Source organism: Triticum aestivum, chromosome 5A, assembly GCF_018294505.1.
Source record: "Triticum aestivum cultivar Chinese Spring chromosome 5A, IWGSC CS RefSeq v2.1, whole genome shotgun sequence".
In the NCBI taxonomy this organism is placed as follows: Eukaryota; Viridiplantae; Streptophyta; class Magnoliopsida; order Poales; family Poaceae; genus Triticum; species Triticum aestivum.
In genome coordinates, this window is record NC_057806.1 from 620,762,665 (window position 1) to 620,906,843 (window position 144,179).

General features: G+C 45.3%; 4 protein-coding genes across 4 annotated transcripts; 1 reads left to right on the forward strand and 3 right to left on the reverse strand.

Moving 5' to 3' along the window:
• Positions 1-47,923: 47,923 nt before the first annotated feature.
• Positions 47,924-49,337, reverse strand: LOC123105382 (putative E3 ubiquitin-protein ligase SINA-like 6). Its single transcript, XM_044527438.1, has 2 exons — positions 48,974-49,337; positions 47,924-48,870 (listed from the first exon to the last, which is right to left on the reverse strand). Exons 1-2 carry the CDS (start codon positions 49,160-49,162, stop codon positions 48,169-48,171), a joined length of 891 nt encoding a protein of 296 aa, XP_044383373.1. The 5' UTR covers positions 49,163-49,337; the 3' UTR covers positions 47,924-48,168.
• Positions 49,338-53,034: 3,697 nt separating this feature from the next.
• LOC123105381 (folate-biopterin transporter 1, chloroplastic) lies at positions 53,035-57,634 on the reverse strand. Its single transcript, XM_044527437.1, has 9 exons — positions 57,249-57,634; positions 56,321-56,586; positions 56,153-56,217; positions 55,899-56,061; positions 55,089-55,237; positions 54,752-55,000; positions 54,329-54,497; positions 54,149-54,241; positions 53,035-54,025 (listed from the first exon to the last, which is right to left on the reverse strand). The coding sequence occupies exons 1-9, from the start codon at positions 57,550-57,552 to the stop codon at positions 53,741-53,743; spliced, it is 1,743 nt and encodes a 580-aa protein (XP_044383372.1). The 5' UTR covers positions 57,553-57,634; the 3' UTR covers positions 53,035-53,740.
• A 5,920-nt stretch (positions 57,635-63,554) lies between these two features.
• LOC123108014 (queuine tRNA-ribosyltransferase accessory subunit 2) lies at positions 63,555-67,824 on the forward strand. Its single transcript, XM_044529885.1, has 9 exons — positions 63,555-63,737; positions 64,416-64,735; positions 64,892-65,066; positions 65,152-65,310; positions 65,681-65,777; positions 65,979-66,049; positions 66,670-66,721; positions 67,200-67,320; positions 67,410-67,824. The coding sequence occupies exons 2-9, from the start codon at positions 64,536-64,538 to the stop codon at positions 67,537-67,539; spliced, it is 1,005 nt and encodes a 334-aa protein (XP_044385820.1). The 5' UTR covers positions 63,555-63,737; positions 64,416-64,535; the 3' UTR covers positions 67,540-67,824.
• A 1,192-nt stretch (positions 67,825-69,016) lies between these two features.
• Positions 69,017-71,910, reverse strand: LOC123105384 (uncharacterized). Its single transcript, XM_044527440.1, has 2 exons — positions 70,816-71,910; positions 69,017-69,411 (listed from the first exon to the last, which is right to left on the reverse strand). Exons 1-2 carry the CDS (start codon positions 71,184-71,186, stop codon positions 69,351-69,353), a joined length of 432 nt encoding a protein of 143 aa, XP_044383375.1. The 5' UTR covers positions 71,187-71,910; the 3' UTR covers positions 69,017-69,350.
• Positions 71,911-144,179: the final 72,269 nt, after the last annotated feature.

Genomic DNA, 144,179 nt, shown 5'->3' on the forward strand with positions numbered 1-144,179 from the left:
TCTGTCAATGACCGCATCATCCGGGAGATTAACTCCCAGCTGAGTTAAGCGGTTATGCAACCCAGACATTTTGACTATGTGCTCACTGACAGAACTATTTTCCTCCATCTTACAGCTGAAGAACTTGTCGGAGACTTCATATCTCTTGACCTGGGCATGAGCTTGGAAAACCATTTTCAGCTCTTCAAACATCTCATATGCTCCGTGTCTCTCAAAACGTTTTTGGAGCCCCGGTTCTAAGTTGTAAAGCATGCTGCACTGAATGAGGGAGTAATCATCAGCACGTGACTGCCAAGCGTTCATAATGTCTTGGTTCTCTGGGATGGGTGCTTCACCTAGCGGTGCTTCTAGGACATAATCTTTCTTGGCAGCTATGAGGATGATCCTCAGGTTCTGGACCCAGTCCGTATAGTTGCTGCCATCATCTTTCAGCTTGGTTTTCTCTAGGAACGCGTTGAAGTTGAGGGCAACATTAGTGTGGGCCATTTGATCTACAAGACATAGTGTAAAGATTTTAGACTAAGTTCATGATAATTAAGTTTATCTAATCAAATTACTCAATGAACTCCCACTCAGATAGACATCCCTCTAGTCATCTAAGTGAAACATGATCCGAGTCAACTAGGCTGTGTCCGATCATCACGTGAGACGGACTAGTCAACATCGGTGAACATCTTCATGTTGATCGTATCTTCTATACGACTCATGCTCGACCTTTTGGTCTTCTGTGTTCCGAGGCCATGTCTGTACATCCTAGGCTCGTCAAGTCAACCTAAGTGTATTGCGTGTGTAAATCTGGCTTACACCCGTTGTATTCGAACGTTCGAATCTATCACACCCAATCATCACGTGGTGCTTCAAAAAAAACGAACCTTCGCAATGGTGCACAGTTAGGGGGAACACTTTCTTGAAATTATCACGAAGGATCATCTTATTTAAGCTACTGTCGATCTAAGCAAATAAGATGTAAAACATGATAAACATCACATGCAATCAAATAGTGACATGATATGGCCAATATCATTTGCTCCTTTTGATCTCCATCTTTGGGGCTCCATGATCATCGTTGTCACCGGCATGGCACCATGATCTCCATCATCATGATCTCCATCATCGTGTCTTCTTGAAGTTGTCTCGTCATCTATTACTTCTACTACTATGGCTAACGCTTTAGCAATAAAGTAAAGTAATTACATGACGTTTATGTTGACACGCAGGTCATAAATAAATAAAGACAACTCCTATGGCTCCTGCCGGTTGTCATACTCATCGACATGCAAGTCGTGATTCCTATTACAAGAACATGATCAATCTCATACATCACATATATCATTCATCACATCCTTTTGGCCATATCACATCACACGGCACATACTGCAAAAACAAGTTAGACGTCCTCTAATTGTTGTTGCAAGTTTTTACGTGGCTGCTATAGGTTTCTAGCAAGAACGCTTCTTACCTACGCCAAAACCACAACGTGATATGCCAATTTCTATTTACCCTTCATAAGGACCCTTTTCATCGAATCCGATCCGACTAAAGTGGGAGAGACAGACACCCGCCAGCCACCTTATGCAACTAGTGCATGTCAATCGGTGGAACCAGTCTCACGTAAGCGTACGTGTAAGGTCGGTCCGGGCCGCTTCATCCCACGATGCCGCCGAATCAAGATAAGACTTGTAACGGCAAGCAAATTGACAATATCGACGCCCATAACTGCTTTGTGTTCTACTCGTGCATAGAAACTACGCATAGACCTAGCTCATGATGCCACTGTTGGGGAACGTAGCAGAATTTTAAAATTTTCTATGCATCACCAAGATCAATCTATGGAGTCATCTAGCAACGAGGGAGAGGGGAGTGCATCTACATACCCTGTAGATCGCGCGCGGAAGCGTTCAAGAGAACGGGGTTGATGGAGTCGTACTCGTCGTGATCCAAATCACCGATGACCTAGCGCCGAACGAACGGCACCTCCGCGTTCAACACACATATTGTTGGGAAACGTTGCAGAAAACAAAAAATTTCCTACGGTTTCACCAAGATCCATCTAGGAGTTCATCTAGCAACGAGTGATTAGATGCATCTACGTACCTTGTAGATCGCGAGGGGAAGCATTCAAAGAACGTGGATGAGGGAGTCGTACTCGATGTGATTCGAATCACCGAAGATCCTAGCACCGAACGGACGGCACCTCCGCGTTCAACACACGTATGGAACAGCCACGTCTCCTTCTTCTTGATCCAGCAAGGGGAAAGGAGAGGTTGAGGGAGATGGCACCAGCAGCAGCACGACGGCGTGGTGATGATGGAGCTGCAGTACTCCGTCAAGGCTTCGCCAAGCGCTATGGAGGAGGAGGAGGTGTTGGAGAGGGGGAAGGAGGCAACCAAAGGCGTGGGAGAAAAGCCCTCCTTCCCTTACTATATATAGGAGGGCCAAGGGGGGGGGCGCCGGCCCTAGGAGATCCAATCTCCTAGGGTGGGGCGGCGGCCAAGGGGGGTTTCCCTCCCCCCCAAGGCACCTAGGAGGTGCCTTCCCCTCCTAGGACTCTTTCCCCTTGTAACCCTAGGCGCATGGGCCTCTTGGGGCTGGTGCCCTTGGCCCATGTAGGCCAAGGCGCACCCCCTACAGCCCATGTGGCCCCCCGGGACAGGTGGCCCCACCCGGTGGGCCCCCGGGACCCTTCCGGTGGTCCCGGTACAATACCGATAACTCCGAAACTTCTCCCGATGGCCGAAATAATACTTCCTATATATAATTCTTTACCTCCGGACCATTCCGGAACTCCTCGTGACGTCCGGGATCTCATCCGGGACTCCGAACAACATTTGGGTCACTGCATATACATATCCCTGCAACCCTAGCGTCACCGAACCTTAAGTGTGTAGACCCTACGGGTTCGGGAGACATGTAGACATGACCGAGATCGCTCTCCGGTCAATAACCAACAGCAGGATCTGGATACCCATGTTGGCTCCCACATGCTCCTCGATGATCTCATCGGATGAACCACGATGTCGAGGATTCAAACAACCCCGTATACAGTTCCCTTTGTCAATCGGTATGTTACTTGCTCGAGATCCGATCGTCAGTATCCCAATACCTCGTTCAATCTCATTACCAGCAAGTCACTTTACTCGTACCATAATGCATGATCCCGTGACCAGACACTTGGTCACTTTGAGCTCATTATGATGATGCATTACCGAGTGGGCCCAGTGATACCTCTCCGTCATACGGAGTGACAAATCCCAATCTTGATCCATGTCAACCCAACAGACACTTTCGGAGATACCCGTAGTATACCTTTATAGTCACCCAGTTACGTTGTGACGTTTGGCACACCCAAAGCACTCCTACGGTATCCGGGAGTTACACGATCTCATGGTCTAAGGAAAAGATACTTGACATTGGAAAACTCTAGCAAACGAACTATACGATCTTGTGCTATGTTTAGGATTGGGTCTTGTCCATCACATCATTCTCCTAATGATGTGATCTCGTTATCAATGACATCCAATGTCCATAGTCAGGAAACCATGACTATCTGTTGATCAACGAGCTAGTCAACTAGAGGCTTACTAGGGACATGTTGGTGTCTATTATTCACACGTGTATTACGATTTCCGGATAATACAGTTATAGCATGAATAAAGACAATTATCATGAACAAAGAAATATAATAATAATACTTTTATTATTTCCTCTAGGGCATATTTCCAACAGTCTCCCACTTGCACTAGAGTCAATAATCTAGTTACATCATGATGAATCGAACACCCATGGAATTCTGGTGTTGATCATGTTTTGCTCTAGGGAGAGGTTTAGTCAACGGATCTGCTACATTCAGGTCCGTATGTACTTTACAAATCTCTATGTCTCCATCTTGAACATTTTCACGAATGGAGTTGAAGCGACGCTTGATGTGCCTTGTCTTCTTGTGAAACCTGGGCTCCTTTGCAAGAGCAATAGCTCCAGTGTTGTCACACAAGAGCTTGATCAGCCCCGACGCATTGGGTATGACTCCTAGGTCGGTGATGAACTCCTTCACCCAAATTGCTTCATGTGCTGCCTCCGAGGCTGCCATGTACTCCGCTTCACATGTAGATCCCGCCACGACGCTCTGCTTGCAACTGCACCAGCTTACTGCCCCACCATTCAAAATATACACGTATCTGGTTTGTGACTTTGAGTCATCCAGATCTGTGTCGAAGCTAGCATCGACGTAACCCTTTACGACGAGCTCTTCGTCACCTCCATAAACGAGAAACATTTCCCTAGTCCTTTTCAGGTGCTTCAGGATATTCTTGACCGCTGTCCAGTGTTCCTTGCCGGGATTACTTTGGTACCTTCCTACCAAACTTACGGCAAGGTTTACATCAGGTCTGGTACACAGCATGGCATACATAATAGAACCTATGGCTGAGGCATAGGGGATGGCACTCATTTCTTCTATATCTTCTGCCGTGGTCGGACATTGAGACGAGCTCAATTTCACACCTTGTAACACAGGAAAGAACCCCTTCTTAGAATGATCCATATTGAATTTCTTCAATATCTTATCAAGGTATGTGCTTTGTGAAAGACCTATGAGGCGTCTTGATCTATCTCTATAGATCTTGATGCCAAATATATAAGCAGCTTCACCAAGGTCCTTCATTGAAAAACTTTTATTCAAGTAGGCCTTAATGATGTCCAAGAGTTCTATATCATTTCCCATCAAAAGTATGTCATCTACATATAATATGAGAAATGCTACAGAGCTCCCACTCACTTTCTTGTAAACGCAGGCTTCTCCATAAGTCTACGTAAACCCAAACGCTTTGATCATCTCATCAAAGCGAATGTTCCAACTCTGAGATGCTTGCACCAGCCCATAAATCGAGCATTGGAGCTTGCACACCTTGTCAGCATTCTTAGGATCGACAAAACCTTCCGGTTGCATCATATACAATTCTTCCTTAAGGAAACCATTAAGGAATGCCGTTTTGACGTCCATCTGCCATATCTCATAATCATAAAATGCGGCAATTGAACATGATTCGGACGGACTTCAGCTTCGCTACCGGTGAGAAAGTCTCATCGTAGTCAACCCCTTGAACTTGTCGATAACCCTTAGCGACAAGCCGAGCTTTATAGATGGTCACATTACCATCCGCGTCTGTCTTCTTCTTAAAGATCCATTTATTTTCTATGGCTCGCCGTTCAACGGGCAAGTCAGTCAAAGTCCATACTTCGTTTTCATACATGGATCCTATCTCGGATTTCATGGCTTCTAGACATTTGTCGAAATCCGGGCCCGCCATCGCTTCTTCATAGTTCGAAGGTTCACCGTTGTCTAACAACATGATTTCCAAGACAGGGTTGCCGTACCACTCTGGTGCGGAACGTGTCCTTGTGGACCTTCGAATTTCAGTAGGAGCTTGATCAGAAGTATCTTGATCATCATCAATAACTTCCTCTCTAGTCGGTGCAGGCGCCTCAGGAACATTTTCTTGAGTTGCGCCATTTTCCGGTTCAAGAGGTAATACTTCATCAAGTTCTACTTTCCTCCCACTTACTTCTTTCGAGAGAAACTCTTTCTCTAGAAAGGATCCATTCTTGGCAACAAAGATCTTGCCTTCGGATCTGAGGTAGAAGATATACCCAATAGTTTCTTTAGGGTATCCTATGAAGACGCATTTTTCCGATTTGGGTTCGAGCTTTTTAGGTTGAAGTTTCCTTACATAAGCATCGCATCCCCAAACTTTTAGAAACGACAGCTTAGGTTTCTTCCCAAACCATAATTCAAATGGTGTCGTCTCAACGGATTTCGACGGAGCCCTATTTAAAGTGAATGCGGCAGTCTCTAAAGCATAGCCCCAAAAAGATAGTGGTAAATCGGCAAGAGACATCATAGATAGCACCATATCTAATAGAGTGCGATTACGACGTTCGGACACACCATTACGCTGAGGTGTTCCAGGCGGCGTGAGTTGTGAAACTATTCCACATTTTCTTAAGTGTGTACCAAACTCGTGACTCAAGTATTCTCCTCCACGATCTGATCGTAGAAACTTGATTTTCCTGTCACTTTGATTCTCCACTTCACTCTGAAATTCCTTGAACTTTTCAAAGGTCTCAGACTTGTGTTTCATTAAGTAGACATATCCATATCTACTCAAGTCATCAGTGAGGGTGAGAACATAACGATAGCCACCGCGAGCCTTAACACTCATTGGACCGCACACATCAGTATGTATGATTTCCAATAAGTTGGTTGCTCACTCCATTGTTCCTGAGAACGGAGTCTTGGTCATTTTACCCATGAGGCATGGTTCGCACGTGTCAAATGATTCATAATCAAGAGACTCTAAAAGTCCATCAGCATGGAGCTTCTTCATGCGTTTGACACCTATGTGACCAAGGCGGCAGTGCCACAAGTATGTGGGACTATCATTATCAATCTTACATCTTTTGGTACTTACACTATGAATATGTGTAGCATTACGCTCGAGATTCATAAAGAATAAACCATTCACCATTGGAGCATGACCATAAAACATATCTCTCATATAAATAGAACAACCATTATTCTCGGATTTAAATGAGTAGCCATCTCAAATTAAACGAGATCCTGATACAATGTTCATGCTCAAACTTGGCACTAAATAACAATTATTGAGGTTCAAAACTAATCCCGTAGGTAAATGTAGAGGTAGCGTGCCGACGGCGATCACATCGACCTTGGAACCATTCCTGACGCGCATCGTCACCTCGTCCTTCGCCATTCTCCGTTTATTCCGCAGCTCCTGCTGTGAGTTACAAATATGAGCAACGGCACCGGTACCAAATACCCAGGAGCTACTACGAGTACTGGTAAGGTACACATCAATTACATGTATATCACATATACCTTTCGTTTTGCCAGCCTTCTTGTCCGCTAAGTATTTGGGGCAGTTCCGCTTCCAGTGACCACTTTCCTTGCAATAAAAGCACTCAGTCTCGGGCTTGGGTCCATTCTTTGGCTTCTTCCCGGCAGCTTGCTTGTCGGGCGCGGCAACTCCCTTGCCGTCCTTCTTGAAGTTCTTTTTACCCTTGCCCTTCTTGAACTTAGTGGTTTTATTGACCATCAACACTTGATGTTCCTTCTTGACTTCTACCTCTGCTGATTTCAGCATAGCAAATACTTCAGGAATGGTCTTTTCCATCCCCTGCATATTGAAGTTCATCACAAAGCTCTTGTAGCTCGGTGGAAGCGACTGAAGGATCCTGTCAATGACCGCGTCATCTGGGAGATTAACTCCCAGCTGAGTCAAGCGGTTATGTAACCCAGACATAGTGAGTATGTGCTCACTGACAGAACTATTTTCCTCCATCTTACAGCTGAAGAATTTGTCGGAGACTTCATATCTCTCGACCCGGGCATGAGCTTGAAAAACCATTTTCAGCTCTTCGAACATCTCATATGCTCCATGTCTCTCAAAACGCTTTTGGAGCCCCGGCTCTAAGCTGTAAAGCATGCCGCACTGAACGAGGGAGTAGTCATCGGTACGTGCCTGCCAAGCGTTCATAACGTCTTGTTCTGCAGGGAGAACAGGTGCATCACCTAGCGGTGCTTGTAGGACATAATCTTTCTTGGCAGCTATGAGGATGATCCTCAGGTTCCGGACCCAGTCCGTGTAGTTGCTGCCATCGTCTTTCAGCTTGGTTTTCTCTAGGAACGCGTTGAAGTTGAGGACTACGTTGGCCATTTGATCTACAAGACATATTGTAAATATTTTAGACTAAGTTCATGATAATTAAGTTCATCTAATCAAATTATAATGAACTCCCACTTAGATAGACATCCCTCTTCTAGTCATCTAAGTATAACATGATCCGAGTTGGCTAGGCCGTGTCCGATCATCACGTGAGACGGACTAGTCAATGTCGGTGAACATCTTCATGTTGATCGTATCTTCTATACGACTCATGCTCGACCTTTCGGTCTTCTGTGTTCCGAGGCCATGTCTATGCACATGCTAGGCTCGTCAAGTCAACCTAAGTGTATTGCGTGTGTAAATCTGTCTTACACCCATTGTATGTGAACGTAAGGATCTATCACACCCGATCATCACGTGGTGCTTCGAACGACGAACTTTAGCAACGGTGCATAGTTAGGCGGAACACTTTCTTGAAATTATTATGAGGGATCATCTTATTTACTACCGTCATTCTAAGCAAACAAGATGCAAAACATGATAAACATCACATGCAGTCAAATAATAATAGTGACATGATATGGCCAATATCACATAGCTCCTTTGATCTCCATCTTGGGGCTCCATGATCATCTTGTCACCGTCATACTCATCGACATCTAAGTTGTGATTCCTATTACAATAGCATGAACATCTCATACATCACATATAGATCATTCATCATTCATCACAACTTTGGCCATATCATATCACAAAGCACTTGCTGCAAAAACAAGTTAGATGTCCTCTAATTGTTGTTGCAAGTTTTACATGGCTGAAGTATGGTTCTAGCAAGAACGTTTTCTTACCTACATGAAAGCCACAACGTGATTTGTCAACTTCTATTTACCCTTCATAAGGACCCTTTTCATCGAATCCGCTCCAACTAAAGTAGGAGAGACAGACACCCGCCGGCCACCTTATGCAACTTGTGCATGTTAGTCGGTGGAACCGGTCTCACGTAAGCGTACGTGTATGGTTGGTCCGGGCCGCTTCATCCCACAATACCGTTGAAGCAAGATAAGACTAGTAGCGGCAAGAAAGTTGACAACATCTATGCCCACAACAAATTGTGTTCTACTCGCGCAAGAAGAACTAAGCATAGACCTAGCTCATGATGCCACTATTGGGGAACGTTGCAGAAAACAAAAATTTTCCTACGGTTTCACCAAGATCCATCTAGGAGTTCATCTAGCAACGAGTGATTAGATGCATCTACGTACCTTGTAGATCGCGAGCGGAAGCGTTCAAAGAACGTGGATGAGGGAGTCGTACTCGACGTGATTCGAATCACCGAAGATCCTAGCACCGAACGGATGGCACCTCCGCATTCAACACACATACGGAACAGCCACGTCTCCTTCTTCTTGATCCAGCAAGGGGAAAGGAGAGGTTGAGGGAGATGGCACCAGGAGTAGCACGACGGCGTGGTGATGATGGAGCTGCATTACTCCGTCAAGGCTTCGCCAAGCGCTATGGAGGAGGAGGAGGTGTTGGAGAGGGAGAAGGAGGCAACCAAAGGCGTGGGAGAAAAGCCCTCCTTCCCTTACTATATATAGGAGGGCCAAGGGGGGGTGCCGGCCCTAGGAGATCCAATCTCCTAGGGTGGGGCGGCGGCCAAGGGGGGTTTCCCTCCCCCCCAAGGCACCTAGGAGGTGCCTTCCCCTCCTAGGACTCTTTCCCCTTGTAACCCTAGGCGCATGGGCCTCTTGGGGCTGGTGCCCTTGGCCCATGTAGGCCAAGGCGCACCCCCTACAGCCCATGTGGCCCCCCGGGACAGGTGGCCCCACCCGGTGGGCCCCCGGGACCCTTTCGGTGGTCCCGGTATAATACCGATAACCCCGAAACTTCTCCCGATGGCCGAAATAGTACTTCCTATATATAATTCTTTACCTCCGGACCATTCCGGAACTCCTCGTGACGTCCGGGATCTCATCCAGGACTTCGAACAACATTCGGGTCACTGCATATACATATCCCTACAACCCTAGCATCACCGAACCTTAAGTGTGTAGACCCTACGGGTTCGGGAGACATGTAGACATGACTGAGATCGCTCTCCGGTCAATAACCAACAGCGGGATCTGGATACCCATGTTGGCTCCCACATGCTCCTCGATGATCTCATCGGATGAACCACGATGTCGAGGATTCAAACAACCCCGTATACAATTCCCTTTGTCGGTATGTTACTTGCTCGAGATCCGATCGTCGGTATCCCAATACCTCGTTCAATCTCGTTACCAGCAAGTCACTTTACTCGTACCGTAATGCATGATCCCGTGACCAGACACTTGGTCACTTTGAGCTCATTATGATGATGCATTACCGAGTGGGCCCAGTGACACCTCTCCATCATACGGAGTGACAAATCCCAGTCTTGATCCATGTCAACCCAACAGACACTTTCGGAGATACCCGTAGTATACCTTTATAGTCACCCAGTTACGTTGTGACATTTGGCACACCCAAAGCACTCCTACGGTATCCGGGAGTTACACGATCGCATGGTCTAAGGAAAAGATACTTGACATTGGAAAACTCTAGCAAACGAACTATACGATCTTGTGCTATGTTTAGGATTGGGTCTTGTCCATCACATCATTCTCCTAATGATGTGATCTCGTTATCAATGACATCCAATGTCCATAGTCAGGAAACATGACTATCTGTTAATCAACGAGCTAGTCAACTAGAGGCTTACTAGGGACATGTTGGTGTCTATTATTCACACGTGTATTACGATTTCCGGATAATACAGTTATAGCATGAATAAAGACAATTATCATGAACAAAGAAATATAATAATAATACTTTTATTATTGCCTCTAGGGCATATTTCCAACACGTATGGTTGGGAAGACGTCTCCTCCAACTTGATCCAGCAAGGGGGAAGGAGAGGTTGATGAAGATCCAGCAGGACGACGGCGTGGTGGTGGAAGCAACGGTGATCTCGGCAGGGCTTTGCCAAGCACAGGGAGAGGGAGGAGTGTCACGGGAGGGAGAGGGAGGAGTGTCACGGGAGGGAGAGGGAGACGCCTGGGGCTAGGGTGTGGCAGCCCTCCCTCCCCCCCCACTATATATAGGGTCCCTAGGGGGGCGCCGGCCCTAGGAGATCCAATCTCCAAGGGGGGCGGCGGCCAAGGGGGTGGCTTGCCCCCCAAGCCAAGTGGGGCGCCCCCCACCAATAGGGTTTCCAACCCTAGGCGCAGGGGGATGCCCAAGGGGGGCGCACCAGCCCACTAGGGGCTGGTTCCCATCCCACTTCAGCCCATGGGGCCCTCCGGGATAGGTGGCCCCACCCGGTGGACCCCCGAGACTCTTCCGGTGGTCCCGGTACAATACCGATTACCCCCGAAACTTTCCCGATGGCCGAAACTTGACTTCCTATATATAAATCTTCACGTCCGGACCATTCCGGAACTCCTCGTTACGTCCGGTATCTCATCCGGGACTCCGAACAACTTTCGGGTTATCGTATACTAATATCTCAACAACCCTAGCGTCACCGAACCTTAAGTGTGTAGACCCTACGGGTTCGGGAGACATGCAGACATGACCGAGACGACTCTCCGGTCAATAACCAACAGCAGGATCTGGATACCCATGTTGGCTCCCACATGCTCCTCGATGATCTCATCGGATGAACCACGATGTCGAGGATTCAATCAATCCGTATACAATTCTCTTTGTCAATCGGTACGTTACTTGCCCGAGACTCGATCGTCGGTATCCCAATACCTCGTTCAATCTCATTACTGGCAAGTCACTTTACTCGTACCGTAATGCATGATCCAATGATCAACCACTTGGTCACATTGAGCTCCTTATGATGATGCATTACCGAGTGGGCCCAGAGATACCTCTCCGTCATACGGAGTGACAAATCCTAGTCTCGATTCGTGCCAACCCAACAGACACTTTCGGAGATACCTGTAGTGTACCTTTATAGTCACCCAGTTACGTTGTGACGTTTGGCACACCCAAAGCACTCCTACGGTATTGTAACACCCTCGATGCGACTATATCTTCCACGTGTCGAGGCACGACTTAGAGGCATAATCGCATTGAAGGCATATGTCGCAAGTCAGGCAATCATCACAAACATCCCATGTAATATAGATAATAAAAGGGATAACATAGTTGGCTTACACTCGCCACGTCAATCAAGTACATAAATAACATTACATCATCCAAACACTCATGGCCTGACTACGACGCCAAAATAAAAGACAACCCAACATGCGACACGGTCCTGATCACCCCCAACAGGGCACCACTACTGATCATCGGGAAAGGAAACATAGTAACGTTGAGAGTCCTCGTCGAACTCCCACTTGAGCTCGAGCGCGTCACCCGGAGCGGAATCATTAGGCCCTGCATCTGGTGTAATAGTAATCTGTGAGCCACAGGGACTCAGCAATCTCGCACCCTCGCGATCAAGACTATTTAAGGTTATAGGTAAGGTAAGGTACAAATATATGTGGAGCTGCAGCAAGCGACTAGCATATATGGTGGCTAACTTATTCGCAAAAGAGAGCGAGAAGAGGAGGCAAAGCGCGAGCGAAAAACTAAAGGACAACCTGCGCAAACATTACTCCAACACCGTGTCCACTTCCCGGACTCCGCCGAGAAGAGGCCATCACGGCAACTCACACGGTTGATTCATTTTAATTAAGTTAAGGTTCAAGTTATCTACAACGGACATTAACAAATTCCCATCTGCCCATAACCGCGGGCACGGCTTTCAACAGTTCAAATCCCTGCAGGGGAGTCCCAACTTATCCCATGACAAGCTCTCACGGTCAACGAAGGAATAGACCTCCTCCCGAGACGTTCCGATCAGACTCGGTACCTCGGTTCTTCAAGACACTTCGACAGGTTAAAACAAGACCAGCAACACCGCCCGAATGTGCCGACAAATCCCGATAGGAGCTGCACATATCTTGTTCTCAGGGCACACTCAGATGAGCACTCCATACAACTAAAACCAAACCCCGAGTTTCCCCGAGGGGGCGCTGCACAGGACTCTAGTTCGGACCAACACTCAGAGGAGCACTGGCCCGGGGGGGGGGGTTTAAATAAGATGACCCTCGGGCTCCGGAAACCCAAGGGAAAAGAGGCTAGGTGGCAAATGGTAAAACCAAGGTTGGGCATTGCTGGAAAAGCTTTAATCAAGGTGAACTATCAAGGGGTTCCCATTATAACCCAACCGCGTAAGGAACACAAAATCCGGGAACATAACACTGATATGACGGAAAACTAGGGCGGCAAGAGTGGAACAAAACACTAGGCGAGAGGCCGAGCCTTCCACCCTTTACCAAGTATATAGATGCATAAAGATAACATGGCAATATAATGATATCCCAACAAGTAAATAAATGTTCCAACAAGGAACGGCCTCCAATCTTCACCTGCAACTAGCAACGCTATAAGAGGGGCTGAGCAAAGCGGTAACATAGCCAATCAACGGTTTGCTAGGACATGGTGGGTTAGAGGTTTGACATGGCAATTTGGGAGGCTTGAAAGCAAATGGTAGGCATCGAAGCATTGGCATAGCAAAAGAGCGAGCAAACTAGCATAGCAAAGATAGTAGTGATTTCGAGGGTATGATCATCTTGCCTGCAAAACTGTCAGAGTTGACTAGATCCTCGAAAGAAAACTCAATGGGCTCCTCATTAGCGAACTCGTCTCTCGGCTCTACCAAAACAAGACAAACAAGCAACAAGGACACAATCAACCACGTGCAAGGATCAAACAAAATGGTGCAATGATGATATGCTATGCGGGATGTGATGCGGGATGCATATGCAAGATGTGACAAGTAATGCATGAACCTGGCCTTAACTTGGAAAACCAAGTGTGCCACTGGAAATATGAGATGAATCGCTTGAAAACGATATAAAGAACGCCGGAATCGGAGTTACGGTTTGGAAATGGCAAGCGATTCAAATATGACACCGGTCTGCGATTTACAGCAAGTAGCCATCTAAATGCAATGAGATGAACATGCTACAGCACCCAAACATGACAACAAAATACATGGCAGGGATGCATTCAAGATGCTTAACAAAAGTCTAGCACTAAGCTACGGCAAATTCATCCATTAACAGGTTCAAACAAGCATGGCAAAAATGCATATGGTAAACAGATCTCAGACTTAGAGAAATTAACACTTGTCTGGAATTTCAGATCAGGTAGCTCACTTCGGAGCAACAAAACTACATGCTACGGAACCTGAACATGGCAAAGTAAAACATGGCATGGAGCTACTCAAAAAGCTTAACAAAAGTCCCTTAGTGACCTTGAGCCAAAAGGGATCAGAAAACACATTTGCAAGCATGTGAACATAGCAAAAACATAATCAGTTTTCAGACTTAGTGAAAACTGGCACATGCTGAAACATAACTCAAGTAGGCATGTTTACGAGCTCGATGCACTCACTTCGGTGCAAGTCATGCTAAGCTAAGCATACATCCATCAAGAACACACAAAATGCAAACTAGACATGGCAAGAACAATAGCATAGCATGCACGGATCAACTACAACATCATCGGCAAAATTGCAAACAAGTTGACAATCTGCCCAAAATCACAAAGTAGCAAAAGTAGAGCTCGATTGACTCAAGCTTGGGTGCTCCATAATTGCAAACAAAGACATGGTTGGATAGAGCACTACAAGATTAATAAAACATCCTTACTGATCATCCTCAAAAGAGGCACAGATCACTCGGAAACAACACGAACATATGGCAACATGAGATAAACAGCTCAAGGACTTTGTGGAAATGCTAAGTCCCTGAAAACAGAATTACCAAGTGCCTCACTTGGCAAGCTTGTGCTAGTCACCACACACATCACAAAAATACATGGGTTGCACCTATGGAAAGATGACAAAACCCTTAACAAAACATATGTAGAGCATCAGGGCATATCATGCACACAATAATCATGGCAAAAATGCAAATGTCTAAATGGAGTAGCAGATCTGACAATTAACTTAAGTAGCCCTCTTCTAACAGCATTTCGGGCATCAAGATGAACTCAAATGAAAATGGTGCAATGGAATAAAATGATGTACTCTTTGAGGCGAACATTTTGATATTCTATATGCCAAAAATGGAGCTACAGATGAGGAGATACGATGCTATGAACATGAGCACATGGATCTGAAAACTTAGGGACTTAGACGAAAAAAACGACCTAGTGTTTACCGTTCACCGGATCTGGATCGGGCGAAAATTACTGTAGCTGCGGCGGGGACCTAAGCTCGCCGGCGATGAGGGCTCGCCGGAGGAAGGGGAACTCGCCGGGGAGTGGTCGGGGAGGCGGAGCCGGAGCTCCCGCGGCCGGATCCCGACGGCGGCGAGGTCGGCGACTCCGAGGCGGCGGGGTCCCGCACCATACCGGCCCAGGCGGCGAGCAAGGATGGCGGCGGCGGCGCACGGCGAGCAAGGAGGCGGCGGCGAAGTCCGGTGGCGGCGGCCGGTGAGGAGGCGGCGGGGCGAGGCGCTCGGGTGGCGCTGCGCGCGTGGGAAGCTCGGGCCCGATCCGGCCCGAGGCGGGCTCCCCGTGGGCCTCGCGGGCCGCGGTGGCGGCGGCGGATGGTGGCCACGTGGCGCGCGGCTACTGGCTGGGCGCGGCGGCGCGGCGCGTCCGGCCAGGGACGGACATGTCCGGCGGTGACAGAGGTTGGATCTAGGGTTTTAGGGTTAGGGACGAGGGGAGACCCGGGATTTTCGGGGAGGGGGCCTTTATATAGGCCTAGAGGGGGCTAGGAGAGTCCAAATGAGGTGCGGTTTTCGGCCACACGATCGTGATCGAACGCTCTAGATGATGGAGAGGGTTTTGGTGGGTTTTGGGCCAAATTGGAGGGGTTGGGCTGCAACACACACGAGGCCTTTTCGGTCCCTCGGTTAACCGTTGGAGTATCAAACGAAGTCCAAATGATAGGAAACTTAACAGGCGGTCTACCGGTAGTAAACCAAGGCCGCTTGGCAAGTCTTAGTCCAATCCGAAAATGTTTAATCCCCACACACGAAAGAAAGCTAGAAATGACCACCGGAGGAGAATGGAGCGCTGGAATGCAAAACGGACAACGGGAAAAATGCTCAAATGCATGAGATGAACACGTATGCAAATGCAATGCACATGATGACATGATATGAGATGCATGACAACGATAACAACACACGGAGACAAAGACCCGAACCCGAGAAAATAAAATAACTTAACACCGGAAACATCAAGAGTTGGAGTACAAATTGGGAAAGTTACATCCGGGGTGTTACAACACTCCACCACTACGAAAGGATCTCGTCCCGAGATCTAGGAGTGAAAGAACACCGGGTACTCAGAACGGAGGTGATCCTCGCGTTCCCAGGTAGCTTCACGGTCGGAATGGTGTGACCACTTGACTTTGAGGAATTTGATTGACTTGTTGCGAGTCTTGCGTTCAGTCTCTTCAAGAATAGCAACTGGGTGCTCACGATAGGAGAGATCTTCTTGGAGCTCAATGTCCTCGAAGTTGACTGTGCGGTCAGGAGTCTTGAAGCACTTTCGGAGCTGAGAGACATGGAACACATCATGAACATTTGCAAAGTTTGAAGGAAGCTCGAGTTGATAGGCGAGATCGCCTCTCTTGCTGACAATCTTGAAAGGTCCCACGTATCTAGGGGCAAGCTTCACTTTGATACCGAAGTGACGAGTACCTTCCATAGGAGAGACGCGGAGGTAAACATGATCTCCGATCTCGAAAGCCAAATCACGGTGCTTACTATCATAGTAGCTCTTCTGACGGGATTGGGCTGCTTTGAGGTTATCACGAATGACTTTGCACATTTCCTCTGCCTCTGTGATTAAGTCATTTCTGAGAAGCTGACGTTCACCGGTTTCAGACTAGTTGAGAGGGGTACGGCACTTCCTGCCATACAGAATTTCGAATGGGGCCTTGCCCGAACTTGCTTGAAAAATGTTGTTGTAGGAGAATTCAGCATAAGGAAGACAATCCTCCCACTTCATGCCGAAGGAGATCACACAAGCCCTGAGCATATCTTCAAGAATCTGGTTGACACGCTCGACTTGACCGCTAGTTTGAGGATGGAAAGCTGTGCTGAAGCGGATGTTGGTGCCCATGGCCTTCTAAAAAGAATCCCAAAACTTGGAGGTAAAGATGCTGCCACGGTCTGAAGAGATCGCTTATGGAATACCGTGCAGAGAGACAATTCGAGAGGTATAGAGTTCCGCCAATTGAGCTGCAGTGATCGACTCTTTGATAGGCAGAAAATGAGCCACTTTGGTGAGTTTATCAATGACAACGAATATAACATCATTGCCACGTTTGGACTTTGGAAACCCAGTCACAAAGTCCATTTCAATGTGGTCAAACTTCCATTCTGGAATGGCAAGAGGTTGGAGGAGACCAGCTAGCCTTTGGTGTTCTGCCTTCACTCTTCTGCAGACATCACACTCATTCACGAATTGAGCAAATCTCTCGCTCATTCGAGTCCACCAATAAGCCTGCTTGAGGTCCTGATACATCTTCGTGCTCCCAGGGTGGATGGAGAGGAGAGAATTGTGAGCCTCATTCATGATCACTTTACGAAGTTCACCTTTGCGCACAACAATACGATCCTCGAAGAAGAGAGTATCCTTGTCATCAAGGCGGTAACACTTGTACTTGGGTTGACTCTTGGCAATCCCAATCTTCACCTTTTTCACCATAGCATCAAGAAGCTGGGCTTGGCGAATCTGGTCTTCCAAGGTAGGAGAGACTTGAAGGTTGGCGAGGAAACCTTGGGGAACAACTTGCAGATTGAGTTTGCGGAAAGCTTCACAAAGCTCGGGTTGATAAGGCTTAAGAATCAGACTGTTGCAATAAGCCTTCCTGCTCAATGCGTCATCAATCACATTGGCCTTTCCTGGAGTATACTCGATACTCGGATTATACTCTTGAATCATTTCGACCCATCGAGTTTTCCTGAGGTTGAGATTAGGCTGAGTGAAGATGTACTTGAGACTCTTGTGATCAGTGAAAATGTCCACTTTTCTTCCCAATAAGAGATGTCTCCAAGTCAAAAGAGCATGCACAACTACCGCCAACTCGAGATCATGAGTGGGGTAGTTCTTCTCATTAGGCTTCAACTGGCGATATGTATAAGCAACAACTCTCTTCTCTTGCATCAACACTGCGCCAAGACCTTGGAGAGAGGCATCACAAAAGACCTCGTACGACTTGGATTCATCAGGCGGAGTCAGAACTGGAGCAGTGATCAACTTCTCTTTCAAAGTGTTGAAAGCAATGTCACACTCCGGAGACAAAACGTACTTGACGTGCTTCTGGAGAAGATTAGAGAGAGGCTTCACGATCTTAGAAAAGTTTTCAACGAATCTTCGGCAGTAGCTTGCGAGACCGAGGAAGCTACGGAGTTGCTTCATGTTCTGAGGAGGTTCCCAATTCACAATTGCAAACACCTTCTCAGGATTCACGGTAATGCCCTTGGCAGAGATGATATGACCAAGATAAAGAACCTCATCGAGCCAAAATTCGCACTTGGAGAACTTGGCGTAGAACTGATGTTCTCTGAGCTTATCGAGTACCAAACGCAAGTGCTTGGCATGATCTTCCTTGTTCTTCGAGAAAACCAGAATGTCGTCGAGATAGACCAAAACGAAGTCATTGGTGTAGGCGTTGAAGATGAAGTTCATCATGTGAGAGAACGTCGGAGGAGCGTTGACGAGGCCAAAAGACATGACAGTGTATTCATATGAACCATAGCTTGTCCTAAAAGCCGTCTTGGGAATATCTTGCTCACGGATTCGAATCTGATGATAACCCATACGGAGATCAAGCTTGGAGAATACTTGGGCACCTTTGAGTTGTTCGAACAGCTCATTGATGTTAGGAAGTGGGTATTTGTTCTTGATGGTCTTCTTGTTCAATGGACGGTAATCAACACAAAGTCGGTCCGTTCCATCCTTCTTCTTCACAAAAAGAACACCACAACCCTGTTGGGGAACGTAGCAGAAATTCAAAAAATTTCCTACGTAACACCAAGATCTATCTATGGAGAGACCAGCAACGAGTAGAAAGGAGAGTGCATCTACATACCCTTGTAGATCGCTAAGCGGAAGCGTTCAAGTGAACGGGGTTGATGGAGTCGTACTCGTCGTGATTCAGATCACCGATGATCCTAGTGCCGAACGGACGGCACCTCCGCGTTCAACACACGTACAGCCCGGTGACATCTCCCACGCCTTGATCCAGCAAGGAAAGAGGGAGAGGTTGAGGAAGACTCCATCCAACAGCAGCACAACGGCGTGGTGGTGGTGGAGGAGCGTGGCAATCCCGCAGGGCTTCGCCAAGCACCACGGGAGAGGAGAAGAACTTGGGAGAGAGGGAGGGGCTGCACCAAAGGCATAAGGTCTGATTGCTCCTCCTTTTCCCCACTATATATAGGGCCAAGGGAGAGGGGGAGGGCGCAGCCTTGCCCCCTCCTCCAAGGAAGGGTGCGGCTAAGGGTGGGGAGGAGTCCATCCTCCCCAAGGCACCTCGGAGGTGCCTTCCCCCTTTAGGACTCTCCCCTTTTTCTCTTATCTTGGCGCATGGGCCTCTAGGGGCTGGTGCCCTTGGCCCATGTAGGCCAAGGCGCACCCCCTACAGCCCATGTGGCCCCCCGGGGCAGGTGGCCCCACCCGGTGGGCCCCCGGGACCCTTCCGGTGGTCCCGGTACAATACCGATGACCCCGAAACTTGTCCCGATGGCCGAAACAGGACTTCCTATATATAAATCTTTACCTCCGGACCATTCCGGAACTCCTCGTGACGTCCGGGATCTCATCCGGGACTCCGAACAACATTCGGTAACCACATACAAGCTTCCTTTATAACCCTAGCGTCATCGAACCTTAAGTGTGTAGACCCTACGGGTTCGGGAGACATGCAGACATGACCGAGATGTTCTCCGGTCAATAACCAACAGCGGGATCTGGATACCCATGTTGGCTCCCACATGTTCCACGATGATCTCATCGGATGAACCACGATGTCAAGGACTCAATCAATCCCGTATACAATTCCCTTTGTCTAGCGGTATGGTACTTGCCCGAGATTCGATCGTCGGTATACCGATACCTTGTTCAATCTCGTTACCGGCAAGTCTCTTTACTCGTTCCGTAACACATCATCCCGTGATCAACCCCTTGGTCACATTGTGCACATTATGATGATGTCCTACCGAGTGGGCCCAGAGATACCTCTCCGTTTACACGGAGTGACAAAATCCCAATCTCGATTCGTGCCAACCCAACAGACACTTTCAGAGATACCCGTAGTGTACCTTTATAGCCACCCAGTTACGTTGTGACGTTTGGCACACCCAAAGCACTCCTACGGTATCCGGGAGTTGCACAATCTCATGGTCTAAGGAAATGATACTTGACATTAGAAAAGCTTTAGCATACGAACTACATGATCTTGTGCTAGGCTTAGGATTGGGTCTTGTCCATCACATCATTCTCCTAATGATGTGATCCCGTTATCAACAACATCCAATGTCCATGGTCAGGAAACCGTAACCATCTATTGATTAACGAGCTAGTCAACTAGAGGCTTACTAGGGACATGGTGTTGTCTATGTATCCACACATGTATCTGAGTTTCCTATCAATACAATTCTAGCATGGATAATAAACGATTATCATGAACAAGGAAATATAATAATAATCAATTTATTATTGCCTCTAGGGCATATTTCCAACAGTCTCCCACTTGCACTAGAGTCAATAATCTAGTTCACATCGATATGTGATTAACACTCAAGGTCACATCCCCATGTGACTAACACCCAAAGAGTTTACTAGAGTCAATAATCTAGTTCACATTTACCATGTGATTAACACTCGATGAGTTCTGGGTTTGATCATGTTATGCTTGTGAGAGAGGTTATAGTCAACGGGTCTGAACCTTTCAGATCCGTGTGTGCTTTACAAATCTCTATGTCATCTCCTAGATGCAGCTCCCACGTTCTATTTGGAGCTATTCCAAATAACTGTTCTACTTGGAGCTATTCTAAATTGTTGCTCCATTATACGTATCCGGTATCTCTACTCAGAGCTATCCGGATAGGTGTTAAGCTTGCATCGACGTAACCCTTTACGACGAACTCTTTTACCACCTCCATAATCGAGAAAATTCCTTAGTCCACTAGTTACTAAGGATAACTTTGACCGCTGTCCTGTGATCCATTCTTGGATCACTCTTGTACCCCTTGACTGACTCATGGTAAAGCACACTTCAGGTGCGGTACACAGCATAGCATACTATAGAGCCTATGTCTTAAGCATAGGGGACGACCTTCGTTCCTTTCTCTCTATTCTGCCATGGTCGAGCTTTAAGTCTTAACTTCATACCTTACAACTCAGGCAAGAACTCCTTCTTTGACTAATCCATCTTGAACACCTTCAAGATCACGTCAAGGCATGTGCTCATTTGAAAGTACTATTAAGCGTTTTGATCTATCCTTATAGATCTTGATGCTCAATGTTCAAGTAGCTTAATCCAGGTTTTCCATTGAAAACACTTTCCAAATAACCCTATATGCTTTCCAGAAATTCTACGTCATTTCTGATCAACATATACTCATCAGAAATTCTATAGTGCTCCCACTCACTTCTTTGGAAATACAAGTTTCTCGTAAACTTTGTATACACCAAAATCTTTGATCATCTCATCAAAGCGCACATTCCAACTCCGAGATGCTTACTCCAGTCCTCAGAAGGATTGCTGGAGCTTTGCATACTTATTAGCATATTTCAGGATAGACAAAACCTTCCGGTTGTATCACATACAACCTTTCCTCAAGAATCGTCGAGGAAACAATCCTATCTGCAAGATTTCATAAATAATGCAGTAATTGCTAATATAATTCCAACAGACTCTTAGCATCGCTACGAGTGAGAAAGTCTCATCGTAGTCAACTCCTTGAACTTGTCGAAAAACATCTTAACGACAAGTCGAGCTTTCTCAATGGTGACACTTACCATTATTGTCTGTCTTCCTTTCAAAATCCATATGTACCTAACAGCCTCATGACCATCAAGTAGTTCTTCCAAAGTCTACACTTTGTTTTCATACATGGATCCTATCTCGGATTTTATGGCTTCTAACCATTTGTCGGAATTTGGGCCCACCATCGCTTCTCCATAGCTCGTAGGTTCATTGTTATCTAGCAACATGACTTCCAAGACAGGATTACGTACCACTCTGAAGTAGTACGCATCCTTGTCATCCCACGAGGTTCGGTAGTGACTTGATCCGAAACTTCATGATCACTATCATAAGCTTCTACTTCAATTGGTGTAGGTGCCACAGGAACAACTTCCTGTGCCCTGCTACACACTGGTTGAAGTGATGGTTCAATAACCTCATCAAGTCTCCACCATCCTCCCACTCAATTCTTTCGAGAGAAACCTTTCCTCGAGAAAGGACCTGATTCAAGAAACAATCCTTTATTGCTTTTGGATCTGAGACAGGAGGTATACCCAACTGTTTTGGGTGTCCTATGAAGATGCATTTATCCGCTTTGGGTTCTAGCTTATCAGCCTGAAACTTTTTCACATAAGCGTCGTAGCCCCAAACTTTTAAGAAACGACAACTTAGGTTTCTTTAAACCATAGTTCATACGGTGTCATCTCAACGGAAATACGTGGTGCCCTATTTAAAGTGAATGTGGTTGTCTCTAATGCCTAACCCATGGACAATAGTGGTAATTCGATAAGAGACATCATGGTATGCACCATATCCAATAGGGTGCAACTATGATGTTCGGACACACCATCACACTATGGTGTTCCAGGCGGTATTAATTGCGAAACAATTTCCACAATGTCTTAATTGTGTGCCAAAACTCGTAACTCAGATATTCATCTCTATGATCATATCATAGACATTTTATCCTCTTGTCACAATGATCTTCTACTTCACTCTGAAATTACTTGAACCATTCAATGATTCAGACTTGTGTTTCATCAAGTAAATATTCTCAACATCTACTCGAATCATCTGTGAAGTAAGATCATAACGATATTCACTGCATGCCTCAGCACTCATTGGACTACACACATCAAAATGTGTTACTTCCAACAAGTTGCTATCTTGTTCCATCTTACTGAAACCGAGGCTTTTCAGTCATCTTGCCCATGTGGTATGATTTGAATATCTCAAGTGATTCAAAATCAAGTGAGTCCAAATGGTCCATTTGCATGGAGTTTCTTCATGCATATACACCAATAGACATGGTTCACATGTCTCAAACTTTTCAAAAACGAGTGAGCCCAAAGATCCATCAATATGGAGCTTCTTCATGCGTTTTATACCAATATGACTTACGTGGCAGTGCCACAAGTAGGTGGTACTATCATTACTATCTTTTGGCATGAACATGTGTATCACTACGATTGAGATTTAATAAACCATTCATTTTAGGTGCAAGACCATTGAAGGTATTATTCAAATAAACAGAGTAACCATTATTCTCCTTAAATGAATAACCGTATTGCGATAGACGTAATCCAATCATGTCTATGCTCAACGCAAACACCAAATAACAATTATTTAGGTTTAACACCAATCTCTTTGGTAGAGGGAGCGTGCGATGCTTGATCATATCAAGCTTGGAAAAAACTTCCAACACATATCGTCAGCTCACCTTTAGCTAGTCTCCGTTTATTCCGTAGCCTTTTGTTTCGAGTTACTAACACTTAGCAACCAAACCGGTATCTAATACCCTGGTGCTACTAGGAGTACTAGCAAAGTACACATTAACACAATGTATATCCAATATACTTCTATCGACCTTGCCAGCCTTCTTATCTACCAAGTATCTAGGGTAATTCTGCTCTAGTGGTTGTTCCCCTTATTACAGAAGCACTTAGTCTCGGGTTTGGGTTTTACCTTGGGTTTCTTCACTAGAGCAGCAGCTGATTTGCCGTTTCATGAAGTATCCCTTCTTGCCCTTGCCCTTCTTGAAACTAGTGGTTTCACCAACCATCAACAATTGATGCTCCTTCTTGATTTCTACTTTCGCGGTGTCAAACATCGCGAATACCTCAAGGATCATCATATCTATCCCTGATATGTTATAGTTCATCACGAAGCTCTAACAGCTTGGTGGCAATGACTTTGGAGAACCATCACTGTCTTATCTGGAAGATCAACTCCCACTCGATTCAAATGATTGTCGCACTCAGACAATCTGAGCACAAGCTCAACGATTGAGCTTTTCTCCCTTAGTTTGCAGGTTAAGAAAATCATCGGAGGTCTTATACCTCTTGACGTGGGCACGAGCCTGAAATCCCAATTTCAGCCCTCAAAACATCTCATATGTTTCGCGACGTTTCAAAACGTCTTTGGTGCCTCAATTCTAAGCCGTTTAACTGAACTATCACGTAGTTATCAAAATGTGTATGTCAGATGTTCGCAACATCCACAGACGATGTTTGAGGTTCAGCACACTGAGCGGTGCATTAAGGACACAAGCCTTCTAAGAAGCAATGAGGACAATCCTCAGTTTACGGACCTAGTCCGCATAATTGCTACTATCAACTTTCAACTATTTTTTCTCTAGGAACATATCTAAACAGTAGAACTATAGCGTGAGCTACGACATAATTTGCAAAAACCTTTTGACTATGTTCAGGATAATTAAGTTCATCTTATGAACTCCCACTCAGATAGACATCCCTCTAGTCATCTAAGTGATTACATGATCCCGAGTCAAACTAGGCCGTGTCCGATCATCACGTGAGACGGACTAGTCATCATCGGTGAACATCTTCATGTTGATCGTATCTTCTATACGACTCATGTTCGACCTTTCGGTCTCCGTGTTCCGAGGCCATGTCTGTACATGCTAGGCTCGTCAAGTTAACCCTAAGTGTTTTGCATGTGTTCCGAGGCCATGTCTGTACATGCTAGGCTCGTCAACACCCGTTGTATTTGAACGTCTGAATAAAACACCCGATCATCACGTGATGTTTTGAAACAGCGAACTGTCGCAACGGTGCACAGTTAGGGGAGAACACTTCTTGAAATTGTTGTAAGGGATCATCTTATTTACTACCGTCGTTCTAAGCAAATAAGATGCATAAACATGATAAACATCACATGCAATCAAATAGTGACATGATATGGCCATCATCACTTTGCTCCTTTTGATCTCCATCTTCGGGGCTCCATGATCATCATCGTCACCGGCATGACACCATGATCTCCATCATCGTGTCTTCATGAAGTTGCCTCGCCAACTATTACTTCTACTACTATGGCTAACGGTTAGCAATAAAGTAAAGTAATTACATGACGTTTAAGTTGACACGCAGGTCACAAATAAATAAAGACAACTCCTATGGCTCCTGCCGGTTGTCATACTCATCGACATGCAAGTCGTGATTCCTATTACAAGAACATGATCAATCTCATACATCACATATATCATTCATCACATCCTTTTTGGCCATATCACATCACATAGCATACCCTGCAAAAACAAGTTAGACGTCCTCTAATTGTTGTTTGCATGTTTTACGTGGCTGCTATGGGTTTCTAGCAAGAACGTTTCTTACCTACGCATGAACCACAACGTGATATGCCAATTGCTATTTACCCTTCATAAGGACCCTTTTCATCGAATCCGATCCGACTAAAGTGGGAGAGACAGACACCCGCCAGCCACCTTATGCAACTAGTGCATGTTTGTCGGTGGAACCGGTCTCACGTAAGCGTACGTGTAAGGTTGGTCCGGGCCGCTTCATCCCACGATGCCGCCGAATCAAGATAAGACTAGTAACGGCAAGCATATTGAACAATATCGACGCCCACAACTACTTTGTGTTCTACTCGTGCAAAGAATCTACGCAATAGACCTAGCTCATGATGCCACTGTTGGGGAACGTAGCAGAAATTCAAAAATTTTCCTACGTAACACCAAGATCTATCTATGGAGAGACCAGCAACGAGTAGAAAGAGAGTGCATCTACATACCCTTGTAGATCGCTAAGCGGAAGCGTTCAAGTGAACGAGGTTGATGGAGTCGTACTCGTCGTGATTCAGATCACCGATGATCCTAGTGCCGAACGGACGGCACCTCCGCGTTCAACACACGTACAGCCCGGTGACGTCTCCCACGCCTTGATCCAGCAAGGAAAGAGGGAGAGGTTGAGGAAGACTCCATCCAACAGCAGCACAACGGCGTGGTGGTTGTGGAGGAGCGTGGCAATCCCGCAGGGCTTCGCCAAGCACCACGGGAGAGGAGAAGAACTTGGGAGAGAGGGAGGGCTGCACCAAAGGCATAAGGTCTGATTGCTCCTCCTTTTCCCCACTATATATAGGGCCAAGGGAGAGGGGGAGGGCGCAGCCTTGCCCCCTCCTCCAAGGAAGGGTGCGGCTAAGGGTGGGGAGGAGTCCATCCTCCCCAAGGCACCTCGGAGGTGCCTTCCCCCTTTAGGACTCTCCCCTTTTTCTCTTATCTTGGCGCATGGGCCTCTAGGGGCTGGTGCCCTTGGCCCATGTAGGCCAAGGCGCACCCCCTACAGCCCATGTGGCCCCCCGGGGCAGGTGGCCCCACCCGGTGGGCCCCCGGGACCCTTCCGGTGGTCCCGGTACAATACCGATGACCCCGAAACTTGTCCCGATGGCCGAAACAGGACTTCCTATATATAAATCTTTACCTCCGGACCATTCCGGAACTCCTCGTGACGTCCGGGATCTCATCCGGGACTCCGAACAACATTCGGTAACCACATACAAGCTTCCTTTATAACCCTAGCGTCATCGAACCTTAAGTGTGTAGACCCTACGGGTTCGGGAGACATGCAGACATGACCGAGATGTTCTCCGGTCAATAACCAACAGCGGGATCTGGATACCCATGTTGGCTCCCACATGTTCCACGATGATCTCATCGGATGAACCACGATGTCAAGGACTCAATCAATCCCGTATACAATTCCCTTTGTCTAGCGGTATGGTACTTGCCCGAGATTCGATCGTCGGTATACCGATACCTTGTTCAATCTCGTTACCGGCAAGTCTCTTTACTCGTTCCGTAACACATCATCCCGTGATCAACCCCTTGGTCACATTGTGCACATTATGATGATGTCCTACCGAGTGGGCCCAGAGATACCTCTCCGTTTACACGGAGTGACAAAATCCCAATCTCGATTCGTGCCAACCCAACAGACACTTTCAGAGATACCCGTAGTGTACCTTTATAGCCACCCAGTTACGTTGTGACGTTTGGCACACCCAAAGCACTCCTACGGTATCCGGGAGTTGCACAATCTCATGGTCTAAGGAAATGATACTTGACATTAGAAAAGCTTTAGCATACGAACTACATGATCTTGTGCTAGGCTTAGGATTGGGTCTTGTCCATCACATCATTCTCCTAATGATGTGATCCCGTTATCAACAACATCCAATGTCCATGGTCAGGAAACCGTAACCATCTATTGATTAACGAGCTAGTCAACTAGAGGCTTACTAGGGACATGGTGTTGTCTATGTATCCACACATGTATCTGAGTTTCCTATCAATACAATTCTAGCATGGATAATAAACGATTATCATGAACAAGGAAATATAATAATAATCAATTTATTATTGCCTCTAGGGCATATTTCCAACAAACCCCACGGAGAAGAACTAGGCTGGATGAGGCCCATTTTCTCTTGAATATCGAGTTGCTTCTTCAGCTCCTTCAACTCTTCAGGTCCAAGCTTGTAAGGACGCTTGCACACAGGTTCTGTACCGGGCTCAAGATCAATAACGAATTCAACTGGCCGGTGTGGAGGCATTCCTGGAAGCTCTTCTGGAAAGACGTCTTGATATTCGCAAACGACTGGAATTTGCGAGATAGCATCCAGTTCACCCTTCTCATTGAGAGAAAACAGACGGATGGTATCGTCACGAGCGGCAAAGACAATTACATCCTGAGACGAATGAGTCAATTGAATCTACCTGGCTGCACAGTCAAGATGTGCCTTGTGCTTAGAAAGCCAATCCATCCCGAGAATAAGATCAATATCCGAGTCACCCAGAACAATAGGAGAAGCTAGAAATTTGTAGTCGCCCAACGTGGTAGTAACATCCGGAACGCAGATATTAGCTGTCATCTGCTTGCCCGGTGACACGATTTGCAGGGAACTTTGCAGATACTGATAATCGCACTCATACTTAGATGTAAAAGGTTTGGAAATGAAACAATGGGATGCACCAGTGTTGAAAAGAACTCTTGCAGGAATATCGTTAACAGGAAGGTTACCCATGATGACATCTGATGAATCCTCTGCCTGAGCTGCATTCACCATATTGACATTGGCGTACTTGGGGTTATGCTTGACCACAGCTGTACTTGCCGATCTCACAGGAGGAGGAGGAGGAAGACGCCTCTGGTTGAGACACTTGTTGGCATAGTGACCCTTCTGTTGGCACTTGTTGCACGTGACCTCTGAAAGCGGAAGGTGATACGGGGCACTCGATCTTGGAGCTTGAGACGAAGTCTTGTTCTGAAAGCCAGGGTTGGGTGGGTGGGAAGAACCACTGCCACCTTTGCTCTTCTGCTGATACGGCTGACGAAACGGAGGAGGAGGAAGCCAATACTTCTGCTGCTTGGCCACTTGAGTAGAGGAAGAAGGAGTAACATCTCTGACTCGCTTCTTGGAATCATCACACCTCAATTGAGCGGCCTCTTGCTTCAGTGCCATGTTGTAGAAATCATCATACCTCAAAGCTCAAAGAGAACAAGAGCTAGCTGAATTTCTTCTCTGAGACCACCCCTGAACTGGTATATCATGCTCTTCTCATCAGGTACGTCCTGCTTGGCAAAGCGGGCGAGCTTCTGAAACAACTTGTTGTAGTCATAGACAGACAAAGAGCCTTGCTTCAGGTTGCGGAATTCCTCACGCTTGCTTTCAACCACGCTCTAAGGAATATGATGAGCTCGGAAATCTTGACGGAATTCATCCCAAGTGATAACACGTCCACCTCTGGAATCCTTGTACTGCTGGAACCATTTTGCAGCTTGATCTTTGAGTTGGAAAGAAGCGAACTTGACGAAATCTTCAGGCCTGACGTTGCTGCACTCGAAATGCTTGCACAGATCCACGAGCCAATCGTTAGCATCAGTTGCCTCAACACAATTGCAGAAAGTCTTTGGCCCGTTAGCAAGGAACTGGTTGAGTGTAGCAAAGTGATTCTGATTGTTGCCTTGATTCCCTTGGTTGCCTTGATTGCGCTCTTGGAGAATTTGCATGATCAACTGTGTGTTTGCATTGGTTGTGGCCATCACAGCTTGCCATGCCTCCGGAGGAGGTGGAGGTGGTGGCGGATCAGGATTCGGAGTCGTGCGCGTTGGAGGAGCCATCCTGAAGAGGTTGACATCCATTAGCACATTGATAGACAAATATTGAAGCTGAATCCAACGGAATGAAAATTGCAACATATAGTCTTCACATCCGAACAAAATGAACGAATGCATTCCTCTTGAAATGGTCACATATCCATAAATTGAGAAGCCACGTAGAATTAAGGTAGAGAAATAAATCGACAAGGTACGGCTCAAGAATGAATAATCGGTAAGAAATCCCAATCTCAAACCAATATCCGTGGAAGAAGAACTAGAGCTACGAGAATTCCCACCTATGAAACTCCCGAACCTTTTCGGTTATGCAATCAGGTGTTGGGGATACAGGGGAAGCATAATATCTCACCCAAATCTAGCAAATCCTACATCCAGCTGTATCCATCCTTCAACACATAACCGAGAAAAACTTCGGAAACCATCTACCTCAACCTTCGAAAAGCATACGTTATACAAGTTATGGCGATACTCCCGAACTCCCGCCCCAGTACTGGGTGGCGTCGAGGTTATCTCACCAACGAACTGCATAAAAGAGATTTTCGATGTCGGCGTACTAAACTCAGGTATTCCAGAATTGCAACGATAAAATTATGATGACAACACCTCAGAGCTCAAATCCCCAGGACACTTCCACTAAACCCCTGACAGGAGGCACCAAGACAATGTTCTCATCGTAAAACCATCGGAACGATTCCAAGATACCAGCGTGATCCTAAAAAAATTTAGTGAAATTTGAGAAGAGAAGAGTCAAAACTCTACGTGTTGGGGAACGTAGTAATTTCAAAATTTTCCTACGCACACGCAAGATCATGGTGATGCATAGCAACGAGAGGGGGAGAGTGTGATCTACGTACCCTTGTAGATCGACAATGGAAGCGTTAACTTGGTTGATGTAGTCGTACGTCTCCACGGCCCGACCGATCAAGCACCGAAACTACGGCACCTCCGAGTTCTAGCACACGTTCAGCTCGATGACGATCCCCGGACTCCGATCCAGCAAAGTGTCGAGGAAGAGTTCCGTCAGCACGACGGCGTGGTGAAGATCTTGATGTACTACCGTCGCAGGGCTTCGCCTAAGCACCGCTACAATATTATCGAGGACTATGGTGGAAGGGGGCACCGCACACGGCTAAGAATATGATCACGTGGATCAACTTGTGTGTCTAGGGGTGCCCCTTGCCTCCGTATATAAAGGATCCAAGGGGGGGTGCGGCCGGCCCTAGTAGGAGGCGCGCAGGAGGAGTCCTACTCCTACCGGGAGTAGGACTCCCCTCCCTTTCCTTGTCCAAGTAGGAGAGGGGAAAGGAGAGAAGGAAAGGGGGGGGGCGCCGCCCCTCCCTCCTTGTCCAATTCGGACTAGGGGGAGAGGGGGCGCGCGGCCTGCCCTGACAGCCCCTCCTCTTCTCCACTTTAGGCCCATGAGGCCCATTAACCCCCCGGGGGGTTCCGGTAACCCCCCGGTGCTCCGGTTTTATCCGAAACTTCCCCGGAACACTTCCGGTGTCCGAATATAGCCGTCCAATATATCAATCTTTATGTCTCGACCATTTCGAGACTCCTCGTCATGTCCGTGATCACATCCGGGACTCCGAACTAACTTCGGTACATCAAAACTCATAAACTCATAATATAACTGTCATCGAAACCTTAAGCGTGCGGACCCTACGGGTTCGAGAACAATGTAGACATGACCGAGACACGTCTCCGGTCAATAACCAATAGCGGAACCTGGATGCTCATATTGGCTCCTACATATTCTACGAAGATCTTTATCGGTCAGACCGCATAACAACATACGTTGTTCCCTTTGTCATCGGTATGTTACTTGCCCGAGATTCGATCGTCGGTATCTCAATACCTAGTTCAATCTCGTTACCGGCAAGTCTCTTTACTCGTTCCGTAATACATCATCTCACAACTAACTCATTAGTTGCAATGCTTGCAAGGCTTATGTGATGTGCATTACCGAGAGGGCCCAGAGATACCTCTCCGACAATCGGAGTGACAAATCCTAATCTCGAAATACGCCAACCCAACATGTACCTTTGGAGACACCTGTAGAGCACCTTTATAATCACCCAGTTACGTTGTGACGTTTGGTAGCACACAAAGTGTTCCTCCGGCAAACGGGAGTTGCATAATCTCATAGTCATAGGAACATGTATAAGTCATGAAGAAAGCAATAGCAACATACTAAACGATCGGGTGCTAAGCTAATGGAATGGGTCATGTCAATCAGATCATTCACCTAATGATGTGATCCCGTTAATCAAATAACAACTCTTTGTCCATGGTTAGGAAACATAACCATCTTTGATTAACGAGCTAGTCAAGTAGAGGCATACTAGTGACACTCTGTTTGTCTATGTATTCACACATGTATTATGTTTCCGGTTAATACAATTCTAGCATGAATAATAAACATTTATCATGATATAAGGAAATAAATAATAACTTTATTATTGCCTCTAGGGCATATTTCCTTCAGTCTCCCACTTGCACTAGAGTCAATAATCTAGTTCACATCACCATGTGATTTAACACTAATAGTTCACATCTTTATGTGATTAGTTCACATCTTCATGTGACCAACACCCAAAGGGTTTACTAGATTCAGTAATCTAGTTCACATCGCTATGCGATTAACACCCAAAGAGTACTAAGGTGTGATCATGTTTTGCTTGTGAGAGAAGTTTAGTCAACGGGTCTGCCACATTCAGATCCGTATGTATTTTGCAAATTTCTATGTCAACAATGCTCTGCACAGAGCTACTCTAGCTAATTGCTCCCACTTTCAATATGTATCCAGATTGAGACTTAGAGTCATCTGGATTAGTGTCAAAACTTGCATCGACGTAACCCTTTACGACGAACCTTTTTGTCACCTCCATAATCGAGAAACATATCCTTATTCCACTAAGGATAATTTTGACCGCTGTCCAGTGATCTACTCCTAGATCACTATTGTACTACCTTGCCAAAATCAGTGTAGGGTATACAATAGATCTGGTACATAGCATGGCATACTTTATAGAACCTATGGCTGAGGCATAGGGAATGACTTTCATTCTCTTTCTATCTTCTGTCGTGGTCGGGTTTTGAGTCTTACTCAATTTCACACCTTGTAACACAGACAAGAACTCTTTCTTTGACTGTTCTATTTTGAACTACTTCAAAATCTTGTCAAGGTATGTACTCATTGAAAAAAACTTATCAAGCGTCTTGATCTATCTCTATAGATCTTGATGTTCAATATGTCAGCAGCTTCACCGAGGTCTTTCTTTGGAAAATTCCTTTCAAACACTCCTTTATGCTTTGCAGAATAATTCTACATTATTTCCGATCAACAATATGTCATTCACATATACTTATCAGAAATGTTGTAGTGCTCCCACTCACTTTCTTGTAAATACAGGCTTCATCGCAAGTCTGTATAAAACTATATGCTTTGATCAACTTATCAAAGCGTATATTCCAACTCCGAGATGCTTGCACCAGTCCATAGATGGATCGCTGGAGCTTGCATATTTTGTTAGCACCTTTAGGATTGACAAAACCTTCTGGTTGTATCATATACAACTCTTCTTTAATAAATCTATTAAGGAATGCAGTTTTGTTTATCCATTTGCCAGATTTCATAAAATGCGGCAATTGCTAACATGATTCGGACAGACTTAAGCATAGATACGAGTGAGAAACTCTCATCGTAGTCAACACCTTGAACTTGTCGAAAACCTTTTGCGACAATTCTAGCTTTGTAGATAGTAACACTACTATCAGCGTCCGTCTTCCTCTTGAAGATCCATTTATTCTCAATTGCTTGCCGATCATCGGGCAAGTCAACCAAAGTCCATACTTTGTTCTCATACATGGATCCCATCTCAGATTTCATGGCCTCAAGCCATTTTGCGGAATCTGGGCTCACCATCGCTTCTTCATAGTTCGTAGGTTCGTCATGGTCAAGTAGCATGACCTCCAGAACAGGATTACCGTACCACTCTGGTGCGGATCTCACTCTGGTTTACCTACGAGATTCGGTAGTAACTTGATCTGAAGTTACATGATCATCATCATTAGCTTCCTCACTAATTGGTGTAGTAGTCACAGGAACAGATTTCTGTGATGAACTACTTTCCAATAAGGGAGAAGGTACAATTACCTTATCAAGTTCTACTTTCCTCCCACTCACTTCTTTCGAGAGAACCTCCTTCTCTAGAAAGGATCCATTCTTAGCAACGAATGTCTTGCCTTTGGATCTGTGATAGAAGGTGTACCCAACAGTAACTTTTTGGGTATCCTATGAAGACACACTTTTCCGATTTGGGTTTGAGCTTATCAGGATGAAACTTTTTCACATAAGCATTGCAACCCCAAACTTTAAGAAACGACAACTTTGGTTTCTTGCCAAACCACAGTTCATACGGTGTCGTCTCAACAGATTTAGATGGTGCCCTTTTAACGTGAATGCAGCTGTCTCTAATGCATAACCCCAAAACGATAGTGGTAGATCGGTAAGAGACATCATAGATTGCACTATATCCAATAAAGTACGGTTATGACGTTCGGACACACCATTATGCTGTGGTGTTCCATGTGGCATGAGTTTGTGAAACTATTCCACATTGTTTTAATTGAAGACCAAACTCGTAACTCAAATATTTGTCTCCGCGATCAGATCGTAGAAACTTTATTTTCTTGTCACGATGATTTTCCACTTCACTCTGAAATTCTTTGAACTTTTCAAATGTTTCAGACTTATGTTTCATCAAGTAGATATACCCATATCTGCTCAAATCATCTGTGAAGTTCAGAAAATAACGATACTTGCCGTGAGCCTTAACACTCATCGGACCGCATACATCAGTATGTATTATTTCCAATAAGTCAGTTGCTCGCTCCGGAGAACGGAGTCTTAGTCATCTTGCCCATGAGGCATGGTTCGCAAGCATCAAGTGATTCATAATCAAGTGATTCCAAAATCCCATCAGCATGGAGTTTCTTCATGCGCTTTACACCAATATGACCTAAACGGCAGTGCTACAAATAAGTTGCACTATCATTATTAACTTTGCATCTTTTGGTTTCAATATTATGATTATGTGTATCACTACGATCGAGATCCAACGAACTATTTTCATTGGGTGTGTAACCATATAAGGTTTTATTCATGTAAACAGAACAACAATTTATTCTCTTACTTAAATGAATAACCGTATTACAATAAACATGATCAAATCATATTCATGCTTAACGCAAACACCAAATAACACTTATTCAGGTTCAACACTAATCCCGAAAGTATAGGGAGTGTGCGATGATGATCATATCAATCTTGGAACCACTTCCAACACACATCGTCACTTCACCCTTAACTAGTCTCTGTTTATTCTGCAACTCCCGTTTCGAGTTACTAATCTTAGCAACTGAACTAGTATCAAATACTGAGGGGTTGCTATAAACACTAGTAAAGTACACATCAATAACATGTATATCAAATATACTTATGTTCACTTTGCCATCCTTCTTATCTGCCAATCACTTGGGGTAGTTCCGCTTCCAGTGACCAGTCCCTTTGCAGTAGAAACACTTAGTCTCAGGCTTAGGACCAGACTTGGGCTTCTTCACTTGAGCAGCAACTTGCTTGCTGTTCTTCTTGAAGTTCCCCTTCTTCCCTCTGCCCTTTTCTTGAAACTAGTGGTCTTGTCTACCATCAACACTTGATGTTTTTCTCGATTTCTACCTTCGTCAATTTCCGCATTACGAAGAGCTTGGGAATCGTTTCCGTTATCCCTTGCATATCATAGTTCATCACGAAGTTCTACTAACTTGGTGATGGTGACTAGAGAATTCTGTCAATCACTATCTTATCTGGAAGATTAACTCCCACTTGATTCAAGCGATTGTAGTACTCAGACAATCTGGGCACATGCTCACTAGTTGAGCGATTCTCCTCCATCTTTTAGCTATAGAACTTGTTGGAGACTTCATATCTCTCAACTCGGGTATTTGCTTGAAATATTAACTTCAACTCCTGGAACATCTCATATGCTCCATGACGTTCAAAACGTCTTTGAAGTCCCGATTCTAAGCCATTAAGCATGGTGCACTAAACTATCAAGTAGTCATCATATTGAGCTAGCCAAACGTTCATAACGTCTGCATCTGCTCCTGCAATAGGTCCGTCACCTAGCGGTGCATCAAGGACATAATTCTTCTGTGCAGCAATGAGGATAAACCTCAGATCACGGATCCAATCCGCATCATTGCTACTAACATCTTTCAACACAATTTTCTCTAGGAACATATCAAAATAAACACAGGGAAGCAACAACGCGAGCTATTGATCTACAACATAATTTGCAAAATACTACCAGGACTAAGTTCATGATAAATTTAAGTTCAATTAATCATATTACTTAAGAACTCCCACTTAGATAGACATCCCTCTAATCCTCTAAGTGATTACGTGATCCAAATCAACTAAACCATGTCCGATCATCACGTGAGATGGAGTAGTTTCATTGGTGAACATCACTATGTTGATCATATCTACTATATGATTCACGCTCGACCTTTCGGTCTCCGTGTTCCGAGGCCATATCTGTATATGCTTGGCTCGTCAAGTATAACCTGAGTATTCCGCGTGTGCAACTGTTTTGCACCCGTTGTATTTGAACGTAGAGCCTATCACACCCGATCATCACGTGGTGTCTCAGCACGAAGAACTTTCGCAACGGTGCATACTCAGGGAGAACACTTCTTGATAATTAGTGAGAGATCATCTTATAATGCTACCGTCAATCAAAGCAAGATAAGATGCATAAAAGATAAACATCACATGCAATCAATATAAGTGATATGATATGGCCATCATCATCTTGTGCTTGTGATCTCCATCTCGAAGCACCGTCGTGATCACCATCGTCACCGGCGCGACACCTTGATCTCCATCGTAGCATCGTTGTCGTCTCGCCAATCTTATGCTTCCACGACTATCGCTACCGCTTAGTGATAAAGTAAAGCATTACAGCGCGATTGCATTGCATACAATAAAGCGACAACCATATGGCTCCTGCCAGTTGCCGATAACTCGGTTACAAAACATGATCATCTCATACAATAAAATTTAGCATCATGTCTTGACCATATCACATCACAACATGCCCTGCAAAAACAAGTTAGACGTCCTCTACTTTGTTGTTGCAAGTTTTACGTGGCTGCTACGGGCTTAAGCAAGAACCAATCTTACCTACGCATCAAAACCACAACGATAGTTTGTCAAGTTGGTGTTGTTTTAACCTTCGCAAGGACCGGGCGTAGCCACACTCGGTTCAACTAAAGTTGGAGAAACTGTCACCCGCAAGCCACCTATGTGCAAAGCACGTCGGGAGAACCGGTCTCGCGTAAGCGTACGCGTAATGTCGGTCCGGGCCGCTTCGTCCAACAATACCGCCGAACCAAAGTATGACATGCTGGTAAGCAGTATGACTTATATCGCCCACAACTCACTTGTGTTCTACTCGTGCATATAACATCAACATATAAAACCTAGGCTCGGATGCCACTGTTGGGGAACGTAGTAATTTCAAAAATTTCCTACGCACACGCAAGATCATGGTGATGCATAGCAACGAGAGGGGGAGAGTGTGATCTACGTACCCTTGTAGATCGACAACGGAAGCGTTAACTTGGTTGATGTAGTCGTACGTCTCCACGGCCCGACCGATCAAGCACCGAAACTACGGCACCTCCGAGTTCTAGCACACGTTCAGCTCGATGACGATCCCCGGACTCCGATCCAGCAAAGTGTCGGGGAAGAGTTCCGTCAGCACGACGGCGTGGTGACGATCTTGATGTACTACCGTCGCAGGGCTTCGCCTAAGCACCGCTACAATATTATCAAGGACTATGGTGGAAGGGGGCACCGCACACGGCTAAGAATATGATCACGTGGATCAACTTGTGTGTCTAGGGGTGCCCCTTGCCTCCGTATATAAAGGATCCAAGGGGGGGTGCGGCCGGCCCTAGTAGGAGGCGTGCAGGAGGAGTCCTACTCCCGGTAGGAGTAGGACTCCCCTCCCTTTCCTTGTCCAAGTAGGAGAGGGGGAAGGAGAGAAGGAAAAGGGGGGCGCCGCCCCTCCCTCCTTGTCCAATTCGGACTAGGGGGAGAGGGGGCGCGCGGCCTGCCCTGGCAGCCCCTCCTCTTCTCCACTTTAGGCCCATGAGGCCCATTAACCCCCCGGGGGGTTCCGGTAACCCCCCGGTGCTCCGGTTTTATCCGAAACTTCCCCGGAACACTTCCGGTGTCCGAATATAGCTGTCCAATATATCAATCTTTATGTCTCGACCATTTCGAGACTCCTCGTCATGTCCGTGATCACATCCGGGACTCCGAACTATCTTCGGTACATCAAAACTCATAAACTCATAATATAACTGTCATTGAAACCTTAAGCGTGCGGACCCTACGGGTTCGAGAACAATGTAGACATGACCGAGACACGTCTCCGGTCAATAACCAATAGCGGAACCTGGATGCTCATATTGGCTCCTACATATTCTACGAAGATCTTTATCGGTCAGACCGCATAACAACATACGTTGTTCCCTTTGTCATCGGTATGTTACTTGCCCGAGATTCGATCGTCGGTATCTCAATACCTAGTTCAATCTCGTTACCGGCAAGTCTCTTTACTCGTTCCGTAATACATCATCTCACAACTAACTCATTAGTTGCAATGCTTGCAAGGCTTATGTGATGTGTATTACAGAGAGGGCCCAGAGATACCTCTCCGACAATCGGAGTGACAAATCCTAATCTCGAAATACGCCAACCCAACATGTACCTTTGGAGACACCTGTAGAGCACCTTTATAATCACCCATTTACGTTGTGACGTTTGGTAGCACACAAAGTGTTCCTCCGGCAAACGGGAGTTGCATAATCTCATAGTCATAGGAACATGTATAAGTCATGAAGAAAGCAATAGCAACATACTAAACGATCGGGTGCTAAGCTAATGGAATGGGTCATGTCAATCAGATCATTCACCTAATGATGTGATCTCGTTAATCAAATAACAACTCCTTGTTCATGGTTAGGAAACATAACCATCTTTGATTAACGAGCTAGTCAAGTAGAGGCATACTAGTGACACTCTGTTTATCTATGTATTCACACATGTATTATGTTTCCGGTTAATACAATTCTAGCATGAATAATAAACATTTATCATGATATAAGGAAATAAATAATAACTTTATTATTGCCTCTAGGGCATATTTCCTTCACTATGTCAGGATGCCTTACCAGAGCGATGAGGAGACTGGGAAGTAAAAAGAATTCCTAACTCTCCGATATATAATTCCTAAATGACTCAAAACATTTTTCTAGACACAACTCGGCTGCTAAAAACGATCAAGCAATGGGGCTCCTAAGGTCGGGGAAGACTCTGATTACCAACTTGTAACACCCTCAATGCGACTATATCTCCCACGTGTCGAGGCACGACTTAGAGGCATAATCGCATTGAAGGCATATGTCGCAAGTCAGGCAATCATCACAAACATCCCATGTAATATAGATAATAAAAGGGATAACATAGTTGGCTTACACTCGCCACGTCAATCAAGTACATAAATAACATTACATCATCCAAACACTCATAAACATGCCTACTTGAGTTATGTTTCATCATGTGCCAGTTTTTACTAAGTCTGAAAACTGATTATGTTTTTGCTATGTTCACATGCTTGCAAATGTGTTTTCTGATCCCTTTTGGCTGAAGGTCACTAAGGGACTTTTGTTAAGCTTTTTGAGTAGCTCCATGCCATGTTTTACTTTGCCATGTTCAGGTTCCGTAGCATGTAGTTTTGTTGCTCCGAAGTGAGCTACCTGATCTGAAATTCCAGACAAGTGTTAATTTCTCTAAGTCTGAGATCTGTTTACCATATGCATTTTTGCCATGCTTGTTTGAACCTGTTAATGGATGAATTGGCCGTAGCTCAGTGCTAGACTTTTGTTAAGCATCTTGAATGCATCCCTGCCATATATTTTGTTGTCATGTTTGGGTGTTGTAGCATGTTCATCTCATTGCATTTAGATGGCTACTTGCTGTAAATCGCAGACCGGTGTCATATTTGAATCGCTTGCCATTTCCAAACCGTAACTCTGATTCCGGCGTTCTTTATATCATTTTCAAGCGATTTCATCTCATCTTTCCAGTGGCACACTTGGTTTTCCAAGTTGAGGCCAGGTTCATGCATTACTTGTCACATCTTGCATATGCATCCCGCATCGCATCCCGCATAGCATATCATCATTGCACCATTTTGTTTGATCCTTGCACGTGGTTGATTGTGTCCTTGTTGCTTGTTTGTCTTGTTTGGGTAGAGCTGAGAGACGAGTTCACTAACGAGGAGCCCGTTGAGTTTGCTTTCGAGGATCCAGTCAACTCTGACAGTTTTGCAGGCAAGATGATCATACCCTCGAAATCACTACTATCTTTGTTGTGCTAGTTTGCTCGCTCTTTTGCTATGCCAATGCTTCGATGCCTACCATTTGCTTTCAAGCCTCCCAAATTGCCATGTCAAACCTCTAACCCACCATGTCCTAGCAAACTGTTGATTGGCTATGTTACCGCTTTGCTCATCCCCTCTTATAGTGTTGCTAGTTGCAGGTGAAGATTGGAGGTCGTTCCTTGTTGGAACATTTATTTACTTGTTGGGATATCATTATATTGCCATGTTATCTTTATGCATCTATATACTTGGTAAAGGGTGGAAGGCTCGGCCTCTCGCCTAGTGTTTTGTTCCACTCTTGCCGCCCTAGTTTTCCGTCATATCGGTGTTATGTTCCCGGATTTTGTGTTCCTTACGCGGTTGGGTTATAATGGGAACCCCTTGATAGTTCGCCTTGATTAAAGCTTTTTCAGCAATGCCCAACCTTGGTTTTACCATTTGCCACCTAGCCTCTTTTCCCTTGGGTTTCCAGAGCCCGAGGGTCATCTTATTTAAACCCCCCCCCCCGGGCCAGTGTTCCTCTGAGTGTTGGTCCGAACTAGAGTCCTGTGTAGCGCCCCCTCGGGGAAACTCAGGGTTTGGTTTTAGTTGTATGGAGCGCTCATCTGAGTGTGCCCTGAGAACGAGATATGTGCAGCTCCTATCGGGATTTATCGGCACATTCGGGTGGTGTTGCTGGTCTTGTTTTAACCTGTCGAAGTGTCTTGAAGAACCCAGGTACCGAGTCTGATCAGAACGTCTTGGGAGGAGGTCTATTCCTTCGTTGACCATGAGAGCTTGTCATGGGCTAAGTGGGACTCCCCTGCAGGGATTTGAACTTTCGAAAGCCGTGCCCGCGGTTATGGGCAGATGGAAATTTGTTAATGTCCGGTTGTAGATAACTTGAACCTTAACTTAATTAAAATGAATCAACCGTGTGAGTTGCCGTGATGGCCTCTTCTCGGCGGAGGCCGGGAAGTGGACACGGTGTTGGAGTAATGTTTATGCAGGTTGTCCTTTAGTTTCTCGCTCGCGCTTTGCCTCCTCTTCTCGCTCTCTTTTGCGAATAAGTTAGCCACCATATATGCTAGTCGCTTGCTGCAGCTCCACATATATTTGTACCTTACCTTACCTATAAGCTTAAATAGTCTTGATCGCGAGGGTGCGAGATTGCTGAGTCCCTGTGGCTCACAGATTACTATTACACCAGATGCAGGGCCTGATGATTCCGCTCCAGGTGACGCGCTCGAGCTCAAGTGGGAGTTCGACGAGGACTCTCAACGTTACTATGTTTCCTTTCCTGATGATCAGTAGTGGTGCCCTGTTAGGGGTGATCGGGACCATGTCGCATGTTGGGTTGTGTTTTATTTTGGCGCCGTAGTCGGGCCATGAGTGTTTGGATGATGTAATGTTATTTATGTACTTGATTGACGTGGTGAGTGTAAGCCAACTATGTTATCCCTTTTATTATCTATATTACATGGGATGTTTGTGATGATTGCCTGACTTGCGACATGCCTTCAATGCGATTATGCCTCTAAGTCGTGCCTCGACACGTGGGAGATATAGTCGCATCAAGGGTGTTACAAGTCACAGATTACTATTCCGCTCCATGGGGCCCTCCGGGATAGGTGGCCCCACCCAGTGGACCCCGGGACCCTTCCGGTGGTCCCGGTACAATACCGATTACCCCCGAAACTTTCCCGATGGCCGAAACTTGACTTCCTATATATAAATCTTCACCTCCAGACCATTCCGGAACTCCTCGTGACGTCTGGGATCTCATCCGGGACTCCGAACAACTTTCGGGTTATCGTATACTAATATCTCAACAACCCTAGCATCACCGAACCTTAAGTGTGTAGACCCTACGGGTTCGGGAGACATGCAGACATGACCGAGACGACTCTCCGGTCAATAACCAACAGCAGGATCTGGATACCCATGTTGTCTCCCACATGCTCCTCGATGATCTCATCGGATGAACCACGATATCGAGGATTCAATCAATCCGTATACAATTCTCTTTGTCAATCGGTACGTTACTTGCCCGAGACTCGATCGTCGGTATCCCAATACCTCGTTCAATCTCATTACCGGCAAGTCACTTTACTCGTACCGTAATGCATGATCCCGTGATCAACCACTTGGTCACATTGAGCTCATTATGATGATGCATTACCGAGTAGGCCCAGAGATACCTCTCCATCATACGGAGTGACAAATCCCAGTCTCGATTCGTGCCAACCCAACAAACACTTTCGGAGATACCTGTAGTGTACCTTTATAGTTACCCAGTTACGTTGTGACGTTTGGCATACCCAAAGCACTCCTACGGTATCCGGGAGTTGCACAATCTCATGGTCTAAGGAAATGATACTTGACATTCGGAAAAGCTATAGCAAACGAACTACACGATCTTTGAGCTATGCTTAGGATTGGGTCTTGTCCATCACATCATTCTCCTAATGATGTGATCCCGTTATCAATGACATCCAATGTCCATAGTCAGGAAACCATGACTATCTTTTGATCAACGAGCTAGTCAACTAGAGGCTCACTAGGGACGTGTTGTGGTCTATGTATTCACACATGTATTACGATTTCCGGATAACACAATTATAGCATGAACAATAGACAATTATCATGAACAAAGAAATATTATAATAACCATTTTATTATTGCCTCTAGGGCATATTTCCAACATGACACTGGTCCAGATGACTCTAAATCTCAATCTGGATACATATTGAAAGTGGGAGCAATTAGCTAGAATAGTTCCATGCAGAGCATTGTTGACATAGAAATTTGCAAAATACTTACGGATCTGAATGTGGCAGACCCGTTGACTAAACTTCCCTCACAAGCAAAACATGATCACACCTTAGTACTCTTTGGGTGTTAATCACATAGCAATGTGAACTAGATTATTGACTCTAGTAAACCCTTTGGGTGTTGGTCACATGTCGATGTGAACTATGGGTGATAATCACATGGTGATGTGAACTAGATTATTGACTCTAGTGCAAATGGGAGACTGAAGGAAATATGCCCTAGAGGCAATAATAAAGTTATTATTTATTTCCTTATATCATGATAAATGTTTATTATTCATGCTAGAATTGTATTAACCGGAAACATAATACATGTGTGAATACATAGACAAACAGAGTGTCACCAGTATGCCTCTACTTGACTAGCTCGTTGATGAAAGATGGTTATGTTTCCTAACCATAGACATGAGTTTTCATTTGATTAACGGGATCACATCATTAGGAGAATGATGTGATTGACTTGACCCATTCCGTTAGCTTAGCACTTGATCGTTTAGTTTGTTGCTATTGCTTTCTTCATGACTTATACATGTTCCTATGACTATGAGATTATGCAACTCCCATTTACCGGAGGAACACTTTGTGTGCTACCAAACGTCACAAGTAACTGGGTGATTATAAAGGTGCTCTACAGGTGTCTCTGAAGGTACTTGTTGGGTTGGCGTATTTTGAGATTACGATTTGTCACTCCGATTGTCGGAGAGGTATCTCTGGGCCCACTCGGTAATGCACATCACTATAAGCCTTGCAAGCATTGCAACTAATGAGTTAGTTGCGGGATGATGTGTTACGGAACGAGTAAAGAGACTTGCCGGTAACGAGATTGAACTAGGTATTGAGATATCGACGATCGAATCTCGGGCAAGTAACATACTGATGACAAAGGGAACAACATATGTTGTTATGCGGTTTGATCGATAAAGATCTTCGTAGAATATGTGGGAGCCAATATGAGCATCCAGGTTCCGCTATTGGTTATTGACTGGAGACGTGTCTCGGTCATGTCTACATAGTTCTCGAACCCATAGGGTCCGCACGCTTAAAGTTCGATGACGGTTATATTATGAGTTTATGTGCATTGATGTACCGAAGGTAGTTCGGAGTCCCGGATGAGATCGGGGACATGACAAGGAGTCTTGAAATGGCCGAGACGTAAAGATCGATATATTGGACGACTATATTCGGACATCGGAAAGGTTCCGAGTGATTCGGGTATTTTTCGGAGTACCGGAGAGTTACGGGAATTCGCCGGGGAGTATATGGGCCTTATTGGGCTTTAGGGGAAAGAGAGAGGAGAGGTTGGGCGCCCCCCAAGGCCTAGTCCGAATTGGACTAGGGGGAGGGGCTGCGCCCCCTCCTTCCTTCTCTTCTCTCTTCCCTTGCCTTGACTCCTACTCCTACTACTTGGAAGGGGGGAATCCTACTCCCGGTGGGAGTAGGACTCCTCCAGGGCGCGCCATAGGGGCCGGCCCTCTCCCCCCTCCTCCACTCCTTTATATACGTGGCCAGGGGGCACCCCATAGACAAAACAATTGATCCCTTGGATCTCTTAGCCGTGTGCGGTGCCCCCCTCCACCATAATCCACCTCGGTCATATCATAGCGATGCTTAGGCGAAGCCCTGCGTCGGTAGAACATCATCATCGTCATCACCACGCCGTCGTGCTGACGGAACTCTCCCTCAAAGCTCGGCTGGATTGGAGTTCGAGGGACGTCATCGAGTTGAACGTGTGCAGAACTCGGAGGTGCCGTGCGTTTGGTACTTGATAGGTCGGATCGTGAAGACGTACGACTACATCAACCGCGCTGTGCTAACGCTTCCGCTTTCGATCTACGAGGGTACGTGGACAACACTCTCCCCTCTCGTTGCTATGCATTATCATGATCTTGCGTGTGTGTAGGAAAATTTTGAAATTACTACGTTCCCCAACAAATTGTACCTAACCTCTTGTAGGATTTGAGGGAGATTGCTAGCGAGCCACTGGTTGAGAAGCTCTTTTGCAATGAAGGCGAGGATTTCGAAAATCTTGACTAGCATGGACCAACCGGTGTACTCCCGGCTGGTGACATTGTCTGGTGGCAACGGGGTGTACTCCTAGACCGGGCCGCCGTACGGTGTCAATGGTGTGCGGCAACATACATGAAAGGTAAAAGTGGGAGGGTGGAAAAGCCGAAATGGGAGTATCCAAATAGGTTTCGGTAATGGGAGCTAAGTAATGTGGGGAGGCGGGACGAAGGCAGGGTAGGACGGGAGGACTTTTATGATTGGTTGATGTGCAACAATTGCTAACTATTATTTGCTTCGAAAAACAATCTATGTAATGTTATATCTCTTGTCATACATCCTTATGTATTCATCTTAGTGTTAATTTGACTCATTTTCTGAATAAATTATAATATAGACAAGAATAAGTATCTGAATTGTTGCTATGGTGCCAATGCCAAGTCTAGCAGTGGATAAAAAAATTAACCTATGAAGTCATTTTTGTCTGTTGTATAGAGTATAACCATTAATTCGGGTGTTCTAGAGTAGTGGAGTAAATGAGCCAAGATTAAGTTCGAACAGTTGTCCTAGCCGTGCAAAGGTTAAGGTTTTCCTTTAATGTATAAGCTTCTAGGACATACTATAGCCATATAATGTTAACACTGAGAAAAATTAACCTGTGTGTGTGCGTGCAAGCGAGCGAGTGAGAGAGAGAGAGAGAGTAGAGGGTGGGAGAGTGAGCGACGTTTGGAGAGGGAAGGGGAGAGAGAGATATATGAAGAGTGGTAGACACAAGGGGGGCGAGAGACAGATATATATAGTGTGTGAAAGTCAGGTTGTAAGGAGAGAGGGCACTTGCATATTACAATGAGACAGGGTGAAGAGATAAAGAGCTTTAGTGTGAAATATAGCACAAGTGCATAGTTACGTGTTTGAAATTCAAAGTGTGTTTTGATTGAGGTGGAATGAGGGAATGAGAGCCCGATATGTCACTAATTGAGGTGGTGGACGTGAACCTGGGCTACGGAGATAGTTGGTGGAGAAAGAAGAAGATGTTGAGTGATTTATTGGTAAAAACATAGACCCCAAATGTGCACGAGAAATCTATAGGTACACGTTAACTTCATTAAATCTTCGACGGTGCGTGGTCATTCACGTAACAGTCAGGTCAGATACGCAACCGTACCCCCGGAAAAATTGGATCGCTCGAGGCGATCAAGGAGACGACTAGGGGTCCCTTGCGTGCCGCCGGTGATGCCGCCGGTTCCCTCTCTCTCGGTCGGCCGCTTCGGCGGCGGGAGGGAGGGGGAACCTTGGGTCTGTTCGCTAGGTTGGTGTGTGGTAGGGTTAGGGTTGAGGGAGACGCTGTCGAGGCCGTTGCGGTGGTGTCGCGTCGGAATAAATTTCTCCGGGCTCCGTTCGCGGTCAGGCGAGGCTTTTGCCTTCTTCTAGGAGACAGCGGTGTTGGGGATCTCTGGATCTTGTCGAGGTCACGGGCTATGATGGTTGGAGGTCCATCGGCACTGGCCCTTTGGGTCCTCAGATGGGCGATGGAGGTAGGGAGATGAAGACCTTTCTTCTTCCTTGTTGGTACGATTTGCTGCTGTTGTTCTTCTCCTTCCTCTGCGTTGATGCTGGTGGGAGATCCTGCTTTGCCCGGGCAGATGGCCCGGCCGCGGTGCTGGACCGGTCGGATGACTCGAGTTCTCTTTTTTCCGGAAGGGGCACTTTTCGCGGTACTCAAAGCCAAAGATGGCGACGGCTGTTGCAGGTGTGTTGGATTGATGGCCATGCCCTCTCAGCGCTGGTGTCAAGAAAGGAGGAAGCAGCATGGCGGCAATTATACCGTGGTCGAAAATGATGACCTGTTTGCGACTGGTTGCATATCCTTCTGCTGCAGGGGTCTTCTTTCAAGATTCAGGGATGATGACACAGGGCTCCGGAGATCTTTTTGTGTTATGGTTGTCTTAGGGTACTCTAGATGTTCATGGTTCTTTGTTTTTGCGTTTCAGTGTGCTTGTAAGGGTCACCTACTCTGTACTGATTCGTGATTTGAATGAACAATTTCTAAAAAAAAAAACTTGATTAAATCTTCATGCTAATTATATATATTGTTGTGCATGATGGTTATGAATTGAGAAATAATTTTTTATTACATTTGCTGAAGTATAGTGCAAATGAAACTAAAAATAATATTCCTGATCATGTAAGGGAATATCTTGATTGCATCAAGTAGATCTTAGTTTGTAACATATAATTACATGACCCTATATATACATTGTACATTGCAGGTGATGTGGATTTCAATTATTTTGTAATTGTTGTAGGCTATCTTTTTTATACATGCGGAATATAAGATACATTATATGCGCAATCAGACAAAATATATACATGCAGAATTTGATTTGCAATGTATTCATAGACGCAATAAGAAAAATTAATAGCCCGTGGCAACGCATGGGCATTCTACTAGTTATAATATATTTTCCATCGTATTTACGTTCACTAGTTATCCAAGAGTTTTTTTTTTTTTTGAGGGAAAACACGAATATAATTAAACTAAGCTCGGATGACACAGCATCCAGAATACAACTTGGAGGAACCTCAAGCCACACATAGCACCTCTCGTCACCAACACCTAACTTAGCAAGTTTGTGGGCAGGCATATTAGCCGTGCGCCTAACCCAGGTAACTCTGGAGTCTAAAAAACCACGAAGGCGAGTTTTGAGCTCTTCGATCCAGGGCCCAACCAGAGACATGTTCTTGTTGGGGCTGTTGATCATGCCAACGATGCCCTGACTGTCAAGTTCGAGATGGATGCGCTGAACATGAAGATCCCTCGCCAAGTCCACCGCCTTCAAACTAGCCATAATCTCAGCAGCCTCCGGGTCAGAGATGTCAGGGAAGAAATAGCATGCTCCCGCCACAAACCCCGCGTTATGATCTCTGATAATAGCACCACCGCCACCCTTGGCACCTCCTCTGGCTAGGGCCCCGTCAGAATTGACCTTGAACCAACCAGCATCCGGGGCCTCCCAGCGCTGAGTAGGTTTGTCCGTCGGGACACGGGCAGGAGTATCATGGGCCATGCGCCAGTCCTGCATGCAGCGAAGAACCCTAACGGAGATCTCCTCCGGAGCAGCAATCCGCTTGCCCTCCCGAGTCTCGTTCCTCGCGAGCCAAAAACCATAGATCGCCTGAACCATGGCCGCCCGCTCATCATCGCCCGCTTCAGCGAACCAAGATAGAAGCCACCGAGCCAGCGCCGTGTGAGTTTCGGAGTGGAGAGGCGGGGCGGCCACAGCGACGCCGTGCTTGGTGCGGAGCAGATCCCAGAAAAGTTGAGAGTGAGAGCAGCCCCAGAACCTGTGGAGGATGGTTTCTTTCCTGCCCAAAAGTTTTACAATGAATCCAACAGCCTCAAACTACCCTTCCACTGTCGGAACTAGCGAAGTACCTCGTCTGATCTCAAAGTACTACAACCAAAATACCTGCCACAAGACATGTATTACGCACTCCCTCCATCTCAAAATTCTTGTCTTATATTAGTCTAGATAGGATGTATCTAATACTAAAATATGACTTAATACATCCTTATTTAAAAAAATTAAGACAAGAATTTTGCGACCAAGGGAGTACAACCAAGTAACCAAAATACATCACTTCTTAGGCATATGCCCACTGGAAGATTAAGAGTAGTGGAAGAGATCAGGAGGTGATCTTGTCGATGCGAACGTGGAGAGGCAACTCCTTGGACGCCCCAGCCCCATGTAGATACCGCGGTGGTACCGTCAAGAAAGACGTCAGCTCCTCCAGGGCGACGGTGCCCGGCGACGTGCTGCTCGTCGCCTCAAAGTCCGCCCAGATGGTGTCCATCTTGCGGTTGGCCGGCGGCGGTGGCCCGTTGGCCCACAGCTTGACCGAGTAGCGCGGCGACGGGGACGCGGCCGCTCTGATGCACACGACAGACACCGTGACCGCGGCTCCCGGACCGTGCGCGCCGGTGACCAGGAGGAACGCGCGGCCGTCCTCCTCCCCGCGAAGAAGGTGCCGCGGCTCCGGCGACGCCTGTACCTGCAGCAGGAGCGCTTTGCTGTACGGGACGTCGTGCACGGGCACTGAGTGCAGCGCGTTGAGGTGAAGGAGGAGCGCCGGCGGCGGGCCGAGGAAGCCGCAGCCGGGCAGCGCGCAGGAGCAGGGCGCGTGCGGGCACGCGCTCCGGTGCTGGCCGGCCTCGTGGTAGGTGACGTAGCGCCCGCAGCCGTGGTGGTCGCACTGGACGCTGGCCGAGGAGACGAAGGTGTCGAGCAAGGGGCAGGCGTGGAAGTCGCCGCCGTGCTCGCATTTGCCGCACTGTTGCCAGGGGAGCTCCACGACGCAGCTGCCGCAAGCCAAGTGCCCGCCTTCGCACTGCATAGATCCATTCATCGAGGGAAGGAAATAAAATCTGTACGTGCAGCTGCAGCTGCTGTATTTGACTAATCGGGTGTTGAGTAAAGATAATTGGTCCGACCTGGAAGACGGGAGGCTTGAAGGGGCGGAAGCAGATGGGGCAGTGAAACATGTCGGCGTTGATCCTCACGGTAACATCCATCCTCATCCTCATGTCGCCGCCATGTCCTCCTCCTCCTCCTCCTCGGACGGCTGCTTCATGCACAACCATTTCTCGCTTCACCGGGCCATTGGGCAGCTCCAGCTCCATGGCCGAAGCCGCCGAACTAGCACCCTGCGTTTTCTCTCTGGTGTCTTTGGTGAACGGCTGGAAGGCTGGAAGAATAATTAGAAGAAGAAGAAGAAGAAGAAAAAGAAGAAGAAGAAGAAGGGTGACTGGGACTGAGAGAGACGTTTTCCCCAACCGGTCGAACCCCTTCACGTGGTTCCCGCACCAGACAGAGCAGTCCTACTCACTTCATCCCTTCCTCTGCTGCCGAAAAGAAGCAGGCAACCGTGTTAATGTCTGGTCGATTGATTGATCGACGGTCGTCAAAATGTGCAACCCAAACGCCCGACGACGCGAACGACACACAGCTGTATGCCTGTATCACTAGTTCAGAGTTCAGCGCTCCTTCAGTCAGAGCAACTCCAAAGCCCGACCAATTTCATCCGCCTGCGTCCGTTTAGGTCGGCGCGGACAAAAATGATGGCCCAACGCGCCAACCCAAATCCAAATCACGTCCATGTCGTGTCCGCGCCGACGCATTTGCGGCCCAAATTTGCGCCGTTAATTCGTCGGCGCGAACGCCGAACGGACGCTTTGCGCGCCTTCTTGCGGTCCGTCGCGTCCCCACATGGCGGCCGTCCAACTACCCGCTGCTCATGCGGTCAGCTTAATTTATGACGACGGGCCCACGCGTCAGCGACGACGCTCGTTTTTTTTAAGCCGACCGTGCGGCGGGACCGTCCTCATCCAAACTCGCCGTCCACATCTGCCATCTTTTGCTCCCTCGTCGCCGGCAACCCTAGCCACCACAACCACAACGAGATGGGCCTCTTCTCCGGCGCCAGCGGCAGCAAGGCCAAGGGCAACTCCCCCGCCACCCCTTTCCTCACGCCTCCGTCGGCGCCGGCGCCTCGCCGGCAGAGGCAGCGCGTGAACGTGCCAGTGCACTAGGTGGAGTGGCACTGGCAGCACCGCCAGCCTCTGCCGTATCCCAACGTGACGCTGCACGACTGGCATCTGAATCCAGATAGGATCCCAGTGTCGGCGGCGCCGCGGTCGGCTCGTGCTCACGCGGAGGAGGTGCAGCGCCGGCAGGCGCTGCTGACGCCGAAGCAGCGCAGCGACCCCGCCTACGCAACCGACTCACCCAACTGGGCGAGGTGGTTCGCCTTCGAGCACGAGAAGGCGAGGCGACGGGGCGTGCGCGAGGTCGACCGGAGGTCGCCGCCACCGGCGCTCGTCGTCCGCGAGGAGGACCAGGCGGCGGAGGACGCCTACCAGGAGACCCTTGCGGCCGTCTGCCGAGAGAGCGAGGAGGACGAGCGACGCAGGGCGGAGGCGGAAGAGGAGGCTCGGTACGAGGCAGCAATGGCGCAGCCCCTTGCCCTCTCCGCGGCGGGCGACAGCGCGGTGCCGCCAGTGGCCCCGCCGTCCCCCATCAAGCCGGAACCGGAGCCCGAGCCGTCCCCCATCGAGCGCTACTCCTGGACGGGAGTAGTGCGCGAGTGGGTACGCGCGCCGCCGGTCTGGATGGGAGCGACGCTGGCGCGGGAGCAGGCGTACCTCGAGCACTGGCGCAAGATCAGGGTGGCCGAGGAGCGCCGCGACGGTGAGTACCTCGAGATGCTCGAGCGCGACCTCGAGGAGGAGTAGCGCGAGGTCGAGGAGGAGACGCGCCAGGCCGCGGCCGCACAACCCCCCGCGTCGTCACTGCCTGCGCCAGCACAGCCCGACATGACGGCGCTCTGGAACACGGTGTTCTCCTGGGCCGGGCCGGCGCCGACGCTCATCGACCTCACGGATCCGGAGGACGACGACGAGGACGCCTAGGGCAGCGCGCCGCCTCGTAGTTTAGGCTATTATTATTATTTTTTAAATGCAAATGTGGACGCGTGAACTCTCGTCGGCCTTCGTGACCGGCTTTAATGTTTAATTAATGTTGTTTTTTCTTTTTAGTATGCATGCGTTCAATTTTCTTTTGTACCGTCAAAAATGGGTTCAGGCCAGCGTTGGGCGCACACGCCGACCCAAATGTGAAAGCGGACATCCGTATCCGTCTGGCCAATCCAAACAAACAAAAAACGGACGAAATCGCCGTCCGTTTGAGTCGACCCGTTGAAGTTGCTCTCAGAGCTTCTCCTCTCCTCAAGTCCCTGTCAAAGAGTGAAACCAAAGTTGCAACGGTAAACAGCAAAATGAACAAGCATAGTGTTTTTTTTTTTGCGTAAAAACTTTACATATATTCATCTTCAATCATGACAGTATAACGAACATCCATAAAAACATCTCAAATAATAGATCTTCAATCATGACAGTATAACGAACATTCATAGAAACATCTCAAAACTATTTGGTGGTGACGAGTGGTACACATTCATTGCATCGGTCGATTTTGAGGTAACCTTTGCGTAAGGTAGTCCTCATCCTCAACTAGTGAATTCTCTCTCTCTTTTTTTTTGGGCTATTCGCTAGGCGCTTTGTTGGATCCGAGCAATCCTCTGAAGTCTGAAACATGTTCCATCTTCTCCTTACACTCAGCCCACACTTTGTTAGAGTTGGGAGTGGATACCTACTGAGCCCACTGAGCGAGTCTGGCTCACACCACATCGAACAACGGGTTCTAAGAACAAGCTTGGCCCATGTTGCCCCAGAGAAATAGTGTTTTTATTTGTTTGTGTTCTTGTAATAGTGTTTGTCCACCTACCTTGCTATTGTCTATTTTATCATTTGGCTAATCGTTCTTTTTAAAATAGTTCTCATCTGATTAAAAACAAATTTAATACGACATATTCCAGTAACCACATACCTGTAAACAGATCCATGATAGTTTTGCAACCTTGTGACATAAATTTAAGACAACACATTTTAGTAGTGCACGTGGGTGGAGAGCGCACTGCATATAATAGCGCACACCTTATACATATATTATCGTCCTTGAGAGTAAAATTTTGAGGGAGTTTTAGATGCTTTCTGCGGAATGGGGGAGCTCCCCCACCTAAATATATTGCTCATGCTCACACCAATTATAACATTTCTAGAGATAACACGTTAATTAAGCATGGTATATATATTACACAGGCTAATGCCTCTCATGCTTCAAGCATGAGTGTGTAACTGATTCACCAATGCGTGTGTTTACCATGAACAAGATTGAACACCGGTTAATCATGGCATTAGGATGAACAGTAGAGTAGATGTGTGAAGGAACTCGCGCTCATGAATTTTATGCTTGCATGCTCCATCTATATAATCTCACCTGGTATCTTACTCCGGTTCTTGCCATGAATCTCCTGGAGAGAAACTTTGAATTTGTATCTGAGATAGTGGAGCAAACCAAAGCCAACTTTACATTGTTACATTGTTATGCCTTGAACCTTATTTAAGTCTAGCAGCGGAGCGATACTCATACGCATGTCTATGATTTGTATATTTATGCAAAGCCTCGTTCAAATCTAGCTGGTAGGGGCATGTCTACAAGCCTTATCTCCATTAGAGGGAGGTGCACTCCTCCAGCTGGAAGATACGATGCCGCTGGCCAGGTCGTAGAGAATGTGAAAATTTTGCTGCATGATGTTGCCAATGAATGTCGTTTCGTCATTGGCGGCACATTGTTCCTTTCATCCCCCAAAGCTCACCGCCGCATGCACATCCTGATGTCGTCCACGGGAACCCAGTATTTTTTGAAAGATAGCTGAGAGCAGCGATAAAAGCGTTACAAAGGTGGAGATCCAGAGATCAGGGAAGAAAGAAAGAAGAATTAAGGTAAAGGTGCATGCCCGTAGGTCAATCCTCATGTCGTACACGGGAGCCGGTAGATTGCCGAGACTCCAGGATTGATTTTGGACGATTTCATTCATTTGTGCATTGATCAGATTGTAATAGTTAAACTTCCTATCATTACTAAAAGAGCTTCCTAAATCAATATTTCAATCTTCAGACAAAAGCAGTCAGCTGTCCACATAAACCGCCCACGATGGTGCCACACTCACAATCGGCTCATATTTTTTACGGTCCGTCCCAACAAAAGCTACCTGGGATAACCCCTTACACAGTCGGTTTTGGCATCGACTGCAATATGTAGCAGTACGAAACTCGCTCCACATTCCACATTTGTTTCCTTTCTTTAAGAAAGGATATCTGTATATACATGCATAGCAAAGTGAGATAATGTAGTATATACATGCAGTCATTGGTGCAGCCAGTCTTCGCGTTCATCTACCGCGTTTAATTTACCTAAGAAAGATGTCAGAGAATCAACGGTGATGCAAGACGACACATCTTCTTCCCAGCCGAGCTAACATCATCAAATTTGCATGTAGATTACCATGAATCTTGACTGCGATGGTGCGGAGTTTTATTACAGGTAAGAGCAGCGTGGTGTGCGGTCATCTAGAACTTCACCTTCTGCTGGGGGTGCGCTCTTCTCAACAATCAACCGTGCACCACGCCAGCAAATGCCCAAAGTTAGCTGCAGTTGTCATCTCGTCTGCCCTGGTGATCGAGTTCACGCCAGGATCTGACATCTCTGCAGTTCTCATCCCGTCTCGCCCTGGTGATCGAGTTCACGCCAGGATCTGACTATCTCTGAGTCTATAATCCCTAAGAGAAGCTCAAAATATTTCAATCGACTTTTGTTTGCCCATTATCGGCATCCGGTGATCCATCTGGAAGGAGACCCAGGAGAGGCAGAGGCAGCAGAGAGCTGAGGTTGCAGATGACGATCAGCAGAGCCAGATTTTCAAAGTTGTCCTTGGTGACTCCTAGAAACTGAGTTAGGCCCGCGCCCACCAGACCGCCGGCAACACTTCCCGTGTTGGAAATGGACATCAGTGTGGCAAACAATGTCGCTTCCACTCCCAGAGGACACAATCTCGCGGCCAACACCAACACGGGCATGAACGAAGCCTAACAAACAATTTTGGACATCATTGGTGTTTGTGTCAGAAGAGTGTAATCATAAATGTGAAAAGGAGCAAATGCAAATGCGTAGTCCCCGAGTTAACTAATCATTGCAATAGTGTTCCATACCTGACCAAGGACTGTGAGAATCAAGGAATCCCCAATGGAGAACCATTCATCACTTATCCCCAGCTTCCTATTGAGCCCAGTGACAAGAAGAACCTGGAAGTGGAAACACACAAGACCTAAGCATGATTTGCCAACAAAGAGTAAGTAGGACTGCTAGAATAAGTACGCAGAGAAGAGGACCTGTGTCATTCCAAGGGCAGAACCTAAAATTGTTGTCACAAGAAAGATTTTTCTTAGTGGAACTGCCTTCAGGAACGAATTATATATTCCGACGCCCAGCAAGGATGCAACAGATGTAACGAGTGTGACACGCCCTAGAAACTCTGGAGTGAATCCAATCTTGTTTGTGCTGAAATTCAATAGAGTAACATAATCAGCCATATTAAAAAGATGACGATCACACAAAATACTAAGGTACATATGTACAACCAAGTAGCTTACGGTCCTGTTCCCTTTTGTATTTAGAGTTTTGTAACACTAGCATCTTAGAAACTTCATATTTTTCTTCAGAATCCAAAAGTATGTTTACAGAATATAGAGCCAGGTCTAACAGAACAATCCATAGCAATCAAGTAATCAAATAATCGAGTCTGTTGAACATACACGAAATAAAACATGGCAGAATCCGACTGTGGTGTCGCTTGCCAAAGGAATATGAACAAAGTAGGCAAGAAAATGTTCGGTTGCTTTACAGCAGTCCAAATCTGCCTGATCTGCTGCTTAGAGCTTTCAATCAACCTTGAACTTGAAAGTGAGATGGAACGTTCCTCAGTAGGCAAACGCTTTTCATTTACAAGAACTGCAACAGCAGATGTCATCAGGGGTAAAAATGCTGTAACACCAAAGACAAATCTGCATTTAGTGAAACACCTGATCAGTGAAGTGTAATATGAGAGGTGTCATTAGCTTTTACAAAGTTCCTTCGCGCCAAGGAGCAAACCTTACACCATAAGTATCCACAAGAGAACCACTGAAGTATGCGCTCACAATTGCCCCAAAGGCTGAAGATCCCCAACACAGTGACTGGAGAGATCCAGATGTGCTCTGTGACTCACCCCGAGTTCTCTCAACAACCATAGAATCAACCACCTGCAGTATTTTCACTTCTCGTTAATGACAAAACAAACTACGAGTACTAACACTAGTATCTTGACATGGGTCAAACACAAAGATGAGCTCATTAGGTACAGAAGGAGATATTTCTGTTTTTAGAATATATTTCAGATATTCTTTCTGAACTTTTGACAAGTGAGGCCCATACTGAGTTGAGTTCTTTGAACAATGTATCAAATATCAACATAAAATAAATTGCATATATGATCTATGTTGAGCTCCTTATGATTTAAAAAACAGTTCAAAATATATTCGGAGCATCATGAATTACATAATCCTCCTATTATCAGGCTGTGTCATGATAGCACGTGCATATGACTGCTGCTACAGGGGATGACCAAACCTAACGGAAATGCTAGCAAGTTGTGCTCCATTTGAAACAGTAAAAGCATTGGATCAGACCATCCCATTATGGACCAATTCGAGCTGTACTCCTAAAGGGGTTTATCATTTTCTGAATGTCAAACTGTCAAGGATTAAACAAAACTGAGTAACTAACTACTACACCAGCAGGATGTTTGCTTTATTTATAAAGCAGGGTGAAAGCCTATTTCGAGAACTACTACACCAGCATAATTGATGATCAATTCAAAGGAAAAAATAAAATATTGTGAACATACTTTTTCTGCTCACTTACAACATCAGAGAAGGCAACTGCAAGAGATCCAAGAATAATAGAGAGCGCTGCACTGTACTTGTCATCCACAATTGTTGCCATCAAACTCCATGAAATTGCTCCAAGGAGTCCTGACAGAATGAGGTACGACCTTCTTCGATAACCAAAGAGAGGGACGGAATCACTGCATCGTAAATCACAACAATATAGTTCATGATTTAAGTGTGTACAATATAAAAGAGCTGCAGGAACGAGATTTGATATGTCGGTGATACCTGATAAAACCATAAAGAGGCTTGACCAACCACGGCAAAGCTGAGAAACCAGTTATAACTGCAGTCTAGATAACAGGAACCAAATTATTCTCTGTGCCAACAGGTATTGCCCAAGACTTAAAACGTTAGCAGAAAAAGAGCATCTGGTAAAGATGGTGATGGTCATACCTCTGCTGGATCAAGTTGAAGATCATCTTTTAAGTAAAAGCTGACAGCTAGTCTTGAAAGACCTAAAACTCCTTGCACAAAATAAACAGTGGCAACAGCCACATTATCTGGGGACAAATCCACCCCAAATGCTTTGGAGTAAGCTGACTTGGACTTGCTACTGGATAAACCATCTGTCCCGCGTTGATTGTTTTCCCATTTTTCAAGATCTTCATTCCTAGTGTCCCCTTTAGTCGAAGTTGCCTGATATCTTGGTGTCGCACTTCCTACAGTAGGTAATATAATAGGAATGATGGTGCATCTCACAACAGTGTCCAAAACTAAATATTTAAGTAGCTTTGTCTAAGAAGTACCAACCAAAAACACCAAGTACCAACCAAAAACACCAGCTCAGATGATAAATTACACGAGTCACTAACTCAGTAGGCAGGCAAGATTAGGAAATTAAGAGCATGACCACCATGTTATAATGAACATTTATGCTAAGGCGGTGTGCCACCCACCAGGAAACACGGCAACAATCCTTCTAATAAGTTTATGCTACAAATTGTAAGGACCATTAGGCAGGGAAAGAGCAACAATCCCCAAATGTTCGATGGCTCGATATAATGCAATTCAAGGCACACAGATGATAACTCTACTCTGCCTTGATGCAGGAGCAAAAAAGAAGTTAGCCCCTCCTGCATAGAGTACAGCATGTAAGAAAATCAGATGAGATCTATGTCACCATGTGTAAGCCCCAAACATTCAGCAATGCTAATCAGTTGAAATTCATAGCCGTGGAACTCCAGAATTAGCTTCCGCGTGGTTTTTCTTATCCCTCTTGTTGCAATCCAAACCCCCTCCCCCGAAATATCCTCAACCGCACAACCACTCGCGAAATATCTTGCAGATAACTTCTGTCGTTAGTTAAGCTCGCGTGGCTCACCGGTTAGGCTGTCCGTGGAGGCGACCCCGCCGACGGGTTCGACGGGGAGGGTAGGCGGGGCGGAGGCGTCCTCCTCATCGCACGAGCCGCGGTCGCCGGAACCGCTGCTGGTGGTGGTCGCGGGGGTTACCTCCGGCGAGCGGCCGCAGCGGCAGCGAGGTCCCCGCAGGCGGCGGCCGCGGTGCGCGGCCACTGGGTACGAGGAGGACGAGGTGGAGGCGGAGGCGGAGGCGGCGGCCGCGGCGGGGCTGGGCAGCGGGGGCGACGGCGGGGGGAGCAGGAAGCTGCTGAAGGCCATCTGCATGCTTGCGGAGTCCTCTCTCTCTTTCTCTCCCTCCTCCCGTTCCTTTCCTTCCACCGCGCCAAGCTCACAAGTCTCACCTTCTCTCTCTTTTTTTTTTGAGGGGTGTCTCACCTTCTCTCTCTCTTGGACCGAAGCCGCTCGGCCCGAGCCCGCTCAAGCCCGTCATGGTCTTGGGCCTTGGCACGAAATTTATCCTGCTTCACGTGAGTGTTCGTCCCGTCTCGCTGAAGGATTTCCTCCCACCTGTGGCACTGGGCCAGCACATATTCACTGTTTTCTTCGTTCGCTGGATTCCAATTGCGTTCGCTGCGTTCATTCATTGGATTGGTTTCCCCCGGTATTTTTTCCGTTTTCTTTTGTTTTTCTTTACTAGTAAGCGTGCACGTGCAACGCACGTATTATAATTAATAATAATAATAATCTATTTTAAATCTTATTAGTGGGCTTTTTTTACCGAGCCATTGAAATATGTCTCATGCCCAACAATGAAAGCCCGCGTGTAATACACGATCCACAGATATGTCTTCATGAGAAAAATCATGATCACATAAATTTATTATAATTTTTTACATATTTTTTAAAAAACAACAACTAAACAACATTATGTACTACGCCCTCTGTAAACTAAACTGAAAAATGTTTTATATTAACGTACAGAAGTAATAGGAGTATTTATCTTTGGGATCCTCCTCCGTCTTCATGTATTTTTAGAGGGATTATAAAATATTGGATTGTTTTTAGAAAGATAAAAATAATTAATTGAGTCGCAATTGAAAAAATGACAAATATATTCATGTATTAAAATTTAGAAAACATAAATCCAAATAAAAAGGTGATTTTTTTAAAAAAATAAACATGCTAATATCACTCAACTTAGTCAAAGTCAACTGAAATCTAACTACACCTTTACAAATACTTCAATTTTGGATATGATTCATTCGTTACCTACCTAGCAGCTAGCTTGGTTTCCGATTCAAGAACGCAATTGCTAATTAGCCGGTAAAAAAACTCAGCCGAGCGCTCGGCATCAGACGAACGGCTGGGCTGGATTGATTGGACTTTTGGTAATTTTCTGGCCCATATCAATGGACAGGGAGCCGGTTCCTCAGTTAGGCCTCTCAGACCGTCACCTACCTTCCCACCGCTTCACGTAAAAAAATAAAAAAAATCCCACCGCCCCTGACATTTCTCCCCGTCGTTCCCCATTCTTCCTTGGTCGCCAGCTCCCTCTCCCCACCGCCAACCAGAGGTTCGCAACCCCTGCTCTTCCCCGCCTTTTCGACGAATCCGGTCGCCCAAGTGGCCGAGGAGGTCCCTGAGCCTGGCATGCTCGCGAGCATCCCAGCGTTAGGCTCTGTCGGAGGCGCGACACTTCCACGCATGTGCTCTTCTCCGTCCTTCGAATCCGTTGGCCGAAGTGCCCAAGGATGGGCTCGAGCTCGGCATGCTCACGGGCGACCCAGCGCGGAGGCCCGCAACAAGACAACAAGGAGCGGGGCGTGGGTGCGCAAAAACATATGGGCACAGTTCGATGCCTCCACTGGTATGAGCAATATTTTTTTGAAATGAATTCTCATTTCTGTATTGACCATCAGGATTAATTCTGATTTGATCTTAGTCCTTAGACATTACTTTGTGTCAACTCTCTGGATTATCCTTTGCAATTAAATTTTAATTCATACTGTGCAGTTTACCGTGTACTAATGTGCCAATGTAATTTCAATTAGGTGTGCCTCTATTTGATGTTCTATTCAAGATCCATGTACAATTGTGTTATTCAAGATACAATGGCACTCGATGATGCTTGCTAACAAGGTCTGCAATGCAATATGCACTGGACTGTTGCTTGCCAGATGACTGGAAGACGGCTACTTCATCCTCTCTTTTTCCTTCAGTTGAAGCAAGATAAATAAGATTCATGCATTGTAACGAAAGCTGCAGATTTAGCTAAGCTCAACTGATGGTGTAATATCTCTTCCTATGAGCAGCAGTAATGGTATCTTCTGTAGGAGTAATAAGGCGTTGCTGCATAAATATACTTGACTTTCAAATGAGCGTGTCAAGAGGTTTAATTAGTGTCGATCCCTACTCTAATTATAGCAGGATATCTCGTTCATGTACTATTTGAAACTTACCAATCAGATGTATAGAATAACAGAATTTTGCTAGATAAGCTAACATTACAAGGGGAAGTGAACATTAAACATTTCATATAGTGATTGGGAATATCTGATATGTCATCATTGTGTGTTTCCTGTTGTAGATAAATTTGCTTGCAAGGCTCTTGATGATATATCCATTTTCATCAAATTCTTAAGGGTATGGTCAATTGGAGAAGACATTACTATGACTACAAAGATCTGTTTTTCAGGTGATGAATTGTAACCTTATATTCTTTATTACTTGGAATTGAAAATCACTAAAACCAAACCATAATTACTTTGAAGAGAATATTTTATTGTTTTCTGTCATGCTCTTGTTCAGCGTAGGATGCATATCAATTATCACTATCATGGTATATTATTGCCATTGAGGAATCTTCCCATGTAGCAAATTTACCTCGAAAGTACAAAACTTTGGCAGATCACCATCAGGTGCAGACAGGTACGTACATTTATACAGAATTTATGATAATTCAAGGCACTTCACGCCCAGGAAAGCAACATTCAGGCAAGTCTCCATCACTACAACTACATCCACCAAGTTAAAGAAAAGGTTTCCAAGTCACCTCAATAGCAAACTCAAAGGAAAATAATGGATTCACACAGCTTTAAAGTAGGCATTTCTGAAAATAAAATCAAAATTGAATTAGAACACAACTTACAAAATTAAGGCGATTGGGAGATATGACAAAATTCCTGAAATCTCATAACATTTGTATCTGAATGGCAACAGAAAAAAGAAAAAAATCTGAATAACAGTAATTAAAAGGATAGAACACATAGTCAAAATTAGAAGGATTGAACAACATTAGCTTTAAATAGAATTAGCTCGTTGAGGCTGCAAGAACAACATACAAAGCTAGCATGGCTCAAGGGATGGATCATTGAAAATGCAAAGACCTTGTATCACACATTAGTTTAACATGAGAAGAAGTACACATGCAGAGAGTCATGAGGGACATGAGAATAACTATAGACAGAATCCAGTTTCTGAACTTTGAACTAAAATGCTACATTGCAATATATGAAATGAAAGGGGAATTCCATCCATAGCCTTCAAAATTTAGAATTTGGAGCACAGTATATCAAATCAAACAGAAAAAACTCGAAGAAATTTACCGATGAGGTATACGATGAAGGCGTGGCAGGGCCACTCTGTAGCGTTGTTCGAGGCATCGAGCAGCAACAGCCGTTAGCCACAAGAGAGGCCGACGGACGGGTGCCGCGCGCCATAGGAGATGCCAAAGGGCGGGGCCGGCGGCGGGCGGCGTGCACCATAGGAGATGGAGGAGGGCAGAGCTGGAGGCTGGCGTCGTAGGAGAGGCGCACGGGCAGGCCAATCCGATGGCGAGCAGCACGAAGTGAGGTTCTGCCGGCGACACAGGAGATGGTGGAAGGGCGGGTCCGGCGGCAGGTGCCGTGCGCCATAGGAGAGGCGGACGGGCAAGACGACGTCGAGCGGGGTGAAGGAAGGTTGCGCGGGCGGCGGGCGGCGTACAACCACAGAGGGGAGCGATCCGAAGGCAAAGGGAGCACGGCGGTGGGGAGGGAGGCAGGGGCGCAGCCCGGGCAGGTGAGGTGAACGTGATGAATGGGGGCTCAGATGCGTTTAGCGGCTTGTTGTGTGGCGGCTTGTTTGCCTGAGGTAGATCGTGGGAGGGGGGCTGCAGGACGTGGGCAGGGTAGTCTGCCCTGGCAGAACATTTAATCCAGATCGTTGATTTGTGTGGTAGATGCTTGATGTAATATAGAACGTTGGATGTAAATTAGTGGGATCGATCAAACGTCTCTGGTACTTCTGTGTACATTTTGTGGTGTGGTTTTAGGGGAATTCATGTTTGCTCTTTTAATAGTAGTATAGATATAGATGGTTTTCTGTTTTTCCATTTTTTCATCGTTTTTCTTCATTTTTTTCACATTTCTTACAGGTTTTTTCGTTTCTTCGTGGTTTTCTCAGGCTTTTGTATTTTCCCTGTTTTTTGTGTTTTTTTCTTTTTCCTTTGGTTTTGTTGTTTCTTTCTCGTTTTCATCATTTTTCTTTTTTCACTGTTTTTCTACACATTTTTGGTATTTTTCTAATACATTTTTCAAATATATTTTTCTATACACATTTAACGTTTTTTAAATGCTTGATTAACATTTTTCAAATACAAGATTAACAGCTTTTTAATTCATTTTCAATATTTTCTCTATGCATATTTAATATTTTCAAATGCTTGATTAAAATTCTTTTAAATAAAAGTTTAGGAATACACGGTAAACATTTTTTATATACAAATTTAAGATATTTAAAATGCTTGTTAAACTTTTTGAAATAGAACTTTAACTTTTTTTAATAGGTCAACATTTTTTCTGTACACATTGAACATTTTTCAAATGCATGATTAAAACTTTTAAAATACTACTATTTTAACATTTTTTAAAGTGCTGGAGTAAAAAAATTAAAATTCTTCCCACACAATTTATATTTTTTGTATACTTTTCTGTATACATGAGAAAATTTTATTTATACACATTTAACATTTTTCAAATGCTTTGTTAACATTTTTGTCAAAAATGAAATGTGTTTTTTGTAATATATTTATTTGGAAGTATAAACAAAAGTAAAAAGGAAAAAAACATGAAAAAACGAGGTTGTGGCCTTTGTGTGCACTTGGGCCGGCCCATCTGGCGTTCCCCAATACTTCCCTACGTCTTGCTATAAGCAAGACATATTGGCGCCCGGGAGTAAGCCGTAGCACAAATGCGGCTGCGCATTTAGATCACATCGGGAGAAGAAGAGGCGGATGCAGAAATCCCACCAACTGACATCATTGGTAGCTCCCTCTGGTTTCCCTTGTATATGGAGATCTATTTGGCTTTTCGCGCGGAAGAAATCATAGGTAAAAACTTAGAGTCATGCTTTGGTTGTCATATATTCAATTTATGTGTCCTTTTGGCGGTAACATATCAACGATGAGATGACATCGTACGGAATGGAAGTCATATGGTTCAAACCTCAACTTAATGTGAATGCCATAACTAATTTGATTGACTACACGGAGGCATCTGGAGCTTTTGTCCCACTGCCCGACAGCTCTGATCTTGTGGATTGGCGTTCCGCACGCCGACCTATCTTTAGGGGGGGGGAGGGGGGGGGTGATGACGATGAGAGTGGTGCCAAGCATGATCTTGAGCATTAGTCTCTTGGTTTGTTCTTTTGTACTCCCGTCTTCTCTTTCTCAAAGTATGTCGATGAAGCAACAATTCCTACTACCTTGCGAGGGGTATGATACACACTTGACAAGGTACCATTGCAAAAATGAGAATTGAATAAAAAAAGTATGCCTTTTTGTAGTGTTCACAAGATATGGGTCTATAATCCCTAGAAATTTTGAATCGAATTTGGAATACAAGTGGAGAAAAAACTAAGATACGAATAGTATCATTTTCGCTTTATCCTTTCTGGCGTTATTCATGTTGGATTTGTCTTTTTTTTTTTCTTTCTCTATATACGTTTGCTTTGAATTGGGAATGCTTATTTGGAATTGGGATTTGAATTTTGGCAAGGCCCGTAGCTGCCAACGTTGATGCTTTCGCGAACGCCACTATTGGCAAGGATAAAAACCTACCAAATCCTTTTTTTTTTGCCGGGTGAAAAACCTACCTAATCCAATCCTCGTCCTAAAATAAAACTATGGAAAATCAACTCGGCCTACCCAATTTGTGCAGTTGTTGGGTGCCAATTTCTGGCAAAGCACTCCCCAATCCATCCAATTCCACCCGTAGGCCCTGGAGCTCCCGCGCGCACGTTTTTTTTTGGGGGGGGGGGGGGGGGGGGGGGGGTAAAACGAGAAAAAACAGCACCTCACCTCACCCTTGTGTTTCTTCCTCTTCCCCTGGCTCGCGGCGGCGCACTCCGGACGGCGCGCCACCTCGAAGCGATTCTTCTCCCGGAGTCCTCCTCCTATTCCTCGGTTCCCCCCCCAGACCGGCGAGGAGCGGAGATTCTTCCGGACCTGCCTGCATTCGTTTGCTCTGCTGGTGACGAACCCTAGCCCCCTTGGATTCTTCCCAGACTTCTTCTTCCTGTTATCTGCTCTGCTTTAACCAATCTATTTCGATTATTACCTGGTCTCTCGCGGATTCGCCTGCTTCCGCGCAGTACTTGTAGAACCATACAAGTTTATTTTACAGCAGGTCTGGGTTTAACTAAACCCCCATTCCCCAACGTTAAGGCTGCCCCTGTATCTGTATCTGAGCATGCCTGCAACCGCAGTTTAATAATAAGCTAAATAAATGGCCAATTGGTTATCAGTTTTAGCTGCGAACATCGCGTAAACCATATGTCTGCCAGAACGAGTTTCGACCAAGCAAATGATGGGAAGCTTAGTGTGTAATTTGTGTTTTGAAAGTCTCTCTTGTACAACATGCTTCCTTGCAGGCCCTTGGCCTTAATTAAGCCTATAACTAGCAAATTCTCCGGAGGACATCATGCTGCGCGTAGGAGCAAACTTGGCATCTTTTGTTGGCTGTTTGGAACAGATTTTGTAACGCGAAAAGTTGTCTGTTTGATTAAGGGGCGTGTCTAAATAAACCGTGATAAGTCACGACATCTCCTTTTCGTTTGGAAGGAATGCGCGCCTTCGTTACTGTCACTTTGTTATACTGACCAGACTGATGGCAGTGTTTTGTACTAAGTGCCGAATTTTACATGTGCAGATCCATTGTCGTCGTCAGCAAATTCAGAAGAGTAGCACAGATCAAGGATAACAGTGCACGTTCTGGTTTGCACCTACCAGGGCAATATACTGCAGGTTGTGTAGTGAAGTGAAGGTCAGGATGCGGTTTGCGGTGACAAAAGTGTGCGCTAGTGGAGCAAAGGCTCGCGCGGGGTTGCTCCAGATTGGAAGCAGCGGTGTTGAGACGCCAGCGCTGCTTTTGTCCACACGCAAGGGGCTGCCGGCGTTTATGTCTCCTGACCTGCTTTCCTCCCTCCCCCTTCCAGACTCCCTCCTCCTCAATGTCTGCCCAACCCACTTGTAAGCCCCCCACCCCCCTTTGTTTCTTTTCTGTGCTGGCCATGTATTCTGTTTGACAAAATACCATCAAAGAGCTAAAACCTCTCTCCTGGGATAGGATGGCTCCCTTTCTTCTGAGTATACTTGACTAAATGAGTTTCTTTTTGGTTTCACCAGTATAGAGGTTCCTCCATCAAAAACCATATCTAATATTGGTGGTTTGCATCGTATGCTGGGTCTGCCTGATCATATCCTCGTAGCCGCGGCTGGTGAGTCTACCGAGTGTTTACCATCAAGTGACGCCACCAATAAATTTGGTGCATCTTTTGAAACACCTGCGGGTCGTAAACTGGTCGGTGGATGTAATCGTTTCTTCAACTTTCAAGAATACATATTTTGATACGTGCATCTGAATTCATTTTCCTAAAACATTTTAGGTCAAACCATCAGACTATATGGAGTTGATTTCCTGCTTGCAACCTAATTTGTGGGCAAGCTTGGCAGATGAGGTTCCAGCCTGGGTTAATGAGAAACGGAACAAAACATCTGTTGAGCGAACACTACGCTGGCTTGACGCATGTATTGCTTTGGATGCGGTATGATGTTAAGGTTTTTCCACCTGAACTTTTTTTTTCTCCAGAATTTTGCTTATACATTCTTTTGCTATATTGGAAGATTTGCAAATTCCTTTTGAATTCTTTAGAGCACAGTTAAAAATAAATGGATGCCTAACTGACACTTACAAATAATTTTTCAAGCTCAGTAAGCCCATGAGACACTTGACTGCACTACTAGTTGCCTCTGTTGCAAGATTCATAACAGGAAAAATGCGAAATTAGATGCAATTTTCTCTTGTAATACCGTGTTAGGACCCATGTGTTGCTTTTTTCTATATATGGATGGAAATATTTCTTTTGGTCTTATACAGCTTTTATTTATTTTATTTTATGTTCCTCATGATTTCAGGCTTCTGGGAGAAACTCTTTAGGTGTAGTTGTTGGGGGGTCTAGTATAGAACAACGAAAACTGTGTGCCACTGAAGTATCGAAGAGGAATGTATCAGGTATAGTTCTATTTATCAACTCCTACTGCTAACCTTTAGTAGTTTATTGCTTATTTACGCATTCCCTTAGATGAGGATGAAGCCTAACCTTTTGCTCAAAAATTTTACATTATTAATTCGGAAAACGGTTTGATGCCTATTTACTTTAAAAAGCCCAACGCATGCTGCTTCTACTGATCTTTGTGGCAACATTGGATACAGGCTTTTGGATTGGAGGGTTTGGCCTTGGAGAGAGTGTGGAAGAACGTTGCAGTTTACTCAATGCAGTAACAGTGAGAATCATGTTCTTTATCTTCTATAAATATTACTGCAAAGATGATAATATAATGCCCTTATGTAATTTGTGCAAAGTTGCTGCCCGCTTACCTCTCCTGCATTTGCTAATTTCTCAAGTGTAAAATTAATTCCACTTGTTAAAAAACATGTTTCAAACGAAAACCTGCAAAACTGAAGACGAGCATATTCAAATAACTAATAATGCATTTGAAATCTGTCAGCATAAGTTGCTTGGCTGACTTCTAGTCTAATAATGTTTGTTTCATGCTAAATATTCTTTGATTGACCCTGCTGAAGTAAGTCAGACAACCTGTTGATGTTGCATGTTAGAGCATCAGGCTATTTTATGAGTTCCGATTTCTTTTAAGGTAGCGTTGAATTTATACTATACATGTGGGGACAGTTACATCAACCTGTATTTTGTTATAATGCTATAGCACCATGAAAACTTCAAGCAAGAATTTGGTCTAGGCTTGGGCTGACCAAGCTGTTATAGCCTTTGGTTGTGGTTACAAACTGAAGCTGTTTTTCATACTCCCAGAAGTATTCTTTAAATTTGTTGAGAAGTGTACTGTCTTGTGTTCATGCTGTTTTAGCCATTTTGTTTCTGTTTCAGGATTGTTTGCCATTGGGGAAACCTCGTATTGTCTCTAGGCTTGGGCTTCCAGGTGCCTGTGATGCATCCTTTCTTTCCTTTCTTCAGTCGGCTTATGATACATCTTTGATGTGTTTAATTATTTAAGTTAATTCCTATGGCTCTCATCGAGAGATCATTAGTTGTTTTGTTGTCTTCTCTGCTCATCTGGGTCATGTCTGAAAGTTTTGCTTTATTTTTGGTCTCACCCATAGTGAGTTAGTACATTTGTCTTATTATCATGACATCATCACAATTCATAATCTAGAGACTAGAGCTGGTGAAGTTACACTAATGTATATAATCTTATCTTATAACGTTAGTTGTATTATGCACAGCATGTTAGTAAGTAATGGTTGTTTTTAGAATTTTAGTATATTGACTCATGTTTGTTTTCCAATATGTTAAGCTTCTCCTAGCCCTTTCTGAGTTTTGTTTGTATTGGAACATTATTGTTGCATTGTTTCGTCTGTAACAAGTTTGACAGTTTCAGTACTTTGTATGTCTTCCAGAGGAGGTCTTGGAGGGTGTAGTCGATGGCTGTACCTGCTTCACGTGCCAGAATCACACCCGTGCTTACCTCAATCATCTGATCAATGTCCACGAGATGCTGGCTCAGATTCTACTGGAGATGTAAGCCAAGTCGAAACCCAGTCATGCATTTCCGCAGAGCAACAAGACTTATCGAGTGAATGACATCTGCTTTTACCAATTTTTTGCAGACATAACACGCATCACTATCTCCGGTTCTTCCGGTCGATACGGGAGGCGATCAAGGCCGGAGAGTTCGACATCTTCTGGAAGCAGTTTGTTGAGAACAGGCGCTCCCAGATTGCTGCTGCTGCGATGTAGATCTTGTCCATGCAAGATTTGTCCAGTTGTGATAAGAAGAACTCTCCACGTGTGGCGTTATCGGGAGGTTTTTTGAAGGTGGGGACTTTGGACAATGTGTTAGAACCTGAAGACAGTTTGTCGTCCGGTTGGCTTGTCAGAGGAACCTGACAGGGTTAAGTGGACACTCACCAGTTCCGGGGTTTTAACAGTTGTTAGTTCACTGTATGCATACTCGATCAGTCTCAGGATTAAGCATTTGTGATAACTGCATTTACTTTTAAAGGTTAAGGTTTTCTGTTGGCTCGTGGTTAGGTTTTCTGTTGGTTTTCCTAATGATAATTTGAAAAGGATGGGCTTGGGCTGGAAAGGGGATGATCTCTGAGTTTTGTGGGGGAGAGCATGAGGCTCTAGAGTCTAGAGCATTTGTTCTTTGCCTTTCTATTGGCAAAATATGTGTGGATTGTAACAAGTGTGTCGGTGGAAAGGGCATGGGGGGCGCTAGAGCCTAGGGCATATTTGTTCTTCACCTCTCCTTCGGCGTAACACGTGTTTCGCCGGGGGATCTACTCTATGCCTGCAAATCTTGTTGGCCTTGTTGCCTTTTCTGGTAGAGACAGAGAATTTAGTTATGGTGGGTAGGCGCTGTGGCTACTTTTGGAGCTTTATGGAAAACTAGGAATAGATCCTGTTTCCAGGATAGAAGACCTTTTCTTAGGGACTGCAATAGCCAGCGACCGGATGGCATTTGCAAACGGCGCGGATGGTTGCTCTTGTACCTGGCCTGATATGGTGGCGTGAGTGGGCGTGGGTACTTTTGCTTTGAGCCAAAGTTCGCACCACCAAATATTCGGCTGGCCTAAACTCTGGATAAGGTTCTGCTTTTCTGTCATTCGGCCAATGTCTGCAGGAAAAATAAATGAGAGAGCAAGGTTGGCATGGCCAAAATTTTGCCAACCATCTAAACAAGAAAATTTTGGCTATAAACCAAACGTAACCCTCCTTCCCATACAAAATGGAACTTTTAAATTGTCAAGGTCGGTTTTTGACACAAACCAAACATACCCTCCTTCCAATTTTGCTGCCGACTCCTTTTATCAAAAAAATTATACTCCCTCTGATTCATATATTTGTAGATACGGATGTACCTAGACACATTTTAGATACTCCCTTCGTTCCGAATTACTTGTCACGGGTATTGATGTATCTAGATGTATTTTAGTTCTAGATATATCCATTTCTGCGACAAGTAGTTTGAAACGGAGGGAGTACATCTGTATCTAGGCAAATCTGAAACAAGTGATATGGATCGGAGGGAGTATCATTTTTTTTCCAGAATGTGCATAGTATTCTTTTAGAACCTTCTTTTTTTTGCACAATGGAGTGGGCACACCCATGTGCAAAAGGTCACTACATCCCCATGTTCCCAGCACATATAAGCATGTGCACCTTTGTTCTCTTCTTCCAAGTAACCAGCAGCACAGCACAGCATCATCTCTATGTCTTCCGACTCTGATGAATATCATCTTTTGTATTGGGAACTTTACAGAAGCAATACCCTCAAGTCTCAACCCTGAACTACAACACCACCCGACCGAGAGGAGCGTCAAACGTACTGTATCGACTCCAGCAGGACAAAGCTCCACCCCACACCGAAGAACACGCACCCACGACGGATCTGAGACTCATAAAAACAGCAGAAAACCCCCACCCACCCCTCTACTACATCTACGAAGCAGCTATGGCGGCGTGCACCGATGAAACTGGTACGCAACGAATGCTGGGCGCCCCTTAATTTTCACAGAAATGTACATGAGCCTTCCTTCTTGGGTTCATTGGATGACGCACACGCACGTCGAGATGCCTTCGTCGTCCATTGAGTCTCCGGATTCGCTGAAATCATCATAGGAGAGAAACACACTGTGAGTTTAAAAAGCAGTCAAGTAAGTCAACAATCAGCCAGCAATGAGAACAAGCATAATATCTCTACAAGGTAAAGTCGCTCAAGAATTCATTTCCGTACACGCCAAGGCCCGTCGATCGCGATAAAGGAGCACAAAAGGAGGTTTGCTTTGTTGTTTTATTGCTTGCTTCAAGATAAGACCGGTGAAATAGGAACATGCCACTCAATTGTGAATCATCATGATATAGTTCCATGAAGCATTTTTTATTAGAATTAAACTGTAACAAAAGTTGTCACTTGGCAAAAAGGTGATAGCGAAATAACGAGGCAATGAGGAATTTTCTTGTTGCTAAGTAGTAGTAGTAGTAGTAGTAGTGATGACCAGTGATTTTACAGTTTGGTTGGTAAACCACTGTTGACAAGGAGTCTGTGAGACTAGGACAATGCTGCACTACAAGTTTCTGTGGAGAGCTGCTGTCATTTCAATCCTCTTTAAACGGAAAAAGACTACTGAAATCATGTGGCTCGAAAAATCAATATCATGAATATGGTCGAGTAGATATAGCCCCAGAACTACTTTTTGATCAGAAAACTGTAGGGGAGAGACTCCGACAATATAATTATATTAAAAAGGAGGATAATCTAGTGGTAGATTAGCTCCAAAATTATTGACCATACAAGTTACGCTATTATACACAGGTGGAAAGCATGCCCTGAGGCCACTTTGCCAAAGTTTAGATGGTGGAATTTAGAATCTAGAAGGTTACTGATGCCAACACAATCTACATAACTAGCTGACAACATTTCAGAAGTCATAGCTAAATTTTCGGAATAAACAAGACTCGTTTAAATACCAAGTCCAACACATGTATAAAGTTGATCCTGTCATCTACTCCCCACCAAAACCAAGCATATAGAAATGCAGTGCATCAGAAGGATGTCTCTCGGGCTGCCGGGGCAGTAAGACCTATCTATCTATACGTGCCCGAAGTAAATATTATGACCGAGTCGTTCCAAGTTGTAGTACAATACTGGGTGACCGACCTGTACCCTCCCCGTATCAAGAAGCAGATTTCTAGGAAGAACAAAACAATGCAATGTGAGACATCATTGTAGATAGATTAAGGAAAGCATCTGGCACCGGGGAATGGTTTCATTCGCGCATGTCAACGCTCGCACAACGCGCAATATGATTAAATATCCCGGGAGGATCGGGTCTTTGGTGCACACCTTGGGTTACTAAAATCGGAGCATGCAAAACATTCGCCTAGTTAATTGCATACACGTCACAAGACAATAATTCATCCTGGTGAATGGGCAACAGCAGCAAGACAAGCCAATTCAGTTGGAAAAGTTCATGGAGGAAGATGGTGGTGTGGGTGCGGTGTGTATACCTTGGCTCGAACTCCTTGACCTCGGTGAGATCCTTCCCCAGCAAATCAAGCCACTTCACATTGCCCTTGGGGGCGCACACGCCGTCGTCGCCGCAGTTGGCCTTCTTGAGGTTGCTCTTGGGTAGTGGCACCGCCGCCGTCTTCTCGCCGTCCTCGTGCTCCTTGTGGTCCTTGCCGTCTTCATCCTTGTCGGCCGCCGCCGCCGCCGGCGCGACGACCTCAATCTTCTGGACCTGGGGCGGCTTGTCCTCGACCGGGCAGGGCGGCGCGGAGACGGCGTCGGCGGCTGGTGGTGCATCTTTGGATTTGGGGAGGCAGGGGATGTAGCAGAGGGGGGAGGCGCAGTAGGTCTCACAGTGCGAGAGCCTCATCAAAGTCGGGGAATTGGGGCAGCACACCGGGAGCGCGGCCGAATCGGAACCCCGGGCTCCAGGAGCGCGCCACGCCGATCAAATCTGAGCCCCGGCGCAGATCGAGCCGCCGCCGCCGCCGGAACGGAGCCACCCGCCCGCCGCCGCGGACCCCGCAAGCAGCAATCTTTGGCCGGACCCGGAGCCGGAGCAGCGGCGCCCAGCGGCACGCGGCAGGACCGGACCGGATCAAGAACCGCCGCGCGGCGCGAGGAGAAGAGGAGGAGGGAGGCGAATCTGCGGGGCGAGGAGGAGCAAGGGAGCGGCAGGAGCGGAGCGGAGCAGGAGCAGATTGAATCTTGCACTAAAAGGGTTGCTCCCCGGGAGCGGGGACCAGCCAGAGAGAGGAGGGAGGGAGGGCGCGAGGTGGGTCTCTCTCGGAGAAGCCCCAAGGAAAGGAAAGGAAAGGAAGGGAGAAGATGAGGAATCCAGCCAGCCGATAAAGATGGTGGCAGCGGCAGCCTCTTCCTCTCTTCTTCTACTTCTACTTATTCTTGCTACCCCACAGGCACAGCACAGGGACGGGGGGATCAAATCAAATGCATCCAACTTGCGAGGCAGCAAGCGCATGAGAGGGAGATAATTGCGGCATCTACGTGGATAAAAGAAGGGAATTCGTCACGGCGGCGAGTGTGCGTGAATCGGCTGGAGCCAATGATAGATTACCGGACTGGTGTGTGGAGACGGGGGATTTATGGTGGCGCCTGCCTTTTCTCTCCGGGAGAGGGATAATCTATGGCCACCACACTGGAGTCGCTGTCCCAGGAAGACGGGTTCTCTTCTCGCCGGGTTTTATTTTAGAGTATTTTCTTTATGATGACAGCCACGCAGTTGTCATTTCGTTTTCAACTGTGTATTCGATGATTACTAGCAAATATGCCCATGCGTTGTAACGGGGGACAAAAAAATTATGGCTAACCAAATAAGTATGACTCAGTATCTTGATATATGAGCGTACTCTATTTAACATAGTGGTTCACCAATGTTTCTATTTCTTTCTCACCCTAGCTGATGATGGTCGCGATGTCCACGTGATCACAATGCATTCGACGTGGTAAATCCCAAGGCTATGAGTTTGCCAGTGCATGCCACACTTATCATTATGTTGCGCAAGGGAATGTTTAAAACTTTAAAAACAAATCTCATTGACCACGAACTACTCCCAACGCCATGACATATAAAGAGTTTGGAAAAACTAATCAAATCCTAGACATAAAATACTTTGGTATCAGTGAACAGTTTTTGGAATCAACAAACATTTTTTTAATTTTTGAATTTTTCAAAAAACAATCATGAACATTAGTTTTGTGTACAAAAAGAATTAAATGTATGAACCGGTTTGGAATTCATTAACTTTTTTTGGCTCAACAAACATTTTTTGAGTCGATGAACTTTTTTACAAAAAATGGGGAACAAATTATAAAAAACAAATATTTTATTTTATTTTTCTTAACATTTTCTAAAATGTCATGGACATTTCTTTTCAGATTCCCGAATATGTTTTGAATACGTGGTCATTTTTTTCAAAATCATAAACATGATTTTATTTCCCGGCCATTTTTTCCAAATTGTGATTTTTTTAAATTTTGCAAACAGTTTTGCAAAACCACCAACATTTTTTGAATCTGCAATTTTTTTATGATTTTCTAAATATTGTTGAATTCACATATCTTTTATGATTGTTCATACATTTTTTTTTAAAAGATGCAACTTTAGAATATTTAAATCCCGAATTAATTTAAAGAAGAAAAAAGAAAAAAACAGAATGAGAAAAGAAAAATGAAAATTGTGGAAGCTGGGGATCGAACCCAGGTCTCGTCGCTAGAGTAGCGGTCCGCCAACCACCATGCTGTCCGTCACTCTCTATATTAAATTCGGAGTGACACCCTAGGTCCTCGAACTATTTTGAAGGTGTCACATAGGTCCTCGAACTATGAAAAGTGTCATCCAGGTCCTCAAAAATTCTTGAAGTGCAATAAGTGTGTACGTATGTGACACATTTGAAATAGTTTAAGGACCTACATGACACCGCTAAAATAGTTCGAGGACTTGGATGACACGCATATTGCACTTTGAGGACCTGAATGACCCTTTTCATAGTTCGAGGACCTACGTAACACCTTTTAAATAGTTTGAGGACCTTTGATGCACTTCACTCTTAAATTCGTCGCGTGCCTCTAAAATAGCGAAGCAGGCGGCGATTTTTGGTCCGAAAAATTGAATCGTTTTCCCACTTACGGGTGGCATTAGTGGGTAATTTTTACCAACTTTGAAGGTAATTTTAATGACGTACGACTAGAAGCGATAGCCGCTTTATTAGTAGGTAAAGATTACGCTAAAAAACAATAGCGTGCGTCTTCTTTCTTTCCAAAACTGTTTGAAATTTTGAAACCTTTTATTTGCTCGGGTTTTTTTTTCATATATCACGGGAGTCGGATGGCCCGAAACCCCATCGGCACGCCCCGCACATTTGTGAAACACCGGGACTCGGCAGGTTATTATGTTTTGAATTTCGGAAATTTCAAAATAGGGGTTACACATTTGCGACCGTTGGCCTGGAGCCCCTCGGGTGTTTCGCAGCGTGCAACTACGAAGATCGAAGGGTCATATGGCAGATGTGAAGATTAGAGATCTAAACGGTCCATTAGGGCCCTGCCACGTGCATCTCATGCAACACCAAATCTCTTTAAATTTTGAAATCTTCGGGTGGGGGAGGGGGGGGGGGGGGATGAAGATCGAAAAAATGTTCACGGGGGCCCGCTCCACTCGCATCTCTTGAAACACAAAATCTCTTTAGATTATGTTTGAAATCTCGAGAGTGAAAAAAAAATTCCAATTAGGGGGTTACACCTTGCAACCAGTCGCCTAGAACCATCCGCGTGTTTCATGACGTGGTGGCTATGTATATTGAGACCACGACATCTATGAAGATCTGAAAAGGTTCATTGGGGCCCACTTCACGTGCATCTCATGAAACACCGAATATCTTTAGATTATGTTTGAAATCTCATGAGTGAAAAAAAATCCAATTAGGGAGTTACACTTTGCAACCGGCCGCCTAGAATCATGTGCGTGTTTCATGCCACGATGGCTGTGAATATTGAAGATCACGACATCTATGAAGATCGGAAAAAGGTTCATTGGGGCCGCTCCATGCGCATCTCATGAAACATCGAATCTCTTTAGATTATGTTTGAAATCTCGCGAGTGTTTTTTTTTCAATTAGGGGGTCACACCTTGCAACCGGTCGCCTAGAACCACCCGCATGTTTCATGACGCGGTGGCTATGGATATTGAAACCACGACATCTATGAAGATCGGAAAAGGTTCATCGGGGCCCACTTCACGTGCATCTCATGAAACGTTGAATCTCTTCATTTTATGTTTGATATTATGGAAGAAGAAAAGACGATTAGCCTTTACACATTGGCGAGGAACAACCTCCCCTCCCCTCATGCTCCACATGTTCACATGATGACACAAGATGGTCATGTTTCTCTCTCGAGCTTGACTAGACTTCCCCATTCTTCATGTTTCTATTTTCTTCTTTTCCGCAAGCTTTGGAAAACATACAAGGAAGCGACTAAAGGCATCCCTGAAGTGGCTTGGTATCATGCTTTGATGGAGGCACAATGGAAAAAAGGTTAATGTCACGATAGTGGCACCATCCCAACACCGTTAGTGTTGACCACTGCCACCTACGACAATAACTTACATGAGCCACCACTTAGTGCTCTTTCTTTTGTGGTTAGAGGCAACAAGAATCACGATAGTAGACATAGTAGAGAGTAATGTAGATAAGAGAGAGGTGTGAGGTCACTAGATGCTACGATGGCGTCAGTGGAGGAACAAAAGAGGATCAAAGGACGGGGCTAGGTCCGGCAACAAAGGATACATGGTACGACACATGGCAGATGTCAAATGTTTTGTGTATCAGGATATCCATTGTTTCATTGCGTAGAAGCCACTCCCCACGTATGCACTTGAATTATTATTTTAAACTTCTTTTGTAAAAAGGTAAAATCAATGTTAAAAAAGTAACTTCACTAAATGAGTCTAACCCCCTCGCCTCCTACGATTCGCTCCTTCTCTTTCTCCACCTAATTACCATGTATCTTCTCCTGGGTTTTCCAACACTAAACTCCTCGCACCTACATCTTCTCTCTCGCCTTCACCTCCACAACATTAGTTGGCCTTTGAGTTGTTACTCTGGCCATATCGAGCCAACGTGTCCTAGACTCCATTTTCGTGATGATGAACCCATCGTCTGCTTGGGCTCACTGTTGTCGTGGACAAGCATGATTAGTTGGTTACCATGCTTTTATCTCATTTTTATTGAGAAATGTTGATTTTGGCTAGCTGCATGAGCTAAAGGTCTGTCGTCAAAGCTCGGGTGTCTCGCACCTCCTTTTAGTCAGATGCAATCTTTTGTTTTCAAATAAAGTGCCAAGTAAACTAACAAGACTAAGACGATAGTCAACAAATATGATAAAGCTATTTCTCAGCTTCTTAGCCCCTCAAAATGCTCTTTCAGATTCGGTCACAAGTGCTTAGATATTGACACACAACATATAGCTAATATTATGAGCATGGCCTGTCTTAGGTTTCGAGGAGAAATACTTGGGCCTCGCAGTCTCGGAAGTCACATGAAGAACGTAATTTCCAATAAATTAAGGATAGAATGGGGAAGAGACTAATCGACTAGTTAGAGAAGTACTTATCGAGTGTGGCCCAAGAAGTTCTCATAAAGTTTGTGGCTCAAGCGATCCCCTGCTATGCCATGAGTGCTTTTAAATTCTCCACAAACCTGTGTGAAGATCTCAAGCGAACTATACGGAATTTATAGTATGGGATGAAGTGGACCGGTAACATCTGCATTTGAAAAGTTGGGAAACCTCACCCGCCGCAAAGGTCAAGGAGGGATGGGCTTCAAAGATCCAAAAGGGTATGTTGCTTGATCACATACTCGGACAACTTGTGTGCAAATATTTTAAAAGCAAAGTATTATCCAAATGCAGAGCTAACAGAGACGACCTTTAATAAAAAAATGCATCCTCAGATGGCAAGGAATTATGCATGGACTGGATCTCATCATGAAAGGAAGCATTTGGCGGATTTAAAATGGTCAAGAAGTTTTCATCTGGAGGGACAATTGGATCTCAAGGAATAACCGAAGATCACCAACAACCCTCCTAGATCCCGGATTTGCTAGAATTCTGAGCTAATTGACCATGACTACCACTGATAGAATGAGAACCTTGCGAGACAAATTTTCACACCAAAAAATGTTGACGATGTGATTAGGATTCGTCTACACAAGCGTGAAGAAGATAACTAAATCACTTGGATATTGGAGAGAAACGACATGTTCTCTGCATACATATTGGCGGTTAATGTTGTCTATGACGAGCAAGTTGCAGGTACCAACGTTATCATAAATGGCAGCGACAACATATGGAATATCATTATCTTGAAAGCACTGATCCCACCCCAAAGTTCGTGTCTTTACGTGGAAATTAGCAAATAAATCCCTTAGATTTTAGACTAGTAGAAGCAAGCACCTCCCAAATCTTACTCCAATCTGTCATATTTGTGGCCCCCATCTGGAAGATGGCCACCATGTGAACACAATGCATGTTTTCTAGAGCCCTTTTCCATGGTCTTTAAGGCCATCGCACAAGGAGGCTTGAGGCGCTAGCGGAAGAGTTCGGCATTGATGGGCAAGCAAACTGATGGTTCCCTGCCGGCTTCTAGCACTAGAGCAATGGCTCAGATGGATATGGATGCTGAAGCATGACTCACGTTGGTGTGGAGTGGCAGCGGCCACTTCTGTGCCGAGACATGGCGTCCACCTGACAGCCATGACGGTGGTTTAAGGTGGGAAGACATCTCATCAATCTGCTAGTGCATTTCGGCCCTGGTGTGTAGTAGTGGCGGAGGTGACTATCAAACGTTCCATCAAGATGCTGATTAAAACACTTCATGTTTAGAGTGAAAACTCTTGGTCCGACCTTTATTGGTTGGGCGAAGTGGTGACGAACTTGCGTCATTGCCTTGTTGAAGGTGTTATCTACTAGTTGTTGTACTGGTCTTGATTGACTGACCTCGACAACCAGGATGAAAATCCCTGTCTAGGCCGCCTCTGGCCAGACATGATGATGGCACAAGGGCATTTATTCTTTCTTGGAGGCGTTGCTATGGAAGAAGTTGACTTAGTCGCATGTGTTTATTTCATATCTTGTAATGGTTTGGGCACAAGTTGCCTTTTAAAGCCCACGAGTATGAATCATCATATATGTAAACTTGTATTGTAAGGCATGTGTAAAAGGTCACCGAGCCGGATACGTTGTATAAGCCGACCGAGACTCTAAGGGCCGTAGGGCGTCTACCCGTGTATATAAGGGGACGACCTAGCAACGGGTTAGGGCAGGAAAGAACAGATCGAGAGCCGGGTAAAGCATAATTGCTCCCTGCTCATCGAAACCCTAGCAATACCAACCACAAACTGGACTAGGCTTTTACCTTCATCGTAAGGGGCCGAACCATTATAAACTCCCCGTGTCCTTTGTCCTGATTAACCCTGTCGGTGTCAAAACCGGCGGATCTCGGGTAGGGGGTCCCGAATTGTGCGTCTAGGCCGGATGGTAACAGGAGGCAAGGGACACGAAGTTTTACCCAGGTTCGGGCCCTCTCGATGGAGGTAAGACTCTACGTCCTGCTTGATTAATATTGATGATATGGGTAGTACAAGAGTAGATCTACCACGAGATCGGAGAGGCTAAACCCTAGAAGCTAGCCTATGGTATGATTGTTGTTGGGTATGTTATCCTATGGACTAAAACCCTCCGGTTTATATAGACACCGGAGAGGGTTAGGGTTACACAAAGTCGGTTACAATGGTAGGAGATCTACATATCCGTATCGCCAAGCTTGCCTTCCATGCCAAGGAAAGTCCCTTCCGGACACGGGACGAAGTCTTCAATCTCGTATCTTCATAGTCCAGGAGTCCGGCTGAAGGTATAGTCCGGCTATCCGAACATCCCCTAATCTAGGACTCCCTCAGTAGCCCCTGAACCAGGCTTCAATGACGACGAGTCCGGCGCGCAGATTGTCTTCGGCATTGCAAGGCGGGTTCCTCCTCCAAGTACTTCATAGAATAATTTGAACACAGAGATAGTGTCTGGCTCTGCAAAATAAGTTTCCACATATTGCCATAGAGAGAATAATATTTACACAAATCTAATCTGCTGACGTATTCCGTAGTGTGACACACCACAACCAAGCCTTTATCTGAGTCATTTTATTATCCCACCTCAGCGCGTCATGCAAGGCGGTTTCCTTGGCACGTCTTGTTAAAGCAGAGATCGTGTCCCCTTATTCCGGGATTCTCATCAATACGGACGTGGGTAACCCAACCGTGCCATTGATTACGGCGCTTGGAGATAAGCGAGTTTTACCAGGCTGGTGGGGACACGTAGTTGCGTCCACCCATATAAGGGGATAAGGATCCACCTTTTCACCTACGCCTTCTTCCTCCCTTGCTTATCCATTCTCGCACACTCGAGCTCCAGCGCCCAAGTCCGCACTCCCCACCTCAACCTTCTCCAGCCATGTCCGGAGCAGGAGGCAAGTGGATGGTCTCCTCCATCATGAAGGGACACATCAAAAAACTGAGGAAGGCCGGATACTTATCTAACGACATCGCCTACCGGCTTCCCGAAAAGGGGCAGCTCATCCCCACCCCTAGGCCCCATCAGAGGGTGGTGTTCCTCCCCCATTTCCTCTGTGGACTGGGCTTCCCTCTCCACCCATTTGTCCGGGGGCTCATGTTCTACTATGGCCTGGATTTCCACGATCTGGCCTCGAACTTTGTCCTCAACATCTCGGCATTTATCGTCATGTGCGAGGCTTTCCTCCGCATCCGCCCCCATTTCGGCCTATGGCTCAAGACTTTCAATGTCAAGCCGAAGGTGGTGCGCGGCAACCAGGCGGAGTGCGGAGGCGCCATGGTGGGCAAGATGCCCAACGTCTTATGGCTCGAGGGCTCCTTTGTGGAGACCTTGAAGGGGTGGCAATCGGGGTGGTTTTACATCACCGAGCCGCGCGACCCCGAATGGGTCGCAGCCCCCGAGTTTCGATCCGGACCCCCTACACGGCTCATCTCCGTGGGGTAAAAAAGGAGAGCTGACCGGACTCCAAACATGCATCCAAACCCTGGTGGACAGGAAGCTCAAACTTGTCAACGTAGTCCAGGTTATGCTCATCCGCCTGATCCTCCCATGTCAACAACGGGCTTTCAACCTATGGGAGTTCGACCCGGCGCGGCACCAAACTCTGAGCAGGCTCTTCGACACGACGTACAAAGATGCCTGGAAGGTGCTTTTCAAGGGCGCCGAGGCCCCCGCATCCGCTACTGAGGATCGCGGATTCAGTACGCAGCGTCACGCTCATGCGGTAAGCTGTTTTTCCTTTTACAGGGTATCAGTTTTTCATGGTTTGACTCCATGCGGGATCTAAGCTCCCTTACCTTTGACAGGATTGGCAGGAGACATCCGGACAGATCAACTGTCCGGCTCCTTTGCCTGAAGGCCCAGCGGACGCTCGCTTGGCGAAGCTGCTGGTTCCGGCACCCCATGTGGTGCCGGAGAAGAAGGCCAAGAAGAGGGCCACGGGGACTCGAAAGAGTGCCCGGCGCCTGGAGGTGTCGGATCCCTCATCGGACGACTCCAAGACGCACTCCTCCCATGAAGACGAGGAGGAGGAAGAAGAGACTATTGGGTTTCGTAGTAATTTCAAAAAAATTCCTACGCACATGCAAGATCATGGTGATGCATAGCAATGAGAGGGGGAGAGTGTGATCTACATACCCTTGTAGATTGACAACGGAAGCGTTAACTTGGTTGATGTAGTCGTACGTCTCCACGGCCCGACCGATCAAGCACCGAAACTACGGCACCTTCGAGTTCTAGCACACGTTCAGCTCGATGACGATCCCCGGACTCCGATCCAGCAAAGTGTCGGGGAAGAGTTCCGTCAGCACGACAGCATGGTGAAGATCTTGATGTACTACTGTCGCAGGGCTTCGCCTAAGCACCACTACAATATTATCGAGGACTATGGTGGAAGGGGGCACCGCACACGGCTAAGAATATGATCACGTGGATCAACTTGTGTCTCTAGGGGTGCCCCGTGCCTCCGAATATAAAGGCTCAAAGGGGGGGGCTGTCCGGCCAAGAGGTGGTGCGCCAGGAGGAGTCCTACTCCTTCCGGGAGTAGGACTCCCCCCTTTCCTAGTTGGAATAGGATTCGCGGAGGGGGAAAAGAGGAGAGAGAGGAGGAAGGGGGGCCGGCCCCCTCTCCTTGTCCTATTCGGACCAAGGGGGGAGGGGCGCATGGCCCATCTATGGACACCTCTCCTCTCTTCCACTAAGGCCCACTAAGGCCCATATACCTCCCGGGGCGTTCCGGTAACCTCCTGGTACTCTGGTAAAATCCCGATTTCACCCGGAACACTTACGATATCCAAACATAGGCTTCTAATATATCAATCTTTATGTCTCGACCATTTCGAGACTCCTCGTCATGTCCGTGATCACATCCGGGACTCCAAACAACCTTCGGTACATCAAAATGCATAAACTCATAATATAACTGTCATCGTAACCTTAAGCGTGCGGACCCTACGGGTTCGAGAACAATGTAGACATGACCGAGACACGTCTTCGGTCAATAACGAATAGCGGAACCTGGATGCTCATATTGGCTCCTACATATTCTACGAAGATCTTTTATCGGTCAGACCGCATAACAACATACGTTGTTCCCTTTGTCATCGGTATGTTACTTGCCCGAGATTCGATCGTCGGTATCCCATTCCTAGTTCAATCTCGTTACCAGCAAGTCTCTTTACTCGTTCCGTAATACATCATCCTGCAACTAACTCATTAGTTGCAATGCTTGCAAGGCTTAAGTGATGTGTATTACCGAGAGGGCCCAGAGATACCTCTCCGACAATCAGAGTGACAAATCCTAATCTCGAAATACGCCAACTCAACATGTACCTTTGGAGACACCTGTAGAGCACCTTTATAATCACCCAGTTACGTTGTGACGTTTGGTAGCACACAAAGTGTTCCTCTGGCAAACGGGAGTTGCATAATCTCATAGTCATAGGAACATGTATAAGTCATGAAGAAAGCAATAGCAACATACTAAACGATCGGGTGCTAAGCTAATGGAATGGGTCATGTCAATCAGATCATTCAACTAATGATGTGATCCTGTTAATCAAATGACAACTCTTTGTCCATGGTTAGGAAACATAACCATCTTTGATTAACAAGCTAGTCTAGTAGAGGCATACTAGTGACACTCAGTTTGTCTATGTATTCACACATGTATCATGTTTCCGGTTTAATACAATTCTAGCATGAATAATAAACTTTTATCATGATATATAAGGAAATAAATAATAACTTTATTATTGCCTCTAGGGCATATTTCCTTCAGAGACCCCTTCCCCTCCAGCGGGGGAAGGGAAGAAAAGGAAGGCCGCCCCAGCTGGGGAGGCCGAAGGGTCCAAGAAGGGGAAAACCCTTCCTCCGGACTACTCCACCGATGCCGACGACGGTGGAGAGGAGTGGCCGCCCAGGGCCAAGCCCCTGGCTAAATCGTAAGTATCCGGATACCAGAGTAATTCATAGTATTCATTTATTGCACAACTTTCCCTTATGTCAAATATGTTTATGCAACCCACCCAAAGACCGGCTCGACGCATCGTCGAGTGGCTCACTAGACTCGTCGGATGTGAACTCGCTTCCGACAGCTTCCTCCCCCCGCCCTACGGACAACACCGAAGTGTTGTCCCAACAGGTTCCAAGCCGGGAGGAGGTGGTCCTGGAGGCGCCGCAAGGCGACCTCCCGGACTCCAGGAGTAAAGGGGATGAAACCCCCCAGGGCTCCAAGTCTGGCTCTAGGCCGGACACCGCTCCGGAACCTTCAAAGGTTACAGAGTCCGGCGGGGGACCTCCTTCCAAGAGGAGCAAGCCCATCGTGCCGGTGACCCCCGTCCAATCGGAGGCGTCGGACAATCTATTTGGGGCGCTCCAAGGCGCCTCCATTGACGAGGAGCACCGCACCATCATGAGTGCGGTGGTCTAGAAGGTTCAGTCTGCCAAGAGCGGACTGACTGAAGATTGTACTAGCCTTTTAACAGGCTTTGAGGTAAGTAAAGAATGTGTAAATAATATTACCGCATAGGCAGTAGCTCCTGATGCTCTGTTTGGCGTTCGGGAAGAAAAGCCGAATAGAGGATCAAATAAAATTCGCAGGAGTCTAACAAAAAGGAGTCAATATGCGTATGCAGGCTTCTCTGCTTGCGTCCGCCGCACTGACTGCGGAAGTGGACACGCTAAAGAAGAACCTCGAGCGGTCCGAGCAAGAGCTCGGGCGTGCCAAGAAGCAGCTCGAGGACAATGAAGGTAAGAAATACCTTGTTTATATATATATATATATATATATATATATAAAGGTGCAATTGCAAAAAATGACAGGATTATCATGGCTATTGTAGGGGCCACGTCTGAGGTGGCGACCCTTAAGCAAGCGCTGGTCGAGGCCGAGAAGAGGGCAGCCACGGAGCGCACCGAGCGGGAGAAGTATGAGGCCGAGGTTGGCAAGGTGCGGCAAGAGCTCCATGCTCTCATGGAAAAACATGAGAGTTTGGAGCTTGACTCAAAGACGCGAGCGTCCGAGCTCGCGGTGGCTATTGAAAATGCCAAGTCTGCCAAGGCCGAATCCCAGAAGACCCTCCAGGAGTTGGATGAGGTGAAGAAGATAGCGGCGGGTAAGGCATTCTTTATGCAAAGCAAACACATAAACGTGAGTTACTTGTTACTTACCCGAATCCGGAGCTCTCCAGGAGCGTTCGCAGATCTTCCTTGGAGTGTGTCCGATGCCGCCGCATTCTATCGAGCTGAGGAGGGCAGCTCGACAGAGAAGGTGTTCTGGTCTCAGTATGCTGAGGCCGGACACCCCGTGCCCCTGAGAGACCAGCTGAAGCAACTGGTCAAGCTCCACAAGGCGACTGAATAGGCCATGAAGGGCCTCATAGTTCGGCTGTGGCCTGGAGAGGCATTTCAGGCTGGTGCGGCGGCTGGTGGAGGCCTGTCCAAGGCTCGAAGTCATCAAGCGCTTCGTCTGCATTGAAGGTGCCGTAGGGCCCTTGCCCGTGCTAAGGTGCACTGGGGCAAGCTGGATGCTGAGAAGCTTGTGAAGGATGGACCACCGCCGGGGAAAGAGCATCGCAAGCCCGAGAATTATTATAAGGATGTTCTGAAGGGTGCCTGCCTTGTGGCGGATGAATGTTCTAGGGATGTAATTTTTGAGTGAAACTTGCTCGTTTTGTCCTGTGCGCTGAAAACTTGTTCATATGCGCTAAGCAATGTTGTTGGAATTTAAAATATTACCTTCTGTGCGGCTGTTTATCAATTCTGAGAGATGGCAAGTCGTCGGCTTCTGCCCCCGTGCCGCTAGTGCTGGGGTGTTCGGGGATAAACCTGAGCGCTCTTTTTCCCATGTTTGGGTCCTTCGAGGGAGGCGCTCAGCCCAACGAACAAGGCAATCGGACTATAATGCGTGAACACTCTCACTTAGCCATAGAATTCTATAATTTTAAATTTCGGCGAAGCCCCTGGTATTCGGAAGACCGAGTTCGGGGCGCTATCCACGCCTTGGTCGGACAGAGCTGGCTCCTCGCTATAAGCGGCATAAGTCGTTAGGGACTCGAAAAACCTCTCGAATAGCGACCAGCTCTCGCTTCATCATGACAGTCAGTTTTAGCTTTCTCCACTAAGGTGCTCGACCCAGCTCAACTGGGGCACAATCGCAGTGGTTCTCCTAGTGCTACCTTAGCCGATATAGCGGAACGTAAGGCACCAAAACATAGGAGCCGGGCAAACCCAACTATTGACCCAAGAGATGATTCGGAGCCGATGCATATAATGCTATAAGTTCGGGGTGCCGCACTTGTTAAAGTGTTCGGACTTCTCACACCATATTGAGGGGTACTAAAGCCCCTGGCGTATTTAGGCCGTACCAAAGTGTACGGGTGCAATATGTCGTTAAGGAATATATATATATATATATATATATATAAAGAGTAATGCAAAAATAGACAAAAGCTATGCACTGTTTATTAAAGAGGGCTGCGATCAAAGCAGAACGATACAAATAATGCGATAAGCAAAAGGTTGGACTATGTAACATGTCCATTCCAGGGGCAAGCTGTGGGATAGTATGTGAAACAGGTATACTGCTCGTGATAGAGACCACCTGGGAGTTCCGTAATGCGGCGTGGCTTGTCTGCTTCCCTGGTTCTTGCATCGTTTGTGCGGCAATTGAACTACCGAACAGGCCTTCCGAAGAGTGGAGTCCTGAAAGTAAGAGAAAATTAAAAAATCGGCAGCCCCTGGTGCGGTTTAAGATGTGTTTCGGGCGTGCCGTGATGGTGCCCCTCCCCCTGTACCCATGGTATTTCTAGAGCGTAGTTATGTACGCGAAGTACTGGTGTCGCATTTTTGCGAGGGCTGGGGTTGGGGCCGCATTGCTATGCGTGCTTGGATCGTGCCAGGCGGTCTTGTTGTAGGTTACTCCGGGCGCGCTTGATGGTGTCCGATCGTTTAATGGCCGGACTAGAGAACTGCCTGGAGAGGCTACTTTGTACTTCTGCTGCAAGGGCCGCCGTGTGCTCCTCCATTCGGAGGGAGCGTTCGGTGTTTCCATTGACCGTAATTACTCCTCGAGGGCCTGGCATCTTGAGATTAAGGTATGCGTAGTGCGGTACTGCATTGAACTTGGCGAATGCGGTTCGCCCGAGCAGTGCATGATAGCCACTGCGGAATGGGACTATGTCGAAGATTAACTCCTCGCTTCGGAAATTATCCGGAGATCCAAAGACCACTTCAAGTATGACTGAGCCTGTACAGTTGGCCTCTACACCTGGTATTACGCCTTTAAAGGTCGTTTTGGTGGGCTTAATCCTGAAGGGATCTATGCCCATTTTCCGCACTGTATCCTGGTAAAGCAGGTTCAGGCTACTGTCGCCGTCCATAAGGACTCTAGTGAGATGAAATCCGTCAATAATTGGATCTAGAACCAATGCGGCGAATCCGCCATGACGGATGCTAGTGGGATGGTCCCTTCGATCAAAGGTGATCGGGCAGGAGGACCATGAGTTGAACTTTGGGGCGACTGGCTCTACTGCGTATACGTCCCTTAACGCGCGCTTCCGCTCCCTTTTGGGACGTGGGTTGCGTATATCATGTTCACCGTCCGCACTTGTGGGGGGAAACCCTTCTGTCCACTGTTGTTCGGTGGCCGGGGCTCCTCGTCGTCATCGCTATGCAGCCCCTTGTCTTCATTTTCGGCATTTAACTTGCCTGCCTGCTTGAACACCCAACAATCCCTGTTGGTGTGATTGGCCGGCTTTTCGGGGGTGCCATGTATCTGGCACAAGCGGTCGAGTATATGGTCCAAACTGGACGGGCCCCTAGGATTCCTTTTGAATGGATTTTTCCGCTGACCGGATTTAGAGCCTCTGAATCCGGCATTAACTGCCGTATCCTCAGCATTGTCGCAGTTAATGCGGCGCTTCTGCTTGTTGCGACGCGACCTACCACTGCTGTCCCTGGTATCCGAATTACCAGGGTTCTTGGTCATATTGTTGCTACGAGCAAGCCAGCTGTCTTCTCCCGCGCAAAAGCGGGTCATGAGTGTCGTGAGTGGTGCCATAGACTTCGGCTTTTCCTGTCCAAGGTGCTGGGCAAGCCACTCGTCACGGATATTGTGCTTGAAGGCTGCTAGGGCCTCGGCGTCCGGACAGTCGACTATTTGATTTTTCTTTGTTAGGAACCGTGTCCAGAATTGCCTGGCCGATTCCTCTGGCTGCTGAATTACGTGACTTAGGTCATCGGCGTCTGGGGGTCGCACATAAGTGCCCTGGAAATTGTCGAGGAATGCGGCTTCCAGGTCCTCCCAACAACTGATTGATCCTGTTGACAAGCTGTTAAGCCAATGCCGAGCTGGTCCTTTAAGCTTGAGTGGGAGGTATTTGATGGCGTGGAAATCATCGCCGCGGGCCATGTGGATATGAAGGAGATAATCCTCGATCCATACCACAGGATCTGTTGTGCCATCATATGATTCGATGTTTACGGGTTTGAAACCCTCGGGGATTTGATGATCCATTATTTCGTCTGTGAAGCATAGTGGGTGTGCTGCGCCTCTGTACTGGGCTATATCACGACGTAGCTCCAATGAGCTTTGTCTACTGTGTTCGGCCCTGCCGAATTTGTGGCCGGCGTGACGGTTACCGTCTCGAGCCGTGGGGCGCCCACGCGATCTGTAGATTGATCTTGTTTGCCTTGCCTTGTCCTCCAACATATCTCGTAAGTCCGACGCATATTCCCGTGACTTGGTACGGGGTGCGGCTTGAGTGGAGGGCCGAGAGGCCTCTCTGTCGCGGCCACGAGGTGGCCGGTCAGTTGCATCAAGTGCTTCCTCCTCTAATCGGGGTAGCAACCTGCGCTTTGGGTAGCTCTTGGAGGGGCGTTCGAGTTTATGCTCTTCGGCCGCAAGGACTTCAGTCCATCTGTCGACTAGCAAATCTTGATCAGCTCTAAGTTGTTGCTGTTTTTTATTGAGGCTTCTTGCCGTGGCCATAAGCCTGCATTGAAAACGCTCTTGCTCGACGGAATCCTCTGGCACGACGAATTCGTCATCGTCGAGGCTTGCCTCATCTTCGGAGGGAGGCATATAATTATCGTCCTCGACCTCTCTGTCTGCCACTCTCTCATGAGGGCTGGTTTCTCCATCCTCCTGTGCTAAATCTTGCTGGAGGGGGTTTTCTTCGGCACTTTCCGGAGTATTATTATCTCCCGTGCTGGAATCACCGTATTTGTTTTGGTGGGATTTTGAGCGGCGCCGCTGAAGCCGGTGCTTAGGCTGTTTCTTGGAGGGGTCATCCTCCGCTGTTCCATCGCCATCTCCTTCTTTTGCTCTGTCCACCATGTATATGTCATATGACGAGGTGGCTTTCCAGGGCCTGATAGGCGCTGGTTCTTCATCGTCTCCTTCATCGGCGTCCATACTGTCGATGTCTTCACAGTCGAAGTCGAGCATGTCGGTTAAGTCATCGACAGTGGCTACAAAGTGGGTGGTGGGTGGGCTTTGAATTTCTTCGTTGTCCGAATCCCAACCTTGCTGATCGTAGTCCGGCCAGGGCTCTCCTAATAAAGAGAGAGACTTCAGTGTCTTCAGAATATCGCCGAAAGACGAGTGCTGAAAGATGTCCGCGGCTATAAACTCCATGATCGGCGCCCAATCAGATTCGATCGGCAGGGGCATGGAGGGTTCGGAGTCCGGCTCCTTGGAGTCATGAGTCTCGCAGAGTGCGGGGCTGGTGTTCGGCTCGATCGCCGTTGGGATCGCAGCCCCTGAGGCGGCGTCCAACCACCCATCCTTGATCGGCGCAGTTGGCTCCGAATTAAGGGTCGAAGCCGACGCGGGTGGGGCCTCCAGGGCACTGTTCGGCAGCAGAGCTAGATCATGCTTGTCGTGACAGTGCGGCGCGCTCGGCAGTGGCTCGAATCCGTCGAAGATCAAGTCCCCACGGATGTCAACTGTGTAGTTTAAGCTTCCAAATCTGACCTGACGGCCAGGGGCATAGCTTTCGATCTGCTCCAGATGGCCAAGTGAATTGGCCCGCAGTGCGAAGCCGCCGAAGACGAAGATCTGTCCGGGGAGGAAGGTCTCACCCTGGACTGCATCGCCATTGATGATCGTAGGAGCCATCAAGCCTGACGGCGACGACACAGAGGAACTCTCAATGAAAGCACCAATGTCGGTGTCAAAACCGGCAGATCTCGGGTAGGGGGTCCCGAACTGTGCGTCTAGGCCGGATGGTAACAGGAGGCAAGGGACACGAAGTTTTACCCAGGTTCGGGCCCTCTCGATGGAGGTAAAACCCTACGTCCTGCTTGATTAATATTGATGATATGGGTAGTACAAGAGTAGATCTACCATGAGATCGGAGAGGCTAAACCCTAGAGGCTAGCCTATGGTATGATTGTTGTTGGGTATGTTGTCCTACGGACTAAAACTCTCCGGTTTATATAGACATCGGAGAGGGTTAGGGTTACACAAAGTCGGTTACAATGGTAGGAGATCTACATATCCGTATCGCCAAGCTTGCCTTCCACGCCATGGAAAGTCCCTTCTGGACACGGGACGAAGTCTTCAATCTTATATCTGCATAGTCCAGGAGTCCGGCTATCCGAACACCCCCTAATCCAGGACTCCCTCAAACCCCTTTAAGCTAACCTCAACGCGATGGCTCCACGACTAAGTCCTGACACTAGGACATCTGTCGTGACAATTCCACGACAGTTGGCGCCCACCATGGGGCTATCGCATGATTGTTTCGAGTTCTTAAAGGGCAACTTCGAAGGGATCAAGGGATATACCGTGGGCCGGATGACCAAGAGTCGCCGTGGCAAACTCTACATCGACGATGCAGGCTGGGGCCCCGAGGCCGGCTCAATTGAGTACGGGTACCAGGTCCCCTTTGGCGGAATCCACGTCTTCATAGGCAAGATCGGCGAACCGGGCCCTGAGCCGGACATCTGCACCGACATCGTCGAGACGGCTCAGCGTGCGAGACCCGCGTGGGTTCAGCCTGCCATGAACCGTGCTTCATGAGATTTATCCATGGAGAGGAATCTAAAGACAGGCTAGTATCTGGTGATGAGACCGTTATCGGTGTCAAAACTGGCGGATCTCGGGTAGGGGGTCCCGAACTGTGCGTCTAAGGTCGATGGTAACAGGAGACAGGGGACACGATGTTTACCCAAGTTCGGGCCCTCACTATGGAGGTAATACCCTACGTCCTGCTTGATTGATCTTGATGAATATAAGGATTACAAGAGTTGATCTACCTCGAGATCACATGTTGTGGTCTAAACCCTAGAGGTATGATGAGTAATATCATAATGATCTATCAACTAGCCTGACCTTGGCTTATATAATGCACCAGAGGCCTAGGATAACAAGAGTCCTAGTCGAATACGCCGGTGGAGAGGAGTCCTTGTCTTGATCACCAAGTCTTGTGGAATCTTCCTTGTGCATGTCATCGGCTGTCCGAACTGGCCCATGATCAAATGGCCCTGGGGGTCCTCGGCCCAATCCAACTGATTAGGAGACGACGTGGTGAGTACCCCCTAGTCCAAGATACCGTCAGTAGCCCCCTGAACCGGTCTTCAAGTTGGGGACGCTCCTCGATTCTTCCGAACTATTCTTCATCTTCGACCGTCGGTCTTGAAAACTAGTTCAACAAATCTTCTCATCTTTAATCTTGAGGATCGCCGAAGTGAATCCAAAGAGTTTACACGTTGGGTATCCGAGGAGCCCTTTAAGTCTTTGGCCTTTATCAATGCCTTTTTATTTTTATGCCACACATCGGGTTTGAAGTGTTGCCCGTGCGGCGGTGTCCTATTGCATCCAAGCTCCAACGCCGGACTGCATTCGAGGTATCTTTTGCAGCCGAGCACCAACGTTGGACCGCTTCCGACCTCCAACGCTCGAATATATCCAAGGTGTCATAGATCACATTGGTTCAAAAAAGTTGAAGGAGTTTAGCCGAGCTTAATGCCGGAAATGCCCTCTATGGAGCCAGCCACTTGCATCCGAGCTATATCCCGAAATGCTTTCGAGGTGGTTCAGCACCTCGGTCATGGGCTGATTGTTTGTGGATTTTATTTCTGATGCGTGTAAATTTATTTGTTGTTAATATGTATAACCAGTAGCCCTCAAGGTGTGTGTCGGTCTAAAACCCGAGATACACCTGAAGGATGACATAAAACCGCTGATCCCAGTAGCTCCTGAGACTCAGGTTGATTCGCAAAATCGTCCGGAGGATCAAGTCCTAGCTCGGCAGAATACTTTGGGACACAAAAAGCAGCGTGATCGGTCCTCGAGACTCAGGTTGGGTGTGGCCGACCAACTTGAGGATCATAATCTCCTCAGAAACTGTATTGCACTTAAAAGTTTCTACATTGAATAGGCAATGCAGTAGCCCCCGAGACACTAGTCGGGTGGCAACACCAGATCAGGGGATCGATGTGCCCCTTTAATATTTGTAATAATAAGCTTATCATGGGATCGTCATGCTTATCATGATCATGAAACCTCACCTCCGATCAATGTGGGAGGAAAATATTGAGGATTTAGTTCGGGGAAAGTTCCCGAACTCTATGGTATTAATGAACCAAAATTTTCACTTCCGTCGTTGCCGACCAATGTGATCCTTTAAGATTGCTAGCTTTCGGCTTCACCCAGTCTGAGGTACTTACTCGGATGACCCAGTAGTAAAAATCACAGAGGTGCTCCCTTTACCACCTAGCCGAACAATCGGGAATGTAGGGGTAAGCACAGGAGCCAGGCAACCCAGCTTGGCCAAAATCTTAAGTCAGATTGATGCATATTTATGGCTTTATGACGATGATTATGGAAGGTATCCCTCGTATATAAAATACGAACGCCGATGATATATTTATTTTGACTCCCTTGCGACCGTTTATCACTTGAAAGTGACCCATCGTCGGCTTCTACCCCTTTGTAGATACTATGCAGGGTGTCTTCGCGATAACAAGACAACCCTTAGCCGACGTCTCGGTGCTCGAAGGCGGTTGTGTGAGCAGAAACGAGGCAATCAGATATGCGGGCTTTATAACTTTCACTTAGTCATATGAGCTTTTAAACTGGGGAAGCTAGCTATGAGCCCCCGGTTAGTGTTCGGCGACAGCCAAGGTCAAGCCATAAACACTTCGGCCCATGTTATGATCGGCCCGTCATTTAACATATTCATCGGATCATTGACCAGTTTACGCTTATTGTGACAGTCAGTTTTCGGCTTTCTCCACCGAGGTGCTTAACCATGCAAGCTGGAAGCACAATCGCAGTGGTTCTCCCTTTGCACACCTAGCCGAACAACGCGGAATGTAGGAGGCAAGCACAGGAGCCAGGCAACCCAACTATTTGTCCGAAGACACAATTTGAAACCGATGCATGTATAGCAATATCCGAGAATGTTTTTGCCGAATCTCTAAAGGTGTCCAGCATTGCACTATGAGACTTATGCTGGAAACACACAAATAGTTTAAAAGTGCCATAAGCTTGGAAAACCAAAAAACGTTAGTAAAAACTTGACGCCCGAACAAGATCAAGTGTTCGGTGCCAATCCAAAAATTGGAAAAAAAATTGTGCTTCTGTCGTGCTTTAACATGACACATCCGATCTCAAGACTTCACGCGGGCCAGCCTACTGCTTCAAGATCCTTATCCCAAAGGCGGAGTACTCCTCCGAGGTCAGTTTAGCAAACTAAACTCGAGCGGCTTTAAGAGAGAAGACATGCTATCCGGCTATTGACCATACACTCGAGTCGAAAAAGGAGCGGTGGAAAAAGACTTTGCAATGACCAAGAAGAAAACACATTTACTATAAAATAACTCATATAAATTTTAAGAGCCCCCAAGTGACTTGGGTAAAAGAATTTTATGTATAATGATTGTATGTACCGAAGTACTGATATCATATCTGTGTTCACCCGAACTTTAAACGCGTCTTAACCGACCGTCGGCTTCTCCCTCTTCGGTCAAGGGCCGAAAAGTGTTATGTACTCCACCTGCCGAGAATATCGACGGTGTTTCCGATAACCAGGCAATCAGGCCATAAGGCTGTAACAGACAAAGTGCGCTGAGGGAACTTATGCTATATTACCGACGAAGTGTAAGAAGCATGTTCGAAGAAAATAGTACCTCCACCGATACCTTTCTTCGGTTGCTCATTGTTACTATGAGACTTGTGCAATAGATTTTTTGTATTCATGAGTTCCGTTGTGTGACGACCATAATTGAAAACAATAAGAGCACTAGCTTTCCGCTTCACCCAGTCTGAGGTCCGAGCTCGGATGACCCGATCGTGACAATCATAGAGGTGCTCCCTTTACTCCCTAGTCGAATAATCAAGGACATGGGGGTAAGCACAGGAGCCAGGCAACCCAGCTTGCGAAACACTTAAGTCAACACATTGCATATTATGGCGTAATACACGAACAAGGAACGAAGCCATACAAGTATAATCATATGCAAGAGGAAAGACTTCATAAAGGAAGCCCCTAAATAAACGAGGTATTTGAATTTTTGTGTCACAAACAAAGTTTTGACAAGGAAGTTTTTCATAAATAACTTTTTGCCAAAAAAGTACAATGCTTGGTCGAACCGAACAAAATTTAAAATTGAAAGTTTTTGAGAATGAAAGAGACTTAGCTGGTCAATGTGTTCGACATTGATGACGCGGTCCGAGCTTGATGTGGGACAAGGTTCCATTCTCCAAGCCGGTCCTGAGTTGGCGGAGCAAAGAGCTTGGCACTCCGAAGTGGTGACATATCACGACCAATGCAGGCCGACAGAGTGACGCTGAAGTCCCCGACATGGGTTAATGAAGTGTTGACGAAGCCCCCCGTCCAGCCGAGGTGACAACACTGCCCGACCCGGATCATTTGCATGTGCACAAAAAATAATGCAAACCAGAGATAATAGTAATAATAATAAATTAAAAAAAATTGCATAATAAATAATTTATGCAAAGTGAGTAATAAAGGAAATATGGCCTGTGCACCAAACACTCGATGAGCTAGAGCTCTCTCGGCGATGCCGAAGTCACCGAGGCAACCGAACACGTCGGTATGGCAACACGACCATCAAGGTGATCACGCGAGCTGATTTACGCTGATTGGGACGACGGCGTCGGCTTGCCGAAGAGACCACGTGACGCAATCGAAGTCCATTACCTGCACATGTAAAATAGTGCAGGCCAACAATAATAATATAAATATATAAAAATCCTCGTGTAATTAATTTATGCATCCATTTAAAGATATGTGGCCTGGCGCCGAAGTCAATGTCCATGCAGGACGTCGGCGTGATGCGTTAAAGGCGTGGCAAAATCTGAATTCACAGGTCGGTCCAAGTTCCGGATGCGGCGTTCGCCGAACTATGTACGAAACTGACCGAACCACCACACGACCGTCGTTAATGCGGTCATCATTTGATAGACCTGGTTTATTTGTTGTAGCAGTCCGAAGAAAAGTGACTCCCAAAATTGGGAATCAATCCACGCACCCATTGCATGATGGGCGATGAAGTGATGGTATGACGATGCTGGTAAAGGTTGGCTCGCCAAGGCAAAGCCCCCGGTCTAGCTAACGTGACGAAGCTGGTCGACTGACGATGCCGAAGTCTCTGAAGTAGGTTGAAGAAGGGATGGCGAAGCCCCCGGTCCAGCCGAGGTGACAAAGTAGGTCGGTAAGGAGACGTTGCAGCTGCCATGTCAGCCGAGGTGTTGAAGCAGTTTGGCGTGATGGACATCGGCTTGAAAAAGCAACAGTGCGGCCATGCCGGCGCAGGTCGTAACTTGTGACGCGGTCAATGCCGGCTTGATGAAGTGACCGTGTGGCGATGCCGGTGTGCCCGCTCCATGTAATCCGTGGGGCAGTGATGTTGGTGATGATCTATCCTTGCGATGTCGAACTCTTGTTCTTGCCCAGATGATGATCCGGAGAAGTTGAGATCGGCTCAACAAAGCGACAACGTGTCTAGCGCAGGTCGGTAGCCATTGAGCAACGTTGACGGGCTGGTTTGACACCTGCGCGATGGTGAAGATCATATTAGAAAAGACCTTAAAATTAGTGGGATGTGTTTGGGAACAAAACACAATACCCCACACAAAACTTCCTTAAAAAAGGATGTCCGAAATCGCGTTCATAAAAAAGATGAACTCGGGTCAGATTCGTTCTCGCGCAGAAAACAGATCTGAAAAAGTGGTCCACTCATCGGAAGGTTCCCGGAGTTTGAACCATCGGATCGAGCTGAAATTTGAAGGGGTGTTGGATATGGGAATTCCGCAGCAGATGAATGGTTAGATCTTCCAAAGGACCTCCGATCTAGGCTCTGGAGACCACTCCCTAAACTCTCCTGGATTCCCGTCCAGATTTGACAGAGCTCCGGTATATCGTAGATTGCCGGAGATTCCTCCATCGGAACTCGACAAAATTTTGCATGGCTGTTGTAGACTTAATTCCGCACAATTCCACTGAAGGAATCATCAAAGCTATGCTCAAGGAGATGGTGGCAGCGGATACAAGTTTGCTGTCCTGAAAAATAGCACGGTCGCCCGAGGGCAATGTTGACGTTGAGCCCCCGAGCTCCGAGGATAATTCCTCCATGATCATGATAGAGATCGGAGTTGATGTTGATGAAGGCCCTCGTCCGAACATAATGATTGTGGTGGGGCACAGTCCTCGGTCAAGCCAAGGTGACCAGTCGAGGTGGCGACGAAGACGCCGATGTCGCAGTTGGTCTGTAGACGAGCCATCGATCCTTTTGCCGACCACACAATGGAACTCTCAATGAAAGAACCAATGTTGGTGTCAAAACCGACGGATCTCAGGTAGGGGGTCCCGAACTATGCGTCTAAGGTCGATGGTAACAGGAGACAGGGGACACGATGTTTACCCAGGTTCGGGCCCTTTCTATGCAGGTAATACCCTACGTCCTGCTTGATTGATCTTGATGAATATAAGGATTACAAGAGTTGATCTACCTCGAGATCACATGTTGTGGTCTAAACCCTAGAGGTATGATGAGTAATATCATAATGATCTATGGACTAGCCTGACCTTGGCTTATATAATGCACCAGAGGCCTAGGATAACAAGAGTCCTAGTCAAATACGCCAGTGGAGAGGAGTCTTTGTCTTGATCACCAAGTCTTGTGGAATCTTCCTTGTGCATGTCATCAGCTCTCCGAATTGGCCCATGATTAAATGGCCCTGGGGGTCTTCGGCCCAATCCAACTGATCGGGAGACGACGTGGTGAGTACCCCCTAGTCCAGGACACCGTCAACCGTTGTTTATTCTGATGGCGAGTCATCCACCGGTGAGACAGAGTCTTTGTATCAATTGCCAGATGGCTGGCTTGGGGGCTGTTCCGATGGCGACAGTATTCTGGGCCCTCGTGAGCCGCCGAATCAACAACCCATTGGGTGCCGGGTCTCAACGATCTTGCACTCGTCGGATCATGTCAATGCCGACTCAGTTGTGTTGATGTTGGAAAACAATTGTCGCTTCACACCTTGAAGCAGAAACTGGGGCGGCTCAAACGTCATTGTAATGACATGGGGACACTCATGGTGCTCTGGTTAAATATGCTGACCCTGATAGTACCAAAGACCCTAAGGTTGAGGATGATAAGGCAGGAAAGGGGAAGAGGATCAGCAATGCTAAAGGATAACAGCATAACCCGGTGGCGAATCAAGGAGGTAATGGTAAGCGCAAAGCTGATAACAGCTTGGACTTTGTGGTAAATACCAATGCACAGAATAATGGCCAGGGTCGTAAGGGTAGACCACCGCCGCAGACTGGAGGATCAGGCATTAATCTTGAGCATATGTTGAATCAGCCCTGCCCAAGGCATGGTACGCGACAGAGACCGTCTACTCATCTCTGGAAGGATTGTTTCATTATGAAGGAGTTCAAAAATTCAATTTCCTTTCAAGGCAACCATGGACCGGGTGGTGGTCGAGGATCCAGTTCTCAAGGTCCGGGTTATGGTGGTGGCGGTTCAAACTCTAGGTTCCAAGGTCATCAAGGTCATCAAGGCAATCAAAGCAATCATGGTAGCTACCATCAACAGCCAGGTCAGGGGAGTCAGCAGCAGCAATCCGAATATCAGAGTAACCCGAAACAATTGAGTAGTGAGCAGTACCACGTCTTCATCACGAGTTTGTGCAAACGGGATCAGAAGCTTCATAAAAGGGCAGTAAACTCGGTCGAACCGATAGTACCCCGTTACTTGTGCTGGTCTGAGCAGCCCATTGTGTGGAGTCGAGAGGATCATCCACCCAGGGTTGATAATCCGGGTCATCTAGCATTGGTGGTCGCATATCAGGTTGAAGAGTATAAGTTCACCAAAATGCTCATGGACGAATGGAGCAGCATCAATATCCTTTATTATGAGACCTTCCGTCGCACGGGGTTGACAGATAAAAATCTTAAGCCGTCAAACACTATTTTCCACGGTGTGGTGCCTGGTAAATCGGCATATTCGGTTGGTAAGATAGCTCTATAAGTTGCTTTCGGAGATGATCATGACTATAGATCAGAGACATTAACCTTTGAGGTGGTGAAAATCAAGAGCCCTTATCATGCCCTGTTCGGACGGCCGGCTTATGCTAAGTTCATGGCAAGGCCCTGTTATGTTTATCTGCAGCTCAAGATGCCGGGTCATAAGGGGACCATCACAGTGCATGGGAGCCGGAAGATAGCCTTGGAGTGTGAAGAGGATGATGTGGCTTATGCTGAGTCGATCTGTGCAACGGAGGAGTTAAAGTTTTATAATGATAATGTTGACCCGGCAGATATGACGTCTTTGAAAAAACCAACAATAGAGCATGATCCAGTTTTAAAATTTAAGTCGGCAGATGACACCAAGATGGTTGACTTTGTCCCTGGCGACTCATCTAAGCAGTTCAGCATCAGTGCTAATCTGGATCCGAAATAGGAAAGCGCACTCATCGAGTTCATCCGTGAGAACCGGGACATCTTTGCATGGAAGCCCTCAGACATGCCGGGTATACCGAGAGAACTCACTGAGCACACTCTTAATATTGATCCAAAGTTTAAACCGGTCAAGAAGTTTCTTCGCCGTTTTAATGAGGAGAGACGGAAGGCCATTGGAGAAGAAGTAGCCTGGCTCTTGGCAGCTGGGTTTATCATTGAAGTTTTTCATCCTGAGTGGTTGGATAACCCGGTGCTGGTTCTTAAGAAGAATAGCACTTGGCGTGTGTGTGTGGATTACACAGACTTAAACAAAGCATGTCTGGCTGATCCTTTTGCTCTCCCTCGTATTGATCAGATTATTGATGCTACGACGGGTTGTGAGTCTTTGAGTTTTTTAGATGCTTATTCTGGTAATCATCATATCAAAATGGCAGTTAAGGACCAGGAGAAGACAACCTTCATAACTCCCTTTGGAGCCTTCTGCTATGTGTCTATGACTTTTGGGCTCAAGAGTGCCCAGGCGACTTATCAGAGGTGTGTGCAAAACTGCCTTCATAATCAAATTGGGTGTAATGTTCATGCCTATGTGGATGATATTGAGGTGAAATCCAGAGAGAAAGAGACACTGATAGATGATTTGAAGGAAACCTTTGATAATCTCTGGATCTACAAGATGATGCTTAACCCGGCCAAGTGTGTTTTTGGTGTGCCGGCGGGCAAGCTCCTGGGTTTTTTGGTGTCTAATAGAGGGATTGAAGCTAATCTAGAGAAGATCAAAGCTATCACCTCTCTGGCTACACCGGTGTGTATCAATGATGTGTAGCGCCTGGAGGGTCGTATCGCGGTGTTAAGCCGTTTCATAAGCCGGATAGGGGAGAAGGCTATCCCTCTATATCAAATGATGAAAAATATAGATAACTTTATCTGGAGTGATGCTGCTGATGCAACGTTTGAGGATTTAAAGAAACAGCTGATTGAACCGCCAGTGCTCGCAGCCCCTGTTGATAAGGAGCCTTTACTGTTATATGTGGCTGCTAATAGCCGGGCCCTCGGTGTTGCCATTGTGATGGAAAGGAAGGAAGTAGGAAAGGAGTATCCGGTTCAAAGGCCGGTTTACTATATCAGCGAAGTTCTCATTGAGTCCAAGCAAAGGTATCCACACTGACAGAAACTTGTATATGGGGTGTTCTTGGCCAGTCGGAAGCTTAAACATTACTTTCTGGGCCATCCTATCACTATGGTCAGCTATGCTCTTTTGGGAGATATCATCCAAAACAAAGAAGCAACTGTCCGGGTCACTAAGTGGGCCATTGAGCTTGGACCTCACGGATTAAAATATGTGCCTCGCACGACCATCAAGTCTCAAGCACTGGTGGACTTCATCAACGATTGGACAGAGCTACAGATGCCTCAGGAAAAGCCGGATAACACATATTGGACTAGTCATTTCAATGGGTCCAGGCAGTTGTAAGGCTTGGGGGCTGGAGTTATTCTTGCTTCCCCTCGAGGTGATAAATTTTGCTATGTTCTTCATTTGATGTTTCCTTGTACTAACAATGCAGCTGAGTATGACGCCTTACTCCACGATCTTCGGATGGCTAAGGAAATGAATTTAAGCCGGGTTAGATGCTTTGGTGACTTAGATTTGGTGGCTCAACAAGTTTCTGGTACTTGGGATTCTAAGGATCCACTCATGGCGGCTTATCGACGAGAGGTGGACGTCATTGCTGGTCACTTCAAAGGTTATCAAGTTGAGCATGTTGATCGGAGGAAAAATGAAGCGGCAGACGGTTTAAGTCGGCTGGGCTCTCAACGTAAGCCGGTACCGCCTAATGTCTTCCTTGACATCTTGCATAACCTGTCCGTTAAGGTTCCTACAGAGGAGGATTTGGCTATTCCTGACCCAGAGGCTCAATTGGTGGCGGCTCTTCATGTAATCCCAGATTGGACGGTCCCTTATTTGGCCTATATGACCCGGGGTGAGTTACCTAAGGATGAAACCTTAGCCAGGCAGATAACCCGATGGTCTAAGTCAATGTCGACTGTTAATGGAGAGTTACATCATCGCAGTGTCATAGGGGCGTTTCAACGTTGTGTGTCTCTGGAAGAAGGCTGTGAGATCTTACGAGAAATTCATGAAGGAGATTGTGGTCATCATGCCGGTTCAAAGTCCCTTGTGGCTAAAGCTTTCCGTCATGGGTTTTATTGGCTAACGGCTCATGATGATGCAGAGGACCTCGTCCACAGGTGTGATGGATGTCAGAAATTTGCACGACATGCCCATGTGCCTGCTCAAGAGTTGAGGATGTGATTCCAATTACTTGGTCATTTGCAGTTTGGGGGCTCGATATGGTTGGGCCTTTCAAAAGATCCAAGGATAAGAAGACTCACCTTTTGGTGGCGGTTGATAAGTTCACTAAGTGGGTAGAGGCAGAGCCGGTCAGTAAGTGTGATGCAGCAACGGCAGTTCAGTTCATGAAGAAGGTGATTGTCGGTGTCAAAACCGGCGGATCTCGGGTAGGGGGTCCGGAACTGTGCGTCTAGGCGGATGGTAACAGGAGACAAGGGACACGATGTTTTTACCCAGGTTCAGGCCCTCTCGATGGAGGTAAAACCCTACTCCTGCTTGATTAATATTGATGATATGGGTAGTACAAGAGTAGATCTACCACGAGATCAAGGAGGCTAAACCCTAGAAGCTAGCCTATGGTATGATTGTTGTTCGTCCTATGGACCAAAACCCTCCGGTTTATATAGACACCGGAGAGGGCTAGGGTTACACAGAGTCAGTTACAATGGTAGGAGATCTACATATCCGTATCGCCAAGCTTGCCTTCCGCGCCAAGGAAAGTCCCTTCCGGACACGGGACGAAGTCTTCAATCTTGTATCTTCATAGTCCAGGAGTCCGGCCGAAGGTATAGTCTGGCTATCCGGACACCCCCTAATCCAGGACTCCCTCAGCAGCCCCTGAACCAGGCTTCAATGACGACGAGTCCGACGCGCAGATTGTCTTCGGCATTGCAAGGCGGGTTCCTCCTCCAAGTACTTCATAGAAGATTTTGAACACAAAGGTAGTGTCTGACTCTGCAAAATAAGTTTCCACATATTGCCATAGAGAGAATAATATTTACACAAATCGAATCTGCTGACGTATTCCGTAGTGTAACATCACACCATGGCCAAGTCTTTATTTGAATCGTTTTACTGTCCCACCTCGGCGCGTTTAGCGAGGCGGTTTCCTTGGCACGTCTTGTCAAAGCAGAGATCGTGTCCCCTTATTCCGGGATTCTCATCAATACGGGCGTGGGTAACCCAACCGCGCCATTGATTACGGCGCTTGGGAGATAAGCGAGTTTTACCAGGCTGGTGGGGACGCATAGTCGCGTCCGCCCATATAAGGGGATAAGGATCCACCTTTTCATCCACACCTTCTTCCTCCTTTGCCTATCCATTTCCACGCACTCGAGCTCCAGCGCCCAAGTCCGCACACCCCACCTCAACCTTCTCCAGCCATGTTCAGAGCGGGAGGCAAGTGGATGGTCTCCTCCGTCACGGAGGGACACATCAAAAAACTGAGGAAGGTCGGATACTTGTCTAACGACATTGCGCACCGGCTTCCCGAAGAGGGGCAGCTCATCCCCACCCCTAGGCCCCATGAGAGGGTGGTGTTCCTCCCCCATTTCCTCCGTGGACTGAGCTTCCCTCTCCACCCATTTGTCCGGGGGCTCATGTTCTACTATGGCCTAGATTTCCACGATCTGGCCCCGAACTTTGTCCTCAAAATCTTGGCGCTTATCGTCGTGTGCGAGGCTTTCCTCTACATCCGCCCCCATTTCGGCCTATGGCTCAAGACTTTCAATGTCAAGCCATAGGTGGTGCGCGGCACCCAGGCGGAGTGCGGAGGCGCCATGGTGGGCAAGATGCCCAACGTCCTATGGCTCGAGGGCTCCTTCGTGGAGACCCTAAAGGGGTGGCAATCGGGGTGGTTTTACATCACCGAGCCGCGCGACCCCGAATGGGTCGCAGCCCCCGAGTTCCGATCCGGACCCCCTACGCGGCTCACCTCCTGGAAAGAGACGGGCCTGTCGTGGGGTAAAAAAGGAGAGCTGACCGGACTCCAAAAATGCGTCCAAACCCTGGTGGACAAGAAGCTCAAACTTGTCAACGTAGTCCAGGTTATGCTCATCCGCCGGATCCTCCCGTGTCAACAACGGGCTTTCAACCTGTGGGAGTTCGACCCGACACAGCACCGAACTCTGAGCAGGCTCTTCGACACGATGTACGAAGATGCCTGGAAGGTGCTTTTCAAGGGCGCCGAGGCCCCCGCATCCGCTATCGAGGATGGCAGATTCAGCACGCAGCGTCACGCTAGTGCGGCAAGCTGTTTTTACCTTTTACAAGGTATTAGTTTTTCATAGTTTGACTCCATGCGGGATCTAAGCTCCCTTACCTTTGACAGGATTGGCAGGAGACGTCCGGACAGATCAACTGTCCGGCTCCTTTGCCCGAAGGCCCAGCGGACGCTCGCTTGGCGAAGCTGCTGGTTCTGGCACCCTATGTGGTGCCGGAGAAGAAGGCCAAGAAGATGGCCACGGGGACTCGAAAGAGTGCCCGGCGCCTGGAGGTGTCGGATTCATCATCCGACGACTCCGAGGCGCACTCCTCCCGTGAGGACGAGGAGGAGGAAGAAGAGACCTCTCCCCCTCCCACGGGGGGAGGGAAGAAAAGGAAGGCTGCCCCAACTGGGGAGGCCGAAGGGTCCAAGAAGGGGAAAATCCTTCCTCCGGACTACTCCACCAACGCCGACAACGGCGAAGAGAAGTGGCCGCTCAGGGCCAAGCCCCTGGCGAAATCGTAAGTATCCGGATACCAGAGTGATTCATAGTATTCCTCCATTGCACAGCTTTTCCTTACGTCGAACATGTTTATGCAGTCCACCCAAAGACCGGCTCGACGTGTCGTCGAGCGGTTCCCTGGATTCGTCGGATGTGAATTTGCTTCCGACGGCTACCTCCCCCCACCCTACGGACGACGCTGAGGTGCTGTCCCAACAGGTTCCAAGCCAGGAGGAGGTGGTCCTGGAGGCGCCGCAAGGCGACCTCCCGGGCTCCAGGCGCAAAGGGGATAAAACCCCCAAGGGCTCCGAGTCCGGCCTCGAGCCGGACACCGCGCCGGAACCTTCAACGGTTCCGGACTCCGGTAGGCAGCCTCCTTCCAAGAGGAGCAAGCCTATCGAGCCGGTGACCTCCGTCCAACCGGAGGCACCAGATAATTTGTTGGAGGTGCTTAACGGCGCCTCCATCGACGAGGAGCACCGCACTATTATGAGTGTGGTGATCCAGAAGGTTCAGTCCGCCAAGAGCGGACTGACTGAAGCCTGTGCCAGCCTTCTAACAGGCTTTGAGGTAAGTAAAGAATATGTAAAAATATTACCGCATAGACAGTAGCCCTTGATGCTCTGTTCGGCGTTCGGAAAGAAAAGCCGAATAGAGGATCTAATAACATTCGCAGGAGTCTAACATAATCAAGTCAATATGCGTATGCAGGCTTCGCTACTGGCCTCCGCCGCACTGACTGCGAAGGTGGATACGCTGAAGCAAAACCTCGCACGGTCCGAGAACGAGCTCGGCCATGCCAAGAGGCAACTTTAGGAGAAGGAAGGTAAGTAATACCTTGCGCAAGCATATAGAGAAGATGTGGTTGCAAAAAATGACAAGATCAACGTGCTATTATAGGGGCCACGACCAAGGTGGCAACCCTTAAGAAAGCGCTGTCCGAGGCCGAAAATAGAGTGGCCGCGGAGCGCACAGAGAGAGGGAAGCAGGAGGCGCGGGTGGAGGAGGTGCAGAAAGAGCTCCAGGCTCTCGTGAAAAAACACGAGAGTTTCGAGCTTGACTCAAAGACGCAAGCGTCCGTGGCTTGCGGCAGCCCTTGAAAGCGCGAAGTCTGCCAAGGCTGAAGCCTAGAAAGCCCTCCAAGAAATTAAAGCGATGAAGAAGATAGCAGCGGGTAAGTCATTCATTATGCAAAGCAAGCACGTGAAAGTGAATTACTTGTTACTTACCCGAGTCCGGAGCTCTCCAGGAGCATTCGCAGATTTGCCCCGCAGTGCGTCTGATGCCACCGCCTACTACCGAGCTGAGGAGGGGAGCTCGACGGAGAAGGTGTTCTGATCTCAATATGCTGAGGCCGGACACCTGGTGCCTTTGAGCGACCAGCTGAAGCAAATGGTCGAGCTCCACAAGGTGGCCGAACAGGCCATAAAGGGCCTCATAGCTCGGCTTTGGCCTGGAGAGGCTCTGCCTGGGAGCTACTTTGGGCTGGTGAGGCGGCTGGTGGATGCCTGTCCACGGCTTGAAGTAATCAAGCGCTCCGTCTGCATCGAAGGTGCCCGTAGGGCGCTTGCCCGTGCTAAAGTGCACTGGGGCAAGATGGATGCGGAGAAGCTGGTGAAGGACGGGCCGCCGCCGGGCAAGGAGCATCGCATCCCGGAAGCATATTATGAGGGCGTCCCGAAGGGTGCCCGCGTTATAGCGGATGAATGCTCCAAAGATGTAATTTTTGAGTAAACTCACATTTGTGATCCTGTACGCTGAAAACTTGTTCATATGCGCTAAGCAACGCTTTTGAATTTAAAATATTACCTTCTGTGCGGCCGTTTATCAAATTTGAGAGATGGCGAGTCGTCGGCTTCTGCCCCCATGCCACGAGTGCTGGGGTGTTCGGGATAAACATGAGCGCTCTTTTTCCCATTCTTGGGTCCTTCGAGGGAGGCGCTCAACACAACGAACAAGGCAATCGGACTATAATGCTTGAACACTCTCACTTAGCCATAGAATTCTATAATTTTAAATTTCGGCGAAGCCCCTAGTGTTCGGAAGACCGAGTTCGGGGCGCTATCCACGCCTAGGCCGGACAAAGCCGACTCCTCGCTCTAAGCGGATAAGTCTTTAGGGACTCGAAAACCTCTCGAACAGCGACCAGCTCTCGCCTCATCATGACGGTCAGTTTTAGCTTTCTCTACTGAGGTGCTTAGCCCAGCTCAACTGGGGCACAATCGCAGTAGTTCTCCTAGTGCTACCTTAGCCGATATAACGGAACGTAAGGTACCAAAACATAGGAGCCGGGCAAACCCAACTATTGACCCAAGACATGAGTCGGAGCCGATGCATATAATACTATAAGTTCGGGGTGCCGCACTTGTGAAAGTGTTCGGACTTCTCACACCGTGTTGTGGGGTACTTAAGCCCCTGGCGTATTGGCCGTACCAAAGTGTACGGGTGCAACATGTCATTAATGAACATATATTCGTAAAAAAGAGTAATGCAATAATAGACGGAAGCTATGCATTGTTTATTTAAAAAAGCTGCGATCAAAGCAGAATGATACAAATAGTGCAATAAGCAAAAGATGGGACTATTTAACATGTCCTTTCCAGGGCGAGCTGCGGAATGGTATGTGAAACAGGTATGCCGCTCGTTATAGAGACCACCTTAGAGTTCCATAGTGCGGCGTAGCTTTCTGCTCCCCTGGTTGTTGTATCGTTTGTGCGGCAATTGTACTGCCGGACAGGCCTTCCGAAGAGTGGACTCCTGAAAGTAAGAGAAAATGAAGAAGTCAGCAGCCCCTAGTGCGGTTTAAGCCGTGTTTCGGGCGTGCCATGATGGTGCCCCTCCCCCTTTGCCCATGGTATTTCCAGAGCGTAGTTATGTACGTGCAACACTGGTTTCGCAAGTTCGCGAGGGCTGGGGTTGGGGCCGCATTGCTACGCTTGCTCAGAACATGCCAGGCGGTCTTGTTGTAGGTTACTCCGGGCGCGCTTGACGGTGTCCAGACGTTTAATGGCTGGACTGGAGAATTGCCTTGAGAGGCTGCTTTGTACTTCCGCTGCGATAGCCGCCGTATGCTCCTCCGTTCGGAGAGAGCGTTCGGTGTTTCCATTGACCGTGATGGCTCCTCGAGGGCCTGGCATCTTGAGCTTGAGGTATGCGTAGTGCGGCACCGCATTGAACTTGGCAAATGCGGTTCGCCCGAGCAGTGCGTGATAGCCACTGCGGAACGGGACTATGTCGAAGATTAACTCCTCGCTTCAGAAATTATCCGGAGATCCGAAGACCACTTCAAGTGTAATTGAGCCTGTACAGTTGGCCTCTACACCTGGTATGATGCCTTTAAAGGTCGTTTTAGTAGGTTTAATCCTCGAGGGATCGATGCCCATTTTCCGCACTGTATCTTGGTAAAGCAGGTTCAGGCTGCTGCCGCCGTCCATAAGGACTCTAGTGAGGTGAAATCCATCAGTAATTGGGTCTAGAACCAATGCGGCGAATCCACCATGACGGATGCTAGTGGGGTGGTCCCTTCGATCAAAAGTGATTAGGTAGGAAGACCATGGGTTGAACTTTGGGGCGACTGGCTCCATCGCGTATACGTCCCTTAGCGCATGCTTCCGCTCCCTCTTGGGGACGTGGGTTGTGTATATCATGTTCACCATCCGCACTTGTGGGGGAAAACCTTTCTGTCCACTGTTGTTCGGCGGCCGGGGCTCCTCCTCGTCGTCACTATGCAGCCCCTTGTCTCTGCTTTCGGCATTTAACTTGCCTGCCTGCTTGAACACCCAACAATCCCTGTTGGTGTGATTGGCTGGTTTTTCGGGGGTGCCATGTATCTGGCATGAGCGGTCGAGTATTCAGTACAAACTGGATGGGCCCGGAGTATTTCTTTTGAATGGCTTTTTCCGCTGACCGGGTTTAGAGCCTCTGAATCCGGCATTAACTGCCGTATCCTCAGTATTGTCGCCGTTAATGCGACGCTTTTGCTTGTTGCGACACGACCTGCCACTATTGTCCTTGGTATCCGAGTTACCAGGGCTCTTAGTCATGTTATTGCTGCGAGCTAGCCAACTGTCTTCTCCCGCGCAAAAGCGGGTCATAAGTGTGGTGAGGGCTGCCATTGATTTCGGCTTTTCCTGTCCGAGGTGCCGTGCAAGCCACTCGCCATGGATATTATGCTTGAAGGCTGCTAGGGCATCTGCGTCCGGACAGTCAACGATTTGATTTTTCTTGGTTAGGAACCGTGTCCAGAATTGTCTGGCCGATTCCTCTGGCTGCTGAATTATGTGGCTTAGGTCATCGGCGTCTGGTGGTCGCACATAAGTGCCCTGGAAATTGTCTAGGAATGCGGCTTCCAGGTCCTCCCAACAACCAATTGATTCTGCTGGCAAGCTATTAAGCCAATGCCGAGCTGGTCCTTTAAGCTTGAGTGGGAGGTATTTGATGGCGTGTAGGTCATCACCGCGGGCCATGTGGATATGAAGGAGATAGTCCTCGATCCATACCGCAAGATCTGTTGTGCCATCGTATGATTCGATATTCACGGGTTTGAAACCCTCGGGGATTTGATGATCCATTACTTCATCTGTGAAGCATAGTGGGTGTGCGGCGCCTCTGTATTGGGCTATATCACGATGCAACTCAAACGAGCTTTGTCTACTGTGTTTGGCCCGGCCGGATTTACTGTATCCGGAGGGACGATTACCGTATCGTGCCGTGGGGCGCCCACGCGATCCGTAGATCGATCTTGTTTGCCTTGCCTTGTCCTCCAATATATCTCGCAGGTCTGGCGCATTTTCCGGTGCCTTGGTATTTTTTGAGCGGCGCCGGGGTGTGGCTTGAGTGGAGGGCCGAGAGGCCTTTCTGTCGCGGCCACGGGGTGGCCGGTCAGCCGCATCATGCACTGGTGATGTAGGTTTAGGTGCTTCCTCCTCTAATAGGGGTAGCAACCTGCGTTTTGGGTAGCTCTTGGAGGGGCGTTCGAGTTCATACTCTTCGGCCGCAAGGACTTCAGTCCATCTGTCGGCTAGCAAATCTTGATCAGCTCTAAGTTGTTGTTGTTTTTTCTTGAGGCTGCTCGCGTGGCCATAAGCCTGCGTTTGAAATGCTCTTGTTCGACGGGATCCTCCGGCACGACAAATTCGTCGTCGTCGAGGCTTGGCTCGTCTTCGAAGGGAGGCATATAATTATCGTCCTCGACCTCTCTGACTGCCGCTCTCTCATGAGGGCTGGCTTCTCCATCCTCCTGTGTTGAATCTTGCTGGAGGTGGTTGTCTTCGGCACTGTCTGGGGTGTTATTATCTCCCGTGCTGGAATCACCGTTTTTGCTTTGGCGGGATTTAGAGCGGCGCCGCTGACGCCAGCGCTTAGGCTGCTTCTTGGAGGGGTCATCCTCCGATGTTCCATCGCCATTGCCTTTTGGGGTATCCACCATGTATATATCATACGACGAGGTGGCTTTCCAGTGCCCTATAGGCGCTGGTTCTTGATCGTCTCCTGCATCGGCGTCCATACCATCGATGTCTTCGGAGTCGAAGTCGAGCGTGTCGGTTAAATCATTGACAGTGGCTACGAAGTGGGTGGTGGGTGGGCTTTGAGTTTCTTCATCATCCGCATCCCAACCTTGCTGACCATAGTCTGGCCAGGGCTCTCCTCATAAAGAGAGAGACTTTAGTGAATTCAGAATATCGCTGAAGAGCGAGCGCTGAAAGATGTCCGCGGCGGTGAACTCCATGATCGGCGCCCAGTCGGGTTCAATCGGTAGGGGCGCGGAGGGCTCGGAGTCTGGAGAGGAGTCCGGCTCCTTGGAGTCACGGGCTTCGCAGAGAATAGGGCTGGTGTTCGGCTCGATCGTCGTAGAGATTGCAGCCCCCGAGGCGGTGTCCAACCACCCATCCTCGATTGGCGCAGTTGGCTCCGAATTAAGGGTCGGAGCTGATGCGGGTGCGGCCTCCACGGCACTGTTTGGCGGCAGAGCTAGATCATGCCCATCGTGACAGTGCGGCGCGCTCGGCTGCGGCTTGAATCCATCGAAGATCAAGTCTCCGCGGAGGTTGGCCGTGTAGCTCAAACTTCCAAATCTGACCTGATGGCCAGGGGCGTAGCTTTCGATCTACTCCAGATGACCAAGCGAATTGGCCCGCACTACAAAGCCGTCGAATACGAAGATCTGTCCGGGGAGAAAGGTCTCACCCTGGATCGCATCGCTGTTGATGATCGGAGAAGCCATCAGGCCTAAAAGTGATGACACAGAGGAACTCTCAATGAAAGCACCAATGTCGGTGTCAAAACCGGTGGATCTCGGGTAGGGGGTCCCGAACTGTGCGTCTAGGCGGATGGTAACAGGAGACAAGTGACATGATGTTTTTACCCAGGTTCGGGCCCTCTCGATGGAGGTAAAACCCTACTCCTGCTTGATTAATATTGATGATATGGGTAGTACAAGAGTAGATCTACCACGAGATCAAGGAGGCTAAACCCTAGAAGTTAGCCTGTGGTATGATTGTTGTTCGTCCTACGGACCAAAACCTTTCGGTTTATATAGACACCGGAGAGAGCTAGGGTTACACAGAGTCGGTTACAATGGTAGGAGATCTACATATCCGTATCGCCAAGCTTGCCTTCCACGCCAAGGAAAGTCCCTTCCGGACACGGGACGAAGTCTTCAATCTTGTATCTTCATAGTCCAGGAGTCCGGCCGAAGGTATAGTCCGGCTATCCGAACACCCCCTAATCCAGGACTCCCTCAGTGATCTTCTGTTTTGGCTTTCCACACAACATTATAATAGACAATGGCACTAATCTTTCTAACGGTGCCATGGAAGAACTCTGTCAACGTCAGCATAGCCGGTTTGATGTGTCATCAGTGGCTCACCCCCAATCCAATGGTCAAGCTGAAAGGGCAAATGATGTCTACTACACAACCTTCTTCTTCTAGACGTTGTTGGGCCTCCAAGTGCAGAGGTTTGTAGGACAGTAGCAAATTTCCCTCAAGTGGATGACCTAAGATTTATCAATCCATGGGAGGCGTAGGATGAAGATGGCCTCTCTCAAGCAACCCTGCAACCAAATAACAAAGAGTCTCTTGTTTCCCCAACACACCCAATACAATGGTAAATTGTATAGGTGCATTAGTTCGGCGAAGAGATGGTGATACAAGTGTAATATGGATAATAGATATAGGTTTTTGTAATATGAAAATATAAAAACAGTAAGGTAACTAATGATAAAAGTGAGCACAAACGGTATTGCAATGCGTTGAAACAAGGCCTAGGGTTCATACTGATAACCCACAAGTATAGGGGATCGCAACAGTTTTCGAGGGTAGAGTATTCAACCCAAATTTATTGATTCGACACAAGGGGAGCCAAAGAATATTCTCAAGTATTAGCAGCTGAGTTGTCAATTCAACCACACCTGGAAACTTAGTATCTGCAGCATAGTATTTAGTAGCAAAGTAATATGATAGTAGTGGTAACGGTAGCAAAAGGTAACAATAGTAAAAGTAATGTTTTTGGTATTTTGTAGTGATGATAGCAATAGCAACGGAAAGGTAAATAAGCGAAGAACAATATATGGAAAGCTCATAGGCAATGGATCGGTGATGGAGAATTATGCCGGATGCGGTTCATCATGTAACAATCATAACCTAGGGTGACACAGAACTAGCTCCAGTTCATTGATATAATGTAGGCATATATTCCGAACATAGTCATACGTACTTATGGAAAAGAACTTGCATGCCATCTTTTGTCCTACCCTCCCGTGGCAGCGGGTTCCTTACGGAAACTAAGGGATATTAAGGCCTCCTTTTAAAAGAGAACCGAAACAAAGCATTAACACATAGTGAATACATGAACTCCTCAAACTACGGTCATCACCGGTAAGTATCCCGATTATTGTCACTTCAGGGTTAACGGATCATAACACATAATAGGTGACTATAGACTTGCAAGATAGGATCTAGAACTCTCATATATTGATGAAAACATAATAGGTTCAGATCTGAAATCATGGCACTCGGGCCCTAGTGACAAGCATTAAGCATAGCAAAGTCATAGCAACATCAATGTTAGAACATAGTGGATACTAGGGATCAAACCCTAACAAAACTAACTCGATTACATGATAGATCTCATCCAACCCATCACCGTCCAGCAAGCCTACGATGGAATTACTCACGCACGGCGGTGAGCATCATGAAATTAGTGATGGAGGATGGTTGATGATGATGATGATGGCGACGGATTCCCCTCTCCGGAGCCCTGAACAGACTCCAGATCAGCCGTCCCGAGAGGTTTTAGGGCTTGGCGGCAGCTCTATATCGTAAAACGCGATGAATTCTTCTCTCTGATTTTTTTCTACCCGAAACACAATATATGGAGTTGGAGTTGGAGTCGGAGAGGCATCAGGGGGCCCACGAGGTAGGGAGGCGCGCCCCCCACCCTCGTGGACAGGTAGTGGGCCCCCTGGCCTTCATGTTTTGCAGGTATTTTTCATATTTTCCAAAAAGTTGCTCCATGAAGTTTCAGGTCATTCCGAGAACGTTTGTTTCTGCACATAAATAGCACCATGGTAATTCTGCTGAAAACAGCGTCAGTCCGGGTTAGTTCCATCCAAATCATGCAAGTTAGAGTCCAAAACAAGGGAAAAAGTGTTTGGAAAAGTAGATACGACGGAGACATATCAACTCCCCCAAGCTTAAAGCTTTGCTTGTCCTCAAGCAATTCAGTTGACAAACTGAAAGTGATAAAGAAAAACTTTTACAAACTCTGTTTGCTCTTGTTGTTGTAAATATGTAAAGCCATCGTTCAAGTTTTCAGCAAAGATTATGACTAACCACATTCACAATAACGCTTAGGTCTCAAGTTTACTCATATCAATAGCATAATCATCTAGCGAGCAATAATAATAAATCTCAGATGACAACACTTTCTCAAAACAATCATAATATGATATAACATGATGGTATCTCGCTACCCCTTTCTAAGACCGCAAAACATAAATGTAGAGCACCTTTAAAGACCAAGGACTGACTAGACATTGTAATTCATGGTAAAAGAGATCCAGTGAAGTCATACTCAATGTAAACTAACAGTAATGAATGCAAATGACAGCGGTGCTCTCCAACTAGTGCTTTTTAATAAGAGGATGATGACTCAGCATAAAATTAAATAGATATGCCCTTCGCAGAGGGAAGCAAGGATTTGTAGAGGTGCCAGAGCTCGGTTTTAAATAGAGGTGAATAATATTTTGAGCGGTATACTTTCATTGTCAACATAACAACCAAGAGATGGCGATATCTTCCATGCTACACACATTATAGGCGGTTCCCAAACAGAATGGTAAAGTTTATACTCCCCCTTCCACCAACAAGCATCAATCCATGGCTTGCTCGAAACAATGAGTGCCTCCAACTAACAAGAGTCCCAGGGGGAGTTTTGTTTGCAATTATTTTGATTTAGTTTGCATAAAGCATGGGACTGGGCATCCCGGTGACCAGCCATTTATCTCGTGAGTGAGGAGCGGAGTCCACTCCTCTTGAGAATAACCCGCCTAACATGGAAGATACAGACAACCCTAGTTGATACATGAGCTATTCGAGCATACAAAACAGGATATTTATTTGAAGGTTCAGAGTTTGGCACATACAAATTTACTTGGAACGGCGGGTAGATACCGTATATAGGTAGGTATAGTGGACTCATGTGGAATAACTTTGGGGTTTAAGGGATTGGATGCACAAGCAGTATTTCCGCTTAGTACAGGTGAAGGCTAGCAAAAGACTGGGAAGCGACCAGCTAGAGAGCGACAACAGTCATGAACATGCATTAAAATTAATCAACACCGAATGCAAGCATGAGTAGGATGTAATCCACCATGAACATAAATATCGTGAAGGTTATGTTGATTTTATTTCAACTACATGCGTGAACATGCACCAAGTCAAGTCACTTAGATCATTCAGAGGAGGATACCACCCTATCATACCACATCACAACCATTTTACTAGCATGTTGGCACGCAAGGTAAACCATTATAAGCTCCGAGCCAATCAAGCATGGCACAAGAAACTATGATCTCTAGTTGTCATTGCAAACATGTTTATTCATAATAGGCTGAATCAGGAATGATGAACTAATCATATTTACAAAAACAAAAGAGGTTGAGTTCATACCAGCTTTTCTCATCTCAATAAGTTCATCATACAATCATCATTATTGCCTTTCACTTGCACGACCGAACGATGTGAATAATAATAATTGTGCATGTGCATTGGACTTTTTTTGATCGAAAGGGGTTTCCCCCCACTCCATTTTATATAAATGAAGCAAAGCGAGTCACATCAGACCATTACAAGCATTCGGGACCTGCCTGAATGGCAGGACCAGAGACACCGGAATCAAAAGACAAATTCAGCGTTCTAAGGAAGCGCATAGACGGTCATACATCTACCACGACAAGGGAACTGACGGATACATTTGCCAGCTCTTTTTCACTCTGCTATTTTATCTCTTTTCACTCTGGGTGAATCTTCAGCATCTCCTCTTCGATCTTTCTCTTGCAAGCTCTCAGGCCGACTCCCATGCAATCCTGAGCAGCTCGCCTCTTCGCCGATCTAGGAGTTGGATGCATCTTCTCAGCAGCACCGATTGGTCACCCACACATAGAACCTTCCATTGATCCAGCGATGAGCTGATCCTTGCCAAGATTGCACGCATGCTTGTCCACTGTACGTCCTGAAAGCACATGTCATTACGCATCGTCCAAATGCTCCAAATGGTAGCAACACAAGCAATATTAGTAACAGACTTTTTGTTATTTAGATTCCAGAAGGAAGATAATTCATTCATGTCATTTGGAATACTAAACTCAAAAGAGTCAGATATATCACTCCAAACTTGTTTAGCAACCACACATTCAAAGAACAGGTGACAGACAGTTTCATCCTCATTACAAAATAAGCATTTTAGATTTTCCTCCTCTCTCCTCTTATTCAGGTTATCCCTGGTAAGAATTTTGTTATGAAAAGCTAGCCAGAGAAAGACTAAATATCTGTGAGGTACAACAATCTTCCAGAAATTTCTCCAAATGGGGGTAGACACTCCCCCCAATTAATCATGTTATAAAACGACTTAACTGAATAGACCCCCGACGATTCCAATCTCCAAATGGGTTGGTCCGTCTCATCAGTTATTGGCATGTCAGAGATGATTCGGATCAATTCATGCCATCTATCCAAAAACCAAGCCTCCACACATCTGTTGAAGGTAAGTTTGAGAGTAGAACCACATGTGCATTGGACTAAGCTGGAATCTGCAAGCATTCAATAAACAGGAGAAGACAAGGCAATATGGGCTCTTTTGTCAGATCAACAAGTATGCATACAAGAGCCACTTCAACAATTTAATTATGGTCTTATCCTATCGACCCCCAAAGAAAAGAAAAGAAATAAAACTATTTACACGGGAGAGCTCCTAACAAGCAAAAGAAGATCAGGAAATCTTTTTGGGGTTTCTTTTTAATTACTACTACAAGCATGGAAATTAAACTAACTAAAAGCTACAACTATTTTTTTGGTTTTTCTTAAGGTTTATCAAACACACAAGAAGAAAGCATAAAAGGGAAAATAAACTAGCATGGATGATACAATGAAGAAGTATGAGCACCGACATCTAGCAATGAGTGTGTGAACATAAATGTAATGTCGGTGAGAAATACGTACTCCCCATAGCTTAGGCTTTGGCCTAAGTTGGTAGCTGGCCTGGCGGATATCCATAATAGTAGCTGGGGTCGTACTGCGATGCAGCAGCTATCGCCTACTGAGCTGCAGCGTGGCGATGAGCGGCCTTCGCTCTCCTCTCGTACTGATCTGCCTCCTCTCTGGTAATAGTATATCTTCCTTTTGCCTGATGATAAAATAAGGCAGGAGCATGGAGAGTAATATGGACAGCATGGCGTCTGTCAAAGATTAGTTGATACTAGGGAGGTGATTCATTCCTCTTGACAAACTGGTGGTGAACCATAGCATTAAAGTCTAGGTAAGCAGGAGGTAATTCAATATCATCTTCGCATATGGCTATACCAAGAAAATTAGCTATGCGGGTTGCATAAATTCCTCCAAAGAAATCTCCATTAAATCTATTAAGATGCAACCTACGTGCAACAATGGCTCTGAATTATAAGATTTATCTCCTAACACATCACTCCTAAGAATACTGAGGTCAGGGACCCACATGTGACATGCCTCGTCTTTACCATTAATGCATGTACCTATGAAGAGAGCAAAGTAATGTATAGCTGGAAAGTGAATGCTCCCTATGGTAGCTTGTGTTATATCTCTAGATTCTCCCACAGTTATACTAGCAAGAAAATCTCTAAATTCAGATTTGCGAGGATCCCTTATACTACCCCATTGTGGAAGTTTGCAAGCAGTGGTAAAGTCCTCTAAGTCCATAGTATAAGAATTTTCATAAAGATCAAACAGGACAGTTGGAGAATTACGTGAAGTTGAAAATTCAAACCTCCTCACAAAGGTACTGGTGAGGTTGTGATACTGACTGCACTTCTCTTCCTCGAAGCTCACAAGATCGGCGTTACGCAAATATGCGTTGAATTCTTCTTTAATTCCTGCTCGATCCATAAAATTTTCAGAAGGCCACTCACAAGGACGCACTAGAGCGTCTCTTGGTGGCTCTTCATCAGCATCACACATTGCAAGCCTGGGTCCTTGCTTCCTTGAGGAACCACCTTGGAACATTTTCCTAAGCATTTTTCTTCCTCTGAAAAATTCTGAATTTTTTTAGTAACTTCAAAATAAAAGTAAACCAAACTCAATAATATTGATAGCAACTACTCCTACAAGTGCCTAGGGCCTATATCATGCATCAAAACTACTTTTGACCATATAAATTTGACATGCAAGCTCAAGAACAGGGTCACCTAAGCAGCAAAAATTTGCAATGAATAAAGCACTAGAACAAAAACTAATTGGACCAATGGAGGAGTCACATACAAAGGAACAATCTCCCCAAGCAGTTTTGTGAGAGGTGCTTTGAGCAAGGAGATCAAAAATGGCAGCAAGATGAGCTAGAACTCGTGCTTGAGCTGGATATTCGTGTTTTTGGGAGGAAGAAGAAGTGTGTGGGTGCAGGAATAAGTGGAGGAGGGCCACCGTGGGCCCACAAGGTAGGAGGAGCGCCCAGGGGGTAGGGCGTGCCCTCCACCCTCGTGGGCAGGTGGTTGACCCCCCTGCTGTGTTCTCAGTGCCAAATATTCTCAAATATTCTGGAAAAAATCATATTTAAATTTCAGGGCATTTGGAGAACTTTTATTTTCGGGGTATTTTTATATTGCACGGATAATTCAGATAACAGATAGAAAATACTATTTTTATTTTATTTAATATAAATAACAGAAAGTAAAATTAGGGTACAGAGAGTTGTGCCTTCTAGTTTCATCCATCTCATGATCATCAAAAGGAATCCACTAACAAGGTTGATCAAGTCTTGTTAACGAACTCATTCCGAATAACATGGAACTGGAGAAATTTTGAATAACACTATGTTACCTCAACGGGGATATGCACATCCCCAATAATAAGAATATCATATTTCTTCTTGACAGTAGGAAGAGGAAATTCAAAACATCCAAATATAATCAATGGAATTTTTCCAATAGAATTGATACTGTGAACTTGAGGTTGTTTCCTCAGAAAGTGTACCGTATGCTCATTGCCATTAACATGAAAAGTGACATTGCCTTTAGTGCAATCAATAACAGCCCCTGTAGTATTCACAAAGGGTCTTCCAAGAATAATAGACATACTATCATCCTCGGGAATATCAAGAATAACAAAGTCCGTTAAAATAGTAACGTTTGCAATTACAACAGGCACATCCTCACAAATATCGACAGGTATAGCAGTTGATTTATCAGCCATTTGCAAAGATATTTCAGTAGGTGTCAACTTATTCAAATCAAGTCTACAATATAAAGAGAGAGGCATAACACTAACACTGGCTCCAATATCACATAAAGCAGTTTTAACATAGTTTCTTTTAATAGAGCATGGTATAGTGGGTACTCCTGGATCTCCAAGTTTCTTTGGCATTCCACCCTTAAAAGTATAATTAGCAAGCATGGTGGAAATTTCAGCTTCCGGTATCTTTCTTTTATTTGTAACAATATCTTTCATGTACTTAGCATAAGGATTCATTTTGAGCATATCAGTTAATCGCATACGCAAAAAGATAGGTCTAATCATTTTAGCAAAGCGCTCAAAATCCTCATCATCCTTTTTCTTGGATGGTTTGGGAGGAAAATGCATGGGTTTCTGAACCCATGGTTCTCTTTCTTTACCGTGTTTCCTAGCAACAAAGTCTTTCTTATCATAACGTTGATTCTTTGATTGTGGGTTATCAAGATCAACAACAGGTTCAATTTCTATATCATTATCATTGCTAGGTTGAGCATCATCATGAATATTATTATTAGCATTATCACTAGTTTTAGGTTCATTACCAGATTGTGTTTCAGCATCAGAAATAGAAATATCATTTGGATTCTCAAGTGTTTCAGTAACAGGTTCACTAGAAGCATGCAAAGTCCTATCATTTTTCTTTTTCTTCCTTTTAGAAGGACTAGGTGCATTTATATTATTTCTGTGAGAATCTTGCTCAATTCTCTTAGTATGGCCTTCAGGATACAAAGGTTCCCGAGTCATTTTACCACCTCTAGTCATAACTCTAACAGCATGATCATTATCTTTACTATTCAATTCATTGAGCAAATCATTTTGAGCTTTAAGTACTTGTTCTACTTGAGTGGTAACCATAGAAGCATGTTTACTAATAAGTTTAAGTTCACCTTTGACATTAGCCATATAATCACCCAAGTGTTCAAGCACATTTGAATTGTATTTCAATTGTCTACCAAAATAAGCATTAAAATCTTCTTGCTTAGCCATAAATCTATCAAACTCATCTAAGCATGGGCTAGCAAACTTAGTAAACGGGATTTCAGCTTTATCATATCTATAGAGAGAATTTACCTTTACAACCTGTGTCGGGTTATCAAGACCATGAGTTTCTTCAATAGGTAATGGATTAAGATCATATGTTTCTTCAACGGGCGGTAAATTAAGACCATGTATTTCTTCAATAGGAGGTAAATTCTTAACATCTTCAGCTTTAATACCTTTTTCTTTCATAGATTTCTTTGCCTCTTGGATATCTTCAGGACTGAGAAATAGAATACCCCTCTTCTTCGGAGTTGGTTTAGGAATAGGCTCAGGAATTGGCTCCGGAGGTGTCCAATTATTTTCATTTGTCAACATATTATTCAATAGAATTTCAGCTTCATCCGGTGTTCTTTCCCTGAAAACAGAACCAACACAACTATCCAGGTAATCTCTGGAAGCATCGGTTAGTCCATTATAAAAGATATCAAGTATTTCATTTTTCTTAAGAGGATGATCATGCAAAGCATTAAGTAATTGGAGAAGCCTCCCGCAAGCTTGTGGGAGACTCTCTTCTTCAATTTGCACAAAATTATATATATCCCTTAAAGCAGCTTGTTTCTTATGAGCAGGGAAATATTTAGCAGAGAAGTAATAAATCATATCCTGGGGACTACGCACACAACCAGGATCAAGAGAATTAAACCATATCTTAGCATCACCCTTTAATGAGAACAGAAATATTTTAAGGATATAAAAGTATCGAGTTCTCTCATCTTTAGTGAATAGGCTGGCTATATCATTTAATTTAGTAAGATGTGCCACAACAGTTTCAGATTCATAACCATGAAAAGGATCAGATTCAACCAAAGTAATTATATCAGGATCAACAGAGAATTCATAATCCTTATCGGCAACACAGATAGGTGAAGTAGCAAAAGCAGGGCCAGGTTTCATTCTAGCATTTAGAGATTGCTTATTCCATTTAGCTAATAACCTCTTAAGTTCGTTTCTATCTTTGCAAGCTAAAATAGCTAAAGAAGCTAGATTCAATACTCTAGCCCTAGCAAGTTGTTCATCGAGAAAATCACCAAGTGGCACAGTAGTATCAAGCATAGAAGTAGTTTCATCATAAGTATCATGCATAACAGAAGTGGCATCATCAATAACATGCGACATATCAGAACAAATAGCAGAAGCAGTTTTAGGCGTCGCAAGCTTACTCAAAACAGAAGGTGAATCAAGTACAGAGCTAGATGGCAGTTCCTAACCTCCCCTCGTAGTTGAGGGATAAATCTTGGTTCTTGGATCTTTCAAGTTCTTCATAATGATAAGAAGATACAAATCCCAAGTGACTCAAAGAATAGAGCTATGCTCCCCGGCAACGGCGCCAGAAAATGGTCTTGATAACCCACAAGTATAGGGGGTCGCAACAGTTTTCGAGGGTAGAGTATTCAACCCAAATTTATTGATTCGACACAAGGGGAGCCAAAGAATATTCTCAAGTATTAGCAGCTGAGTTGTCAATTCAACCACACCTGGAAACTTAGTATCTGCAACAAAGTATTTAGTAGCAAAGTAATATGATAGTAGTGGTAACGGTAGCAAAAGGTAACAGTAGTAAAAGTAATGTTTTTGGTATTTTGTAGTGATGATAGCAATAGCAACGGAAAAGTAAATAAGCGAAGAACAATATATGGAAAGGTCGTAGGCAATGGATCGGTGATGGAGAATTATGCCAGATGCGGTTCATCATGTAACAGTCATAACCCAGGGTGACACAAAACTAGCTCCAGTTCATTGATATAATGTAGGCATGTATTCCGAACATAGTCATACGTGCTTATGGAAAAGAACTTGCATGACATCTTTTGTCCTACCCTCCCGTGGCAGCGGGGTCCTTACGGAAACTAAGGGATATTAAGGCCTCCTTTTAATAGAGAACCGGAACAAAGCATTAACACATAGTGAATACATGAACTCCTCAAACTACGGTCATCAGCGGTAAGTATCCCGATTATTGTCACTTTGGGGTTAATGGATCATAACACATAATAGGTGACTATAGACTTGCAAGATAGGATCCAGAACTCTCATATATTGATGAAAACATAATAGGTTCAGATCTGAAATCATGGCACTCGGGCCCTAGTGACAAGCATTAAGCATAGCAAAGTCATAGCAACATCAATGTTACAACATAGTGGATACTAGGGATCAAACCCTAACAAAACTAACTCGATTACATGATAGATCCCATCCAACCCATCACCGTCCAGCAAGCCTACGATGGAATTACTCACGCACGGCGGTGAGCATCATGAAATTGGTGATGGAGGATGGTTGATGAGGACGATGGCGACGGATTCCCCTCTCCGGAGCCCCGAACGGACTCCAGATTAGCCCTCCCGAGAGGTTTTAGGGCTTGGTGGCGGCTCCGTATCGTAAAACGCAAGGAATTCTTCTCTCTGATTTTTTTCTACCCGAAACACAATATATGGAGTTGGAGTCGGAGAGGCATCAGGGGGCCCACGAGGTAGGGGGCGCGCCCTAGGAGGGCAGGCGCGCCCCACCGTCGTGGACAGGTGGTAGGCCCCCTGGCCTTCATCTTTTGCAGGTATTTTTCATATTTTCCAAAAAGTTGCTCTGTGAAGTTTCAGGTCATTCCGAGAACGTTTGTTTCTGCACATAAATAGCACCATGGCAATTCTGCTGAAAACACTGTCAGTCTAGGTTAGTTCCATTCAAATCATGCAAGTTAGAGTCCAAAACAAGGGCAAAAGTGTTTGGAAAAGTAGATACGACGGAGATGTATCACATACTTTCACTAGTGCAAGTTCTCTCAACAATAATAACATAATTGGATCATATAGCTATCCCTCAACATGCAACAAAGAATCACTCCAAAGTCACTAATAGCAGAGAACAAACAAAGAGATTATGGTAGGGTACGAAACCACCTCAAAGTTATTCTTTCTGATCGATCTATTCAAGAGTCCGTAGTAAAATAACACCTTAAGACACAAATCAACCAAAACCCTAATGTCACCTAGATACTCCAATGTCACCTCAAGTATCCGTTGGTATGATTATACGATATGCATCACACAATCTCAGATTCATCTATTCAACCAACACAAAGAACTTTAAAGAGTGCCCCAAAGTTTCTACCGGAGAGTCAAGACGAAAACGTGTACCAACCCCTATGTATAAGTTCACGAGGTCACGGAACTCGCAAGTTGATCACCAAAACATACATCAAGTGGATCACGTGATATCCCATTGTCACCATAGATAAGCACATGCAAGACTTACATCAAGTGTTCTCAAATCCTTAAAGACTCAATCCGATAAGATAACTTCGAAGGGAAAACTCAATCCATTACAAGAGAGTAGAGGGGGAGAAACATCATAAGATCCAACTATAATAGCAAAGCTCGCGATACATCAAGATCGTACCACCTCAAGAACACGAGAGAGAGAGAGAGAGAGAAAACACATAGCTACTAGTACATACCCTCAGCCCCGAGGGTGAACTACTCCCTCCTCGTCATGGAGAGCGCCGGGATGATGAAGATGGCCACTGGAGAGGGATTCCCCCTCCGGCAGGGTGCCGGAATGGGTCTAGATTGGTTTTCGGTGGCTACAGAGGCTTGCGGCGGCGAAACTCCCGATCTATTCCATTCCCCGATGTTTTTAGGGCATATGGACATATATAGGTGAAATAAGTCGGTCAGGGGAGCCACGAGGGGCCCATGAGGGTGGGGGTCACGCCCAGGGGGGTAGGGCACGCCTCCCTGCCTCGTGGCTTCCTCGAAGCTTCCCTGACGTCTACTCCAAGTCTCCTGGATTGCTTCCATTCCAAAAATAACTCTCCCGAAGGTTTCATTCCGTTTGGAGTCTGTTTGATATTCCTTTTCTTCGAAACACTGAAATAAGCAAGAAAACAACAATTTGGGCTGGGCCTCCGGTTAATAGGTTAGTCCCAAAAATAATATAAAAGTGTTTACTAAATCCCATAAACATCCAAAACAGATAATATAATAGCATAAATACTTCATAAATTATAGATACGTTAGAGACGTATCAACATCCCCAAGCTTAATTCCTGCTCGTCCTCGAGTAGGTAAATGATAAAAGAAATAATTTATGAAGTGTGAATGCTAGCAGGTGCACAAGTTTGATCAATGATAATTTCAATCACCTTTTCTAGCATCATTATATATCATAATAGTAGCTCAACTCATAAAACTTCTCATGATCAAGTAACACACTATTCACATGTTAAAGTATAAATCATAAACTTCCTTGAAAACTAACAAACCGTGTTATTAGTCATCAAACAATTACAATTCATCTTGTTTTTAGGAAGGGCCTATGTCAGAGCTTTAATTCAACAAACTTCACATACTCAACTATCATTTAGTCTTTCACAATTGCTAACACTCACGTGATATTTATGGGTTCAAAGTTTTAATCAGACACAGAGAAATATAGGGGCTGATAGATTCGCCTCCTGTCGGGGATATACCCCGTGGTATGACCCAGCCGGACTTACATCCAATAATAGTTCATGATGCCTTACATCCAATTGGATATATATATATATCAAGATCTTTCCAACATAATGTGCTTGCCAAAGGATAAAATGTAAAAAGGAAAGGTGAAGATCACCATGACTCTTGCATAAGGTATAAGACAAGAATAAAAGACATGCCCTTCGCAGAGGGAAGCAGAGGTTGTCATGTGCTTTTATAGTTGGATGCACAAAATCTTAATGCGAAATAACGTCACTTTATATTTCCACTTGTGATAGGGACCTTTATTATGCAGTCCATCGCTTCTATTGCTTCCACATCACAAGATCGTATAAAGCTTTTTTCTCTACACTAATAGATCATACATATTTAGAGAGCAATTTTTATTGCATGCACCGATGACAACTTAGTTGAAGGATCTTACTCAATCCATAGGTAGGTATGGTGGACTCTCATGGCAATACTAGTTTAAGGGATGTTTGGAAGCACAAGTAGTATCTCTGCTTGGTGCAAAGAATTTGGCTAGCATGAGGGGGAAAGGCAAGCTCAACATGTTGGATGATCCATGACAATATACTTTATTTCAGATATAAGAAAACATAACCCATTATGTTCTCTTCCTTGTCCAACATCAACCTTTTAGCATGTCATATTTTAATTAGTGCTCACAATTACAAAAGATGTCCAAGATAGTATATTTATATGTGAAATCTCTCTTCTCTCAATATTCTTTCATGAATTGTTCAAGTGACCAATACAATGTTTGCTAACCTTCAATAAATTTACCACCTCTACTTCTTATATGTGAAGTCATTACTCCCCATGGGATAAGCATATGAAACATACATAATTTCAGATTTATTATATTCAATTCATTCAACCATTTACTCATAGGATATAAGTGAAGCACACGAGTAAATGACAAGCTACTCCAAAAAGATATAAGTGAAGATCAATGAGTAGTTGAATAATTATTTAGCTATGTGAAGACTCTCCCATTTTATAATTTCAGATCTTGATATTTTATTCAAAAATCAAGCAAAAAAATAAAATGACATTCTAAGAATGGCAAACATCATGTGAAGAAGCAAAAACTTAGGATCAACCGAAACTAACCGATAGTCGTTGAAGAAGAAAGGTGGGATGCCAACCAGGGCTTCCCCAAGCTTAGACGCTTGCGACTTCTTGAAATATTATCTTGGGATGCCTTGGGCATCCCCAAGATTGAGCTTTTGTGTCTCCTTAATTCCTCTCATATCACGGTCTCCCTAAATCTCAAAAGCTTCATCCACACAAAACTCAACAAGGACTCGTGAGATAAGTTAGTATAAACCAATGCAAAAACCTTAGCATACTCTACTGTAGAAAATCATTAAAATTATTATTCAACATTGCATACTAAATGCCTCTGCATATTTAATAATCTTATCCTCAAATAGAATCATTAAAGAAGCAAACATAACATCAATCTGCCTAAACAGGACAGTCTGTAAAGAGTGCAGCAAGATCCATACTTCCCTAGATCCTAAAATTATGAAAGAAAATTCCCACTGTAGTAAATTTATCAGAGCTTATTATTCAAAAGGTTTCAACATTTTATCACATTCTGACTTTTCTAGGGAATTTTTGCTACAGCGCTAAACTTTCTGTTTTCAAACAACAACATGTGGACTAGTAAAATAGGCATAGTAAAGGCTATCGATGCCACTTTTATTGAAATAAAAGATGCAAAACATTGTTCTAAATAACAGCAAGCAAATCCTAACAAAATAAAATGATGCTCCAAGCAAAACACATATCATGTGGTGAATAAAAATATAGTTCCAAGTAAAGTTACCGATGAACGAAGACGAAAGAGGGGATGCCTTCCGGGGCATCCCCAAGCTTAGACTCTTGGTTGTCCTTGAATATTATAAACAATTCCTTATTTAACACTATCTTAAATTTTGTTTCCTTATTTAACACTGGAAAAAAAATTCTTCCCTACCTAACAACGAGTTTAAATTTTATGCCCTTTATAACACTTCCATCCATTTTAAGCCTGCATGACATCTGAAAAGACCTTTTTGCCCCTCATGTGGTATGTGCGTGTGCGGGCAGTGCGGGGCAGTAGTGCACACACAAGCAGTGACAGTAGCACACACGCATCAATACATACACACACAACAACACACACATGCGCTGTTGTAAATTCGCCACACGATCGATCACATCAATTCAGACGAACACATGCGTACAAAAAACTGATAGCCAAGGGCCATTGTGGTGCCCTCATTTTATCTTTATTTTCTCATTTTCTCTGTGCTACAAATCTGACCGTATAGATCGTGCACGGAAAAGTGACTCAAAATAAACCTAGACCTAGACGGACACGCACACACCCAAAGCTAACTAAGCTAGTATAGGGCTTTCCTAGTACTAACACGAATAGGACTCCGGAGTACTGCCCTGCCACGTATACGTCCCAGCTAGATTACTAGTGAATTTTCAAATCTAATTAACTGGCAACGCTGATCACCCTTTACTAATAATCCTAAAATGACTCTATGTACGAGTACTTCTCAAACTATAACACATATGCTTGGATTACTCTAACACACGCAGCAGCGCATACACAATAGCACACCAGCGTGCAGCAGCACACATGAACACGCAGTAGCACACGCATGCGCGTACACACAGTAGCAAACATATATGCAGCAGCACACATGCCCCCCCTCTGCACACACGCGGGCACGCGCACACACAACAGCATGCACGTGCAGAAACATACCACATGAGAGGCAAAAGGGTCTTTTCATGTGTCACTGAGGCTTAAAATGGACAGAAGTGTCATAAAAGTCATAAAATTTAGAATCGTTGTTAGATAGGGAATAAATAATTTGTTGATGTTAAATAGGGCATAAAATTTAAGCACAGTGTTAAACAAGGAATTATCTCTAAATATTACTTTGGGGTGCCTTGAGCATCCCCAAGCTTAGGCTCTTGCCACTCCTTATTCCATAGTCCATTGAATCTTTACCCAAAATTTGAAAACTTCACAACACAAAACTTAACAGAAAACTCGTAAGCTCCGTTAGTATAAGAAAACAAACCACCACTTCAAGGTACTGTAATGAACTCATTTTTTATTTATATTGGTGTTAAACCTACTGTATTCCAATTTTTCTATGGTTCATAAACTCTATTACTAACCATAGATTCATCAAAATAAGAAAACAACATACGAAAAACAGAATCTGCAAAAAACAGAACATTGTGTAGTAATCTGTAGGTTTCGAATACTTCTGGAACCCCAAAAATTCTAAAATAAATTGCTGGACGTGAGGAATTTATCTATTAATCATCTGCAAAAATAATTAACTAAATAGCACTCTCCAATAAAAAATGGCAGCTAATCTCGTGAGCGCTAAGGTTTCTGTTTTTTACAGCAAGACCGCAAAGACTTTCCCCAAGTCTTCCCAAAGGTTCTACTTGACACAAACACCAATTAAAACATAAAACCACATCTAACAAGATACTAGATGAATTATTTATTACTAAACAGGAACAAAAAGCAAGGAACAAAAATAAAATTGGGTTGCCTCCCAACAAGCGCTATCGTTTAACGCCCCTAGCTAGGCATGATGATTTCAATGATGCTCGCATAAAAGATAAGAATTGAAACATAAAGAGAGCATCATGAAAAATATGACTGACACATTTAAGTCTAACCCACTTCCTATGCATAGGGATTTTATGAGCAAACAATGTGTGGGAACAAGAATTAACTTGCATAGGAAGGCAAAACAAGCAAATCTTCAAGATTTTCAACACATAGAGAGGAAACTTGATATTATTGCAATTCCTATAAGCATATGTTCCTCCCTCATAATAATTACATGTAGGATCATAAGAAAATTCAACAATATAGCCATCACAAAACATATTCTTAACACGATCCACATGTATGCAAAGTTGACACTCCTCCAAAATAGTGGGATTAACATTAACTAAAGTCATGACCTCTCCAAACCCACTTTCATAATTATCACAAATAAGATTCAACACCCTCCAAAACAGTGGGATCATTACTTCCTAAAGTTGACACTCTTCCAAACCCACTTTCATCAATATAATCATCATAAATAGGAGGCATGCTATCATCAAAATAAATTTGCTCATCAAAACTTGGGGGACAAAAAATATCATCTTCATCAAACATAGCATCCCTAAGCTTGTGGCTTTGCATATCGTTAGCATTGTGGATATTCAAAGAATTCATACTAACAACATTGCAATCATGCTCATCATACAAAGATTTAGTGCCAAACATTCTAATGTATTCTTCTTCTAACACTTTGGCACAATTATCGGAATCCTTATTTTCATGAAATACATTAAAAAGATGAAGCATATGAGGTACCCTCAATTCCATTTTTTTATAATTTTCTTTTATAAACCATTCTAAAACATTCGATTGCAAGATCTAAATAAATACCTTCAAGCACTAACCTCCCCGGCAACGGCGCCAGAAAAGAGCTTGATGTCTACTACACAACCTTCTTCTTATAGATGTTGTTGGGCCTCCATGTGTAGAGGTTTGTAGGACAGTAGCAAATTTCCCTCAAGTGGATGACCTAAGGTTTATCAATCCGTGGGAGGCGTAGGATGAAGATGGTCTCTCTCAAGCAACCCTGCAACCAAATAACAAAGAGTCTCTTGTGTCCCCAACACACCCAATACAATGGTAAATTGTAAAGGTGCACTAGTTCGGCGAAGAGATGGTGATACAAGTGCAATATGGAAGGTAGATATAGGTTTTTGTAACCTGAATTTATAAAAGCAGCAAGGTAACAAGCGATAAAAGTGAGCATAAATGGTATTGCAATGCTAGGAAACAAGGCCTAGGGTTCATACTTTCACTAGTGCAAGTTCTCTCAACAATAATAACATAGTTGGATCATATAACTATCCCTCAACATGCAACAAAGAGTCACTCCAAAGTCACTAATAGCAGAGAACAAACAAAGAGAATATGGTAGGGTACGAAACCACCTCAAAGTTATTCTTTCTGATCAATCTATTCAAGAGTCCGTAGTAAAATAACACCTTAAGACACAAATCAACCAAAACCCTAATGTCACCTAGATACTCCAATGTCACCTCAAGTATCCGTGGGTACGATTATACGATATGCATCACACAATCTCAGATTCATCTATTCAACCAACACAAAGAACTTCAAAGAGTGCCCCAAAGTTTCCACCAGAGAGTCAAGACGAAAACGTGTGCCAACCCCTATGCATAAGTTCACGAGGTCACGGAACTCGCAAGTTGATCACCAAAACATACATCAAGTGGATCACGTGATATCCCATTGTCACCACAGATAAGAACATGCAGGACATACATCAAGTGTTCCCAAATCTTTAAATACTCAATCCGATAAGATAACTTCTAGGGAAAACTCAATCCATTACAAGAGAGTAGAGGGGGAGAAACATCATAAGATCCAACTATAATAGTAAAGCTCGCGATACATCAAGATCGTACCACCTCAAGAACACGAGAGAGAGAGAGAGAGAGAAAGAAAACACATAGCTACTGGTACATACCCTTAGCCCCGAGGGTGAACTACTCCCTCCTCGTCATGGAGAGCGCAGGGATGATGAAGATGGCCACTGGAGAGGGATTCCCCCCTCCGGCAGGGTGCCGGAATGGGTCTAGATTGGTTTTTGGTGGCTACAGAGGCTTGCGGCGGCGGAACTCCCGATCTATTCTGTTCCCCGATGTTTTTAGGGCATATGGACATATATAGGCGAAATAAGTTGGCCAGGGGAGCCACGAGGGGCCCACGAGGGTGGGGGCGCGCCTAGGGGGGTAGGGCGCGCCTCCTTGCCTCGTGGCTTCCTCGAAGCTTCCCTGACGTCTACTCCAAGTCTCCTGGATTGCTTCCGTTCCAAAAATAACTCTCCCGAAAGTTTCATTCCGTTTGGACTCCATTTGATATTCCTTTTCTTCGAAGCACTGAAATAGGCAAGAAAACAGCAATTTGGGCTAGGCCTCTGGTTAATAGGTTAGTCCCAAAAATAATATAGAAGTGTTTAGTAAAGCCCATAAACATCCAAAACAGGTAATATAATAGCATGAATACTTCATAAATTATAGATACGTTGGAGACGTATCAGCAAATCAAGAGGTCTTGAAGGGTATTAAACCCCGGCTGATGGTTCCCCTGCAGATGACGTCGGGTTGTTGGCTGGAAGAGTTGCCTTCAGTGCTATGGAGCATCAACACCACCCCAAATAGATCCACAGGATAGACACCTTTCTTCATGGTTTACAGAGCAGAGGCAGTTCTCCCTAGTGACATCCGTCATGACTCGCCTTGGGTGGCGGCTTATGTGGAAGCTGACAATGAAAGAGCACGTCAAGAAGCACTTGATCTATTGGATGAAGAGCGGGACATAGCAGCAGCTTGTTTGGCGATTTACCAACAAGATCTGCGCCGTCATCGCAGCACTGGGTTAAAACCAGAACTTTTCAAGAAGGCGACCTGGTGCTCCGGCTTATCCAGGATCAGACTGATATGCACAAGTTATCCCCATCTTGGAAAGGACCCTTTGTGGTCAGCAAGAATCTAAACAATGGGTCATATTACCTTATCGATGTTCGAGACCACAAGGACTCACGCACGTCGGAGGACAAGACCCGCCGGCCCTGGAATATTGCTCAGCTTAGGCCATACTACACTTGAGCCACAAGCTCTCCTTATGTACATATTTAGACAATCTATATATTATGATTGATATAATAAACCGACATCCCTGCTAAAGCAGGGCCTCTATCTTTCTCATAAATGAGTTTTTGGTTACTGGGGGCTTCCGACTTACGCATGAAGTTATGATTACCCTTTGAACCGGCTGAAATATATATATATATATATATATATATATATATATACATATATATATATATATATATATATATATATATAGGAAAATGGTTGTGTACTCCTGAGAGTACGTACTCCCACTTCTCATATACCACATAGATAAATCTTTTATACCACTTTATTATTTTTAATATACTTCATTAGTAATTATTAGATATCCCAAAATGAGTTCCATGAAAAAATTCATGTGAGTCTACATATTTTTAAATGTTTATGTATATACTGATGTGTTTGTACGTGAAAAAGGTATATTACAAAAAGTACATCGCAGATGATATTTTTTCAACAAAACTCGTATTAAGGTATCTTAGAATATTTAGTGAAGTATATTGAGAATAATAAAGAGGTATAATTAATGCGTATATGAGGTATATTGAGAATGAAAGTACATACTCCCAGGAGTATAGAAAAGGAGTCCTATATATATATATAGACACACACACACACACACTTGGGGGTTTCCTACCCAGGTTAAAGGAACCAAAGAGAGTCTGTTGTAAAAGCACAACTCAAACATAGGTACCCCTTGGGCACAGCCCACAATATCACTTGGGGACTGGACCCTCTTTATATGCGTAAGGCCACCAGGGAAATCACTTGGGGGCTTGGTCGTATTTGAACCATAGCTTAAACCCTCTTGATAGGCGTAAGGCCACTAGGGAAATCACTTGGGGGCTTGGTCGTATTCGAACCATAGCTTAAACCCTCTTGATAGGCTTAAGGCCACTAGGGAAATCACTTGGGGGCTTGGTCATACCCTCTTGATAGGTGTAAGGCCACCAGGATGATTGATACGTCCATTTTGCATCATGCTTTTATATCAATATTTATTGCATTATGGGCTGTTATTACACATTATGTCACAATACTTATGCCTGTTCTCTCGTATTTTACAAGGTTTACATAAAGAGGGAGAATGCCGGCAGCTGGGATTTTGGGCTGGAAAAGGAGCAAATATTAGAGACCTATTCTGCACAGCTCCAAAAGTCCTGAAACTTCACAGAAGATGTTTTCCAAATATATAAAAAATACTCAGCGGAAGAAACTCACCAGGGGGCCACACCCTGCCCACGAGGGTGGGGGCGCGCCCTACCCCCCTGGGCGCGCCCCCTACCTCGTGGGCCCCCTGGTGGCCCTCCGGTGGCCATCTTCTGCTATATGGAGTCTTTCAATGGGAAAAAATCATAAGCCATCTTCTCGGACGAAACTTCGCCGCCACGAGGCAGAACCTTGGCGGAACCAATCTAGGGCTCTGGCGGAGCTGTTCTGCCGGGGAAATTTCCCTCCCGGAGGGGGAAATCATCGCCATCATCATCACCAACGCTCCTCTCATCGGGAGAGGGCAACCTCCATCAACATCTTCATCAGCACCATCTCATCTCAAAACCCTAGTTCATCTCTTGTATCCAATTCTTTTCTTCAAGTCCGGGATTGGTGCTAGTAGATTGCTAGTAGTGTTAATTACTCCTTGTAGTTGATGCTAGTTGGTTTAATTGGTGGAAGATCATATGTTCAGATCCTATATGCATATTAATACCCCTCTGATTATGAACATGTTTATGCTTTGTGAGTAGTTACTTTTGTTCCTGAGGACATGGGAGAAGTCTTGCTATTAGTAGTCATGTGAATTTGGTATTCGTTCGATATTTTGATGAGATGTATGTTGTCTCTCCTCTAGTGGTGTTATGTGAACGTCGACTACATGACACTTCACCATTATTTGGGCCTAGAGGAAGGCATTGGGAAGTAATAAGTAGATGATGGGTTGCTAGAGTGACAGAAGCTTAAACCCTAGTTTATGCGTTGCTTCGTAAGGGGCTGATTTGGATCCATATGTTTCATGCTATGGTTAGGTTTACCTTAATACTTTTGTTGTAGTTGCGGATGCTTGCAATAGAGGTTAATCATAAGTGGGATGCTTGTCCAAGTAAGGGCAGCACCCAAGCACCGGTCCACCCACATACCAAATTATCAAAGTACCGAACGCGAATCATATGAACATGATGAAAACTAGCTTGACGATATTCCCATGTGTCCTCGGGAGCGCTTTACATCATATAAGAGTTTGTCCAGGCTTGTCCTTTGCTACAAAAAGGATTGGGCCACCTTGCTGCACCTTATTTACTTTTGTTACTTGTTGCTCGTTACAAATTATCTTATCACAAAACTATCTGTTACCACTTATTTCAGTACTTGCAGAGAATACCTTGCTGGAAACCGCTTATCATTTCCTTCTGCTCCTCGTTGGGTTCAACACTCTTACTTATCGAAAGGACTACGATAGATCCCCTATACTTGTGGGTCATCAAGACTCTTTTCTGGCGCCGTTGCCGGGGAGTGAAGCGCCTTTGGTAGGTGGAATTTGGTAAGGAAAAATTTATATAGTGTGCTGAAATTTACTGTCACTTGTTACCATGGAAGGTAATCCTCTAAGGGGCTTGTTCGGGGTATCTTCACCCCGACCAGTAGAGCAAAGAGTTTCTCCTCAATCTACTGAACCTATTGAAAATGAATACGAAAATGAAAATGCTTGCTTTGAAGTTCCTTCGGGTATGATAGAAAAACTGCTCACTAATCCTTTTTTAGGAGATGGAACAAAACATCCTGACGAATATTTGATACATGTGGATGAAGTTTTTGGATTATTTAAGCTTGCAGGTGTACCCGGAGATGTTGTTAAGAAGAAGTTCTTCCCCTTATCTTTGAGGGGAGATGCATCGACATGGTATAGGCTATGTGATGATATGAGGTCTTGGAATTACAAATGATTGAAATTGGAGTTTCATCAGAAGTTTTATCCTATGCATCTTGTTCAACGCGATCACAATTATATCTATAATTTTTGGCCTCGCGAAGGAGAAAGCATCGCTCAAGCTTGGGGGAGGCTTAAATCAATGTTATATCCATGCCCTAATCATGAGCTCTCAAGAGAAATGATTATTCAAAATTTTATGCTCGGCTTTCTGGTAACAATCGCACCATGCTTGATACTTCTTGTGCTGGCTCTTTTATGATGAAGACTATTGAATTCAAATGGGATTTATTGGAAAGAATTAAACGCAACTCTGAAGATTGGGACCTCGACAATGGTAAGGAGTCAGGTATGACACCTAGTTTTGATTGTGTTAAATCTTTTATGGATACCGATATTTTTCGTAAATTTAGCACTAAATATGGACTTGACTCTGAGATAGTAGCTTCTTTCTGTGAATCTTTTGCTGCTTATGTTGATCTCCCCAAGGAGAAGTGGTTTAAATATCATCCTCCCATAGAAGTAAAAGTAGCTGCACCTATTAAAGTTGAAGAAAAGACTATCACTTATAATGATCCTATTGTTCCTACTTCTTATGTTGAGAAACCACCTTTCCCTGTTAGGATAAAGGATCATGCTAAAGCTTCAATTGTGGTTCGTAAAAGCAATATTAAAACATATACACCTCCTGAGCAAGTTAAAGTTGAACCTAATATTGCTATTGTTAAAGATCTCTTGTCTGATAATATAGATGGGCATGTTATTTATTTCTGTAATGAAACTGCTAGAATTGCTAAACCCCGTGATAAAGATAAACCTAGACCTGTGGTAGGCATGCCTGTTATTTCTGTTAAAATAGGAGATCATTGTTATCATGGCTTATGTGATATGGGTGCTAGTGCTAGTGCAATACCTTATTCCTTATACAAAGAAGTTATGCATGATATTGCACCTGCTGAGATGGAAGATATTGATGTCACAATTAAACTTGCCAATAGAGATACTATTTCACCAATGGGAATTGTTAGAGATGTTGAAGTCTTGTGTGGGAAAACTAAATATCCTGCTGATTTTCTTGTTCTTGGTTCCCCACAAGATAGCTTTTGTCCCATTATATTTGGTAGACCCTTCTTAAATACTATTAATGCTACCATAGATTGCAAAAGAGATGTTGTTACTATCAGTTTAGATGATATGACTCATGAATTTAATTTTTCTAAATTTAGTAGACAACACCGTGAAGAAGAATTACCTAGTAAGGATGAAATTATTGGTCTTGCTTCTATTGCCGGACCTCCTAGTGATCCTTCAGAACAATATTTGCTAGACCATGAAAATGATATGTTTATGAATGAAAGAAGGGAATTAGATGAAGTATTCTTTAAACAGGAACCTATTCTGAAAAACAATTTACCTGTTGAAATCCTAGGGGATCCTCCTCCACCCAAGGGTGATCCCGTGTTTGAGCTTAAACCGTTACCTGATACTCTTAAATATGCTTATCTTGATGAGAAAAAGATATGTCCTGTTATTATTAGTGTAACCTTTCAGAACATGAAGAAGAGAGATTATTGAAAACTCTGAAGAAGCACAGTGCTGCTATTGGGTATACTCTTGATGATCTTAAGGGCAATATTTCCACTCTATGTCAACATAAAATTAATTTGGAAGAAGATGCTAAACCAATTCGTGATCATCAATGCCGGTTGAATCCTAAAATGAAAGAAGTGGTAAGAAAGGAGATACTAAAGCTCCTTGAGGCAGGTATAATTTATCCCATTGCTGATAGTTAGTGGGTAAGCCCTGTCCATTATGTCCCTAAGAAGGGAGGTATTACTGTTGTTCCTAACGATAAAGATGAATTGATTCCTCAAAGAATTATTACAGGTTATAGGATGGTAATTGATTTCGCAAATTAAATAAGGCTACTAAAAAGATCATTACCCCTTACCTTTTATCGATCAAATGCTAGAAAGATTGTCCAAACATACACAATTTTGCTTTCGAGATGGTTATTTTGGTTTCTGTCAAATACATGTGTCAGCCAAAGATCAATCAAAGACTACTTTTACATGCCCTTTTGGTACTTTTGCTTATAGATGTATGCCTTTTGGTTTATGTAATGCACCTGCTACCTTTCAAAGATGCATGATGGCTATATTCTCTGACTTTTGTGAAAAGATTTGTGAGGTTTTCATGGACGACTTTTCCATCTATGGATCTTCTTTTGATGATTGCTTGAGCAACCTTGATCGAGTTTTGCAGAGATGTGAAGAAACTAATCTTGTCTTGAATTGGGAAAAGTGCCACTTTATGGTTAATGAAGGTATTGTCTTGGGGCATAAAGTTTCTGAAAGAGGTATTGAAGTTGATAAAGCCAAGGTTGATGCTATTGAAAAGATGCCATGTCCCAAGGACATCAAAGGTATAAGAAGTTTCCTTGGTCATGCCGGTTTTTATAGGAGGTTCATTAAGGACTTCTCAAAAATTTCTCGGCCTCTGACTAATTTATTACAAAAAGATATACCATTTGTCTTTGATGATGATTGTGTAGAAGCATTTGAAATACTTAAGAAAGCATTGATCTCTGCACCTATTGTTCAGCCACCTGATTGGAATTTACCCTTTGAAATTATGTGTGATGCTAGTGATTATGCTGTAGGTGCTGTTCTAGGACAAAGAGTTGATAAGAAACTAAATGTTATTCAATATGCTAGTAAAACTCTAGACAATGCTCAAAGAAATTATGCTACTACTGAAAAAGAATTCTTAGCAGTTGTATTTGCTTGTGATAAGTTTAGACCTTATATTGTTGATTCTAAAGTAACTATTCACACTGATCATGCTGCTATTAAATATCTTATGGAAAAGAAAGATGCTAAACCTAGACTTATTAGATGGGTTCTCTTGCTACAAGAATTTGATTTGCATATTGTTGATAGAAAAGGAGCTGAGAACCCCGTTGCAGACAACTTGTCTAGGTTAGAAAATGTGCTTGATGACCCACTACCTATTGATGATAGCTTTCCTGATGAGCAATTAAATGTCATAAATGCTTCTCATACTGCTCCATGGTATGCTGATTATGCTAATTACATTGTTGCTAAGTTTATACCACCTAGTTTCACATACCAGCAAAAGAAAAAGTTCTTCTATGATTTGAGGCATTACTTTTGGGATGACCCACATCTTTATAAAGAAGGAGTAGATGGTGTTATTAGACGTTGTGTACCTGAGCATGAACAGGAACAGATCCTACGCAAGTGTCACTCCGAAGCTTATGGAGGACACCATGCTGGAGATAGAACTGCACATAAGGTACTGCAATCTGGTTTTTATTGGCCTACTCTCTTCAAGGATGCCCGTAAGTTTGTCTTATCTTGTGATGAATGTCAAAGAATTGGTAATATTAGTAGACGTCAAGAAATGCCTATGAATTATTCACTTGTTATTGAACCATTTGATGTTTGGGGCTTTGACTATATGGGACATTTTCCTTCCTCTAATGGTTATACACATATTTTAGTTGTTGTTGATTACGTTACTAAGTGGGTAGAAGCTATTCCAACTAGTAGTGCTGATCATAACACTTCTATTAAAATGCTTAAAGAAGTTATTTTTCCAAGATTTGGAGTCCCTAGATATTTAATGACTGATGGTGGTTCACATTTTATTCATGGTGCTTTCCGTAAAATGCTTGCTAAATATGATGTTAATCATAGAATTTCATATCCTTATCACCTCAGTCTAGTGGGCATGTAGAATTGAGTAATAGAGAACTCAAATTAATTTTGCAAAAGACTGTTAATAGGTCTAGAAAGAATTGGTCCAAGAAACGTGATGATGCATTATGGGCCTATAGATCTGCATATAAAAATCCTATGGGTATGTCTCCGTATAAAATGGTCTATGGAAAAGCATGTCACTTACCTCTCGAACTAGAACACAAGGCTTATTGGGCTATTAAAGAACTTAATTGTGATTTTAAACTTGCCGGTGAGAAGAGGTTATTTGATGTTAGCTCATTTGATGTATGGAGAACCCAAGCCTACGAAAATGCCAAGTTGTTTAAAGAAAAAGTTAAAAGATGGCATGATAAAAGGATACAAAAGCGTGAGTTTAATGTAGGTGATTATGTATTGCTATACAACTCTCGTTTAAGATTTTTTGCAGGAAAGCTTCTCTCTAAATGGGAAGGTCCTTACGTTATCGAGGAGGTCTACTGTTCCGGTGCCATAAAAATCAACAATTTTGAAGGCACAAATCCGAAGGTGGTGAACGGTAAAAGAATCAAATATTATATCTCAGGTAATCCCATAAATGTTGAAACCAATGTTATCGAAACCGTAACCCCGGAGGAATACATAAGGGACACTTTTCGGAACGTTTTAGACTCCGAAAAGGAATAGGTATGTGGTACTGTAAGTAAACCGACTCCAAAACAATTTTTAAGGCAATATTTCTCCGTTTTGGAATATTTAGAAAAATAGAAAAATAAGAAGCAGTCCGGGAAGGACACGAGGGCTCCACGAGGGTGGAGGGCGCGCCCTACCCTACTGAGCGTGCCCCCTACCTCGTGGGCACCTCGTGTGCTCCCCGGACTCCGTTGTCATACGCGACACGTATTTTGGTCAGTAAAAATTCATTATATAATCCCCCGGGGGGTTTTGACTCCCGTATCACGCAAAAATCTCGTGTCTTTGTTTCGAGCTGTTTTCTGTCAGGGTTATCAAGGCCAGGCACTATGTCGTCTCCCTCCTCCTCCAACCATGAGGGCAATGATGCTGGGCTAATGAAGATAGAGCTGAAGAGAGAAGAACCTATGGAGATCAACAAGGATGAAGGGATCAAGAAGGCCATGGAAGACCAAGTTCCGGCAACAGAAGACACCCTTCAACTGGATCACAATCTTCTTACCCCAACAGAAATCGAAGCTTTCAAGATGATTGAGTTAGCTCGTATACAAAATAAGTATCTCACACGTGAAAATATTTTGTTGAAGGAGCATATCATCGCACTCAAGGGCATTATCCGCAAGTTAGAAGACCTCCTACGCTCGATGTGCGACTATCCATCATCAACAACTCCACCTTCTTCACCAACAAAGAAGAATTGAGTATCTGATATGGGCACTCCACTTGGCAACTGCCAAGCATGGGGGAGTGCCCCGGTATCGTATCATCATCACCTTTATCTTTACCGTTTTTCTTAGTTCGATCCTTTTGATAATAGCTTGATCTAGTAGAATAGAAGTTCTTAGTATGATCTAGTCGTGAGTTTTGCTTTATTATCTTTCTATGTAATCGAGTTCGTGAGCTAATAAAGATTAGTGTTGATCCAAGGGCCTGATTATTTTGCCATGATCCTAAGTGAATAAAAAAAGAGAAAGAAATAAAAAGAAACAAAGAGATCATATGACTCTTATGGAGAGTAATGAGCTCACATAGAAAGAGTATGATGAATAAAGTTGTTGAGAGTTGACAAACACAGTTTTGGTCATCGTTGCAATTAATAGGAAGTAATAAAGAAAGAGAGGTCTTCACATATAAATATACTATCTTGGACAACTTTTATGATTGTGAGCACTCATTAAAATATGACATGCTAAAGAGTTGACATTGGACAAGGAAGACAACGTAATGGGTTATGTTTTCTTACAACTGAGATAAATTATATTGTCTTGGATCTTCCAACATGATGAGCTTGCCTTTCCCCCTCATGCTAGCCAAATTCATTGCACCAAGTAGAGATACTACTTGTGCTTCCAAATACACTTAAACCAGTCTTGCCATAAGATTCCACCATATCTACCTATGGATTGAGTAAGATCCATCAACTAAGTTGTCATCGGTGCAAGCAATAAAAATTGCTCTCTAAATATGAATGATTGATTGGTGTGGAGGAAATAAGCTTTATACGAGCGTGTGATATGAAAGTAATAAAAGCAACAGACTGCATAATAAAGGTTCATATCATAAGTGGCAATATAAGGTGATGTTCTTTCGCATTAAGATTTTGTGCATCCAACCATAAAAGCGCATGACAACCTCTGCTTCCCTCTGCAAAGGGCCTATCTTTTACTTTTATATCCTACATCTCATAAGAGTCATGGTGATCTTCACCATTCCCTTTTACATTTTATCCTTTGGCAAGCACAATATGTTGGAAAGATCCTGGTATATATGGCTAATTGGATGTGAGTTTTCATGAACTATTACTGTTGACATTACCCTTGAGGTAAAACATTGGGAGGCAAAACTATAAGCCCCTATCTTTCTCCATGTCCGATTAAAACTCCATACCCATAAGCATTGCGTGCGTGTCAGCAATTGTGAAAGACTATATGATAGTTGAGTATGTGGACTTGCTGAAAAGCTCTTATACATTGAATCTTTCCTATGTTATGATAAATTGCAATTGCTTCAATGACTGAGATTGTAGTTTGTTAGTTTTCAATGAAGTTTACGATTCATACTTGATATTGTGATTGAATTATTACTCTAGCATTTGAGATTACATGACAAAGAATTATGTGACTTGTTGTTCTAAGAATGATCATGACGCCCTCATGTCCGTATTTTATTTTTATCGACACCACTATCTCTAAACATGTGGACATATTTTTCGATTTCGGCTTTTCGCTTGAGGACAAGCGAGGTCTAAGCATGGGGAGTTGATACGTCAATTTTGCATCATGCTTTTATATCAATATTTATTGCATTATGGGATGTTATTACACATTATGTCACAATACTTATGCCTATTCTCTCTTATTTTACAAGGTTTACATAAAGAGGGAGAATGCTGACAGCTGGAATTCTGGGCTGGAAAAGGAGCAAATATTAGAGACCTATTCTGCACAGCTCCAAAAGTCCTGAAACTTCACGGAAGATGTTTTCCAAATATATAAAAAATACTAAGAGCAAGAACTTCACCAGGGGGGCCACACCCTGCACATGAGGGTGGGGGTGCGCCCCCCTACTTCGTGGGCCCCCTGGTGGCCCTCCGGTGGCCATCTTCTGCTATATGGAGTCTTTCAATGGAAAAAAAATCATAAGCCATTTTCTTGGACGAAACTCCGCCGCCACGAGGCGGAACCTTGGCGGAACCAATTGTTGGGGAACGTAGCAGAAATTCAAAATTTTCCTACGTGTCACCAAGATCTATCTATGGAGAAACTAGCAACGAGGGAAGGAGAGTGCATCTACATACCCTTGTAGATCACTAAGCGGAAGCGTTCATGAGAATGTGGTTGAAGGAGTCGTACTCGTCGTGATCCAAATCACCGGAGATCCTAGTGCCGAACGGACGGCACCTCCGCGTTCAACACACGTACAGCCCGGTGACGTCTCCCACGCCTTGATCCAGCAAGGAGAGAGGGAGAGGTTGAGGAAGACTCCATCCAGCAGCAGCACAACGGCGTGGTGGTGGTGGAGGAGCGTGGCAATCCAGCAGGGCTTCGCCAAGCACCACGGGAGAGGAGGAGGAGGAGAGGCAGGGCTGCACCAGTAGAGGGAGAAGTTCTCATGTGTATGACAGCCCAAAACCTCAAGTATATATAGGGGGAAAGGGGGGCTGCACCCCCTTTAGGGTTTCCCACCCCAAGGGGTGCGGCCAGCCCTAGATGGGACTTGGGGGGCGGCCAAGAGGGGGAGAGAGGGGAGGTGCGCCTGGGGTGGGCCTTAGGGCCCATCTGCCCTAGGGTTTGCCCTCTCCCCTCCTAGTTGCGCCTTGGGCAAGGGTGGGAGGCGCACCAGCCCACTCTGGGGCTGGTCCCTTTCCACTCTAGGACCATGCAAGCCTCCGGGGCCGGTGGCCCCACTTGGTGGACCCCCGGGACCCTCCCGGTGGTCCCGGTACATTACCGATATCGCCCGAAACTTTTTCGGTAACCAAAACAGGACTTCCCATATATAAATCTTTACCTCTGGACCATTCCAGAGCTCCTCGTGACGTCCGGGATCTCATCCGGGACTCCGAACAACATTCGGTAACCACATACAAGCTTCCTTTATAACCCTAGCGTCACCGAACCTTAAGTGTGTAGACCCTACGGGTTCGGGAGACATGCAGACATGACCGAGACGTTCTCCGGTCAATAACCAACAGCGGGATCTGGATACCCATGTTGGCTCCCACATGTTCCACGATGATCTCATCGGATGAACCACGATGTCAAGGACTCAATCGATCCCGTATACAATTCCCTTTGTCTAGCGGTATTGTACTTGCCCGAGATTCGATCGTCGGTATACCGATACCTTGTTCAATCTCGTTACCGGCAAGTCTCTTTACTCGTTCCGTAACACATCATCCCGTGATAAACTCCTTGATCACATTGTGCACATTATGATGATGTCCTACCGAGTGGGCCCAGAGATACCTCTCCGTTTACACGGAGTGACAAATCCCAGTCTCGATTCGTGCCAACCCAACAGACACTTTCGGAGATACCTGTAATGCACCTTTATAGCCACCCAGTTACGTTGTGACGTTTGGTACACCCAAAGCATTCCTACGGTATCCGGGAGTTGCACAATCTCATGGTCTAAGGAAAAGATACTTGACATTAGAAAAGCTTTAGCATACGAACTACACGATCTTTGTGCTAGGCTTAGGATTGGGTCTTGTCCATCACATCATTCTCCTAATGACGTGATCCCGTTATCAACGACATCCAATGTCCATGGTCAGGAAACCGTAACCATCTATTGATCAACGAGCTAGTCAACTAGAGGCTTACTAGGGACATGGTGTTGTCTATATATCCACACATGTATCTGAGTTTCCTATCAATACAATTATAGCATGGACAATAAACGATTATCATGAACAAGGAAATATAATAATAACCAATTTATTATTGCCTCTAGGGCATATTTCCAACAGTCTCCCACTTGCACTAGAGTCAATAATCTAGTTCACATCGCCATGTGATTAACACTCACAGGTCACATCGCCATGTAACCAACATCCAAAGAGTTTACTAGAGTCAATAATCTAGTTCACATCATCATGTGATTAACACTCAATGAGTTCTGGGGTTTGATCATGTTGCTTGTGAGAGAGGTTTTAGTCAACGGGTCTGAACCTTTCAGATCCGTGTGTGCTTTACAAATCTTTATGTCATCTCCTAGATGCAGCTACCACGCTCTATTTGGAGCTATTCCAAATAACTGTTCTACTTGGAGCTATTCTAAATTGTTTCTCCATTATACGTATCCGGTATCTCTACTCAGAGCTATCCGGATAGGTGTTAAGCTTGCATCGTCGTAACTCTTTACGTCGAACTCTTTATCACCTCCATAACCGAGAAAATTCCTTAGTCCACTAGTTACTAAGGATAACTTTGACCGCTGTACTGTGATCTATTCTTGGATCACTCTTGTACCCCTTGACTGACTCATGGCAAGGCACACTTCAGGTGCGGTACACAGCATAGCATACTGTAGAGCCTACGTCTAAAGCATAGGGGACGACCTTCGTCCTTTCTCTCTTTTCTGCCGAGGTCGAGCTTTAAGTCTTAACTTCGTACCTTACAACTCAGGCAAGAACTTCTTCTTTGACTGATCCATCTTGAACACCTTCAAGATCATGTCAAGGTATGTGCTCATTTGAAAGTATTATTAAGCATTTTGATCTATCCTTATAGATCTTGATGCTCAATGTTCAAGTAGCTTAATCCAGGTTTTCTATTGAAAAACACCTTTCAAATAACCCTATATGCTTTCTAGAAAATCTACGTCATCTCTGATCTATGATATGTCGACAACATATATTCATCAGAAATTCTATAGTGCTCCCACTCACTTCTTTGGAAATACAAGTTTCTCATGAACTTTGTATAAACCCAAAATCTTTGATCATTTCATCAAAGCGCACATTCCAACTCCGAGATGCTTACTCCAGTCCTTAGAAGGATTGCTGGAGCTAGCATACCTTTTAGCATCCTTAGGATCGACAAAACCTTTCTGATTGTATCACATACAACCTTTCCTTACGAAAGTTGGTAAGGAAACTCGTTTTGACATCCATCTGCCAGATTTCATAAATGCTGCTTATGCTAACATGATTCCGACGGACTTAAGCATTGCTACGGATGAGAAAAACTCATCGTAGTCAACTCCTTGAACTTGTGAAAAACTCTTCGCCACAAGTCGAGCTTCATAGATGGTGACATTACCATCCACGTCCGTCTTCTTCTTAAAAGATCCATTTATCAAATGGCTTGCCGATCATTGGGCAAGTCCGCCAAAGTCCATGCTTTGTTCTGATACATGGATCCTATCTCGGATTTCATGGTTTCTTAACCATTTGTCGGAATTTGGGCCCACCATCGCTTCCCCATAGCTCGTAGGTTCATTGTTGTCTAGCAACATGACCTTCAAGACAGGATCACCGTACCACTCTGAAGTAGTACGCATCCTTGTCACCCTACGGGGTACGGTAGTGACTTGATCCAAAGTTTCATGATCACTATCATAAGCTTCTACTTCAATTGGTGTAGGTGCCATAGGAACAACTTCCTGTGCCCTGCTACACACTAGTTGAAGTGACGGTTCAATAACCTCATCAAGTCTCCACCATCCTCCCACTCAACTTTCCGAGACAAACTTTTCCTCAAGAAAGGACCTGATTCAAGAAACAATCCCTATTGCTTTCGGATCTGAATTAGGAGGTATACCCAACTGTTTTGGGTTTCCTATGAAGATGCATTTTATCCGCTTTGGGTTCGAGCTTATCAACTTGAAACTTTTCACATAAGCGTCGCAGCCCCAAACTTTTAAGAAATGACAACTTAGGTTTCTCCAAACCATAATTCAAACGTTGTCGTCTCAACGGAATTATGTGGTACCCTATTAAAGTGAGTGCGGTTGTCTCTAATGCCTAACCCATGAACGATAGTGATAATTCGATAAGAGACATCAAGGTACGCACCATATCCAATAGGGTGCTACTATGATGTTCGGACACACCATCACACTATGGTGTTCCAGGCGGTATTAATTGGGAAACAATTTCCACAATGTCTTAATTGTGTGCCAAAACTCGTAGCTCAGATATTCATCTCTATGATCATATCATAGACATTCTATCCTCTTGTCACGGAGATCTTAAACTTCACTCTGAAATTACTTGAACCATTCAATAATTCAGACTTGTGTTTCATCAAGTAAATATACTCAACATCTACTCGAATCATCTGTGAAGTAAGAACATAATGATATTCACTGCATGCCTCAACACTCATTGGACTGCACACATCGAAATGTGTTGCTTCCAACAAGTTGCTATCTTGTTCCATTTTACCGAAAAACGAGGCTTTCAGTCATCTTGCCCATGTGGTATAATTTGCATATCTCAAGTGATCAAAAATCAAGTGAGTCCAAACGATCCATCTGCATGGAGTTTCTTCATGCGTATACACCAATAGACATGGCTCGCATGTCTCAAACTTTTCAAAAACGAGTGAGTCCAAAGATCCATCAACATGGAGCTTCTTCATGCGTTTTACACCAATATGACTTACATGGCAGTGCCACAAGTAAGTGGTACTATCATAACTATCTTATATCTTTTTGGCATGAAAATGTGTATCACTACGATCGAGATTCAATAAACCATTCCTTTAGGTGCAAGACCATTGAAGGTATTATTCAAATAAATAGAGTAACCATTATTCTCCTTAAATGAATAACCGTATTGCGATAGACATAATCCAATCATGTCTATGCTCAACGCAAACACCAAATGACAATTATTCAGGTTTAATACTAATCTTGATGGTAGAGGGAGCGTGCGACGTTTGATCACATCAAACTTGGAAACACTTCCAACACATATCGTCAGCTCACCTTTAGCTAGTCTCCGTTTATTCCGTAGCTTTTATTTCGAGTTACTAACACTTAGCAACCGAACCGGTATCTAATACCCTGGTGCTACTAGGAGTACTAGTAAAGTACACATTAACATAATGTATATCCAATATACTTCTATCGACCTTGCCAGCCTTCTCATCTACCAAGTATCTAGGGTGGTTCCGCTTCAGTGTCCGTTCCTCTCATTACAGAAGCACTTAGTCTCGGGTTTGGGTTCAACCTTGGGTTTCTTCACTAGAGCAGCAACTGTTTTGCCGTTTCATGAAGTATCCCTTGTTGCCCTTGCCCTTCTTGAAACTAGTGGTTTTACCAACCATCAACAATTGATGCTCCTACTTGACTTCTACTTTCGCGGTGTCAAACATCACGAACACTTCAAGGATCATCATATCTATCCCTGATATGTTATAGTTCATCACGAAGCTCTAGTAGCTTGGTGGCAATGTCTTTGGAGAAACATCACTATCTCATCTGGAAGATTAACTCCCACTCGGTTCAAGTGATTGTTGTACCCAGACAATCTGAGTACAAGCTCAACGATTGAGATCTTCTCCCTTAGTTTGTAGGCTAGAAAACTCGTCGGAGGTCTCATACCTCTTGACGTGGGCACAAGCCTGAAATCCCAATTTCAGCTCTCAGAACATCTCATATGTTCCGCGACATTTCGAAAACGTCTTTTGTGCCTCAACTCTAAACCGTTTAACTGAACTATCACGTAGTTATCAAAACGTGTATGTCCGATGTTCGCAACATCCACAAACGATGTTTGGGGTTCAGCACACTGAGCGGTGCATTAAGGACATAAGTTTTCTACTGTCCGCATAATCGCTACTTTCAACTTTCAACTATATTTTCTCTAGGAACATATCTAAATAGTGGAACTAAAGCGCGAGCTTACGACATAATTTGCAAAAGGTCTTTTGACTATGTTCAAGATAATTAAGTTCATCTTATGAACTCCCACTCAGATAGACATCCCTCTGGTCATCTAAGTGATTACATGATCCGAGTCAACTAGGCCGTGTCCGATCATCACGTGAGACAGACTAGTCATCATCGGTGAACATCTTCATGTTGATCGTATCTACTATACGACTCATGCTCGACCTTTCGGTCTCTGTGCTCCGAGGCCATGTCTGTACATGCTAGGCTCGTCAAGTTAACCCTAAGTGTATTGCATGTGTAAATCTGTCTTACACCCGTTGTATGTGAACGTAAGGATCTATCACACCCGATCATCACGTGGTGCTTCGAAATGACGAACTGTAGCAACGGTGCACAGTTAGGGGAGAACACTTCTTGAAATTGTTGTAAGGGATCATCTTATTTACTACCGTCATTCTAAGTAAACAAGATGCATAAACATGATAAACATCACATGCAATCAA

Coding starts and splice junctions, on each gene's coding strand:
- LOC123105382 (XM_044527438.1), bottom strand. CDS start 49,162: ATGGAGCTGGAGCTGCCCAATGGCCCGGTGAAGCGAGAAATGGTTGTG. Junction 48,871..48,973: donor TCAAGCCTCCCGTCTTCCAG/GTCGGACCAATT, acceptor GGATCTATGCAG/TGCGAAGGCGGGCACTTGGC.
- LOC123105381 (XM_044527437.1), bottom strand. CDS start 57,552: ATGCAGATGGCCTTCAGCAGCTTCCTGCTCCCCCCGCCGTCGCCCCCG. Junction 55,238..55,898: donor CAGTTGCCTTCTCTGATGTT/GTAAGTGAGCAG, acceptor AAAATACTGCAG/GTGGTTGATTCTATGGTTGT. Junction 54,026..54,148: donor TTCTCACAGTCCTTGGTCAG/GTATGGAACACT, acceptor ATTGTTTGTTAG/GCTTCGTTCATGCCCGTGTT.
- LOC123108014 (XM_044529885.1), top strand. CDS start 64,536: ATGCGGTTTGCGGTGACAAAAGTGTGCGCTAGTGGAGCAAAGGCTCGC. Junction 66,050..66,669: donor GTTTACTCAATGCAGTAACA/GTGAGAATCATG, acceptor TTTCTGTTTCAG/GATTGTTTGCCATTGGGGAA. Junction 66,722..67,199: donor CTCTAGGCTTGGGCTTCCAG/GTGCCTGTGATG, acceptor TATGTCTTCCAG/AGGAGGTCTTGGAGGGTGTA.
- LOC123105384 (XM_044527440.1), bottom strand. CDS start 71,186: ATGAGGCTCTCGCACTGTGAGACCTACTGCGCCTCCCCCCTCTGCTAC. Junction 69,412..70,815: donor GTCAAGGAGTTCGAGCCAAG/GTATACACACCG, acceptor TGATGATTTCAG/CGAATCCGGAGACTCAATGG.